We start from the raw sequence: 144,179 nt of genomic DNA on the forward strand, positions 1-144,179 counted from the left end.
TATTTTAGAAATTAAATAAAAAGAGTGTTTGGATATCAGCTGCACTGAGTTGCAGTGTTAAGTTTCATAGATAAGAACAGAAAAAATAACACTGAAAGATTTCCATTAGAGGGCCTTCTGAGTGACATTACATCCTGAACTGGAGAACAGTTTGAACATACCATAAAGGCAACTTTATGTAATGTCTAGATGTAAATAACTGTTCAGCATGTCTGTGATATTTTGATACTTAAATTCTTTACCTTTCCCTGTCTAGGTGAGAATGATTCCTTAGACGTCAACACAGTTTTATCTTTAAAACCAACTGAAATTCACTTGTTATTACTCCACGGTGATATGGTAGATATTGCAAGTGTCTACTCCTGTAAGAAACTAATTAGAATATTGATGCAGAATATGCAAATATCCTTCATCTAACAAGAAAAGGTTGGGAAGCTGGTTTTCTCTAGAGGTGACCTTCTTTACCATCTTCCTTTATCATGTGTGTAGCAATACTCTGAAAAAGAAAACAAAGATTCCAGGTCCACTGAAGGAAGAATGTGTTAAAGAAGACATAAATCAGCCTCTAATACCGTGTTTCTTACTTTTGTTATCTAATCTGGACCAGAATATGTACAAATTGCACAAAAACAGCCCTGTAAAGGTTTCATAAAAGAAACGCTGGAGAGCTTTAAGGGGACATTCATTGACTTTAACGGGATGAACTGATCTCCCATATCTAATAGAAATCGTCGCCTTTGGCTAAAGCGGGTGTGGAATTAGATTACACATGGAACACAATGCTTTTACTGCTTCTTAGAAAACAACTAATTTAATCTGTGAAGAAGAGAGAAGAAACAGGCAATTTAGAGAGAAATAAAAACAGACTTTAAAAAAATACAGTGGCGAGAGAGCCTATTAACCTATTTGTAAAATGTATTCTTTCAATTCCCATTTTGGCTAATTCAAAATGTACACGCGCATTGTGTTGGAGATTGTAAATCTCGTGTTGACCATTTATGACTTTATTTCAATTCAATACACTGGGTAAAAAAACACACAAATGTCTTCTAAATAAGCCAACAACCTTCATTTTATCAAGCTCATACAGCATGAGTAGTGAAAATAATCAAGTCAGGTGCGACTGAATGTCAAAGTGAACAAACGAGGTCCTTCCTATTTGCAATCCAGCGGTGGCGCACAGTGTGTTTGTGGATGCAGAGCGCGCGCTCAGGGGGCGGGGGGAAGCTTCCAGATATGATCACGAAGAGGATAATGATTATATAGAAAAATCACGTGGAGAAACTCCGTGTTGTTTTAAATGCTTGCATTTTATAGTCTTCAGTCTGTTGGGAGGTGAGAGTAAAACTTCCATGAGGAGCGGCAGTCTCTTATTTTCTTGATCGAGCGGCAGAGACGGATTATGGAGGGACCCCTCAGATTGACAAGTACATCATTATCTTTACTGTTACAGATATATATGAAAAGAAAGACAATATGACTTGATGTAACTTAAATTTTGTTATTCTATTACTTACGTTGATAAGTAATAGAATAATAACTTATATTACTCACCAAGAGCAAATGTTAAGTAGTAAAAAGTTTTATTTTACTCTAAAATTCTTTTGCGCACTCTTCGTTAACCATTTTGCCATTTTTTGTAATTATTGACGGTGACGCGTAAAAGTACATGTATTATTGGATGAATATAAAGATGCTGTACTCAGTCTCGTTTTAGTAAACTTTTATTCCTCTCTCTCCCCACAGCTGATGAACGCTGATGCGATCTCAAATTCACTCCTGCTGTAGCGTTTCCTCATCACCATCATCACCAGCATCATCAGCATCAGCATCATCATCGTCAGTACGAGTTTCGCGAGCCTCACCTTCTCCACATCCTCGGGGCCACGAGAGCGCTAGGGCGCAAAGATGAACATCCCGGTCCTGCCCGAGAACAAGCTGTCCGCGGTGGCCCCGTTAAAACAGTTGAACGTGGAGAAGAAGGAAGTGGAGCTGATTCTGGTGAAGGAGCAGAACGGGGTCCAGTACACGAATTCCTCTATAGTGGGCTCTCCGAGCTCCCCCGGCTGCACCTCCGGATCCGCGGATGTTGAAGAAAGAGAGACATGGGGCAAGAAACTGGACTTTCTGCTTTCGGTCATAGGCTTTGCCGTGGACCTGGCAAATGTGTGGAGGTTCCCCTACCTGTGTTACAAAAACGGAGGAGGTAAGGTATTTATTTTAAGGGTGTTATTTATGTTCGCCCATTTATGTTTTGTGTTACATTGTACAAGTGATCGTGTATTCTGTACTGCCAACTGTGCATACTGTATATATAAATTAATACTGAAGCAATTTACAAATGCATTGTTATTCTTAATCTTTCAGAAACTACACTCAGGGTCACTGAGTGAACTACACTTCTAAGCCATTGTTTAACAGTTGCTTGATTTTTGTTAATTTATGAGAAACCTAATATATGTTGCCACTCTCTGTGCAGCAGATTTTTGGGTGTCAGAGGTGTGTTTACTGTACAGTATGTCTTTATTGCATAAAAGCAATATTTTATGCAAATGTGTATTAAAATTAATTCAAGAGACATTTAGTCAATGGTGGTAGTGGCATACACTCTTAAAAATAAAGGTGTTTCACTGTGCCATGAAAGAACCTTTTTCTAAATGGTTCCATAAAGAATTTATCTTTAATATCTGAAGAACCTTTGTGTTTCACAAAAGGTTCTTTGTGATAAAAAAAGGTTCTTCAGATTATAAAAACTAAGTAAGAGATGGTTCTTTAAAGAGCCTTTGACTGAAAGGTTCTTTTTGGAACAAAAATGATTCTTCTATGGCATCGCTGTAAAGAACCTTTTAAGCACCTTTGTTTTTAAGAGTGTGCAGCATAAATTTCATTGATATGGTCTGAGTACAATATAAGTAGAGGGTACTGTATATTACAGTAGTGTAGCGCAGTAGTTCCAACCTTGCTGATTTTGAAGGTGACATTTGGCTTTGAAGGAGACAGCTTGGCTTAAAGTGGCACAAGGCTGGTAAATATTTAAATTAGACAGTTACTTGAAAAGGGAGCAGTTTTACAAAATACGGTAGCAGAGTGAAGAACTTTATATACATTTTGTGAATTTCACATTCTCCACTGTACATTTGCAATGAAGTGTGTTGGTGAATGCAATGACGAATGTATATAATGTGACTGCGTCCCCAGGTGCCTTTCTGATCCCATACATTCTGTTCCTGTTCATTGCTGGGATGCCACTGTTTTACATGGAACTAGCCCTGGGTCAATATAACAGAGAGGGAGCAGCTACTGTTTGGAAAATCTGCCCTGCATTTAAAGGTAAGTTGAAAATGTCTACACCCTTATTCAAGTGAAATTAAAACTATTGAGATAGAATGTACGAAACACATGCCATGGATCCAATAAAACTTTTTAAAGCACTTTGACTTCAGCCAACAGACCTTAAAACAAATCCATTGAGCACTACTGTATAACAAATTATGCCCATTACTTTTTTCTCAGGCGTTGGCTACACAGTGATCCTCATAGCTTTGTATGTGGGGTTTTACTACAACGTCATCATAGCTTGGTCATTGTATTACTTATTCGCCTCATTGACCAATGAGCTGCCCTGGCTAAAATGTGGCAACCCCTGGAACAGCCCCAATTGCACAGATCCACTGCTCAGTAATGGCTCCTTCTTGGCTAATGGAACCAGCTACGCCAAGTACAAGAACACACCTGCCGCAGAGTTCTATGAGTAAGTTCTTTGAATTATAAATTTCAACCACCACCCCTCCATACATGTATATTTGCTCGTTTCTTTGCAGGTTTTCTTTAAAGCTTTTTTAGCATGGAGCATTATTAATATACGTATAAGTTACTCTTTAGTTCCTCTTTGTCATGTTGAGTCTTGCTTATATGGCACCTAATGGAACTATCAGTCAGCTATTGCTGTTCAGGATTTGTTTTCCATCTATTCGTTCGTTCCATTGTGCATGTAGTGTTTTGTAGGACTGGCACGTGGCATGTGACATCTGCACAGTATTGGCTGTGTAGGCTTGTGTCTGTCTGTGAGCTCATGAATACTGTTCTTGTGGATTTTTAGTTTTTTTCAGTAGTTTTTTGGAGGAAAAATATGAAAACCACATTTGAAAACTGGCTGCGACTCTGTCAAGATGTGTTTACGAGTTTTGGACTTTAGTTGATCATTGCTGCTGGTTGAGCAAAAAGTCAGCCGTGAGAGAAAATCTGTCAGTATGAAAACTAGTTTAGTGTTGGGAGGCAGGTTGACTTCCATCCATCAGTGTAGCTATTATCATGATTTCCTGGCAGGATAAGGGTTCTTATCCTTATTTCTTTTTAGAATGGTGTAACTACTAATAAAAACACAACAAGACCTTCACAATATGTACACTGTGTACAGTGCTTTATGTAATTTACTTGTATATTAGATAAATATCAGGGTGGTGCCAGCAATCTGGATTTTAGCAATTGTTTGTGACTTCACCTCCAAATGCCTTTTTTGATAATTCCTTTATATTAAGTATAATTTTTTTTAAATACTGGTGTATTCTTCTGTCACTGCTGTGGGATGACAGGCACAAAGATCAGATTGTTCGATTTGAACTCTTATGCTGAACAATTTATGTCCAAATAAGTAAGGCTGGTATTCGAAATGCCTCCCTGCATTCTATAATGTCGTACAAGGCTATGTAAAACACTCAGTTCTGTAGCTTTTGATGTTGACTGAAGAAAGGCACCCATTTGCACTTCAAAGAAATCCAATCCTTTTCCTTGGAAAATTGGGCTGCTCACAAAAACTAGAGGAATACCTGGAACAATGAAGATCCTTTATCTCTTTGCTGAATTGTTAACAGTCAATTATGGAAAATAGAAAATTTAGAGAGACACAGGTCACCAGGGTTCCAACTGTTCTTTTTATTATCTTTAAAGGAAAAGTTCACCTAAAAATCTAAATTATTTTATACTCACCCACATGATGTTCAACATGTTTAACGACCTCCCGGTGTCTTCGTAACACAAATAAATTTATTTTAGGTAGTATTTTAGGTGACATCCGGAAGATTTCCAGACCTCCTCAAAGACATCATGGTTATAGTTGTTGTCAAGGTCCAGAAAAGTACATCGCTAAATTGGTCCATCCGCTCGTAGTGGCTCAACAAATTTTTTTTGAAGCGATGAGACCGAATGCACATGCGTCAAAGTGTTCTTGTGAACCATAGATTGACAAGACAGGAGAGCTTGCCCCTGCTGCAAGACAGAGGAGAATAAATTGATCAAAGACATTATTTTGGTTTGTTTTTCGCACATAAAGTATTCTCGTCGCTTCAAAAGATTTCAGGTTGAGCCACAATTTAACAATGTCTTTAGTACTTTTCTGGACCTTGACAACAACTAGAACCATGATAAATATGAGGAGGCCTGGAAATCTCTCCGATGTCACCTAAAGTATCTTTATTTGTGTTCCGAAGATGCCAGGAGGTCTTAAAACATGTTGAACATCATGTGGGTGAGTAAAAAATGACACAAATTAGATTTTGAGGTGAACTTTTCCTTCAAAGAAACATTTATTGTACGGTTTTCCCTGTACTTTAAATACATACCAGATAATGACCGTTTTAAGTCTCATTATTTGAGTTTGTACTTATATCTTACAGTAAAGATAATCTGAATATTGTGTAAAATGCCACTCTTTAAAATTTAGATGTTCCAGAAATAGAGACATATTATGACAAACTGTTGTTAAATCATAAATTGCAGTTCCCACATGTTTAAACGGTTTTCCATCCAAGCCGAAATGATTCCTTGAAATGATGATAAAACACGCTGTTTTAAATAAGATTTGAAAAGGTTTCAGGCTTGTTTGAATATAAAATAACGGTCTTTACGGCAGTGCTTCCTAGTGTGGTTGTGTATCAATTTGTTCATCCAATCTTCTCACACCTTTGCTGTCTATCTATCTACCGCTTTTTCTCTCACATTGATTCTTGTACAGTATTTTTTGATGGTCCTGCTTAGTTTTTTTCTTGCAATTTCTCCCTCTCCTGTTCGTTTCCCCTCTTTCAGACTGCTTTCCCAGCCAGCAGTGCTTTGAAGTGTCGTTTCCCCAGCTGTCTTCTGTGTGTAAGGGGATGTGGAAAGCTGTCATTTCCTCCGCTCTTCCTCCCTCGTGTCGCTATATTATAATAGTTTTCGGCCACCAGTGATCCTGGGACAGCACACGGGGCACCAGAGAACATTCATTACTGTCACACATACAACATGCTCACTCACTCTGCGGTGTGCCATACACTGAATATTAGATTAACCAGTGTGCTACCCAGAATAGCTAAACATGACAGGGAAAGCCATGGACCAATCACAGAAAGAGATATTGAACTAACAGCTGACAGCTCTGCGCCTCAGTCAGGCCGCTAATAGAACACACCAGGTTTATCTGTGTCGCACAAACCGTTGTGCAATGTGTCATTCGAAGCTGACGACAGCCAGACAAGAGCAAAAAGGAAGTTGTATGACAAGCTCAAGTAAATTTCTAGTCTTTTTCGTCACCCACATATTTTTTCACTAAACTGTCTCTGCCAGTCTCTGCCAAGTCGAAGTCGATCACTGTTTGTCGAGAATAATGAACAGTTACTGCGCTGTTGTATTGTTTTACACAGTGGGTGTCCTAAATCTAATTATCCCATCATTACTGAAATCATGTTACATCATACACAGTCTCAGATTTAACACTGGAGTGATGTCATAAAAACAAGCAAGTGGATTTTGAGCAATAAAATATAATTATTTTGAACGAGAGAGTTATAAACGCAACATGATTAATTATAATCAAGGCACCTGTAAAAATAAATCATTCAATAAACAGCACGGAAATTGTCATAAACCTTTAAAATGATTATCGTCAAGTTAAAAGAATACATCATTCTCAATAGTGTTCTCAATTGCTACCCAGTCAGTTTAATATTGAGTACGTTTAATAATATGATATGAGAAGGTTTAAATCTACAACTGCTGTCTGTTTTCACTTTGTTTTTACCAAAGATTTCTGGGAAATCACAATAATCCAACACTTTGTTTGTGTCAGCCAGAACGGTACTTATTGTGCGATTTCACAAACACATTTTAGACATGCTGCAATCTGTTATGAAGTGTAATATTCTCCAGAGATAAGAAAGCTGTGATGAGACCCCACATGCCATCAGAGGTCTCCTTATGGGCTTTTTTTCTGGCTGGTATATGTTGAAATCATAGGTATTAGAGTTTAGTTTGGCAAAGGCAGAACCCCGGATTAACTCAGAGCTCTTGAGGGAACGTTTGCCAAAGATATTTGCTAATCTAATGCAATTATATGATTAGAGGGGGCTGCGCTCATATCTGTCCTGTCAGTGAGACTTTTAAAGAAGAAAGAAAAGTAGGAATGTATGAAGTTTGCAGGATAATTAAGATTATATGATGACTTTGGTTCCAAAATGAGATAACTTTTAATGTGCAGTCCAATTAATATCAATCAGTTGGTTTGTATTGATTTGAGCCACAATAACAAAAAAATACAGCTAACTAACACAATAAAAACATGATGTTAACATATGAAAAATGTTGACAACGGAGTAATCTCATTTTGGAACCAAACTTTTCATATCTTTGTGCTTGTTTTTGAATGTTTATTATTGTACACAAGGCCATCAAAGCATAAGGACACAAGCTATCAAAAGTTGATTTCCAAGGTTGATATCTCCCTACATCTTTTCAATGTCTTACTTGTAGTCAAGTGCATGTCACTGTCGTGTCTTTAATTGGTTATTTGGAAGTAATAAGGTCTCCCTTTCTAGTGTTATTGCAAGTACACATGTTTGTCTTTAAGTGGCAAATGAGTGAAGAAATGCATGAATTGAACACAAAAACAGAATTGTTTAAAGTGCGTTGTTTCATAGAGCCAGGGGTCAAATTAAATGTCAGAGAAACTGGATTAAAGGTCAAGCTATAGCAGAACAGACAGATTGGCAGGCCCCTCGGGATATTATTGGCAATAATTACGCAAATTGGATACTTCAAACAACATGAACGACTGGATTGGGATTAGACCGTCTCCCATCCCTTGAGGGTTGATGCTCTGTCTGGTTATCCTTTTTCATTAGACAAGAAGTGATGGTTTCATCACCCTGGACCTCACACTCTTGTTTATCCTCACTGCAGGACTGAATTACTTTTTGATTGATTCATGAGACGCTGGACAAATCTCAAACTCTCTCCATCTTTAAAGTTTGGATGCTGCGTTCCCCATATATAGACATTATAGCTGGAAATGAAACCAGACCTGTGTGCTGATCCTTTATTGTTACTGTCAACATTGTAAAAACGGCACATTACACAGAAAATCATACATCAGTTGACATGAAGAATTTGAAATAGAAATCATTTGAAGTACTGTAGTATGACACATCTGGTTTGAAAATCAAACCTGAATTCATAAAGTGTGTTCCAGTATTCGTTTCTTCTCTACAAGATACTACTTTCAGAAGGAAAGATTACAGCAAATGCTCTGGCAGTCCTTTAGAAGCTTGTTTATAATTTAAGAACAATGGCCTTTACTGTTTCTGCTCTTTGAACTTCACTGGGAGGTGCAGCACAGGAATTATTTAGATCTCATTCTACAGAGGCTCTTTTCAGATGGGGCGTATGCAGATATTTGCTGGAAGACAGAACCCAGCTATGGAATTCATGATTGGATAGAAACCAAACATCTTCACCGTAATTCATAATTTTTTTATTTGAAGACAAAATTGCTACGAAGAAACATTGGTCATCCCTCCTGGGATGCAAGAACCTATGGAGGAAATAGAGATTTATAAGTAATTTATGATCTGGCAAATGAGTTGAATGGACTAACACAGAGAGAGTGGCTGATACAGTTTGAGTTAGTGTGTGCAGGAGAAAGGACAATACGAGACACAGACATAAAATAAGAGCAAGCATAACCATAACAAATGAAGCACATAAAAGTCTGAAAGAATGTGCTGCAATAACAAGACAAGTTTCCATTGAAAGTGATCCTAGACTGAGTTCTGTTATAAAAGATACTGAGCTGACAATAACACTTTATTAGTAGTAGCTAAGGACGCGTTACTGTATATCATTTGGAAGAGCAGATGAGGCCCACTTCCAAGAAACATGTGCGCACATCATGCGTTTGACGTCATGTGTTTTTGTAGTGTTTCTGTTTTTGTTCAACTGGTCATAAATATTTTTTAGAAGACAACATTTTACCTGAAGACCTAACTAAAAGACAGGTAAGAGGGTTTTAGACAAACTAAGACAATTATTTATTTAAAAGATTTGTATTCTTTGCACCACAAAAAATAATCTGTATAGTTTATAACCCCATTACCCACCTTAAATCCTGAATGTAGACCTGTAGATATTAATGTAGTTGATGTATTTACGCTGAACAGCTCTTTTGACTATTTTAATGCGTGTTCAACAACGTTCATGAATATTTTACTCTGTTGTCTCACAAACTAACAAGAAACACAATTATAGTTGTATTATTTGTGGGAGCTTCATTGATAAGACCTTCATAATTGGATAAGGAAGAATTCAAATAAATCCCTGATGGATCCTTCCTTCATGGTCACTTTGAGAGCCTTTGAACAAGGCACAGGAGGAATGTTATCTAACTCTCGATAAAAGTGCCCAAAATACAGCATACTTTCATTTAAAGCGAAAGATAAGCTAAAAATGTTGCATAAAATCCCTATTTCAGACTAGAAACAGATAATGCTTAAACCATGCCGACCTTTTCTCCTCTCAAGGCGCGGGGTGCTGCACATCCACGAGAGTAAAGGCATCCATGACCTGGGTCTTCCTCGCTGGGACCTCACTCTCTGCCTTGTTGTGGTGGTCTTCATCCTCTACTTCAGCTTGTGGAAGGGGGTCAAATCATCGGGAAAGGTGCAAAACCTCCAAACGATGTTTGTTTTAGGCCATTCTGTCAATGACAGGTCTGAGTAAATATTAAATTGTTGAGAATCTGTAGGTTATAATGTGATCTGTTTTCAAGAGGTGTGTTTGGGTGTGTTCAGGTGGTGTATATTACAGCTACTATGCCCTACGTAGTGCTATTGGTGTTGCTGATTCGAGGCATCACTCTCCCTGGTGCAATGAATGGAATTAGGGAATATATCTACGTTGACCTGAACAAGCTCAATAACCCACAAGTATGTTATTTACCCACAAGTGCTGTAACTCATTCTGTGAACATACAATGAGATATCTCCATACATAAATCTTAAGAGATGTACTTCGCTTTGTAATAGACAGATAATCATTGATTTTTGCTGCAGGTATGGATTGATGCAGCGACTCAGATTTTCTATTCTCTAGGAGCTGGGTTTGGAGTCCTCATTGCCTACGCTAGCTACAATAAATTTGACAATAACTGCTACAGGTAAGACAGATCTTGATACGTGTGGTAGGTAATAATGTTGCATAGTTGTATCTTGGTCATTACACTAAAGGGTTTAATGTGTGAATTCTACTTCATAGCACACATTAAAGATTTTTTGCTAAGCTAACTTAGGCTAAGGACACAAGTTGGCTCTTCTGCCTCTGAAAATTACATTTAGTAAGAATTGTTGATGGGACCAGCAGGTGGCAGTCACCTTGTGAATCCCTGTGGTTATAATAACAGTATACAGAATAACAGATTTTTTGATCCAGGTCATACTGTCGAACAATGTTTCTCTGTGTCTTAAGACGTTTCACCACTCATTAAAGTATATATATCAAATGGTGAGGTTGGAGACTTGCCCAGAATTTAACCTCATCACACACATTGGGCCTTATTAATAAAACGCAATAAAAGTAAATTGTGCGAAATTTTAGATCAAAATGGATTTATAAACGGTGTACACAAATTTGTTCTGCTTGTATCCCTACTGATATCATAAGGCTCATTCAATGCTGAAGAAAACTGTCTGGGTTAGAATAAAATTTTTGACTTAAGTCAAATACTTTTCATATTCCATCTTGTCTCATATATCACGCTTATTATTAATATTAATGACTTACAGTAAGCAGTATCAATTTTACATTAGCTGAAACTGAACCCACAAATTCAACTTTGTTAAGAAATTAAACTAATATGAGTGTGTATTTCCAATCACGTTTTCACATTGAAAATACAAGTGCACAAGAAACCAAAACACAATTCCAGTGAAATGAGTGTTCATATACTTCCACGCAGTCTACATTTATTGCAGTCATTATGTTAACCGGTGATGAATTTAGCTATTGCAATGTTATGCTGTGTCAAACCCAGTGGAATCATGACAACAGGGCTTCAAAAATAGACTAAATGAAAAGATTTCATTTAATATAAAACAGAGCTGATCTTCAATGCGTCTTCAAGCATTCACTTTTAAATATTTATATGACCGATCCCGCAAGTCATCAGCTATAATGTATCTCTTCTTGTGCTCTATTGCAGGGATGCTATCCTAACCAGCACTATAAATTGCATTACCAGTTTCTTCTCAGGGTTTGCCATCTTCTCAGTACTGGGGTATATGGCTAATCGGCATGGTGTCGAGATAAAGGATGTGGCCACTGATGGTCTGTAGCCTCTACAGTTTTTGCTCTTGTATAAATTTGCTCATGTATGCAAATCCGTGTAGTGATTCTGCATGTCTGTGTTCAGGAGCTGGACTGGTATTTATTATCTACCCAGAAGCGATTTCAACTCTACCTGGATCTACATTCTTTGCAATAGTCTTTTTCATTATGCTTCTGACCCTTGGGATTGACAGCGCTGTAAGTTCAAATAAATCTTGTTATTGTCTTGGTTTCTATGCAACTGGTTTGATTTTGGTATAGTGTATACTGTAACATCTATTCTAAATGTTTAGATTGTCTTTCGATACTATCTACATCTCACTTGAAATTGAGACAAAATTGTTTAGATATAAATTATTTACAGTTTTTGCATTTGGCAGATGCTATTATCGAAAGTGAACTACAGTGCACTCAAGCTGCCCATATATTTGATCAGTATAGTTCCATTTACAAATTAAGCTATGGGAACACCATTTAAATCATCATGTAACGGAAGTTGCGATTGACTTTTTTTCCGTATCGTGACGTATATTCATCCGAGTGAAACGGTTTCTGAAATGAGAAATATACAGGGCCCTTTCCTTTTTGATCGGTTTGTTTTTTCAGTGACTGATCCGGGGCCTGGAGGGGAGGGCTAAAAATGCCTGTCCATTGGACAGTCAGTATAGTCCTACCCTTTTTGTTGCTTATGTCAAGTGAAGAAGAGTTGTTGTTGAGAGGGGGAGAGGAGCTTAATGTTTTTGATTAAAGATTACAAGTGCAAATGAATAAAATAAAATAAAAATTGTTCACGGATAAATCATTAACACGGTGTAAAACACTTAGAATTTTCCTCTTTGATTTTATGGTGACTTTAAGATTCAACTATTTAAACTTCAACTAATAATAGTGCAACTGTAAAATCCAGTATGAATATACTAGTGACGTATCCTATTTAGATGGGTGGCATGGAGGCAGTTATCACTGGACTCTCAGATGACTTCAAAATTCTCAAGAGGAATAGAAAGGTTTTTACATTCGCTACGGCATTTGGGACATTCCTGGTGGCGCTCTTTTGCATAACAAATGTAAGTGTTGTTTGCACAATACGAAGTAATTGTTTTCATTAGAAATATTATTATTTCTGACACTGTAATATTTTCTTTATTCAATATTTTACAAACATCTTAAGAAACATTAAGCTGAATCCAACAATGTTCTGTATTCAGGCAGTGTAAGAAAATGTATACACCAAAATATATTAATGTTTATTTTATTGTCACATATTTTTTTAGAATGTTTCAGTTTTTTTGCAGCTCAGTGTAGAGCTTCATCTTACTTTGTCAACTTCTTTTGCTGTGTCATTACAGGGTGGGATCTATGTTTTGACGCTGTTGGACAAATATGCAGCAGGGACATCGATTCTGTTTGGGGTGCTGATCGAAGCTATTGGAGTGTCTTGGTTTTATGGTGAGTATTTGCATGATCACATTGTCATCATAACAGGTACCACGGGTGGTACCATCTGCTTTTTAAGTCTAATGTAACGTGCCATTGCTTTCAGCTGCAAACGCTCTATCAGATGTCAATAACAAAACATGCTAATATTATTGACATGCTTTCAAACTATTGAAAACCAAAACAATCCTAACCTTTATCTCCATAATAAAATCCCAGACAGCAAGACAGCAATTACTTTTTGAATGATTAAAATATTGATGTTAGAGCTTCTTTCTGGAGAATGTAATGCACACCTTGAGTTTATAAACGTTGTGCTTAAATATGAGATATGACTAAATAGTGGTCATAAACAGCTGTTAAGATCGCATCCTCGCTTGAAACAATGGAGGCTTGGATCCAAAAAAGGGATTACTTACAATTTATCTTAACAAGAGAATAAGCATCTGTTTACTGTTGCAGAGTAATACTGCACTGCCCATTTTAAAAGTTTGAATAAAACGCATTATGCAACTCATCCTCTTATTGTATAGTGCTCTATAATCGTAATAATCTGAACCTGAATGAGACAAAGCACATGTGCCGTGCTGCGGTCCTGCTGAGAAACTTTACACAGAAATCGCAAGGATAAAGCACACAACAGGAACCTGTCTCGTATTGCAAACTTAAATGATTTATGATGATACTCAACATTTTATTGCATTAATGGAAGTCTTTTAATAACAGTGCCTTAGCGAATTAAAGCATAATTTTAAAGAACCCAAATGTAGTGGCTAACTTTTTACTGCAGACCAGGACATGTAGTTTATTGTAGATACGCCTTCTAATAAAAGGGAGGAAATTTCTAGTGCCACGTTGGTTCTACTCATGACTGAAAACCTAAAGTATACTTTGGAAATTGTGGAATTCTACAGTTGTTTGAATCTATTGCAGTGTGGTTAACTCTGTATATTCTATGACCCAAATACATGCCCACAACAGATCAAAAGCTAATCCATTTTGCCCCAATATCAAAACACCACGTTCAAAGTCTCAAAATACAATATTATCACCTCTGCAGTCCATGATATTGCTTTTTGACTTCTGACGCTTCTCAAATCTATTTTAAATATATAACATAACTTTCAAACAAAGTTCTATCTATGAGTACAGTACAGTGCATTCAGATCATAGCTGATATTGTAACAAGAGAAGCCACAATTCAAAGCAGGGTCCCAGGTGCCATTATCTTGTAATGATGTCCAGATGCTGCTAATTTTCTTTGTATGTATGCCCTTTAGGCGTGGACAGATTTAGTGAAGATATTGAACGCATGATGGGCTTCAAACCAGGAATCTACTGGAGAGTTTGTTGGAAGTTCGTCAGTCCAGTCTTTCTATTGGTGAGTGATATGCCTGGGTAACATTACTACATATACCCAAATATTTTGAGTCACAGCAAAGAGAGTCAGTTCATTTAGAAGTCAACACCACATGACTTGAGCACATCAATGTTGACTTTATTAGGGCCAGCTTACTGACAACGAAGGTCTCCCTTGTATTCATTTAAAAACACCTCAGTGTTGGCCAGATATACTACATTACACCTGTTAATTTTTCAGTCCTGACTAAAATACATCAGGGCCTGTGCAGTGTGTTGTCAGTGTATCTTAAAGTGATAGTTCACCCAAAAATGAAAATGTACTTACTCAATTGTCATTTCAAACCGGTATGACTTTCTTTCTTCTGCAGAACACAACAGAAGATATTTTGAAGAATGTTGTTAACCGAACAGCGATGGCACCCATTTACTTGCATTGATTTTGGGTCCCTACAATGAAAGTGAAATGGGTGCCGTTGCTGTTTGGTTAACAACGTTGTTTTCTGTAGAAAAAAAGTATTTTGGGTGTACTATCCCTTTAAGATGACAATGGAAACTTAAACATAAGACATGCCATCTTTTTTATGGCTTTGAAGGAATAGTTCACCCTTTTAATTTTGTCATCATTTATTCACCCTCAAGTTGTTCCAAATTTGTATAAATGTCTTCGTTCTTTGTCTTAGTTTTTTGGGTGAACTATCCCTTTAAGACAAAGACAAAGGGCTCTATTTTATCGACCTAAGTGCATGGTCTAAAGCGCAAGTGCACTTAAGGCGTGTCCGAATCCACTTTTGCTAGTTTAAAGAGGGGAAAATGGTCAGCGCGCCAGATGCATGTACTGAATGGGTTGTCCCTATTCTCTTAATGAGTCCTGGGTGTGCATTGGAGCAAAACATGCATTAAACCAATAAGAGTCTCATCTGCCATTTCCTTAAAGAGCCAGTTGCGCTCTCGCCATGGCTGATTCGCCAAATTTGTAAGACCAAAGCCTGGACGCTTCTCCGAGGTTGAACATGCGAGCAGACCATCTACAGGACAAGCCAGATTTAAAACAGCGTCGGGCTTAAACTTATAAAACACTTGCGATGCACAGCTTGCGCCTGGCACCATATTTCCCCAAGTGTATGATAAAGTCCTAAGACTTTCTTAGATATAAGTCAAAAGCGATTGACACTTTGGTGTGAAAAAAACTGTAAAACAGTACTTTAGAATAATTCCTAAGATTGTATTTCTGTACCTGACATCTATTTTGTGTGCAGTTTGTAGTGATTGCCAGCATTGTTACCTCCAGTGAGCTGAAATACGATGACTATATTTTCCCTTACTGGTCGCATGTGGTGGGCTGGTCCATAGCTTTGTCGTCAATGCTGTTTGTACCCATCTATGCCTTATACAAGTTCCTTTGTATGCCAGGCACCCTAAAAGAGGTTAGCAAAAAATATATATATTCATTAATGATTTAATGTATAAGTAAATTTGCATAAACAGCATAAAGTTTGTACTATATAGTTTTATATATAGATGTTGTGTGGTCCTTGAATTGTTAGAATGTTCTATATTTCAGTTTATGATTATCAGTTTACATTATCTTTAACAGTAAATGCATAATTTGCAAAAGACACAAACAATGCTACTGACGTCGGACTGTGTTCAAAGTCTCCACAAGCACCATACTCTCTTAAATGGTTTCAGATGTCATCTAACACTTGAAAAACACAATGACACATTTCCCGTTTGCCATCTGTTTCCGAGGAGATTAAGTTTTTGTTTGGATCTGCAATTCCTTATTGTTGCCTGTTTGTGCTTTGTAGTTTATATTTTTTTTTACGTTTTTTACTATAGAGGATAGCATACTGCATTACTCCAGAACATGAACACCACTTGGTGACTGAGGGTAATGTCAGGCAGTTCAAGGTAAGACCAGAGTACAACACTAAAGGTGCCACTGCTAAATATCAGTAAATAGTAATTATAAAAGAGACCAGCCTTAATATGAGTAAACCCTTTGAGAAAGGTTACATGTCCTCACATTTATTTAATTGTGAATGTTGTATATACATCTTGAATGCATCAATACATGATATATGCAGTAATTTCTTTGAAATGTTTTGTGTTTCTTTTCAGCTAAAACATTGGTTAGCCATCTGATGAAGAGGTCAGGGGGGGGGTGCCCTCTAAAACGTTAAATGCTGGACTAGATTGTGTATGAAAGAGAAATGTTTCTGGAAAGGTCTATTATTGTACAAAAAGGGTCCCTATAAGAAAAGGACAGACTGAAGTTGGATTTGCGTGTTTCTCAACAACACACTATACTGTCCAGACTGCTCCATTTGTGTTCAGTGGTTGACTTGACTTTTTTTAGATTGTAAGGCAAAATTCTTGTAATTATATAATTAAATATTTTTTATAATCTAGGTATTTTCCACTTTTATGATTTTTTAAAATTAATTATATAAGTTTGTAATTATTTTACTTTGTAATGTCATGGCTGTGGGTCTCTTTTTCTGAAAATGTCAACAAAAACTGCTACAGGTCCTCTATGGCTAGGAAGTTGAGTGTGTGTTTATGTGGAATAAGTGGGCTTGACATGTTAACTTACAATATAGGGTATTTCACAGAGCGAGTTGTTGAGGTTTAGGTAAAAACACTGAAAAATGGAAACTTCCTTGATCAAGGAGATATTTTGCTTGATACAGCAGGCTTTGAGGGTTTTCATTGCTGTTTTCAAATCCAGCTGTGGGTTTTACCATGTTTTCCAGAATGGTTTGGTTTTGCAATAGCTGGGTTTCATCACAGGTCCACTAAGACTTATCTCAAGCACATCATTCCTCTTTTGACACACCTTACAAAGCAGACGTACACCACTTTGTCAGTGCCTTATCTAGCCATACACTTCCTGCCATTAAATCACTCCTCCTCATGAAGAAAGTGCAGGGACACATCTCATTGAGGAGAGAGCCTTCAGAATATAATGCCAAGGGAACTTCATGCTTTTAAAATGAACTAAGATTCATTCCCATGATCTGCCTCAGCTAGAGTTTAAGATCTCATTGCTATTATTTTAATATTAGGTAAAGGGGGTTGCTCAATGGACCAACATTAAGCTTTAGCCATCGCCTTGACTTCGAGAAACATTGTTACACTCAAAATATTTACTACATAATAAATTTGCTATCTTGGGGCACTGAGCATATAAGAGTTAAATTTCTTACATGTTAAAGGGATAGTTCACCCAAATTGAAAATTCTATTTTTTCTATTGTTTCAAAGCTGTGTTAATTTAGTTGTTCTGCTGAACACAAAGACTTTGTAAGGATTCAATTCAATTCAATTTTATTTATATAGCGCTTTTCACAATTTGCATTGTTCCAGATGTCAGTAACCAAACAGATCTTATCCCCCATTGACTCTTATAGTATTTATTTGACCTACTATGGCAGTAAATAGGGGATGGGATTGGTGACATTCTTCCAAACATCATCCTTTGTGTTCAGCAGAACAAAGAAACGTATGAGTTTGGAACAACATGAGTGATGACAGAATTTTCCTTTTTGGGTGAACTGTCCCTTTAAGAAATGTTGTGCCCCTTGAAGAGAATCACAGTATTGCTGATTTAAAATGAGACCATACATGAAACTCTATATATTACTACTCTTTAAGTTTTTGTTAAGCTACTAATGTTCCAAAACATTCCAAAGTGGGTTAAGGCTGTATCAATTGATTTCCTTTTGACAAAAGTTCTATTAGAATTCTTTTATTTCAAATTTTCAAGTTTTCACTTTTAAATGTGATTTTCCACTATAAGCTGAAAACTGCAATTGAAGCTCTTGTATGGTCTGTTGGAACAAGTCTTATGGGTTTTGTTTGTATCAGTGTTCTAGTACAGCAACAGAATATAATTACAACAGATTACGTCTCATGATTTCAAAAAGTCAAGTTCAATGACCCGTTTGACTTCTGTGCTTGTCTTTGTCTTGACATGACACATAGATTTTATGAATCACAGGGGCTTTCTCGTTTGAAAGAAGTGCCAAAATTAACTCCCATTATAACATCTCTGTTTGTGTTTTATTTGTGTAAAATCTCTTCAAATAACAAAACTTGGTATTGAAAACATGCTCACTAGTAAAGGAAGCAGACAAGTATGTGGATTATGAAATCTAAAGAGATACAAATATATTCTTTTGTTATATATCTAATATTATATGTATCAAATTCTTTATGAAATGTGAATGTAAACCATTTTAAACAAAGTGTCTGCTGTTATATCATGTTGTGTGATGTTGGATATAAATATTCAGAAACGTATTATTCCGTGTAACCGGAGGTGACATAGCCACATGAATGTAAACGGAGCAGCTCTGGCATTTCTGAGCGATGCTTTCAAAATAATGTGTACAAATACAAATATGTACTTTTAATTGTAAGTGACAATTATATATGGAGTCAAGATATGCACATTATAATAATAAAGTCCTTTACAGTACACATTCAGATTGAAATCACGTGTATTCCTCATTTTTGTGGAATTCTTTGTTTGGAACAACAAGCAAACTGTAACATTGTTGTTTGATCCTTGGTTTTTGAGTGAATTTAATACACAGTCCTGTGGTCAAACCATTTATTGACTACAAACGTTGTATGTTCTGCTGAGCACAGGCTGACAGAGATGTTTTGTATCTCTTTCTATAGTATTATGCTTTGCGTCTGTGTGTTTTGCCAGATATACACTCTGGTTATCAAGAGGCTGCTCTACTTTAATGCTATTTGAATGGCCGCGGGTCATTTTTGCATTGTATTTTCTAGGGACCTGGAATATTCGCCTCTTCTCTTTATGCATTTAATAAAAGTTATCACAAATGTAATCATATATAATGATTCATGGGAATCAGGTCATGTCATGTGACGTGAAATTTGTTTTTAAGAGAACAATTAATAATGGGCCATAAAAAGGTCCACCTGTAATGCTGGACTTTGTAGGGCAAAACAATCTTATTTTAATCCAATAATCATTTGCCACCATTCATAGATTTGTCTATTTGCTATGGAACATACTATGGAAAATGTATAATGAAATTATTTTAACGTTTTAGAGTTTATCATATTATAAGAATAAATGCACAATCACAGCATGTTGTCTTACAGAAAATGAAACCATGTACCCTTATAATGGGTTTAAGAAAATACAAGTTTAATGATTTGCTTATAAAGAAAAATGCAAAAAGATAAAAGAGAGGGAACAAAGCCAATGAGTGTAAAAGACAGACAGACTACACACAGGAGACAGCAGGAATTAGGTGTCTGAAAGGAGATTAGAGGGTTTATTCTGCTTCAGTTTGTATAATCTTGGGAAAGAAAATAATGAAAGAAGGAGAGAAATGGTAGGCTACTGCTTTCAATGACTGAGATATGGACACAGACAGCGAAAGAGAGGATGACCGTTTATGTGGACACAATGAGCTAAGAAGGGCATGGTGATAAAACCATCTATAACCAAGAGAAATAGACCAGTGTTACGTGTGTGAGTTGACAGTAAAAAGTAATATCGGATAGTTTAAACTATTCCCTGCAGTCTCTGCTTACTGTAATTGAGGCGGAAGAATCTGCTTAGTCTGTTATTACTCCAAATAATAAGAAAAAACACAAATCCACAAAATTGCATTTGTCCATACAGCTGTAATAAAAATTTAAAGATTTTCACTTTCTTAAAGACAGCTCTGAAATGTAATTCAAAAGGGTTTAAAATGGCCACGTTTTCAACATGCAGACATTCTTTTGACGTCTTCACAGCAACTCTTCTCTGCTTCTAAGAAAGAATATTAACTTTTGGGCTAAATATACCACTTACTGTACTGTACGATTTAAATAGCTACTAAAAGAGTAAAAAAACAGTTATGTTTAAATAATCATTATTATTAATATAATAATTCAACTGTAACATGCACATGCATTAAGTTTTAAGTACAGACTACATAATAAATCCCAGATGCTCAGGACACAGAGTTCTTCCCAGGGAAAGACCACACTGTCGAGCAGCATTATATAAACTGATAGAAGGAATTATATCATTTCAGATGCAGGATATCCTTACTTTTCTTTTATTTGTGTATTAGTCTTCCTCCTAAACTCAGTTATTCTTGTCTGTGTATCCTCCACTGATGGAAGATAGAGATGACCTGTTCTGAATTTCCGCACTCTGTACTCCCATGCACTCCTGATACAAGAAGATATTTAATACTGATTGCACTTTCTCTCTGTTTCTGTCTCTCTCTCTCCATATCTCCTTCTCTTCTCCTCCCCCTTCGTATTCATCTTATCTGCTGTGGTCTGCCCTGTGTTCTTGCTTAATGCACCAAAAAAGGTCAAAACCACAAACTTTCATCAAATTTGCTTAGCCAATAAAAGTCAAGCTGGCTCTCCACATACGGGCTAATTGCAGGCTCTCTAATACATTTAAAGAGCTCTGCAAGTTTTTTAGGTTCTCTCTCAGTAATCCAATCGCTAAAGATTAATCCGTGTGACCGCACTGATAAAATCTGTTGACAGCTAAAGAAAACCTAAAGCCACCAAATGAGATAAAGAGTGTTGATTAATTCAACATTGAGTTAAAGTGACAGTTCACCCAAAAAAATTATTTGCTCACACTCAAGACATTATTTGTCTTTTTTCCTTCCGCAGAACACAAAAGAAAATATTTTGAAGAAAGTTGGTAACCAAACAGCACCAGTACCCATTCACTTCTATTGTATAGACACAAACCAATGCAAGTTAATGGGTGCCAACATTCTTCAAAATATGTTATTTTGGGTCTTGCGGAAGAAAGAAAGTCTAGCGGTTTTGAAATGAGAAGAGGGTGAGTTAATGATGTCAGAATTGTTTTTATTTTTAATAAGGACAAAATGAAAAACATTCTAAAATGCATACTTCATAATTATTACAGTTTGCCACAAATTTTAAGTTTATCACTGCACAAACACAGACATTAGAGCCCAAGGGAAGATAAATTCCCACTCAGGATGATATTCTTTTTTTACTTAGAATAATTAAACTCTTGCATATTTGTCTTTCATTTCTTCACCCAATAGTTAACCATGAGCTTACATTCTTAAAAATAAAGGTTCTTCAGAGCGATGACATAGAATAATAATTTTTGGTTCCACACATAACCATTCAGTCAAAGGTTCTTTAAAGAACCATCTCTTTCTTAACTTTTTTATAATCTGAAGAACCCTTTTTTACCACAAAGAATCTTTTGTGAAACAGAAAGGTTCTTCTAAAGGTCCTTATGTTCTCCATGGCATCGAATAACCTTTTGAAGCACTTTTTTTTAAGAGTGTAGCTTAGTTATCTAAATGGCAAAATTCCATTTCTATTTTCCCTGTGAAATAACATCTGCCAGTGCAATAACTTTCTTTCGTAAGAGGTCTGTATATCCCAGTATTAGAAAACAGGGTCAACATAGGGCATATCCTCCCTTTACAGGGACTATTTGGGGTGTAACCGAGGAAGCCAGGAATCAATGATCTTCTTCGGTAGAGTAAATATTCCCATTGGTTATTTTTGTTAAACCGGAAAGCAAAACGAAAATGAAGATAATCTAGGTCATTCAGAGTGGACTGCTGAGTTATAAAAGCAACATTGCAAGGTTGAGTCTAGATACGTAACTGATGCTCATGAGAGATATTGAATTTAGTTCCCTTTCGAGAGAACTCTACACTGCGTCAATGTTGACACTTTGGGGAACGCCAGCAGCATGACGCATCTGAATACGTTGTGTGAAACTAATCTCGCGACTTATCGTCGCGCCGTGATTTATCGTCGCGTCGCGATGACGTCACGAGTGACGTGCGACACCGGAAGGTATAAATAGGAAGCGGATGCAGTGCAAATCAGCTTCTGCCATTTCAGCAAAGCGCTCTGTGTGTGTGAATTTTTTTGTTTGTTTGTTTACGACGTTGTCTAGATTGTTTATTGTAAACTTTATAAGAAATGAGTAGACAAAAGGCCTTTAAGCCATGTGTTTCCCCTTGTCCTCGTTTTATTACGGGTGGGGATACACATGAACTCTGTGTTGAGTGTTTGGGATTTGAGCATGCTAAGGCAGCTCTTAAGGGGGATCCCTGTGAACATTGTTTGTGGCTATCACTGAGAACACTCAACTCTCGTGCTGCTTTGTTTGATGAGTCAGGCAAAATTCGCCAGCCTCACGGATCGGGACCCGCCACTGCCGAGGCAGCGCAGCGTCTCCGTTCGTGGGGCTCGCAGATGGATGTTAATGAGGGTGCTGAGATGGCTTCGGCCTTTTCTCAACCCCCCAGTTCCATTGCCTCTGGAAGGGATTTGGGAGCCCGCATGGCGGCTTCTCCCGCCCCATCCAGAAGCCCAATGCACTGCTCTAGCTCTGAGGAGTTAGAGAGTGTTGGATTTCATACCCGGGACGTAGATGAGCCCAATGAAACTCCCCTTTCCCCTGGGTATGAGGAGCTGTTAGAGGTTGTTGACCGGGCGGTAGCCAGACTTGGCATTGACTGGCCCACAGAGCAACAAGAAGTTTTGTCTGTCAGTAAATTGGATGAACGATTCTTGAAAAAACGGGTACAACCTCAGCGTCGGGGGTTGGCATTTTTCCCCGATTTACATTCAGAGGTATCCAAATCGTGGAAAAAACCATACTCATCTCGCATATCTTCCACATCCACAAATTTTTCGAATGTGTTAGGGGCTAGAGATAAGGGGTATGGCATGATGCCAAGGGTAGAAGACACGTTGGCCGTTTATCTTTCACCAGATTCGGCATCATCTTTGAAATCCCCGACATTGCCCTCCAAACCATGTAGAGTCACGTCTAATTTGGTAGGCAAGGCGTATATGGCTTCAGGTCGGGCTGGATCATGCCTACACACCATGGGTCTCTTGCAGGCATACCAGGCCGACTTGCTGGGGGATATTAAAGAGGGCGAGGTAATAGATCCAAGTCTGCTCAACGAGTTGAGAACAGCAGCAGATCTTACTCTTCAGGCCACTAAGGAGACAGCCCAAGCTGTTGGGCGCTCCATGTCAGCATTGGTAGCCACAGAGAGACACCTGTGGGTAAATCTATCAGGCATTAAAGAGAAGGATAAAACCGCGCTGCTTGATGCACCTCTCTCCTCCGAAGGCCTCTTTGGTGGTGCGGTTGAGATAGTAGTTGACCGTTTCCAGGAGACAAAACGGCAGGCAGCGGCTTTTCACAAATATTTACCTCGCCGATCTTACCCCCAAGGGGCTGCAGTCCAAGGACAGCCCCAGCCATCTACAAGCTCCTCATATAGGCAGCAGCAGAAACAGAGTGTAGCTACTCGAACCCCCCCTCAGAGAGCTTGGGGGTCGAGGCAGCAACCTCCTAAACCTGCTAGGCAGGCGTAGCCGGATCTGAGAAAAGTCAGGAAATCTGTACGTTAACCCCGCCGTCTATGACGCTTTGGGGCATGTTAGATTTAGTAGCACCGAATCAACAGAGTCTACCCGAAGACACTGTAGACCTAGTAAAAGTGCCAATAAAATCAACAGTTCGACCATCCCCTGCCGGTCAGCCGCTTCAGGGCATCGGGCTTCACACAACCGACATCAATGTCGAGAGGTTGACCCCCTTAGTACACTTTCTCCACGAGTGGAGAAAGCTTCCAAATCTCACTCCATGGCTCCTCTCGGTGATAGAAAAGGGTTACAGGATTCAGTTCGCTGTCCGCCTTCCAAAATTCAAGGGGGTGCTCTCCACCGAGGTAGACCCCGAAAAGGGGGGGGGGGGGTGTTAGGAAAGGAAGTGTTGTCTCTCTTGGAGAAAGGGGCCATAGAGTATTTTCCCCCACACGAGAGCCAGTCAGGATTTTACAGTCGGTACTTCATAGTTCCGAAGAAGGATGGAGGGCTGAGGCCCATTTTAGATCTGAGACATCTCAACAAATCTCTGAGGAGATACAAGTTCAAGATGCTCACTCTCCCTATTATTGTGGCCGGAATCAGATCAGAAGACTGGTTCACCACAATAGATCTGAAAGATGCATACTTCCACATCTCTATCCTTCCTCAACATCGGAAGTTTCTCAGGTTCGCTTTCGGGGGCAAAGCATACCAATATCGAGTTCTTCCATTCGGCCTTGCTCTTTCCCCACGTACCTTCACGAAATGCATGGATTCAGCCCTTGCCCCATTGAGACCTCAAGGGATCCGCATACTAAATTACATAGACGACTGGTTAATATTAGCCCAGTCTCACGAGATGACGATTCGACATCGAGATCTCGTTCTCGACCATATGAAGCGTCTGGGGTTACGGCTCAATGCCAAAAAGAGCAACTTAATTCCTTACCAGAGAATTACATTTCTTGGGGTAGTGTGGGATTCGGTCACGATGCAGGCGCGATTGTCCCCTGCACGTGTCGAATCGATCCTGCAACGGTGTCCAGGATCAAGTTAGGTCATGCCTACACTGTAAAACATTTTCAAAAATATTGGGTCTAATGGCGGCAGCGTCCAACGTGACTCCTTTTGGCCTCCTGCATATGAGACCTTTACAGTGGTGGCTAAAAGGCAAAGGGTTTTCCCCGAGAGGCAACCCGTTCCGTCTGATCAGGGTTATGCGCAGATGCCTTCGTTCCCTGGTTATATGGAGGAAGCCTTGGTTTCTCAATCAAGGACTGAAATTGGGGGTACAATGTCACAGGAGGATAGTGACGACGGATGCGTCCTTCACAGGCTGGGGGGCAATAGTGGAAGGTCGCTCAGCCAGTGGACTTTGGAGAGAGCAGCATCACCAATTGCACATAAATTGCCTGGAGATGCTAGCTGTACTAAAAGCACTGAGGTACTTTCTCCCAGTCCTCAGAGGTCATCATGTTCTGGTCAGAACAGACAATACGACAGTGGTCTCTTATATAAATCATCAAGGGGGCCTGAGATCACGCCCTCTCTGCAGACTGGCTTACCAGGTTCTCCTATGGGCCCAGGAGAAGTTTACATCGCTGAGGGCAATGTACATCCCTGGAGTCCAGAATGTGGGAGCAGACTTGCTGTCAAGACAGGGGCTGAGGCCCGGGGACTGGTCGCCATGGTACAGACATGGCCACGACGGCGTCTGTATGCCTTTCCCCCGATCGCTCTGCTCCCAGAAGTTCTAGAGAGAGTTCGACAAGAAGAGATCAGTCTCTTACTAATAGCCCCTTTGTGGCCAGCTCGGGTATGGTTTTCAGACCTTCTAACTCTCCTGGCAGGCCAGCCATGGGAGATTACCTTCAGACGGGACCTTCTGACTCAAGCGGGGGGCACTATATATCATCCCCGCCCAGAACTTTGGAAACTGTGGGCTTGGCCACTGAGGGGGGTGAGCTGTTTAATCGGGGTCTCTCAACTGAGGTTGTTGAGACGATACTTAATTCTAGAGCTCCCTCTACAAGGAAACTTTATGCCCTTAAGTGGAGATTGTTCACCTTGTGGTGTAATGAACGGCATCTAGATTCAGTTAACTGCCCGGTGGCTTCAGTACTGGACTTCTTGCAGGACCGGTTTTCTACAGGTCTTGCATCATCTACCATTAAAGTATATGTGGCTGCTATCTCTGCCTTTCACTCCCCTCTGCCCGAGGGGTCTCTAGGGAGACATCCCTTAGTTGTTCGGTTCCTGCGTGGAACCTTGGAGGATGAGGTCCCCATCTCAGGTGAGAGTTCCTGCATGGGACCTGACTGTGGTTCTGGAAGTGCTTTCCCAGATGCCTTTTGAGCCCATTGAGTCTAGCTCGGACAAACTTTTATCCATCAAGCTAGCCTTCTTGGTAGCCATTACCTCTCTTAGAAGGGTAGGCGACCTTCAAGCTTTATCAGCTTCTCCATCTTGTCTGGAGTTCGCTCCAGGCAGAATTAAGGCTATCCTTCACCCTAGACCAGGATATGTCCCTAAGGTACCTACGAATGTGGCCAGGACCTTAGTTCTGCAGGCTTTTCATCCTCCACCTCACGAGATAGCGGATCACCGAAGGTTACATTTGTCATGCCCTGTTAGGGCGTTGGAAGAATATGTACATAGATCTTCTTTATGGCGAAAATCTGATCAATTGTTGGTCTGTTTTGGACCTCGTAACAGAGGTCAACCAGCCTCTAAGCAGACAATCAGTAAATGGATTGTAGAGGCAATTTCTTTGGCTTACGAGGTGCGTGGAATACCTTCACCTCTGCTGGTTAGGGCACATTCAACTCGGAGTATGGCTTCCTCGCGGGCCCTTCAGTCGGGGGCGTCTATGCAGGATGTTTGTGATGCTGCGGGATGGTCTTCCCCACATACATTTATACGGTACTACTAACTGGACCTCTCTTCTTTACCTGGAACCCAGGCTCTTTTGTCCTGAGATGTGCGTGGACATCTTCACACTTGGACAGACACAATTCATTATGGCATAGTGGGCATTTCGTTCCCCAAAGTGTCAACATTGATGCAGTGTAGAGTTCCCTCGAAAGGGAACGTCTCAGGTTACGACTGTAACCGTAGTTCCCTGAGACAGGGAACGAGACACTGCGTCGTTGTGCCATAACTCCCAGTGCCTGGAGCATTTGCTTCAATAATTTTTGCAGAAGCTGATTTGCACTGCGTCCGCTTCCTATTTATACCTTCCGGTGCTGCGCGTCACTCGGGACGTCATAGTGACCTCATCGCGACGCGACGATAAGTCGCGAGATTAGTTTCACGCAACGTATTCAGATGAGTCACGCTGCTGACGTTCCCCAAAGTGTCAACATTGATGCAGTGTCTCGTTCCCTGTCTCAGGGAACTACAGTCATAACCTGAGACGTTTTTTGGGTAGTTGTAATATTCCTTTAAGTTTCAACTGAGGTGGTCCAAACATTTTGCATTTTTAAACTCCTGTGACACTGCCCAAAGAAAATACCAACATTTCAGCCCTTATTGGACAGGTGAAAACGTCTCGGTTACGTCTGTAACCTCCGTTCCCTGATGGAGGGAACGAGACGTTGTGAGAGACTGACTGGGGTTTGATCTTGAGAACCTACCTTCTCCGAGATAATTAATTATAAAACGGCAATGGGCTTGGCGAATGGCACGCGCACGCCAGTCTCCGCCCCGTACATACGGGTATAAAGGAAGATGGCAGCGGTCATTCACTTACCCTTTGTACTGAGGAACCTGAGAGGGCACTCCCGTTCACTGCAGTTATTCGGTGCAGCGTTGTGGCATGGAATCAGTGAGAGTGCAAATTGTTATAAAAAGGCACTAAAAGCACGCTGAGCACCTTCGTAACCTCATAGAAACCAACAAAAACAATCCAAGGTTTCTATTTAGCACAGTCGCTAAATTAACAAATAAACAGACACCACCTGACCTGGCTATTCCGCCGCACCTCGGTAGCAATGAATTCATGAAATTTTTCACAGAGAAAATCGAAAACATTTGTGACAAAATTATAAAAACTCAACCTCCAAATCTGTCCTATGAATTAGCACCAACCATCGCTCCAAAACAAAGGCTCCAGCGTTTTTCACCAATAAAACAGGAAGATTTAATTCAACTTATCGCAACTTCTAAGCCTACAACTTGCTTACTAGACCCCATACCAACTAAATTATTAAAAGAGTTACTACCTGTTGCAATTGAGCCCATTTATAACATTATCAACTCGTCAATTAATCTAGGCCATGTCCCAGGACCCTTTAAGATGGCCGTCATTAAGCCTCTAATCAAGAAACCAAACTTAGATCCAAATGAACTTGGAAACTATAGACCGATTTCAAATCTCCCATACCTGTCTAAAATACTAGAAAAAGTAGTGTGCACTCAGTTGTGCTCTTTCTTACAAAATAACAACATGCACGAAAAATTTCAGTCAGGCTTTAGACCGCATCATCTGAAACTGCGCTCGTTAAAATTACAAACGACCTGCTTAAAGCATAAGATAAAGGTAACATCTCACTCCTGGTCCTGCTTGACCTTAGTGCTGAGTTCGATACCGTAGACCATAACATACTTCTAGATTGCTTACACAATTATACGAGGGACAGGCACTACAATGGTTTAGATCTTACTTGTCAGACAGACATCAATTTGTCCATTTAAATGGGGAATCATCCAATCTAACGCAAGTAAATTATGGATTACCTCAGGGATCGGTTCTGGGACCCGTGCTGTTCTCCATATCCATGCTTCCCCTCGGAAACATTATTAAAAAACATGGAATTAGCTTCCATTGCTATGCAGATGATACTCAGCTATATATCTCATCAAGACCAGATGATTCCTCCCAGCTATCCAAATGGGCAGAGTGCATTGAAGATATACAACATTGGATGACCTGTAATTTCCTTCTTTTAAATTCTAATAAAACAGAAATTTTACTTATCGGACCAAAGACACGCAAACCAAATATTTCTGATTATAAAAGTTGAAGGATGTACTGTTACTCCATAAAAAATACAGTAAGAGATTTATGGCGTTATATTAGACAGCAACCTGTCATTTCGAAATCACGTCTCAAATGTCACAAAAACAGCCTTTTTTCCACCTAAGAAATGTTGCCAAGTTACGAAATATTCTGTGTGTTGCTGACGCGGAGAAGCTTATTCATGCATTTATGACCTCAAGACTTGACTACTGTAATGCGCTACTTAGTGGTTGTCCTGCATCATCAATAAACAAACTACAGTTAGTTCAGAACGCAGCTGCCAGAGTTCTAACCAGGTCCAGAAAATACGATCACATAACCCCAATTTTATCAACCCTTCACTGGCTCCTCATTAAGTATCGTATTGACTTTAAAGTTATTTTAATCACTTATAAAGCCTTAAAGGGTTTAGCCCCTACCTACCTAACAGAGCTTCTATCACACTACAACCCATCACGCTCTCTAAGATCTCAAAACGCACGACTTTTGATAATACCTAGAATAACTAAATCCACCAAAGGGGGTCGAGCTTTCTCATACGTAGCACCTAAACTCTGGAATAGCCTTCCTGATATTATTCGAGGATCAGACACACTTGCCCAATTTAAATCTAGATAAAAAACGCATCTTTTTTAGCCAAGCATTCACTTAATGCAAAATATGCTAAATTAACCACCATGAGATGCTGACATTAGATATTATTTACTAGAATAATTGGATTTATTATATAAAACACCATGTAGTGTGTTTTACCCTTTCTTGGGTTTATCGTTTTTCCCTTGTAAAGCTGTTTTGGAACAATGCAAATTGTGAAAAGCGCTATATAAATAAAATTGAATTGAATTGGGGTACGCCTCTATAGCGAGGAGCTGTCCGGAGCCGAACACTGGGGAAACACTGCTCTCTCTTAGAAGAGTGTGTTACGTCGCGGCGTGGCAGGATCTGCTTGATCGCCTCAGTCTGCTTCTGAACTGTTGTGCCACGTCCTCCACGGTATCACCGAACAGCCCGGCTTGCGAGATGGGCGCATCCAGAAGGCGGGCCTTCTGAGCGTCGCTCATCTGCGCAAGATTAAGCCACAGATGCCATTGTGGACATCGACCGACCCAAGGCACTCGCCGTGGCCTTCGTCGCCCGTAGCGCGAGGTCCGTGGCAGTGCGCAACTCACTCATGCGGGTTGGGTCGGACTTCCCGCCGTCCAAATCCCTCAGGACTTTCGCCTGCGTCTGCCGCTCGTAGGGGACGAACCAGGTGAGCGTGCAGGGGTATGGACAGTCCGCGAGCACGAAGCTGACGGAGCGACATCCATAGGAGTCCCCAAATCACCCCGCCGCTAGCCAAAGCGATCAACCGCGCCGAAACAGCGGCTGAAGACGCCTGGGAAGCCAACGGGGTGGTGGCACCCCTCGAAAAGAACGTAGCCAACCGTGAACGCAACACCCTGATTGCCATGTCCGCACATACGGGACATGCCGAATCAGTGAAACCTGCCTCAGCATGCTTGATCCCCAAGCAAGTGGCGTTTTATAATTAATTATCTCGGAGAAGGTAGGTTCTCAAGATCAAACCCCAGTCAGTCTCTCACAACGTCGAGAGACCGACTGAAGGGGAACCATAATTTCCACACTGCTCTATCAAACACCAATATCACGCTGCCCCCAACAGAAACAAACAACCACTGGAATTTCATGTTGCAGTTTTCTGAGGCAGTGTGACTGTGAAACCTTACTAGTTTAACAGAGCCTTGTTTTTTCTTTGCAAACCCAGAAACACTGAATGCACAATTACTTTTCCCCTGAGGCATGTATTAAAAACAGACATAGCAATAGGTAGTGAGCATCAATGTGTATGTGTAATTCAAACAAACATTGGGGCAGCATGCATATCAGCATCACTGCAATGAGTGCTGCATAAGCCGGTCACATTACGTGGCAAATCAAAGTAACTGCTCTCAAGGTGTTTCAGAAAGAATTCATGTGATCACAGACAATTATGCCACATTTATGTCCAAGTCCTGTAGCTCAACTTTTCTATATGTAGTTATTCCTGCAGTCTCTTGTGTCTATAGAGGTCACACATCAAACACGTCTGGTGGTTAACATATTTGTAGAGCATCCTAAAATACAAAATTTCTATCAGCATACAAACATCAGCACCATTAACCGCCATCTGTCTGGGAGACCCACCAACAACTTTGTTTTGGCTATATAGTGCTTGCTGTATAGTTATATATATGAAACTTCACTTGTCAGACATGATTGCCACTGTTTCCTGTAAATGACCTCATGCACAGGTGACAGCCAGGCACCTTTGCCACCAAGAGGACATGCATGTTCGTTTGAAACTACAAAAATTATGGAGTTTAAAGTTATGATTTTAAATACTTCTGCAATTAAAAAAAAGGTTCCTAGAGAAGTTTAAAAACCTGCTTGCTGCTGCTGAAATATGATATAAGATGACATCATTAAGGAAAGAGGAGAGTAAGAAATTGTGCAAGTTTAAAGCTGAGACAAAAGGTTTTTCACAACAAAGATGTAAACTCCGTGACTGACAACTTCAAAGGCTCTTGTGGGAATAGGAATTTCAAGCACTCCCCAGTGTGTAAGTAATTGGCAGTTGTAAAACGGTAGAAAAAAGGGATTACATTTTGAAATAATGGGAGAGAGACAATGGGTGACAGAGTAAGGCAAAGTTGTCATATCTCGAAAAACTGAAACAATCATGTTCAAGCAAATACTATATTGTAAACAAAAAAGCTTAAATTGTTATTTTTCAAATATAACCATTTCTAGCATGCATATTTGGTTTTTGTCTACTTGAAAAACTGACAACCATCACACATTTCTACTGGCTGGTGGAATATAACTTGACGCTAAATTGAATGAATGAGATGAAAATCAACAGGAAATGAGCAATACACTGCTTTCCCCTGGGTTATAATGGGCATTTGTCATAATCAGCTATGACATATTTCACGTAAGCAAGATACAATGATGGGTAAAAGTTTATTTGGTCATGACTGTTTATGAAATATGAATTCATCTATTAATCAACAGATTTTCCAACATGAACATGATCTATGACTATGTTAGTGTTCTTAAGAGAGCTCACTGGGAATTATTTAAAATCAACATCCACTACATGTTTAAAACTCATAGTTTTACATCATAACTTTTAGAAGAGACAAACACTAATTAAAGGCGTTTTTTGCTTTGACTTATGTTCTCGTACCAAATCTGTGACACATTTAACTCAGGAAGAGCCAAAACAAACATAAAGACAAACAGTATGGATGGTGTTCCCCAAATAGTAGAAATCTCCTCCATAAACTATGTAAAAATACAATGAATTTTTAGGATCAGTACCAGCTTGTTTGAAAATAAAATGAAAAATTAGCTTAAATTGTAATTAAAATGTTTTGTAAATTTGTTTGTGTAAACATTACAATATGACGACTACACTAAAAAAAGTCCATGTAGGTCACTAGTTCTCCTGCAGGTTATAAAAAGCTGCCCTGCTCTCTTCTGAAAGCCCAAAATGGTTATGCATTTGCAAATTTTAAGCAAACAGTTTTCCAAGTAACCTATTTAAAGTAGCGACCAGTTGATCGCACAGGCAATGCAGGTAGATCGCAATAAATGAACCTCCCTAAAATGCTTTTGTTAAATTTTAGTAAAATATTTTATGTCGTTGTCTCTTTTAATTTCAGTCTGACTTGCACTTGACCAATACAATTTGACTAAATCAATTAAATAATACACACATCTTTTGTTTATTCAGTTGTCATGACACTTAGGTAGGCTACTCGTGCCTTCCAAGAGCTTCGGAGTACTGCGAGTTCGCAGCTAGCAAAACAATCTAAATTTCAAAAGCAATTTTCTAAATGAGTGCGATACCAACCAAAAAGTAAAAAAACCTTCCCATTCCATTCTGAGTGGGAGGAAGTTTTTTTTCTTCACTATGTCTTTTTCTAAATGCATTTGTCTGATCTGCCATATTTGTCTGATCTGCCTATCGCTATTTCAAAGAAAGGAAACATGGAGAGACATTTTTCGGACACTTCATAAAAACTATGACAATGATTGTCATGAAATCACAATGATCTGGTCGCAATCACTCTTTCAGCTATAGAGAACCATAATTATGCATCGTTGTAAAGTAATGGCCAATCACTTGACACAGCAACTGAGAAAGGAAATAACTGCATTTCCGGACATCCTTAATACCATTGCATTATACACCAATAATCTCTATGTGCGAAAATGCTGAAGATGAAAGAGATCATGGATTTATGCATGAAAATAGTCTGTTCAATTTGTGAGCATTCACTTCAGAGACGGTTCTTCCGCAATTTATTTGTGAAAGCGGACTGCAACTACAGATCTCCTGCTGCATACAGATGTCAGATGGAGCAAATTCTTGGAAAAATTTTGAGGGCTGGCGCCTGAGATAAAGGAGTTTCTCCTGTCTACACATAATACTAACTTCAGAACGAGCAGTGGCTTTTGGAACCTTTTGGAAGTATCAAAATATCAGGAAATGTGCCACCTTACTGACCGCACTGTTTGGCTCAACTTATCTATGAGTCAGCCTTTTCTCACATGAAGATAATTAAGTAAAAAAACACTGGTCCACCATGATAAATGTCAATTCGGAGGCCTGTTTGACACTAGCTACTGGCAGTAACTGCCCAAATTATGCAAAATGTACTCAGTTACTAATGTAACCTCGATTCCCTGAGATACGGGAACGAGTACAGCGTAACAGGACACTATGGGGAAAACTCATTTTTCTCAAATGACTGAAGCTTTTAATAACGCAGTGAATACCATTGGCCATTGGTGAGTGCAAAGTAAATATTTGAGCCAATGGCAGCGAAGCTGCACAGACCTATGGCGATGACACCAGCCAAAAAGGGTGGGGCTTATGTCTATATAAGCACCATGCCTTGGCTTGAGGACTACCTTAGAATCGTCAGGCTTACATTCAAGACAAGATGGGCTCCCAGAGAGAGCCTGTAGATCGCCCACACGTTTTACCGATGCAAGAGCTAGACGAAGAGCGGTTTTAAGCATTAAGGAACGGAGGTCCTTAACCTTTGGGATGGTACCATCCCAAAAAGGAAAAAAGTCACTCTCCCGTACCTTCTCTGGATCTGTTCCACATTGGTGGAATGATCTACCTGCTGCTACAAGATCACTAGACTCTGTTGCCATCTTTAAAAAACACATCTCTTCCGTCAACACTTCGCTGGTTGATTTCTCCCAATTCTTTTCCCTTCCCTTCTTATTAAAAAAACAATAATAAAAAAAATTACTAACCTCACTATTCTTAGCTTTGTATACTGTGCTAGGCCTTAATGGACTAGTTTTTGATGCACTTATGTATTTTGATGCCTATGTTGTTATAATTGCTTCCAATGTTTCCTCATATGTAAGTCGCTTTGGATAAAAGCATCTGCTAAATGACTAAATTGGCAGAGTGCATTGAAGATATAAAACATTGGATGACCTGTAATTTCCTTTTAAATTCTAATAAAAACTGAAATATTACTTATCGGACCAAAGACACGCAAACCGAATATTTCTGATTATAAACTGTAAGTTGAAGGATGTTCTCTTACTCCAACAAATACAGTAAAATATGTAGGCGTTACATTAGACAGCAACCTGTCATTTCGAAATCACACCTCAAATGTCACAAAAACAGCCTTTTTTCCACCTAACAAATGTTGCCAAGTTACGAAATATTCTGTGTGTTGCTGACGCGGAGAAGCTTATTCATGCATTTATGACTTCAAGACTTGACTACTGTAATGCGCTACTTAGTGGTTGTCTTGCATCATCAATAAACAAACAACAGTTAGTTCAGAATGCAGCTACCAGAGTTCTAACCAGGTCCAGAAAATACGATCACATAACCCCAATTTTATCAACCCTTCACTGGATACCCATTAAGTATCGTATTGACTTTAAAGTTCTTTTAATCACCTATAAAGCCTTAAAGGGTCTAGCCCCTACCTACCTAACAAAGCTTCTATCACACTAAAAACCCATCACGCTCTCTAAGATCTCAAAACTCAGGACTTTTGATAATACCTAGAATAACTAAAACCACCAAAGGGGGTCGAGCTTTCTCATACGTTGCCCCTAAACTCTGGAATAGCCTTCCTGATACTATTCGAGGATCAGACACCCTCGCCCAATTTAAATCTAGATTAAAGACACATCTTTTCAGCCAAGAATTCACTTAATGCAAAATATGCTAAATAAACCACCGGGAGACTGCTGACATTAGATATTATCTACTAGGTCTTTTTTATAACAAGTTAAACTATTCATGTTCTGTGTTTTACCCTTTTTTGTGTTTTTCGTTTTCCCCTGTAAAGCTGCTTTGGAACAATGCAAATTGTTAAAAGCGCTATATAAATAAAATTTAATTGGAATAGGACACGGGGCTGCTACAAGCAGCTGAGAGAGTTTTGCAACCCAAGGCTGGTTCTGCCAGAGTGGGGCTACGAACAACACCTTGTGCGCCTGTTCTCTGATCCTCCTGATCATCTGCTATATGAGAGCAATCAGGGGGAAGGCATAGAGGAGCCGGTTGGGCCAGTTGAGGGCCAAGGGTTCCCTGCCCTTCGAAGAATAAGTTGGGCAATGAGTTTTGTCCTCTGAGGCAAAAAGGTCGACCTCTGCCTTGCCGAAGATTACCCAGATCTGCCGAACTGACCTGGGGTGGAGCGTCCATTCCTCTGAAGCGACATTGCTCTGGGGTTACATGCACAGAGCGTGTGAATTTGCACTCTGCACTCGGCTGGGGATTCTGAGCAGCAGGGGCTTTCACCGGCTGATTAGTCGCCGCTGGTTTGGGGCAAGCCGACGCTGGTCTGGATCCGGGTCTCTTGGGCAGGAAACTTTCGCCATCCATCCGATGGCCGTGGGGGGACAAAGATTTGCGGCCACGACTCATCTAGGGGAGGCAGCTTCTCGTAGCCTTTATCCTCTGCGCCTTCAACCGAGGTGAAAGCGGAGGAAGAAGAGGGCCGTAGATGGGCCGACTAGGGGGCGCGCCATGACCTGGTGAGTTCATCTTGAAGAACAGTGAAGTCCGCTGACGAGAGTTTTGAGTTAAGTGGTAAAATGAATGATATCAGCACTAAACATTGTTTTGCATTGTTGCATTCCATGTAGTGAATATGCATTGCAAGTGTAATTAAAAAGAAAATGTGTTGTGTTTTTTAGTTGGTAGAACTTATCAGGTTTACCATTTTAAAAGTAGATCATCACCCAAAATAGTCTGGGCACCCCTGGCCTACAATATAACTAGTGACCTAGCCCTCGGCTGGCAAAAACCTGCTATCAAATGCCAAATTCCATAATAATCTTCAATCTTCAGCAATTATGAGGCAACACTACAGCGATTATTTCCCCATATGAAAAAAACTAAAGCATCCGTTAAACAAAAGGCTTAAAGTAAAAAACTTATTACATGAGAACCTCTCTGATTTAGAATTATGCTGAATTAAATTTCACCTTACTCCAAAAATTGCACCTGTATACAAAATATAATTCCTTGAGCAGGCCTCTTTCTGTCCAGTCATGTTTGAGCTGATTTTTATTTATATTCTGTCGTGGACAAAAGGACAAGGAAGTGACTGCAATGGCATCCTGTCTACCTATGCTGAGCCTACTGTACACCACAGGGAGGGGCAGCTCTCTTTGTGTCATATGTCCATTCCCTCGACATTAAACATGATGCAGTAACGGTGTACAGCAAATACCTCATTTACTGTATTGTCTGTTTTTCATTAAACAAAAAAGCTTTTCTGAACAGCAGCTTTGCAACCATGCAAACTTTAAAAAGCGCTTTTCAAGTACACTTGACGGTCACATGTTCTATTGAACTGCAGTGAACAGACTTATTCACTGGACAATCATTTGTAGGTCAACAAAAATGTTCCACAAAAGAAACAGTATGCTATTTTAGAGAACAATCCAAAGAAGTTAAAATGTTATGCCTAAAAGTTAGTTGAGTTTTGAGAAGCCATGTGTTGAGTGATATTAGTTGTCTTTATTGCGGTACTGTCTCTTTCCTGGATGACCATTACTCTTGAAAACAGTCTCAGACTCTCACACAATACTGGTCTGCGAGTCTGCTTGAAGTGGAGCCAAATACTTATTTTGATTTTAATTGGCTCTTAGTCACAAACACTCCATCAGTGAAAGTGACAGTTCTGATGGAGCTTAATTCATAAGATTTCTTATGAGGCCTTAGAGTTTCTATCAGAAAAGAGTTATAAGTCCCCTCAAGAGCTATTAAAAAAAATCTGTACTTGAGATGCTGGAACAGGATAAAAGAGATTAAAATTAATTATAAGAAGGGACATGCAGAGTTAAACGCAATCAGATAACATCTGATCAATAGGGAATATTTCTCTCACTTTTCTAGGAGTGAGGGGATGATGGGCATCGCAAATACGTTCTTATCAGAGCATGTCATCTTCAGCAGACAGTTATTCACCCCCATATATACATATCTAAGACTACAGAACTCTGTACTTCCTGAGCAGTTTCGAAAAATATGTCAAAAAATATGATTGTATCTAGCATTATATAATAAGACTTGGTCAGTTTCCGTTTGCTTCGCTGTTTACTTTACAGTAAACAACATATGAAAACAATGCTATCTTGTGGTTGATCAAGGAACGTGCTGGATTCAAGTATTAAATGAACTGAAGAACTTTGGCTACATCTACAGGGCAAAAATGGAAACTATATTTTTTAAATACATGGAGATGCCACATTTATTTGGAATTATCCGGAAGGTTAATTATCCTTATTAATAATCTCGATCCTTCTGCATGCATAGTATCTTTAACTGACAGTGGGAGACTGGAAATAACACAGAATATAGTTGTGGAGCTTTACAGGTTTAAGCATTTATATGCTTAGACTGAAGCCCTTAAGCAATTAGAATCCTCTAAGCAACCTCCTAATTTAGCTTAACTTCTACTAATGAGTCTTTGCTTTAAATCACCATGAAACTGAAGTTGCGATCGACTTCTTTTCCGTATCCGTATGCGAGTGAAACGGCTTCTGATTAAAAAAAAGGACCCTGTTGCTTTGTATGACACAGTCTTTTACAGAGTCAAACTGTGATTAGTTGGCTGGCCAATAAGGGGAAAATTGCTCTTCTAAGTATAGGATCAGAGCAATTACATTGACAATACAGGTGTAGCTTTTATCCAACGCAACTTACAAAGATTTCGGAGGAACAATTAGCGATATGTCATAAAAGAGCAATAGTACACTAGGTGCTAATACAAAGTTACTAGTTTCAACAAAAGTTAGACCACTACCTGTTGAGAGAAGAGGGTTAGTGTACTTTAAAAAAAATGTGTCCGTCACATATTCACAGAAGGATGTGAGAGATGTGGTTGACTTGACCGCGTTAGGAAGAATCTTCCACCAGGAAGGAGTTGTGAAGGAGAATGAGCGGGAAAGCAATTGAATGCCCTTATGAGAAGGCATTACAAGGCGTCGCTCGTTTGCTGAACACGTAGTTCTTGATGGGGTGTAGGAGGGTGTGAAAGTATGCCGGCGCAGATCCAGTGATGAGTCCTGTAGGCAAACATCAGTGACTTGAATCTGATCCGGGCTTCAACCGTTAGCCAGTGGAGAGATATGAAAAGGGGTGTCACATGAGCTCTTCTGGGCTGTTGGAAGATGAGGCGTGCTGCTATGTTTTGAACCAGCTGAAGTGGTTTGAGAGCCTTTGCAGGAAGACCAGCAAGGAGAGCATTGCAGTAGTCCAACCTTGAGATTACCAGGGCCTGGACAAGGAGTTGTGCCGCATGCTCAGTGAGGTAGGGTCTAACCTTTCGAATGTTGAATAAGGCATACCTACATGATCGCAATGTGATCATTGAAGAACAGCTGTTCATCGAATATGACTCCGAGGTTCCTGGCTGATTCGGATGGAGTGATAGTGGAATTGCCAAGCTGGATGGCGAGATCGTGTTGCACCGTGGGTTGTACCCGAAACACAAGTAGTTCTGTCTTGGCCAGGTTCAGCTGAAGGTGATGCTCTTTCATCAAAGCTGAGATGTCATCTAGGCAGACTATTATGCAAGCTGCAACAGTGGTCTCGTCTGGGTGAAACGAGATGTAGATCTGGGTGTCGTCAGCATAACAATGATACAAGAAACCGTGTGCCTGTTTGATGGATCCTAAGGTTGTCATGTAAATAGAAAAAAGCAGCAGTCCGAGCACCGATCCCTGAGGGACCCCAGTGATCATGTGGTGAGCAGTGGACAGCGACCCCCTCAATGACACCTTGAATGATCTGCCGGAGAGGTAGGATTGGAACTAGCGGAGAGGGGAGCCTGAGATTCCTAAAGATGACAGGGTTGCTAGAAGTATGTGGTGATTGACCGTGTCAAATGCTGCAGATAGGTCTAGCAGAATCAGGACCAAGGATTTGGATTCTGCCTTGGCTAGCTGCAGTGGTTCTGTGACCGATAGCAGTGCGCTCTCAGTGGAGTGGTTTGTTTTGAAGCCAGACTACTTGTCATCCAGTAGATTGTTCTGGGATAGGTATGAGGAAACTTTGTTGAAAACTGCCCTTTCAAGAGTTTTCGCAATAAAACGGAGGAGAGAGACAAGTCTGTAACTGTGGGTAGTAGCAGGGTCCAACGTGGGTCTCTTGAGTAGGGGCATGATCTGGGCCTGTTTGAATGTGGATGGAAAAGTGCCGGTGAGCAGGGAGGTGTTGATGTGTGTAAGTGCAGGTGTGAGTGGGCTGGATATGGCCTGCAGGAGATGGGAGGGGATTGGGTCAAGCGGACAGGTGGCGAGAGGGAAGTTGGGTGACTTCGGTGTCAGTCAGTGGGGCGAAAGAGGAGAGTTCGATGTTTGAAGTGAGGATAGTGTGTACCGAGCTCTGCGGTGATGAGAATTGTTTGCTGATGGCTGATTTGAAAATACCGCAAAGTCCTCATCAGTCAAAGAGGTAGTGGGCGGGGGTAGGAGGAGGGCAAAGAAAAGAGTTAAAGGTCTTGAGAGGTGCCGAGTGTTACATTTACATTTAGTCATTTAGCAGACCCTTTTTTTTTCAAAGCGACTTACAGATGAGGAAACATTGGAAGCAATTATAACAACATAGGCCACAAAATACATAAGTGCATCAAACTAGTCCATTAAAGCCTAGCACAGTATAAAAAGCTAAGAATAGTGAGGTTAGTAAGGTTTTTTTATAATTTTTTTTATAAAGAAGGAAAGGGAAGAGAATTAGGAAAAATCAATCAGCGACGTGTTGACGGAAGAGATGCGTTTTTAGGCGTTTTTTGAAGATGGCAACCGAGTCTGCTGATCTTTTAGCAGCTGGTAGATCGTTCCACCAATGTGGAACAGATCCAGAGAAGGTACGGGAGAGTGACTTTTTTCCTTTTTGGGATGGTACCACTAGTCGTTGTTCCTTTGCAGACCGCAGTGATCTGGCAGGAACATAGATCTGCATTAGCGAGTGGAGATACGATGGTGCAGATCCGGTGTTGGTCTTGTAGGCCAGGAGCATAGCTTTGAACTTTATGCGGGCGGCAACAGGGAGCCAGTGTAACCTGATGAAGAGCGGAGTTACATGCGCTCTCTTCGGTTCATTGAAGACCACTCTTGCCGCCGCATTCTGGATCATCTGGAGAGGTTTGATTGTGGAAGCAGGAAGTCCAGCCAGAAGCGCATTGCAATAATCCAGTTTGGACAGGACAAGAGCCTGGACTAGGACTTGCGTAGAGTGCTCCGATAGGAAAGGTCTAATTTTCCTAATGTTGTAGAGGATGAATCTACAGGACCGGGCGGTGCTGGCAACATGACTTGTGAAGTTAAGCTGATCATCGATTACCACTCCCAGGTTTCTGGCTGTGCTGGACGGTGTAATCGTTGATGAGCCTAGTTGAATGGCAAGGTTGTGGTGAATCTTTGGGTTGGCTGGGATAACAAGCAGTTCCTTTTTGCAAGGTTTAGCTGCAGGTGATGATCCTTCATCCAAAGCGAGATGTCACTCAGGCATGCCGCGATGTGAGCAGCAACCGTCGGATCGTCCGGTTGAAATGACAAGTAGAGTTGTGTGTCGTCGGCATAGCAGTGATAGGAGAAGCCATGCATCTGAATGACCGAGCCGAGGGATGTCATGTAAATGGAGAAGAGTAGCGGTCCAAGCACTGAGCCCTGTGGCACCCCCGTGTTTAGCTGTTGGGGCGCGGAGACCTCATCTCTCCAGGATACTCTGAATGACCTACCCGAGAGGTAGGACTCAAACCATTGCAACGCCATTCCAGAGACACCCATAGCACTGAGAGAAGCCAGGAGGATGTGATAATTGACAGTGTCAAAGGCAGCAGACAGATCCAGTAGGATGAGCACAGAAGACATGGATGATGCTTTTGCCAGTCTCAGGGCTTCGATGACTGAGAGCAGTGCAGTCTTTGTGGAATGACCGGTCTTGAACCCAGACTGATTGCTGTCCAGGAGGTTGTTTTGCATGAGAAAGGAGGAGAGCTGGTTGAACACAACTCGCTCCAGGGCTTTGGCGATGAAGGGAAGAAGGGAGACAGGCCTGTAGTTTTCTAGCAGTGTAGGGTCCAGGGTGGGTTTCTTTAGAAGCGGTGTGATGCGGGCCTCTTTGAACGCTGTGGGAAATGTCCCAGTGGTGAGCGAAGAGTTGATGATGTGGGTCAGAGCAGGCACAACCATTGGAGAGATGGCCTGGAGGAGATGGGATCCAGTGGGCAGGTGGTAGGGTGGTTGGAGCCAATGACCTTGGAGACATCAGCTTCAGACAGAAGAGAAAAGGTGGGGAGCACACACGTGTCAGGGATGTGGGCGGGTTCGACAGGTGGTGTAGAGAACTGGCTGCTGATGGCAGTAGTTTTCTTTACGAAGAAAGATGCAAAATCAGCAGCTGTTAACTCCGATGAAGGTGCGGGAGCAGGCGGACAGGGGAGAGCAGAGAAGGTTTTGAAGAGCGTTCGAGAGTCTGGAGAGTTGCAGATCCTCGAGTGGTAGTAATCTGTTTTTGCAGAGTTGACATCTACAGAGAAAGAAGAGAGAAAAGATTGGTAGAGAGAGAGGTCTGCGGGGTCTTTTGACTTGCGCCATTTTCTCTCAGCTGACCGGAGGCTGGCGCGATGCTCACGCAGTACATCCGATAACCAGAGAGCCGACAGGGATGTACGGGCTGGTCCAGATGCAAGAGGGCATAGGTTGTCCAAGCAGGATGAAAGCGTGGAACACAGAGTGTCTGTGGCATTGTCTGTATTCAAAAGAGAGAGCTCATCAGAGGGGGGGTGCAGAGAAGACAGCAGAGGAAAAACAGGAGGGAGGGAGAGACCGCAGGTTGCGCCGGAAGGTGACCATCGGTAAGACATCTGCAATGTCCGGAGCAGTGAGGTCGAGGGTGACGAAGAAGTGATCAGACGTGTGCAGCGGGGTGACCTGAGAGTGATGAGTGGAGCAGTACCTTGTGAAGATCAGATCTAGATGGTTTCCAGACTTGTGGGTTGCTGATGTGGAAACCTGCTCGAGGAGAAATGATGCGGTCAGGTTGACAAAGTCAGCAGCCTGTGGCTTTCCAATGTGGATGTTGAAGTCACCTAGTACCACCAGGGGAGTACCATCCTCAGGGAAGGATGAAAGAAGCACATCCAGCTCCTCCAAGAAATGTCCAAGCTGACCTGGGGGACCATATATAACTACAAAATGACTTTTAACAGGGTGGGTGATAGTAACAGCATGAAACTCGAAGGAGCTGTTGTCACACATGGGTGTTAGCTGATTTAATTTCCAGTCTTTGGGGATGAGTAGACTGGTGCCTCCACCCCTTCCTGTAATGCGAGGGCTGTGGGAGAAAGTGTGGTTATGGGAGAGGGCAGCGGGAGTGGCAGAGTCCTCTGGTTTGATCCATGTTTCTGTAAGTGCTACAATGGAAAGACCAGAATGTTTAACAAAAGCTGTAATGAAATCAGCTTTGTTCACAGCAGATTGGCAGTTCCACAATCCTATTGGGAAAGTAGAAGGGGCAGTTCTGTACGCTTCTGCTGCTAAATTGCTTCTCCTAAATTGCGTGTTAGATGCATTGCTCACCTTGGTGGTATAAAAAGAGTTCATTTACAAAAACAGTTAAATTTTTTATTGTGCATTCAAATTAATATCAATCAAACTGTGTTCTATCGTTTTTTATCAAGTTACAATAATAAAGCTAACAAATGCAATAAAACACAATTAACACAGGATAACACAATAAACAACATGATTTTTGAATTATTTAAAAAAGTTATCTTTTGCAAATAAACTATGGGCTATGTTCATATAAGGTAAATGTTTAGCTAATTTTAAAGGGGAAGTTCACCCAAAAATCCACTTTGTGTGATTTTTTACTCACCCAAATGAGAACATGTTTAGAGAACATCCGGTTTCTTCAGAGCACAAATGAAGATATTATGGTGACATCCAAGCGATTTCCAGGCCTCCTCATAGACATCATGGTGTCAGTTTTTGCCAAGGTCCAGAAAAGTAATAAAGATATTGTTAAATTTGTCCATAGTGGCTAAGTAGAATTTTTTTGAAGCAACGAGAAAAGCTTAAGTGCGAAAAACAAACAAACATATAGACTTTAATCAATCTATTCTCCTCTGTCTTGTCACTGTATGGCGCACGTCCACGAGAGCACTTCTTCGTCTTCTTCTTGGACGAGAGCACTTTGACGCATGCGTATTAGGTTTGTACATCGAACGCCACATGGGGCTTGCCCCTACTGGACGCCAGTGCTCTGACTCAAAACGCAAAAGTGCTCTTGTCCGCCTGGAAACAACACAAAGCCGTCTGATCCAAGTAAGATGTCGTGTTAACAATGGTTGCTATAAGATTTTTTTTATTCTTTAAGGTATGCAGGTTAACAGCATAAACGTGTAATCATTTTGTTGCTGTTAACTTTTGACACGTTCGTCAATGTGCACCGGTCTGTTACTGCATGGACATTTACACGCCTCTAAACATGACACGGCACAAAATGAAACGTGATTGGTTGCTTTACCTGTCAGTCACATGGCCTCTCAGGCAGCCATTGGCCAAAGAGAGCGGCGATAAATTGCTACGCTAGAATAGCGTGTCACAAGATCAGTCACAAAAATGATCCCTCTAATATGTTGTGTCTCACTGTCATTCAAATTTTATTTGTATAACGCATTTACAATTTGCATTGCTTCAAAGTAGCATCAGCTACTAAATAAACAAGTGAAGACTTAATTTAAAAAAACAGTTAAATTTTTTATTGTGCATTCCAATTAATCGATCAAACCGTTTGTGTTCTATTGTTATTTATTAAGTAACAATAATAACAATAACAAATGATCTGCATTTGGTGTCTGTCCGAGGTTGTATCTCCTAATTGGTCCTGCTAGATCTTTTTCTCACCATTGACCACAGCACGCTCCTATATAGACAAGAAAATTATGTTGGCATTAAGGGAATAGCTTTGAAATGGCTTAGATGTTATTTATCCAACCGTTTTCAATATGTAGCAATAAACAATGAGGTGTCACGCAAATTGAAAGTCCAGTAGGGTGTACCACTGGGCTCTGTCTTAGGGCCTATGCTCTTCGCATTATACATGCTTCCTCCACGGAGTTAGCTTTCAGTGTTATGCTGATGATACGCAACTTCGGCAGTGGGGGTATTTCCGGACAGGGTCAAATATTTGACCTGTGTACTCGTTTCTGCACCCCACCTTCTCTTGGTTCTACAACGCATGTAGTTCCTTGTACATCTTTTACACAGAAAACCTCTGGTGCCCACGCATTCTGAATCTTATTTCTCCCAGTAGGACGATAACGAAGGCACACTTGCTGCCCAATGCCAACTTCAGGACAATACACATTATCCTCTTGCCTACCAACTCGCTCTGCTGCTTTTTGCCTCTCAAAATGTCTCCCCTGATCAGAATGGAGCCTCTGTGGCACCCCATACTTGAGGAACCACTCTTTTAAGAGGACCTTAGCGGTAGTTTCTGCCTTTTGGTCTCGTGTGGGGAACGCTTGGCTAAACTTAGTGAAAAAATCTGTTACCACCAGGGACCCGTTTCAATAAGGAGGTTCAAGCAACACAGAGTTAAAATATGAACTATGAGTTGATTTACTCAGATAATCGCTACTCAGAGTTTTCGGTTTCAGAACAGCTGGTTTCAATGAGTTAAATCCAGGTTACGCACGTTCACCTCGGCTTTAAAAAGCCATCATCAATTGAGCGAAGTTAACACGATTCACCACGGCATTCACCAAGTGCTCCGTTTATTTCTCGCCAGTCGAATTGGAGGTACTGTTACAAACATACAGCGAATATGAGCACATTTATAGAAGGAAGAGCAACACAAGAGCAGCAGCAAAAGAGAGAGAATCGGTGTGGGAGAAAATTGCTTTACGGGTCAATGCGCAAGTTAAATTGCTTTATATATAATATATCCTTCTGCAATAAAAAGAACATGGCAGAAAAAGAAATTCAGTCCGGTGAGTTTAAATGCTCTTGCTAGTAGGATGCCTGACTGGGAAATGTTTGATATATTTAATAAACTGGCCTTGAAAGTTATGAGGATATGAGAACCGAGCACTGTGGCTAAAGAAAACAGAAAACTGGCCATGCTTGCACCTGCTCCCCCAAGAATATCATTGCTGGTTTTTCTAAATCCTGTTTGTAAGACAGCTATGCACCCAATCACATTGGGAAATCCTAAAGGGTATTTGAATTATTAGCTTACTTCCAGAGGTGGCAGCAAGACCACATTTATTTGATCAGCCTAATTCAGAAAGACGTACATCATTCACCTGCAATCCTATGAAACTCCTCTTTGATGGCTCTCACAGGTTTGTGGCCAGGAAACTTAACAAAAATGTATAAAACGTGCTTGAGCGATGCACACTTTTCCCACTGCTCTGCATACAGTTGCCTTGCTAACGTGTTCTGCATCCCTGGTGTTATAAAGAAAGCTTCCATTACCAAAGAAACAAAGCCATACAGAGAATCTGCTCAGATGTAAGAGCGGGGCCCAGAGAGGGAGGTTTGTGATGTAAGGATTAAGAAGATTGTGGATATATTTAATGGACTGTAAAGAAAAACGGTATCGCTCAAATAAAAAATCCTCCGGATATGATAAAACATCCAAACGGGGCTTCACCATTTTCTCCCAATTTAAATGTAACTCTCTCAGAATTAATGCAGCTTCCTCATCTACGGGTTCCTGAATAAATGCCACAACCGGGTGTCGTCACCCCCATAACCTGGATATTCAACTCAACATACCCTAAATAGGGGAGTTGCAGTTTATTTGCAGCTGTGTATTTTAAGCCACTTTACGGTGCTATGCATATCCCTATCCTCCCCATGCAAGTGCCCCCTGAAAAAGCTTTCTGTCAATGTGCTTACATTACTGCCTGTGTCTAAAAGGCACTGAACAGCTACCTGGTCCTCCATGCTGATTTCAACCACAGGACACTCGCCTACATCACGCTCCACAAAAAAGCTCTTTTGTCAAAGGACTGTCGTTTGAGCCATACAAAGCCCCTCTCATAACTTGACGCAAAGCAATGAGAGGGATCGCATTTCCCGTCACTTGTGTTTCTGCAGATGCATTTACACGCCCTTCATGGTCACACTGAGTGGTGCAATGCCGAGCTATGTGTCCCACCCCTTCACACTTCAAACAAATAGGTTGACCTTCACGAGTATATCTGGGCTTGAACTTAGCTTTTTGGGGCCTTTCAGGGTTTGGATTGGCTCTTTGAGTCAATGTTACGGACAGCATCGATCAGTTCACCAATTGCCTTTCCTTGGTGCGCCACTACTTTAACAACCTCATGCAGGACAGCATTTAGGTAATCTGAGGGAGATGCAGCTCCACTCGCAGAGCCCACCTCTCCCTCTGCACCATGACCCATCAGGTAACGATTTCTGGCAATGCTCGCACCACTGGGTTGCTCTTCCGCACACCACATTAGCGCCTCTTCCCTGACTTTAAATATTGTTGCACTGGGCTTCTCTCGTGCTAATTTACGCGACTCACGGCGGAGTATAACATCACGTACCCCCTCGATAAACTGGTCCCTCAGTGCTAACAGTAGATCAGGAACCGCAGTAGACAACTGTTGTTGCACTGAATTTAACATTGTGGACAAAGCATGCGAGTATTCTCTGAGGCCTTCCCCCTCTAGCTGCTTGCGAGCATAAAAGACATGTAACAGTTGAGGGGTTGTCCGTTTTTCACCAAAAGCAGCCCTTAAGCAAACAAACAGGTCTTGCGGCCTTGCATCTCTACCCCCTGAACACAGTCTAACCTCATCCAGTGCTGACCCTGTGTTATCTTCTTTGTATTGCCACACCGACTTACAATCCAACGCAGTCCTCCTGGACCAGCTGGTCCTGTTCTTCTGCATAGTTGTTTTCTTGCTGTCCTTCTAGGCCTGGCACACATCCAGCACGAGCCAAAACCGTTGTTCACAACCCACTTACACTATAGGCTTGCAATGTCCTCCATACCATAGGAAGTAAAATAATAATAATAAACAATCCTCCACACAAAGGGAAACTCACAGAAGAAAGTATCCCACTTCTGACACCAAATGTGGCCGTGCGAATGGGCCTATATAATGAAGAGTGTAAAACGCAACAGCCAGCTTCTTAAAAGATTCTTTATTTGTGACCACGCCACACAAAAGTAACGCAGCATTAAAGTCTGTGGAGTTTCCCTTTCCGTGAAAGAGGATGAACAATATTTAAGGAAAACAACGAAAACCTAAAAGTAGATCACATCAGCTCTGGATGCCTCAAGTATTGATTAGTTCACAAAAATGTCACTTCACAAACAAAACAACATCAAATTTCTCTAGGAAGGTAAAGTAAATAAAAACCCCAAATAAACAACGGTAGTGACTTGTATACTGCAAGTAAAACAAAACACAAATTTTCAAATAAAAGGATAAGCCACTCGCATTTTTTTATATCAAACATAAACCCAAACATAGACACATTACAGTTATATTCATCTTTACTGACAGACTTTAGGAACTTAAAACAACATCACTGCTCAAACACGCTTTACACAGAGTATATGTTTCGTATGTTAATCAAATAAATTGCACTCACTCTGTAATGCTAGCACAATCTCCGTAACCGGAAACAGCTGCTGACTTCCGCACACAATCACGCGTCACTCTCCATTCGAATATATTTTATAAATAAAAGAATATAAGAGAAACAATGATAGTTTGCAACACTTTTAACACCGCTCACATATTACAACAGTTTTAGCGTGCAAAAACTCTGTAAACACTCACGCACAATCACCAACACTGTGGCCCGTATACTCCACTCGGCGATCTACATGATCACAGTGATCACAGTGATCGGGAAATCAGAAGACAGTTCAGCAAAACTTACTTTTGCAAAACGGGTTTTTTATTATAAGCCTGGCTATACTAACGGCAGATGTCTCTCTCGCTCTGTCTTCCTTTCCCGTACACTGCAATCATACCTGCGCGCAAGAGCGCCCCCACAGCAAGGGAGGAGCTGTAACTCATATGATATTGTTGCCCCGGTTACATGTATAAAAATATCTGCACATCATGCCCTTTGTATATTTTGCAATCCTGTGTGGCTGACCCAGTGCTGTCATGAACTTAAAAATCCCCAGTTAGCAAAAGGAAAAAACAACAAATAATTAAAACTAAACTAAATGAAAGCCCAAGTTCATTCTATGAACAAGAAATGTAAAGTGTGTTGGGAGTGCCATTATACTTGAACGGGCAAGTCCTTTGGAAAAACTGAGGTTTCATTAACCTACATTTAAAATGCAAGGTAAAAAATGTACTACACAAAGCCAGCAAGACACTGGAACTTGTCAGAACTGGCCCAATGGCATGTTTTTTTTCTACATTAATGGTAGTGTAAAAATAATAGAAACATTGTAAAATAGTTTTGTTTATCAGGTATACAGTTGTATTATGTTTTGTTGTTTGTTTGTTTGTTTAACATTTTATAATATATAAACATACCTTCTGTTAGCAGAAGCTTTACTTATGGCTTGAGGCAAAGCATTCTGCATGCCAGACTTTTAACTAAAGCACTGATAAATTGATTTAATGATGTTTTTCTGTTTGGATGTTCTCTTCTGTTCATTTTATACAACATCTGCCATCAAAATGTGAGGTGTGGTATGAAACAACACTAAACTTTTAGGGCTGGTTTTCTGTACGTTTTAAAGATAATCCTAGACTAATCCTACATGTTTTGTCTGAAAATGCAAGTAACTTTTTTGTTTTTGTTTGCATGTTTGTAAAAACGTTTTAAACGTTATAAATAAACTGAGCCCTGGTCCTGGCCTAATGTAGCCCCTGTGCAGGAAACCTCCCCTTAAATTACAAAAAGGCACACAACAGCTACTGTATAAAAAATACGAGCATTAATGGGCATTAGTGTTTTTTTTTTCAAATATACAAAACATTCATAGATAAAGCATGCAGAAGTTAATGGTCCAATGTGTCATTTTTTAGAGGATCTATTGAGAGAAACACAATACAATATGTCTTCAGAGGTGTATAATAATGAATCGTTATGTTTTACTTTGGAATGAGCTATTTCTATATAGAGCGCGTTTCGTAAATATGTTATCTCATTCTGCGAAAACCTGACGACATCTTAGTTCTGGGTCAGCCATGGTAGTGCTTCGAAAGGGAGGGGTGGAGTGAGCCGTTGGTTGGAATTTGCAACCTCACCGCTAGATCCCACAAAATTTCATACACTGGACTACCATTTAATCTGTTTATATTAAATATTATAAAATTAATATTTGATGATCCTCTCATGTATTTATACGTTTTTTCTATTCTCCTGGGCCTATGCAATCCAAATATGCTATCTATTCTCTTGCGAAGTATATGTAGTCTCATCAAATATCTCAACTCTGCTAGTCTCTTCCCAGACTCTATGCGGCGGTTTCCCGGACAGGGCTTCTCAGACTTACTTAAATGTAAGAGATGCCTTGATCGAAAACAACTTGCACTAACATATTAAAAATATCACTGTGATTGTTTTGTCTTCATGATGCATATAATATTGTTTTTTTGTTAACTATTTTTTAAAAACAACTTAATTATCCTAATTTAACTAAGGCCTAGTCCTGGTTTAAGATATTCCTTCTCCGGGAACGCCTAAAACAAGTGCATGTTTGCGTGGCGTGAACATGCCAATGGCACAGACAGGGAAACAGTTTGACTATCAGAATACCGACATGATCTTACAGAAATTGATCTGAAAGTAACTATTCTATGAAGTGGCCAATTCGAATGAATTCATAGAGTTTGAATCGTACAAAAATGTACAATTATTCAAAAAAAGCAACAATGAGCTCATCCTCTAACCCAACAACTAATCCTAACATCACTGGCCCGAAAACACATTAAAAACCAAAGCTTTATTTAGCTTGTTTTATGGCAAGAAGGCAGATCTGACCTCAGACAACCTAAAATAGAAATCTTAATTGTAGACTGCTTCAAGGATCCCACATCTTTTGTGGGAGTTCGTTGAAAGGAAATGTATGGAGCCAATTCAGTGCCGCAAGTTTTGTAAAAGAAAAATACGTTTTGCAAACAAAAATAAAGTTTTGATAAAAAATAATAAAAGTACTGAGACATAAAATACTTTTTCCAAAGACAAACTTTGGCAGCAATGATTTTGAAACACATGTTTTCCTTTGCAGTACCTACTAATCAATTGCACTGAACCTTTTATTGTGCTTTTGCGACTTCGTTTTTCCTTTACGCTTGTTTCTGTGCGTTTGGCTTCGAGGAACTGTTTTTATGTGGGGCGGAGTCAACAGATTGGGGCGTGTGCAACGGGTCTGGGCATTCCTTCCTCATTAAGACATCATCAGTGTGAGTCGCATACTGTGTTCAAGAGATCGATCGTCATGGCAGTGCAGAGGCAGATTAGTGGTGGCGAGGAGAAGCCTCATGAAGCTTTGAAGCTTTTTAGCCAAGTGGTTCACAAAAGGGTTATTTTCTCGAGGATTCTTTGTTCACAATACCATCTGGTGGCCAAAGAGTGTAAAACAAGCAGATACTTTACAAATGTGCCTGATGTTGTCTGTGATACACTATATTTTACGCTAGTGAAGGCTTAGAAATAACGGTATAGAAAAATCTAATTCCACATAGACTAATCTATTTATATGAATTTAATGTGTATGTTCTGGTGGTACACCATATAATGATTGTATAACATAACTGTGTAATAAACATATTGGCTTGAAATGAATGGGGCTATAAAATGTGTGTAAATCAATGATTTGGTCATAATAGTGATACAAGAGATAGATACAAATGCATTGCACATATTTACAGGTTTTCCAAGATTCAGTTTTGAAATGCAATGACATACAGGCATCTACAACCTCTCAACCTGTCACTGCAGTTTCAAATCTTCCCGCCTTGACTTTTGCTACTACTTTCGCTATCAACCCGTTCCCTTTCTGTCGGTCTCTCGACGTTGTGTCGAACCGACAGATGGGGTTTGCCCCTGAGAACCTATCATCTTCTGACTATTTTGAAAAGGCCAATGAAATTGGCGAATGAAATTCGCATGCCGGGCTCCGCCCCCGGATATCCGGGTATAAAAGGGGAGCCGGCGTGCTCATTCATTCACTTTCGTGCTCATTCATTCACTTTCGTGCTCATTCATTCACTTTCGTGCTCATTCATTTTGTTCTTCGGAGCCTTCGCATCTGATGACATTCTTCGAATTGCCGAATTCTACGACGCGGTGCAGCGGAGATTCCCCTGGGCGTCCTGGCAGTTCCAGAGGTATTTTTCTAAAAGAGCAATTTCCTCAGCGTGGCATTGCCCGCTGATCTCTTGGGTGCAGTACACTCATCGAGGACGGGGACGGACACGGTGGTTGCCGCAGGTGTTCGGGGGTCCGACCACTGTGGCAGCCTTGTGGATTCGTCCTGCCCGCACTGCGCGCGGATGGCTATTCAGAAGTTGCGTCACTGCGGGCGGATGGCTATTCAGACGTTGCGTCACGGTGGCTGTGTTCTGTAAGATCCAGCCAACACCTCGTTTGCTTCCCGTTCTGTGACCGCAGCGGCTACGGCCCAGCCGTCAGCGGCGGCGAGCAGCGAGGGTGATGTGGGGATTATCGTGAGCGTTAATCCGTCAGCCGGCCGCTCGTGGACCGCTCGCGGCCCGTCTCGCTTGTTTAGCAGTTCCCCAAGGATGGTCCTAAGCCATCTTATTCCTCAGCCACGCGCTTGGACACGAGCCGTGGAGATGAGGTGTCTCTTGCAACATCGGAGCGCGACATCAGACTCTGGCGATTCCCTGAAGCTCCCTCCCTCGGGAGGTCGAGCACAGGTGAGAGCAGACGTCAAGATGTCAGCCATGCTCGCTCGGACCGCCGTGAGTGTCGGATTGCGGTGCGCCGCAGCCCTGGCGCTCGCGGCTGGGTACTTTCTCACATTGGGCCCGGGCACGACTCCAAGCCGTGCCCGGCTCAAGTGCCAAGTTTTACCGAGCTGCCCGGACAGCACGACCGGCGTAGCGTACTAAACCTCAGGGTGGCATTCGCTCGCTGCAGTCATCGCAACTCGCCCAAACGCCTCCTCCCGTGGAGACAGCAGGTGGCAAAGCCCCTGCATGTCACACGCCCACCGGGTGTCCTGAACCAGACAGCCAAGCGCTCTCTCGTCAGTTGACACCTCGTGGGAAGTGACGACTCCACCCCTGCGGGCCGGCCTGGGTGTGGTTTGGACGGGCACAGGTGGACCTGTTGCCTCCCTGAACACCACCCAGTACCGCTGGGCACTCCCTGGACGAGGCCCCCCCCTCGACACGGAGGCCCTAGCGCGCAGCTGGCCGCGGGACAAGCGGAAGTACGCTTCCCCCCAGTGAGCTTCATTGCGCAGGTCCTGTATTTCGCAGGTCCAAGGTCTGGGAAGGGAGTATCAAGTGGTGCTAGTTGCGCCTACGGGCCCAACTACTGTTGGTCCTCGGAGCTAATACTCCTGACGACAACTCCCCCTGGCCAAATCCCCTGGCGAAGGGCCTACTCGCAGGGGATGGGCACGTTGTGGCATTCGAGCCGGATCTTTGGGTCTGGCTCCTGGATGGGACGAGGAGTTCCTGGATGATCTACCCCCCACAGTGGTGGAGACTATCACTCAGGCAAGGGCCATGCCCACAAGGCTGGATGCCTTTAAGTGGCGCCCCTTCTCCTCCTGGTGCTCTTCTCGAGGAGAAGACCCGTGGAATTGCTCGCTCAGGAACGTGCTGTCCTATTGCAGGAGAGGCTGAGGAGTAATCTCCCCTTCCACATTGGAGCGTGGATACCCGCTGTCGCGGTTATCACGTACCAGTTGCTGGTGAGCCTCTGGGGCGGCATGACCTGATTATTAGGTTCCTCCAGGGCGCGAGGGGCTAAGGCCTCGTCCGCGCCCGGTACCCTCTTGGGACCTTAAGGTGGACCTTTGGGTCCCCTTTTTTCGGGCCCTGCGGAGAGCCCCCTTCCTCGTTCTGCGAGGGGGGTTGGCTCTCCTGCTGGGGCTCGAGTCCATCCAGAGGGTGAGGAACCTGCAAGCATTCCGTGTCCACCGATTCAGGCCCGGTGACTCTCACGTGATCCTGAGACCCCGGCCGACTTACGTGCCCAAAATTCCGCCGCCCCCCTTTGGGAACTAGGTGGTGAACTTGCAGAAGAGAAGAGTTGTCGCGCTGGATCGCACACGCCGTCACCACGGCGCGCCGATCCTAGCCCGTGCCCATTTGAGTGACGGTACACTCCGCTCGGGGTGTGGCCTCCTCGTGGGCATCGGCTCAGTGCGCCTCTCTGGCAGACATCTGTAGAGTTGCGGGTTGGGCTACGCTATACCTCGCAGAGGCTTGCAACCTCCGTGGGGAGTCGGCAGCTCGAGTCTTGCCAACAGGTGAGACCAGCAGTCGTAGGGCGTACGCCTGCACATAGCGCCATTCCCCTTCTTAGGTGGATCAGTGCGCGGGCTGCCTCCCTTCTTTCCCCAAGGGTGAAGAATAGGCAGTCCGTCCATCCATCAATAAGCACTCAGGGCGGCGGGCTCGGCGGAGCAGCCCTGCCGCCTATGGCCGGGTACTGAGTTATTACATATAGCTCTAACCGGACCTAGTGCCCCACACGTAGTAACCCCCCACTAGGGTGGTTCCGTCTGAGATGTCGTCATGAGATGGTTCCCCGCGTGGCAACCCATGACCTCCCCCAGGTGGACATCCACCTTGCGGCATTCCGCACATACCTCCCATGAGTTCTCCCCTATTTGGTGAGACCATGTTGGTGTCTCCACTGTATTCCCCCCTATGGTGGGAAGTGGTCTCCGTAGTGCACGTCCACATTGAGGGAACAGCGCTTACCCAGTAGTCCTACGGTACCGGACGGCTTCTCGTTTAGAGAACAAGGCCTCCGTCTGTGGTGGCCGAGGGCAGGGGCTACTCATCTTTGCCAAAAGCTCTGGGAGCCCCTGCCTGCCCACTGGAAGGTTACAAATTTCGCGATAGCGCTCACGTGTGGCTCGCCCAGGCCGGTCAACGTCGCTTCGCTAGAGATTGTGACGCGGCTTAGTGCTGTGGCGTTTTCAATAGGAACCCCATCTGTCGGTTCGACACAACGTCGAGAGACCGACATAAAGGGAACGTCTCGGTTACGTATGTAACCTCTGTTCCCTGATGGAGGGAACGAGACGTTGTGTCCCTCATGCCACAACATTAGCCGTCCGCTGCAGCGATCGTGAGATGCTCTCAGGCTCCTCAGCACAAAAGGTGAATGAATGAGCACGCCGGCTCCCCTTTTATACCCGGATATCCGGGGGCGGAGCCCAGCATGCAAATTTCATTCGCCAATTTCATTGGCCTTTTTAAAATAGTCAGAAGATGATAGGTTCTCAGGGGCGAACCCCATCTGTCGGTTCGACACAACGTCTCGTTCCCTCCATCAGGGAATAGAGGTTACATACGTAACCGAGACGTTACAAAAACTAACTATGCACTTGGAAGCTCAGAGGCGAGAGAAAGAACGACATTTGATGACGTCATGCGACTGATTTACACCGCCCCCTAATGGCAGGAAAATCACAATTAATATGTTAATATGTGCAAGCCAAGGTATTTTGTAAATGCCAGTTTAAACATTTGTGACTATTTTTCTGCAACTTCAAATTCAGAAGACAGATTTGTGAGTTTTGTCCACGAGTGCAAATCTCAACATTCAACTTCAGCTTTTTATTTTACAAGTCTTCACATTGGGGCTGTGAGTGTATAATTTAGTTTACAGGTACAAATACTTACAAGTTTACAAATTAAAATCTACATGATCTCAAGTTTAGTATTATTTATTTATACTAAGGGCATCTGAGAAGTATTTTAGATCCTTTCTAAGCAAAATAGACAAAGGAGTAGATTTAAAATATCTGCATTTATGTATACTTGAGATCTGCCGTTGCTCTGCACGAAGATCGATTTCTTGCATGACGTCTGCAACTCACACTGAGGAAAGCATGTCCAGACCCGTTATACAAGCCCCAATCCGTTGACTCCGCCCCCCCCTCAAACAAGTGCCACAAAGCCAAACACACAGAAAAGTGAAGCGCAGAATTAAAGGAGCGTTGCAATTGAATTGATGGGTACTGCAAAGGGAAAGTTTTTCTTTTCCTTGTTTTTCTTTGTAAACATTTTGTTTATCTCTCAATACCTAATTATTATTTTGCAATTTATCTCATTATTTTTGTTTGCAATTGTAGTATTTGTTTTGCTAAATGTTTCTTGTGCAAATATATGCGGCACTGAATTGGCTCCATATAAATGTTTAAACTGACAGACACAATATACACAATGTGAGATTCCAACTCACTTAATGTAAAGAATCCTGAACATCACAAAGTGTGCCCAGGTGTTAGATAAATATAGAGTTCTGGAGTCCAGCCATGGGGGGTTTAATGCTTTGGTGGAGACATGCAACGCCTTAAAAGAGATGCCAAGACATGAAAGGGCATGACATTCTTTTTCCAACCATCTGAGCAGAATTTCCAGATTTAGCTTAAACCAGTAACATGAACAGTATTCTAAACTTGTTGTTCTTTTATTATACTGTACATTTAAAAAAGGTTTTAGGTCATTCCCAGGTGTGTAGTTGCAATTGAAAGCTTATCTATGTCAAAACTATTATTTTGTGAGTGTGTGTGATTTGTGTTACCTATTAACTTGTTGGAACTGGCTGCAGTAAACTGATGTCTTGCCAATGTGTTTGCTAATTCCTTTTGAAATGCAGACAACATACACGTGCATCAAAGAATTCCCCTGTAAAACAGAACACTCCTTAGAATTTTCGCTTTTAATTCCATTAAATAAAATATTTTAATAACCCAATTTCGTAATAAAAACAAAGCAGTTGTTTGAAGAAATACTATGATTTGTCTGGGTTTTAACCATGGAGCAAACCATCACCCATGCTAGCCTTTTACTTCATCAAGATTGTGATTCACATTTTAAGCTGGGAAACATGAGTAAGCAGCATGAAGAGAAAAGTGAGGCACTGCTGAAAGAGCAGGGGAAAGAGTGAGACAGACCAAAGTGTCAGACCCACTCGATTTGTCCTAGCAGGAGGAGGGGCCGAGAGAAGAGGGTGGGCATTATGCTAATGGTTTGAGAGGAAGTGAGTGAAGACTAGAGGAATGTGTTAGAGATTTCAGGGAGAGTTCAGCTGGGAACGTGCTATCTGCCAACAGAAGAGAAAGAGTATACAAAAAGGCAAAATACTCAAACTAAACAAATGAAAACATGCCTCATTTCACTGTGGTACCAGTGCAGGATAACTCACCGTCCAACTATGACAGTCTGGAGGGAATAAACTGGGTTGATTACAGAGACACAGGACAGGGAGGATACCCGGGACATGGAGACACAGTCAGTTCAGATGGTAAGTGATTTTATTTGTCACTTTTTGAAAACTCTTCTGCTGGGTTTGACTACGTTAGCTGAATTTGAAAGTTTGATAGATTAAACCCTGGTATTCCTGACAAAACCAGACATCGTCGAACTATCAGCAATATGGTAACCATGACAATTATTCAATCAACGTCACAGCATCCAATGACTACTTCCCGTTTTGGGGAAGTTCTGAGAAGGCTTGGTCACATTAGCAAAGTTGTATATTTGTAAAACTGTAGTTTATTTGAAGTAAGGGGAGGGATTTAAGGGTAACTAAAGCCAGGATTCTTGGCATAGTGCTGACATGCCAGACGCCACTGTGGTGACAATGGAAAACAATCAAAGGCCAAAGCAGACGCGGGACTGGGGGTGTTCTGCAATAATGAGACAGGCCTCAAGTATTCATAGACACAAAAGCTGGAGCTCTCTCTTTGTGCCAAGACTGTCCTTCACCCAGCAGCCAAAGGCTTGACTAGCATTTCTTTCCTCCATCTTGTTCCTTTCTGTCCCTTAGAAATATAGCTAGGGAGCCAGGAAGAAATGAATAAGATGAAGATGTGGGAAGCTCTTAAGGGATGATTAGAAATATAAGCATTTGTTAATGTAGCTGTGAGTGGCATATGGAGAGACCATAACATAGCTGTCCTGTTCATTGTGTGTTTTGGAGACTTTGAGATGTGATATATGGGTGAAGCTTTAAAGGGATACTTCACCCTAAAATGAAAATTCTGTTATCATTTACTCGCCTTCGAGTTGTTCCAAATCTGTATACATTTCTTTGTTCTTATGAACACAGAGAAAGATATTTGGAATAGTACCCCCCATTGACTACCATAGTATGAAAAAATAAAATGGTAGTTAAAATGTCCTACATTCTTCAATGTGCCTTATTTTGTTTTCAACGGAACAAAAAAGGTATAACGCAATTTTTCCTACTGTGGGAGTCAATGGGGGGGGAGCAAAATCTGTCTGGTTATAAGCATTATAAGCATCTTTCTCTGTGTTCATCAGAACTAAAGACATTTATACAGATTCGGAATAACTCAAAGGTGAGTAAATGATGACAGAATTTTCATTTTTGGGTTAAAAATATTAACAGAATAAACACTCTGGTTCTACTGTATATGAGAGTTTATGTTTCTAAATGCAAGACTGACTGTCAGTTGTCGGGTCAGGCCATGTTCTTGCCAAGATGCTCCTACAATATTATTTTATTTTGAATGAATTAGAAATATGTGGTTACATAAGTTAAACTTGCTTGGCTTGTTTAAAGTTACAATTAACCTAGTAATAATTAACATAATAAATCAGATATCACAGAGAAATCCAAAATCTATATATTTTTGCATTCATCACATTACAATATACCTACAAACTGGCAGCAAACATTGGAAGAGTACGAGAGACAGAGACCCGAAAATACATTTTACCCTTTGATAGGAAAACGCAAATATGCAACTGTATATATAAACATAAATTGACCTTCACCCCAAAGCATTTCCCATGCAAACTATTCCTTAGTGTTAAACAGATGGGCTGCCGCTGAAATGCTAAGAAATACAATGACATAATCCTATTTTAAGTTTATTATGTATCAATGTGTCCATGTGGCTGTAGCTCTCTGTATGTGTTGCATTGGCTCGATTTTCTAGAAGACTGAAGACTGGTTCGGTGTGGCGGTTGCACTGGTGGGTAGTTTAACATTAGGAGGGGCTGAGCAGATGGAGGGTGTTCACACTGCTAACTTTGTTTTCTAGCATGTTAGCTCTTTACTGTGTGGTGCAGTACTGCACACAGCTATCATTGTGCTAAAAAAAGGCCTTTAATGGTAAAACTACCAGACTGCGTCAAACTCTTCCAGCACGTGACCTACCTTCAACAAGAAGTGGTGGTACACTTTCGTTGTAAATAAAATTAGCATTGCTCTCCAACCTATGTTTTGGAGGTTAACTAGCAACATATGACAAAACATTTTCTACAGGAGATTAGAATAGTTTTATATTGTTTTATGAGTAGGCAAATGTGTTGTGTTCTACTTTAACTGCTTCCCAATGACCAAGAAGGTAGTAAAATCTGACACAGAAAAAAACACTGTGCTACTTTGACTTTGAGAGCCCTTTGCACCAAGAACGTCTGGTCAAGTCCTCATGTACAGCAGATCCTCCTCCAGTGAGGCAGCTTGTATTAGTTTTTGTTGACAGATCTCTACCTGCCTAACTTATGTTGACCTATCTCTTATTAATCTCATACAAAATATTCTGGTTGGCTCAAATCAAGATCAGGAACAGAGTTAATAAATGGGCATAAAGGTGGTCATTGATCCTTTCTGTAGCTGATTAAAGAGACTATCGAAAGCTCAAAAGCAGAATGTTGGCACATCAAGAAGGGCAAAAATGCCTGGTACCAGAAATAAACAAGAAGATTGTAATTCTTTTTGGAGTAAGTTAAAGTATCAAGGTTTCTAAAACAAATATAGGCCTTCTTGTTTACATAATTCTTTAGAATATTATTAATTTGAATATACATATTATAATTATTGTTGTTATGATGTGCTATTATCAGTACAGTACAAAGCTTATTCTCCCTCTGGATCTACATCAAAGTCTGCATACGTTCAGCTCTCCCAGCAGGGTAGAATTCCACATACTTATTCAACTGTACTTTTCTAATGAACAAAAGATTTTACCAGTGATGGGCAATTGTGTAAACTATCCCTGTCACATGTAAAGTAAATACAGAAAAGATCATGCAAAATGCTTGGTTGTCATAATGACACTGTTGCATACTTAACTAGCAAATATTGTTGAGTTGAATTTACAACGTTCCAAACATAAATTGACGTTAAAAAACAAATGACATGGCTAAAATGAAATGTCAGTCTCTAGCTGGTTAGCATTGCTGTGGTTTATCTGCATGAAATTGATGTGTCTTAGTGAAAACAGGGACATCATTCTCCAGGATAGGTTACAATGTAGGTCTGTTAACTACACTTTATCAGAAAAGGAGTCAAAGGAATAGTTCACCCAAAAAGGAAACTCAAGTTGCTCCAAATCTGTAAAATCTGATGAACACAGAGAAAGATATTTGGAAGAATGCTTGTCACCCAACAGTGTTTGGCCACCATTGACCATAGTCGGAAAATTAATTTGTAGTTTTTTTTGTTCTGTTGAACACAAAATAATATAGTATAATACAGTGAATATTTTGAAGAATGCAAATAGTTTTTCTGTGTTCATCAGAACATGGTAATCACTACCAAAAACGGTTTGGTTACAAGCATTCTACCAAATATCTTTCTCTGTGTTTATTAGCTACAGATTTGGAACAACTCAAGGGGGAAAAAATAATTACAGATTTGTAATTTTTGGGTGAATTTTATTTCTTCCTTTTAACACTTAATTTTAAACATCACAAGCAGTGACACACACTGACATGCATATGTTATTTGGAATGTACCCGCACCCGATATTATTGTGACGATCATGTCAATTAATCAGGTATGCCACCACAACACAATACATTGCCAAAGGAAATCTTGAGCTTGATCGGTCTAAACAGCATGACTTCCCTCATAATGAAGACTTTAAATTTCCAATAAATGGGATGTTTGGCCAACTTAACACATAAGCTCCTTAGGTAGTACTTTGTCTGTGGTTAATCAACTTTAGCATTTTCCAACACAAAACGTTTTTAGATGTTATGAATGTTCTTGTTTAAAAATAGCAAATTCATATGCATGCAAATAACAAACACATATATGAATATGAATGAACATGCAAGGCACCAGACCGTGCACATTATATCCACTGCTTAGTTCAATTGAAACCATCCTATGTGTGTAGGAACATATTTACTGTGTTCCACTTCGGAGGTAATGTCAGCTAATTTACTACATGCACTAAAGTTGGTTTACCTTTGGGCTGTCATCTCATCAATCTGCAGATGTTTAAACTAAACTACAGCTGGCTACCAAATGTGCTTTCATCTTCCTTCTATGGTACTTTTATTTTTTAATACTATGAAAGTTTAGTGACAATTTTAAACCCTTATAGTGTGGATAAAATGCATTCTTACTTTACAGAATATGTTTTTAAAAAGAATTTAAATAGCACATCAATATACTGTAAACTCCAAGCAATAGACAACCGGTTGTTTTCCACGTGAAGGGACAGTTCTCCCAAAAATTTAATTCTGTAATAATTTGCTCACCCAAGCAAATATATATATTCATACAGCAGCTGTGAGGCTGGCACTCTAGCTTTGATCTGCACAAGTTTTAGGACAGTCTTATTAACATGTTCAGACTTTTCAACATAAAGCTTTAGCTTCCCCTTCCTGTAGGCACAAAACAAGAAACTTTCCTGTATATGGGGGCTGTCAAGTAATTGCTTCGGACATGGTTTAGATGTAAAGAGTAAAAACAATCAAGTAAACATATCAGATCTTTGAACAAAGCTACTTTTAAACATTCCCTGCTCAAAATGCAAATGTTTGAACTTGAAACCTAAAAAAATGGCAACTACACAACAGTTTCTTTTCACATGACATCACGCATCTTCCGTTCTGCCATGAAGAAGTTTTTGCTAACTTCCAGCAGCGCTACTTCTCTGTTGAAGTTGTCAAATTGTCTCTATATTTGTTTATTAGTGAAGGTGGGGTTGTATTTTTCTCACAACACGTTCGAAATTTGACAATGGCTTCAAATTCTTAATTTAGCAGTTACTGTTTGGTAAGAAGGTAAGCATTTGGGTCTTTTTTGCGTTAGCTAAGGTGCTAGGATAATGGTGGTATTAGAATTTTTTGCTGAATTGCAAATCTCTAATGAAGATTTACCACATATTTACCACGGTTTTGATAAGAGTAACCATAGTTTTACCCATGGTATTTGTGTAAAACTTTGGGTACATGGCATAACAAACACATTGAAATAGGCGCAACGAATGAGCACAAGACAATAGACATGAGGGTATTAAATAGGTATTAAATAATTTACTTTAATGTATTTGGGCAGGTGTGGGTAATGAGACACAGGTGGAAAGCAATACAAGGAATGAGAGGGGCGGGGCCAATGACAAAACTGGAGAGAACACATCTTATGTCCTGATCGATGTTTCTCTCCACACAAAACACCTGGGTCTGTCATTCATCTATGATTTAGCTAAAGACAAATAGTAGGCCTATTTTTTGTTTTTGATTTACTAACGAACAAAAATTACTTGCTTAACTATATTTATTTTCATAGCCAAATTATTTACGATTTATTATAGATGTGTATCATCATTACACAGCTTTTACGCCATTGTTTCTTGATCCCGTTAATTTTACTATGTCCCCTTTCCGGAATCACTTTTCGGATCAATCCGGGATGCGTTTGGGTTCACACACATGGCACTCTGTCATTTTTTGGGGCAATTTTCTGGGATCAGCGGGCTGTGTGAATAACAAAACTATAAATACCTTTTGTAAGTGATAGAAAGGCAATATTCTCGATCTATTCTAGACTACAGACTCTAGTTCTAGAATCTGGTTTGTAAGATACAACTTATACATTGTAAATTTAACGTCCTTTCTTCATTACAGACACACAAAGTCTTAACAACTGCGAGAATCTTTAAGGCTGAAGAGAATATCAACGTCCAACAGAGGCTGGATCATTGCTATCATAACATCTACATGGTTGTAAAACTTCATGCAGAATTTTATAACAAATATATAATGTCAATTGTTCAGACTATAGTTGTTGTTGTTGTTGAACAAGCCTGCATTTTCCTGAGAAATCTTTTGTGCAATGGCTAACCGGAGCTAGTAGGCATATACTATGTCGTTGTGAAAATGGCCTATTATTAAGACTACTGTAAGGCTACAGAGGGCAGCATTTAGCCAGCTTCATAGTTCTTGGGACCTTATGCAACAAATACACAGTATAGCCTACGGTCCAAAATTTGAGGGCACTCATATAAATGCTTCTATTTGTCTTTTATTGTAAACATTTTTAGTATTTGGAAATTTGTGATATTTGGATTGTTTTAGTTACTGTTATGGACCCTGCACGTTTTGTGTTGTGTGATGTGTTGGTGATGTTCCTCATTTTTAAACCACTATGGATGGCATTGTCTGCTAAATAATTAAAACTAATTGTTTTTTATTCAAAACATGAAAATGACGTGTCACTTGGTGTGTGATTCTGCTGAGAGTCCCACCAAATTATATTGACTCTGTGTGAATGTCTGTATTTGACTTTGGGAAACAGGGTTTTGTAATGGAACAGTGCCTGAAGCTCTCTGTGTGTTTATCATTTATAGCGGCGTATAAATATTTCTGCTTGTCCAGTATTTGTAGTAGAGTATGAATTATGTTCATGGGCATTTTACTAGTTGTAGTTTATGCACTATACACAAGATGTATTAGTGTGGATACACATTAGAGAGAGAGAGAGAGAGAGAGAGAGAGAGAGAGAGAGAGAGAGATATTGAACCCTCTCCCTCTCGCTCTGGCCTGGATAGAGACTTTGTACACAGCTTAGGCTGCTGCCTTGCTTACATATACTGTACAACATGCTGGTCCACAGCAATACTAATGCAAACTCGACCAATAATGGCATGAAAACCCTGGAATCAGGTGAGTGCAACCAATAGCATACAAACAAAGATCTCATCACAGCCTTGAGACAAGATTCTATCCTCTTTTATAAAATGACATGATTTATTTGTGAGAGCGATTATACTTTGGACATTGAAGCAATGGAACAACAGCTTGCCGAACTAATTGTCAGATATTTTCGGAATTTCCTTAAGGTGAAATGCCTTAACTAATAAAGAGAATAATGTCTGTGCTATCATTTGTCCCATCCTCAGTGCTGCCTAGAATGCATTGCCAGGAAATAGCTGACTTGCCATCTAAACAGCAAATAATAAATTATACACTTTCACTGAATGAGGCTAATACCAACTAAAACCAAAAACATTTATAAGGACACTAGTGTGTTCAATAAACATTTTTGATTACAATTATTGTAATAAAACAAACTATTTAGCAGGGTTTTCAAAATATTGCTTTGGTTATGTTGTACTGACATTTGTTAATTTGAGTCATATGTGTTTTGGTTCAGAGGGTCTGGATTAAAAAAGAAGAGTTATTGAAAGAAATAGTGTGTGAGAGAGTCAGAGAAGCAGAAATATGAAACTCCATATAATACTTAAGGCTCAAACTAGAAAAGAGATTTTAGCATACTTGAGATATTCTTTAGAAATTGCTCTCTGTATATTATCATACATTTACTTCATGATTACAACCAAATCCTTACATGATTAAGACCTTAACTATACACTATTTGTTAAGCTTGATTTCTGGCCACTGTTTACAAAAACATGTTGCTTTGGATAGTGTGTCTAAGTGTAATTTTGAATATGTATTATTTATAGTATACAGTATTTATATTATTTCTATATACTTTATATTTCTATATCTCTGTTTTTGACATGGGTATATGTATTCAATTAAATGTGTAAATTATTTTGCCCTCCAGGTCATGGAGCTCATAAAGAAGACAGTCCCTTTCTCAGCAGTTCAGACTCAGCATCTAAACGAAATGACTACTATGACAAAAACCTGGCCTTATTTGAGGTTTGCCTTTTTGCAATTAGTTATTGTTTATTGTCGTACTGTAAATGTAAAATATAATATTATTCCAAAACCTTCATCAATTACTTTAATGTAATAAAACTGATTTTCCAAACTTCCCAGAACTGAGAGGCCTAATTCAAATTAAAAAAGGTGTTGTATGTCCTGAAATGCCTTTCTTAGGAAGAGTTGGACATCCGGCCAAAGGTCTCTTCTCTCCTTAGCCGACTGGTCAGTTACACAAACGTTACTCAGGGTGTCAAAGAGCACGAGGAGGCAGAGAATGCAGATGCATCAAGAAGAAAACTCCCTCAAGTAAGAAATGTCATACCTTTTTGATGATTACGTCATATTATATCCATGCATTTTTATCCATCTATCCATTTCATGAACCCACGTACCCTCTGCAGTGGGGAGAACTGTATTTTACTTCATTCCAAAAGATTTGGCTGTTTATTATTACAACATTTGATAAGTTTACTTTTTGTATATACTGATAATCTTGATGAAATGTTATGCACTTACATCTAGTGAATGCTGGTTTAGTCCATAGTGCCCCAATCATCAGTCTTTTATCAATTTGTACAAATGTTTTTACGATAAATGACATTTTTTTTTACTATTTTTCCCTAGTCTCCAAATATGGGCACGCTGATGGGAGTGTACCTGCCATGTCTGCAAAACATCTTTGGCGTGATTCTCTTTCTGCGCCTCACCTGGATAGTGGGAACAGCAGGTGTCGCCCAATCCCTTCTCATAGTTCTCATGTGCTGCTCATGTGTGAGTTGTTGTTGCTGATGCCTCCACATAAACAAACCACCTTACGTTGATCATGGCCAATTTGCCATATTTTGTAGTTTTGCAGACATCCCACCCTTCCCAGAACTTCCGGGAAACACTCGCATAATCCTAGCGGCTCCCTGACGGCCACAGATTAAATAAAGTATTCTGGAAATCATAATTTTCTATCGGGGCCTAGCACAGAATCTCGGGCCTGTGGAAAGGCAACCTCAACACTATTTTCAAGTAAATTGTTATATTTATTTATAATACAGCCCTTAATCTAATTTCTGTATGAATTGTGATATACTTAAATATGAAAAGCTCACCTCAGTATCCCCTTAAACATGAATTGATAGTTTAACTATATTTAATTTGTGGTAATTAATTGTGTTTCATTAATAGAGACGGTGTGCCGTGTATCCAAAAAAGTACACATTTAACTATTGAACAGTGGTACTGCATAAATAGTAGTAATAATACCACTTCATGACTGTAATTGAGAATGCCAATTAATATTTCTTTAAAAGTTTAATGCCAAATCGATTTTGTCAAGAATTTATTTTAAATAATATATATTTAAAATAAAAAGGCCTAAATACAATAATGCATCTTTTTTATACTTACATATTTATTGGCCTTTCTAACTTAAGCGTGTTACTATTTTAATTGAATGTTTATATATTATTAAAATTAGGGATTAAATGAATATTTCAGAAGAACTGCCTCAACTTCGTACATATCCAAGAGCGTGATTGGTTTCTCCTTCTGCTAAACGACCTCTTCATTTTGGGGGGCCTGATAAACAATCGCTCTCGCTTTTTATCGTCATTCAGCCCTATGACAGAATTTCCAAAAAAGACAAAATGCTACATAGGATTGATTACATTATAATAAAATTATTATGCTTATGTCATACAATGACAGGTGGGCTCAATCCACATCGATTTTTCGACTGTCTGTGGTGGGTTAGATTATTGTAAAATATGAGGTGAGTTTGTGAGGTGAGTGTTGGGGGCACCGTAATGTTACTGTTACCTCCCGAAAATGAGTTTTTGCAGGTTGGGATGTCTAGCTTTGTTTTTTAAACTAGAATTAAGATGTGAGAATAATGTTAGACTGATCAGACACTTCACAGAAATTATTCAGAATGATCATATCATTATAAAACAAAGGCTGACCTGTTTAACTTAGACATATTTAGTTGACAGCCTACATTTTCAAATGCTTGTAATAAATGAGTCCTCTGAGATTACATAAACTAAATAGAATACATTTGTACTGTCCCATGTACTATCTAATGTATTTGATCTACACTGCAAAAACGTATGAGCTTAAATGAAATGAAGTTACAGGTATTAATGAAATAAGACATTGCTGGATTTGTCACAGATATATTGATTGAATAGATGTCTTTCTTTAGTGTAGCATTACACATTTCAGATACAGACACAGACTTTTCTTTCTCTCTCCCCCTTCTGGATATTATTATCAATATAATTTATGTTATGGTCAAATGTCAAATGGACTTTTTTTAACAGACAATGTTAACTGCAATATCGATGAGTGCCATAGCCACCAATGGTGTAGTCCCAGGTAATTAGATATTTTATTATCATACTTCTTTGCATAATTCTCTATGACAACAGCATAATACTATTACTTTGACTGATATGACTTAAGGCCTATTTTTAAGGCCAACTCATGTGTTGCAGAAATATATTTTTTATTTGATGATGATCAGGTTGATTCATGGCTATTATTTAGTAATCTTTTTGCCATTGATTATTTATTGTTTTTATTTCTTATTGGCAGCTGGTGGAGCGTATTTCATGATATCTCGCTCTCTGGGCCCTGAGTTTGGTGGTGCAGTTGGGCTTTGTTTTTATTTGGGCACAACCTTTGCGGCTGCCATGTACATACTGGGAGCAATTGAAATATTTCTGGTCAGTCATTTGTCATTATGACAGCAATCTGTTATTTATCTTCACACATTCATGCATTCATACAGATAATATTTCTATGTATTAAAGCAACTATAGTGATCATAAAACTATGGGTCCTTTCAAAAACCAGCGCTGACAATAATCATTAATTCACTTTTTCATCCACAGAAATATCTGATTCCTCAAGCCGCCATATTCCATCCCCCAGGGGGCAGTGCAATGCTGAATAATATGCGGGTTTATGGCACAATTTGTTTGAGCCTCATGGCTGTGGTTGTTTTTGTGGGGGTCAAGTATGTCAACAAGTTTGCTTCTCTCTTCCTGGCCTGTGTCATAATCTCCATTGTTTCCATCTATGCCGGAGCTGTAAAATCTATCTTCCACCCTCCTGACTTTTCGTAAGCCTTTTTTAATCATATATCGTCCGAAAGACCAATATCTAAATTGAATGTTTAGAGAGAGATATTGTATTACATAAAGCTATAAATTCAAAGCGAATGAGCTGAGATGAACTTGAGATGCAGAATAGTTATGGGTATACATTCGACACAGATCGGTACATCACTAAGATACATTTTCATTCTCTATGTCTAGGGTCTGCATGCTAGGAAACCGGACTTTGGTTCGGCATCAATTTGATGTTTGTGCCAAGACAGTGGTTGTTGGTAATGACACTGTTCCAACCAACCTGTGGAAGAACTTCTGCAACTCTGAAAACTCCAGCACAGTTCACTGTGATGAATACTTTCTGCAGAACAATGTTACAGAGATACAAGGCATTCCTGGGTTATCCAGTGGCATCATCAAAGGTAGAAGCACACAGTTGTCTGGTGGAAAACATGTAAAATACGACATGTCATTAAAAAGTTGATGCAAAATTCCTAGTTAATTCCTAATATGATATGATATACAGTTGTGGTTGTTATATCCAAGCTCCTGTCTGAGTGTGAGTACTTTTGTGTATTGTAGAGAACATGTGGGGGGATTACATGGAGAAAGGACAGATTCTAGAGAAAGCAAGTCTTTCCTCTGTTGATGTCCATGGCTCCTTGGAGAGTGTTGGCTTCTATGTGACTGCTGACATTGCCACTTCCTTTACACTTCTAGTGGGAATATTTTTTCCTTCTGCAACAGGTAAAACCTGTCTGTCCACTATGGACCCGAAAACACATTTATGTGCCCAGGCTTGTGCTACTGTATACAATTTATAAATGAGTTTATTAGAGGAATTTGGATTCAATTCTATGTCTCTGTGTTTTGGGGTGCTAGGTATTATGGCTGGATCAAACAGATCTGGAGATCTTCGAGATGCCCAGAAATCTATACCTATAGGGACAATTCTGGCCATTACAACCACCTCTCTTGTCTGTATCCTGTATTGGTATGGTTTCAGTTGTTTTTAAATCAGTTATTAAAAAAGTTATTCTTTATTCAGTACCATGTCCATAAAAAATATCCTTGACTAATTTACTGTAAAAGATTTTAGCTCTGTGGTTTTGTTTGGGGCCTGCATTGAGGGTGTGGTGCTCAGAGATAAGTATGTCATCTTAAGTTCAGTACATATACACTTTATTTTAATTTTTGTATTAAAAACAAACATATGATGAGTCTTGTTTGTTCTTGTGGTATCTTTTAGATTTGGAGAAGCAGTCAGTAAAAACATGGTAGTTGGTACACTGTCTTGGCCCTCTCCATGGGTCATTGTGATTGGCTCCTTCTTCTCCACAGTAGGTGCAGGACTTCAGTCCCTGACAGGAGCCCCCCGCCTTCTGCAGGCCATTGCTAAGGATAACATCATTCCTTTCCTTAGAGTAAGAGTCCTACAGATCTGCAATCACGAAATAACTAAATTACATTACTAATTTTTTAAACCTGTTTTCATTTGATTATTTACACACACAAATGAAATAGGAGCATTTTTGTTATTAAGCTAGTATGTAATATAACGTTACTTTTTACACCATACGCCATTGACTGACCTAGTTAAATAGAATTTGAATGAGATGAAAATGTATTCTGAGTTCCTGGTTAATGTTTTCTGAAATGTTAAACCACACAAGCTGTATGGGTCACAAGCTGTAAATATAGGAATTTGCATGGCCATATGTAAAATGTTTTTCCTAAAATGTAAATATGTGATGTTCAAAGCTGACTGCTTCCTGTCTAATGTGTATAGGTGTGTGTTTGCAAACACAGGTTTTTGGACATGGTAAAGCTAACGGAGAGCCAACGTGGGCCCTGTTACTGACAGGACTCATAGCAGAACTCGGCATCCTCATTGCTTCACTCGATATGGTTGCTCCTATTCTCTCCATGTGAGCATTGTTAACACACAACAGAAATACATGTGCTCATTTAAATTATATTAAAACGTAGTTGTCACCACTTAGATACTATATGGATAATATAGATAGTTACTTATACAAATCATTTGATGGTACAATGTTATTGCCCTGTTTTCAGCCTCCTCTCTTTTACATTCTGACAGCAGTATACAGTACATTTCAAACATTAGTTTAATTTAATATCCAGTTTGTGGTTTCTTAATTGTCATTATATATATTATCTTTCAATTGTTTAAATGTAAATATGCTTGTTCACCTAACAGGTTTTTCCTGATGTGTTATCTTTTTGTAAATTTGGCGTGTGCCGTACAAACTCTTTTAAGAACACCAAACTGGAGGCCAAGGTTTAAATACTATCACTGGTAAGTGTGCATTTTGATATTTCCTTGAATGTACAATTGTACAGTTATAACACTTGTTTAATGTGCAAGTTAACCTTAGCTAATACATTTGTTTATTTTGTGATAGAACGTGTTCAATAATATCACTGAAGTGTATGTTTTAAAACAAAAAATTAGAAAAATGATTACTAAGTGCATCTTTTGGGGCGTGAAATTGTATCATTGAGCAAGCTATTATTTTCTGATATATAATATCTCTGATTCTCTTTCTCGCAGGGCTCTGTCTTTTCTGGGCATGAGTACGTGTTTAGCCCTTATGTTCATCTCATCATGGTACTATGCCATTGTAGCCATGGGCATTGCTGGTATGATCTACAAGTACATTGAATATCAGGGGTAAGTGATTCCCAATGAAATTCATTTAACATCACATTGTAGAATGTGCACTTGAACACTGATCACATGTGTTACATTTTTTACTGTCTTTATCTCTCATTCAGAGCAGAGAAGGAGTGGGGAGATGGGATCCGCGGGTTGTCTCTTAGTGCGGCACGCTACTCTCTCCTCCGCCTGGAAGCTGGACCGCCCCACACCAAAAACTGGAGGTTTGTCTTTCCAAAAGCGAGCTTGCTTTTTTGCTCAGACCAACAATGCATTGATTTTCAATGCATTGATAAAACACATATTTAGAAATTGTTTGCCTTAAAATAATATATGATGCTTTAGAAGTTTGAACTAGTGCACTGACAGTAATTCTGGGCCCCCCTAAAAAATATGAATGTGGGCCCCCACCGTCATAGAGGGAAATTTTTTATTAGGTTTTACACCACTTCGACGTAGTCTATTTAACAGAAGATGGTAATGTTGTTGTAAATACCTTTTAAAAGTTAAATGTTATATAAACATTGTCTTAAATAAATGCATGAAGTAAAAGAATCAAATATAATACATTATTAAATAATAATAATAAAACAGATGTAATCAGTCTGTTATCAAAGACTGCATTACAGTTGACATTACAAATTTTAAAAGAATACAGTCATGTAAATAAATAAATAAATAGACCACTTAAATGTTTGATGAAAACAATATGGTATCGTATAATATATAATAGATTTTCAGTCACTCATTGTCCTGCTCTATAACTTAATCAAACATACTTCAGCTGAGCTGCCTGCCACCTCAACTCTGATTGGTTTTGTTCACGAGCTAGATGTCAGACAGATTAAACCAGTAGTCATTTTTGGGGAGGGGGAATCACAATTATTTAGAAAAACTTTTTCGCCAAATTGCATGCTTTTGTGGATTTCATTAAAATCTCATGTATACAATTCACATAAACAGGTGACTATATAGTATAACTGTTGGATTTTGTGAAGCCCCTGGGCAGTGGGGGCCCCTACAATTGTCACCACCTTTCACCCCACTAGCGACAGCCCTGTCACACGTTGTTGTTTTTTGAAGTTTAACAGCTTCAAACTGCAATGCAGATATACATTTTCTTAATTTGACTATAATCACACTATTTTTTTATTATTTTCCCAGGCCACAGCTGCTTGTTCTGCTGAAGTTGGATGAAGATCTGCATGTCAAGTATCCCAGAATGCTTACCTTTGCCTCACAGTTAAAAGCAGGAAAAGGCTTAACCATTGTAGGATCTGTAATTCAGGGAAACTTCTTGGAATGTTATGGAGAAACACAGGCATCGGAACAGGTGAGGAAGTAACTTTATTTACATCCACCGTAAGCCCTCCTGTTGTAAATGTGCAGTAAATCTGTCAGAAAACTGGAGTGCGTTACTAAAGAATTCAAACATAAATTTATCTTGAAACTTGAATAGAAAACTAGCTTTGTTTGTACCTGTCACAAGGCAATAAAGAACATGATGGAAATCGAGCGCGTTAAGGGCTTCTGTCAAGTGGTGGTAGCCTCTAAAGTGAGAGAGGGGATTGCACACCTGATCCAGTCCTGTGGTCTGGGAGGCATGAAGCATAACACGGTGGTCATGGGTTGGCCATATGGCTGGAGACAAAGTGAAGACCCTCGCGCTTGGAAAACCTTTATCAGTAAGTACCTGTAGTGTGGGCATTTTTTCTTTGTTAATTTTCTAACAGGTTATTTAAAAATGTATTGATCCCTATCCAAACGCACTTTCTATTGCCCACATGCAAAGAAAATATATTTACTATATCGTAGCAAGGTGGAAAATTACACGACAAGGAGAGCTAAAATGAAAAGCCCCAGAGGGTGGTTTTTATTTACAAATAGGTTGTGGTGTGATAGTGCGTGTGGGAGTCCCTCTTCCGTGATGCTCTCCTTGTGCTGTGAGCCTGCGTATCCTTGTGGTCCTTGTGGCAGGGTTGACCGGTAACCAGCAGTACTCTGTATTGAGCCAAAGGAAGCGTTAGTCTTGGTCTCATGGAGAAGTTTCTCACCTTCTTCTGGTGAGCTGGCTGTTTATAAGCCCGTTGGCCGATCGCTGTTAGCTGTGACTGATCAGCCCGTGATGAGTGTCGCCAGGTGTTTCTCGTCGGTTTCCAGGGCAACACTGATGTGAGCTCGGGATGCTTGTCACAATATATTACATACACTTTTTTGCAGTAAAATATCCCAAAACCGCTAGGCCAGTGTTATATATTAAGTTCATTTTAATACAATATCTCAAAATTGTCATTTTAACTAGTGACACGGGGGCCATGTCTGGAAGTCACCTGGCAATGGCGTCATAAACGCGTTACCAAATACACTAGATGGGAAGCCTGCAACCATTAGTCAAAAATCGTGGAATGCAGGAAAGCAGACTAGAGCCTGTTTTATGATTGGCTATGGTGCTTTATCTATACCGACTAATAGAGTTCAGGGAGCAATATAGCGATATGTCATACAGGAGCAACAATACAACAGGTGCTAATACCAAGTTACAAGTTTCCACAAAAGCTAGAACAATACCTGTTGATAGAAAGAAAGAAAGAAAGAAAGAAAGAAAGAAAGAAAGAAAGAAAGAAAGAAAGAAAGAAAGAAAGAAAGAAAGAAAGAAAGAGAGGGCTCAATCACGTTTTTTTTTTATTTGCCTGTCAAGTATTCACAGAAGAGATAGTTTTTTTTTAATGTTGTGAGAGATGTGGTTGACAGGACTTAGTTAAGAATGTTAACTGTGGGGTGTGCCGGAAATACAAGTAGTTCTGACTTGGCAGGGTTCAGGTGATGCTTTTTCATCCAAGCTGAGATGTCTTCTAGGCGTCTTTAACTCCACCACTATCTTGTTTTGTGTTGTTGTTAGGGAGCAGGGGCGTCATGTACCCATTTTTTTATGTGGCACAGTGTGCACAACACACATAAACATGCTCTGTACGTACAAATACATACATTTAAAAAAAATGAATATATCTTAAAGGCGCAGTTTTTGATTCTCAGCGGCCACTAGCGTTGTATTATAGATTTGCAACAAATCTCTCAGTCCAAACACGACGGTGGCCACCACAGTACAAAAAGATGTTTGTCGGCTGAGATAGCATGTCTTCTCATGTTGACGCAGAGAAGAGATCATGTGGGCATTAGAAAGACTGTAGAAAAAGCAATGTCTTATTTATTACATAAGATAAAGGGTCTGTGGATTTTAAGTATAAATAGAAGGATATGAGTCAGGCAGGAGCTCGGACCTGCGTTAATATTATAAAGACTTCCAGTAGAAAGCTTTAGGACCTGCGGATCACTCTAAAAAATGTTGGGTTAAAAATAACCCAACAAGTAACCCAACTATGGGTTGGTATAGCACCTTCACAACTGTGGGTTATTCTAACCCAATTAATTAGGTTAAAAAGCCATTGGGTTAAATGTAACCCAACTATGGGTTGGTGTAGCTCCTTCCCAACTATGGGTTATTCTAACCCAATTAATTAGGTTAAAAAGCCATTGGGTTAAATGTAACCCAACTATGGGTTGGTGTAGCTCCTTCCCAACTATGGGTTATTCTAACCCAATTAATTGGGTTAAAAAGCCATTGGGTAAATGTAACCCAACTATGGGTTGGTGTAGCACCTTCCCAACTATGGGTTATTCCAACCCAATTAATTGGGTAAAAAAACATTGGGTTAAATGTAACCCAACTATGGGTTGGTGTAGCACCTTCCCAACTATGGGTTATTTTAACCCATTAAATTGTGTTAAAAAGCCATTGGGTTAAAAGTAACCCAACTATGGGTTGGTGTAGCACCTTCCCAACTATGGGTTATTTTAACCCATTAAATTGTGTTAAAAAGCCATTGGGTTAAAAGTAACCCAACAGTTGAGTTTACTGTAAATTGACATAATTTTAACAAATACAGCATACTTTTCAAATTCAGATAGTTTATTTGTACAATTTGTTTACCAATACAATGTAATCACATTTTGGTGAGGTTGGCATTTCATATTTGTCTAAAAGGTTCAAAATACACAAAGAAAAAGAAAAACCTACACATAGAAAAAACATAGAAAAAAATACATACATTACAATCAGAACACAAATGTGCACTTACAAATTACACAAGTACAAAATAAATATCACATTCTATTAACGCATTCAAATCACAAATGCACACACCATAAACAAATGTGTCGTGTACACCAAATCGGAACATAAATGTGCATTTGCATAACACAAATTCAAAACAAGTACACATACCGTACATGAACAAATGTGCACATGCCAAAAACACAATCAAATCACAAACGTGTACACTAATTCAGAACACAAATGAGCATTTACTGTAACACATTCATTCAATTACAAAATCTGTAAACACACTGTGCACCAATTCAGAACATGTGCATATACTGAACGCAAATGCCAAACACAAAATGTGCACATGCCTTACACAAATTCAGAAGGCAAAATCTGTCTACACAGAGGACATAACTTAAAGAAATACTGTATGATAAAAAGCATACAATAAATGATGTTTAATAAACAAAGTTCGGGAGTAGCCCTGGCAAATTACCACACACCGAGCACATAATCGCTAATCAGACTAATTATCCAACCAGCATCAGCTGAACACATATAAATATAGAGAAGCTCCTCACCTCAATCATCTCGTCCGATTTCGCATTGATTCGCAGCGGAAACCATGGCAGAGTCCAGGAAATTACCTTCCTTTACCTCCAATGTTACCCCTGCCCCAGAAACGTCAGGCGAAGACTCCTCAAGCGAGCAAAACCCCTCAGCCGCATCATCCGCGAGCAGGGAGTGGAGCCCAAACAAAAATCCGAGCGGTACCCGGAAGCGCAAAACCAAACCGAAAGCAAACTCCACCCGGCCCTCGACAGAGAAACCGTCTACTTCTACACCTCGCGGCCGTCCTCCATTCCGCGAGGCAGCCAGCACCCCAAGAAGCAAAACGACCAGGACGCCTTCCCTTCCCAGGTCTTCCGGGTCTTCTACAGCGTCATCCCATTCTCCAGCATCTCGCTTAATCCCGCCCATAGAGAAATGGACGATCCCCGCGCTTAAACGAGCTCTAGAAGACGCTTACATCCAGTATGCCAGGAGACTCAAAAAACCCGAGTTATACAACCTACTCATCTCTGAACAGCCCGAGGCGCGGACCGGCCAGCAAAGTACCTCATCAAACATAGCCAGCCGCTCCCGGAAACATCCGCATCCCCGCCCGGAGGTGGCTCCAAGCCCGCCACCCGCCAGGAAGAAACGCCGCACCACTCCAGCAAGCAGGAGCCAAGTCCGGGAGGATGACTCGAACGACTCCTCACCGAGCGGTGACCTCGCACCATCCACAAGACGCCCAGCCCGCGCGAGTCCACCTCCGAGCACCAGCCAAAGAGGCCACGCCCTTCCGGACCAACCTGATTGTCCATGGCCAGCAGCCCAGGCGGTCAGCAAACCCATGAGGCCGCCGCAGCTGATAGAGCAGGGCCAGGTTTCCCTCTACACTTCCCTGCCTAACCCCCCCCCTATTGGTCGCACAAGGCTCCCAGTCACACTCGTGCATTGGTCACGCAACGCGCATTGGTCGCACAAGGGCCCAAGTCATCTACGTGCATTGGCCACGCAACGTGCATTGGCCGCACAAGGTTCCCAGCCACACTCGTGCATTGGTCACGCAACGTGCATTGGTCGCACAAGGGCCCAAGCCACCTACGTGCATTGGTCACGCAACGCGCATTGGTTGCACAAGGGTCCCAGTCACACTCGTGCATTGGTCACGCAACACGCATTGGTCGCACAAGGGCCCCAGTCACACTCGTGCATTGGTCACGCAACACGCATTGGTCGCACAAGGGCCCAAGCCACCTACGTGCATTGGTCATGCAACGCGCATTGGTCGCACAAGGGTCCCAGTCACACTCATGCATTGGTCACGCAACGCGCATTGGTCGCACAGGGGCCCCAGTCACACTCGTGCATTGGTCACGTAACGCGCATTGGTCGCACAAGGGCCCAAGCCACCTACGTGCATTGGTCACGCAACACGCATTGGTTGCACAAGGGTCCCAGTCACACTCGCGCATTGGTCACGCAACGCGCATTGGTCGCACAAGGGCCCAAGTCATCTACGTGCATTGGTCACACATCGCGCATTGGTCGCACTAGGGCCCAAGTCACCTACGTGCATTGGTCAAGCAACACACATTGGTTACACAAGAGCACAAGCTATTTCATGCATCGGTCACGCAACGCGCATTGGTCGCTCAAGGGTCCTGGCCTCACCGTAGCGCCAGCCCCAGGAGCCAGCGCACAGAGCATGCAGTGATAACAGCCTCAGGAACCAGCGCATTCAGCACTACAGGAATCTCACACTAATATCGCCGAGCACCCACCGCTTCTAAACCTCCGCTTGCTTCCTGGAAACTGCCGCAGGCCATGCCAAGAAATCTCAACCGTCCTACCTAACCTGCCCAGCCGAAGCACCGTCCGTGGTCCACCGGATTTCTGCATCTTTTGGGGGTCATCAGGGCCCACCTCCGTGCACTGTCCGGCGCCGTCCGCAATTTTTGGGAGTAAGGGCCCTCAGGGCTCGGGCTCGGTCCGGGCTCTGGGCTCCCTTCCCCGTTAAAAGGGGGAGCGCTCCGGGCTCGGACGGGAGCTCAGAGCCCGGAGCCCGGAGCCCTCTCCCCGGACAGTACGCCAAATACGCATAAATCCTAATTACCTGCAGCCAGAATTTGCGGGGGCGAACTCGTGAAATGATGTTTAATAAACAAAGTTCGGGAGTAGCCCTGGCAAATTACCGCACACCGAGCACATAATCGCTAATCAGACTGATAATCCAACCAGCGTCAGCTGAACACATATAAATATAGAGAAGCTCCTCACCTCAATCATCTCGTCCGATTTCGCATCCCACCACCACCCCGACTCCTCCCCCCTTTTTTCGCCCCTGCCTCTGGCAGCCTGGGGGGGATAGGCACACAGGGCTCGGTCCGGGCTCTGGGCTCCCTTCCCTGTAAAAGGGGGAGCGCTCCGGGCTCGGACGGGAGCTCAGAGCCCGGAGCCCGGAGCCCTCTCCCCGGACAGTACGCCAAATACGCATAAATCCTAATTACCTGCAGCCAGAATTTGCGAGGGCGAACTCGTGAATTAACATTTTACAATCCATGCGTTGTGTCAGACACCTACACTTTTATGTCTGCTGGTTAGTGGAACTACTCACTGAATAAAAAGTTTTTTAGGAGGCAGCAATGTGTTGAAGGAACTCCTCCAGGAATATTATAGACTGCATGCTGCAAGAACTCCCAAATGGGAGCAGAGGACTTTGGATAGTTTATGTCATAGATGTAGAACATTTTGAAGCATAAATACACTGCTTTAAGTAAGGTCTCCTGTTCAACTGCCTCTCCGTCGAAAATGGTGAAAACTAGAGAGTAATTCTCTTTGTTCCCAAACACCAAGATATGTGTATCCTGGCATGTCACACTGTTCAGTTACTGCACCATATTTGTTCCAACCTTAAAAGAAATAATTTACTATAATTGGCATGGATTGTTAACATTTCATGCACACAATATAAACATGTTTATACTGTAAATTAATCCACAAAATCACCAGTGTTACATTGTCTTCAAGTAACACAATAGCAGCACTGTAGTGAATTAAAGTTAATTTACTCTTAAAGTGATGAGTGACCGTTAGTCATGACACTTGCCAATAACAAGCAGAATCACAAAAAGTTTATATATATATATATATAAAGCAGACGTTAACGTTACTAGTTGAGTGATTTTTGTGACGTACAATCTTTATCGGTACAGATTCCACCAGGCATTTTTATTAACAATAAGCAAAACTTCTCTAAACAGTTACCATAGTCTTTCTGGTAATGTTTTATTAAGGCTAGCCATCACCACTGGGGCAAACTTGGGTAACGTGAACTTTAAATTTAAAAAACTAAATCCAACAAATTTGCCGTCGCTGTAAACCACTCATTCCCGAGACGATTGTAAACTCCAGCGTCAGATGACGGTAAAAATGACCCAACATGTGACCCAACGAGTTGGGTTAGCAAACACACTGAGGAAAATATAACCCAATAAAATGACCCAATCTGTAACCCAGCGAACTGGGTTACACAAAAACTACCCAAATTTAGAAAATAACCCAGTAAAATGACCCACTTAGCTCAACCCAGCGGTTGGGTTAGAGAAATAACCCAACGTTTTTTACTCTGTAGAGAGAGGTCTAGAGCGCGCTGGCGCTAAAACTGGAGAGAGAGCGAGAGCTCGAACCGTAGAGCACGCCCTGTACGGATCATCCGCCATCCAATTAGATTTTTTTTTAAGACGACAGAACCCATTATTCCACGCTCCTTCACAGCGTAATCAAACTATGCCGTTGTTGTTGTTTTGAACATATCTGTTTTGAATTAAAAAATATATGGGAAAATATTCTTGGTTTTTGCTTAACCATAGATACCGTGCGCTGTACTACAGCTGCCCACCTGGCGCTGATGGTCCCAAAGAATGTGTCATTCTATCCCAGCAACCACGAGCGCTTCACCGATGGATACATTGATGTTTGGTGGATCGTCCATGATGGTGGCATGCTTATGCTCCTGCCATTCCTTCTCAAACAACATAAGGTAAACTAAAACAATTTATAAATAATAATTGCAGCAAATTGTTTTGTTACTTTTGTGTTAAAAATGTGTGTACTTTAGGTTTGGCGTAAGTGTAAGATGCGTATCTTCACTGTGGCCCAAATGGACGATAACAGCATTCAGATGAAGAAGGACCTGGCAACCTTTCTGTACCAGCTCAGACTGGAAGCAGAGGTGGAGGTGGTTGAGATGGTATGTTTGTTTTTTCTTAAAATGTTTTAATCATCATTCCAACAGAAGCGGGTCATGTCTATTTCAGTCTATTTTAATTTCACTGCCTAATTTTGTGATTTATTTCCAGCATGACAGTGACATCTCAGCGTATACGTATGAACGGACACTGATGATGGAGCAAAGGTCACAGATGCTAAAACAAATGAGACTGTCCAGTGCAGAAAGAGACAGAGAGGTGTGTATCTATATTTAATCAGGGTGCAAAAACATTTAGTATTTGCCTGGAAGCATATCTATAATTCATTGTAGAGTACAATGAAAAAGTTTAAAGAGGGAATGTAATGGTGTTTCAGGCATTCTGACCTATTAACAACGTTAAACATGCTGGCTTCTCATCCTTAACATGGTCAACAAAAAACGAGTTTGACGTATGACGTAGTATTTCTATGCTCCATACACTCCCCCAGCATTTGTATATGGTTTCGTAAAGTTTTTTTCAAACATGAAAATCAGTTTTATAACAACTTGTTACAACCAGTGCTAAAAGATGCCGGACATGAACCGCACACGGTAAGTGAAACACTGTTGTTTTGTTCCGCCTCAACCTTCATCCCCCCGGGCACGCTAAGTATGTTTTCGGAAATAATCATACAGCTGTATCTGTCTTTTACAAATGTGATCTAACAAAAGACTCTACTGATATTTGAAGGGTGCCATACTATTCTGTAAGTAGTCAAGATTAACATGAGATATGGCAATGACGAATGACAAAGTCTTTCATTCGGTCTCCCTAATCTTTAGGCCCAACTAGTAAAGGACAGACACTCATTAGTAAGAATGGGCAGTCTGTACTCAGATGAGGAGGAAGAAACCATTGAAGTACTGCCAGAGAAGAACTTGATGACTTGGACCTTTGACAAGGTAGAAGCAGAGAGACGAAACAGAAACAATGCACCAGAAAACTTCAGAGAGCTAATCAGCATCAAACCGTAAGTAGGCACGCATGGATAAGAACATGATTGCACTATTACTGCACTGGAAACCATACAAACGTTTTTCTTTATCTGTGTGTTTTTGACAGTGATCAGTCTAATGTTCGGCGGATGCACACAGCTGTCAAGCTCAATGAGGTCATTGTTAATAGATCCCATGATGCCAGACTGGTGCTGCTAAACATGCCAGGTCCTCCACGCAATCAAGAGGGAGATGAAAACTGTATCCTTAAACAGTGCTACCAGTCTTCATACAGAAGGAGAGTTTAGTATTATATTATCTAAGCTTCTGTTTGTGTCTTTATAATGCAATTAGTGGTATGATCTGGATGATTGATTTGGGCAAAATTGTCTGATAGTACTCCTATTAATAATTTACGTGTATTTACAAATTTTTTACTAATATATTTTTTTTCACATCCAAAATAAATCAAAGCTATATTTGACCATCCTCAAAGTAGCCAATCATTTGTCTGGAATTTGTAAAATCAGTAAACAGTATTGAAGTTCTCATTAATTCCATATTCTTATTGGTTGCTTTTATCCATAAATTAATATCTTGTCACAATTAAATTTCACTTATGTGAACCCAAACTTAATAGTATCTCATATTGAACTGTATATCATATTGTGTAATCTTAGATTTGTAAAATGGAATGCATGTGAGGTGATTAGCAGATATTAACAATTAAATGAGATACTGTTTATATCTCAAGCAATTTCTTTGACTCAGAGGTCTCAGATATGGAATTTCTTGAGGTGTTGACAGAGGGTCTCGAAAGAGTGCTGCTTGTAAGAGGTGGAGGTCGTGAGGTCATCACCATCTATTCCTGAAAATTGTGGCCTATTATGAAAGGCCAAAGATCAATACACAAACCACTTGTGTTAAACTATGCCTGCTACAAGTCATATTAAGTCTTATTTACAGAATTTGCATACTGAACTACAGACAATCTTTTGCCAGACTAGATTTTAAATTAAAGTGCACTAATTCATTTTATTTCAAATGCCTTTTTGGCAAGTTTTAAATGTGAAAAACACAAAACTAGTGAGAGAATTTGAGGGAAAATTAGTTTGGCAAGGGAAGTTGTGTTTTCTACATGACACCATCCCAGAAATATGACATTAGGTGGAAACTTCATTCCGTGTGTCTACAAACTACATTCTAATGTGCTTTCTGTGCCGTTGAGAAGTGTACAGTAGAAAAAACATGAATGCGTCTCCCTTATGTCAAGTATGAACACGTCTCTGTTGATGGAGTTGTAACACTCCATGCAACAGTGCAAAGGGTAACCTAATTAAATGAAACGACAAGCTTGTACTGAGTGTGAAAATTTGTCAACCACAAAAAGGTCTGATCTGATCAAGTTCTGAAATGCTTCTAAAATCCTCCAAGACTGCCACTCAGAATATTAAGTACTGAACTTAAATTTACTAATGAGTGCTCATATTTTATTTATTGTTCCTTTGTTTATTTATAGAACCCCCCCCTACATTTTATTGAAAGTATTAGCTTTAGGTAAAAACCTAAAAAATTGGGGCAGGATAGATCTTGGATATAATAGCTTTGTAGATTTTGTAATATATACAACAACTAGACTTTTAACTATTTTAAACAACAAAATTACTGTTTTGTAAGTGAACTGTTTTGTAAGAAAAATACTGAAGATGCATTTTAGTATACAACTCACAATAAGGATACATTTTGGATATTGATACATACAAGTCTTTATTTTTAGTATAGCATGATTATTGTACAGACAAAATACATTTGTTATACAAATAGAAGAAATGTTGAAGACTGTATTGACAAATAACATTGTATTTGGAATATAACGTCAATGTTCCATTTGGAACATAATGTTCATGTTCTATAAAGAATCTGTATAGTGTTCCATGTCAAAGAGAACGAATAAACATTTAATCAATGAAACAATAGCTGGCTTTATGTAGTGTATTTTGAGAAATACACTTTTAAACTCTATATCTATGAAAACAATGAACAAAGTGCCCTAACAATTAAAGCACTACAGATTAAATAGATTCATTTACAAACATGTGTTTTATTATGTTATATCACCTAATATTTTTTTGAGTAGCAAAGAATGTCTATTTTAAAGCCAAAGTACATTAAAACCAGTAATCACACTGTTAGTTTGATGTTTTACTTTGTTACTCAACCAATGTTTTATTTAGGATATAATAGAATACAAGGCAATAAAAAACAACCCCTGGAAGATGCTTTAATAATAAATTAATTGAACAAAAAATGGGATAAACCAAGCTAAAGCTCTTATAGGCAACAAAGGAGATTTCTGATTTCGATAGCTACTCTCTGTCCTAACTGGGCGGGTCAAGATCACACGACAGCTGTTGTTTGCCTCCAGAATTGGGATTTCTACTTCACTTGGTGAGGTGTTAAGCATATCATCACGTACCTAAACATATGGAGAGAGAGAGAGCAGAGAAAGTGAAAAGTTTTCCAAAGGTATTCAAATAAGCTCTGACCACATTTACGGAAATACTTTTAGAATACTTAATACCTAGAAATATAGATTTGATAAAAAAACATCTAATACTTGACTAGGAAAAATAAGAAAAACTACTTAGAAAAGATTTCAAAAGATCCAAATATGGTGGAAAAAAGTACTGCTCACTCAGTACTGCAATGTCATCCGTCGATCGATCTGCGTGGCTCCAAATGAAATAAAACAAGCCTAATAACATGGATTACCTAATCTAACGTTTTCCACACGAAGACGTTCTTGCTATTCCTCGCCATCATGTTCATTTTGTACTGGTCGGTCTGTGACTAGTAACCAATTGTCATCAACAACCAACTTATGCATGCCATTAGAACTCTTTACATGGGAATGTACAAAGACCGTGATCGAAAACCTCAACATGATTTACATGACTCTTATAACCTAGGGGTTGTGTCGGAATGTTTAGATAGTGTTGACTACTTCTCACAAAGTTATCCAGTGCTAAGAAAGAACAGTTAAATAGACCAGATGACATTATGTTGCATTGTTATATGCAATAATAGTAACCTAATAGTAAAGTTTACAGAAAACAGCAGAAGGATTATAGGTTCGATCCTCGGTAAAATGCATAGTGCAATAAATGTATAACTTGAATGCACTAAAGCATCTGCAAAATAATCTGTCATGGTTCTGCCTCCTTATGTCTTGAATTCCTAGTTTCCCAGCCCCTCTTGTTCCTAGTCTAGCTTTCCATCTGTGTCTCATTACCCACACCTGCCACTTATTATCTTTCCATGTTAGTTCCCCATATAATGCCTTTATTGTCTATTGTCCTGTGCTCGTTCGTTTTTACTTGTTAGCCTAGTTGTGATGCCTGTGTTATCGCATCGCGTCGCTTCGCATCGCATCGTATCGTCCCGTGTCATTAGTTAGTCTTGTTCCGGTCATTTTAGTGTAAGTCTAGTTTTCTTATGTTGTCCCCCTCGTGGGAAGTGTTTTGTATTCTTGTTTGGTTTCTTTGTCTCCCCATCGTGGGTCTTTGTTTTGTGTATAGTTAAATGCTTTTTGTTAACCCTTTAACTGCTGCCTGCACATGGGTTCTTCCCCACCACATTCCTGACATAAACACATTTAAAAGCAACATTTGTAAATGTTATACTTGAAAAAGTAAAACAAAACATAGAAATATTAACCTGCATCCTGATTGATATCAATGTTTGTCGTAGGAAACTGTTTAGATAAACAACCTATGGGGACATTTTTTGGAAGAGGAAAGGCTGGATATATTGTATAATGTTGATTCCAACTTATGTTGACTTTAACTGGGCATGTCTGAATTAAAAAAAAAACTTTTGCTGACCTCCTCAACCTTTCTGAACACCCTGATGAAGTTCAGTCTTAACACTCCGGCCAGCTCTTTCTCAATCCAGCCCCTTGATATCAGCTCACTTATCAAAGCTGGGTATTTGGAGACATCATCCAGGCCTTGAGGAAATCTGTAATATACAGGCACACATAATATGGGCATGCATAAACACATACATATAAGATTAGGGTCACGGGTCTCTGTGGAATCTGCGCACATTACTTTCTAATTCTAAATTTTGTCAAAAGTGTTAACTGGTGTTGACATTAAGTTTCTGCTAACAGCTGAAAGCTCAAATTATCCAGAATGCGGCATAAGAACAATTCAAGAATTTTGAGGAAATTCACAATAAGCAGATAAGCAGAGTAAACAAACACATGATAGCTCTGAACTGTAAACTGACTTGCAATGACTTACCCATGTGCGCCATCAAAATCTGCACCGATCCCAATACTTTCTGCTCCTATTACCCGCTTTATGTGATCTAAATGATCTAAAGAATAAGATTAATAAGATAACATTCAATTTTTATATTATGTACAGTGTGTTTTTTTTCTCACCAGCCACCATGGAGACATTTGCTTTATTTGAACATGCCACAAAATTGCTGTAGAAGTTCACCATGATAAGTCCGCCATTTGTTTTCTAGAAAGGAAACAAAGTAAACCCTTCTGTTCGTTTAGAAAAAAAATCATAATAGTGAGGTTCAGAGATGACATATTTTTGTAAGCAAAACCTGGAAGAGAGTTCGCATTTTAGGACTTCCAGTATCATCGCTTCAAAGTCTATGCGTTTTCTGAATGGGTTTTTAGTAAATCGCCCTAAATAAGGTCTGTGGTAACAAAACCACAGTTGTGTCTTAAAAACGGCGGTTGCTGTCAAGTTGCTAAAAGCGACTACTTCCTTCAGGGGGTCGCGCATATAAAGCTCACAATTAATGTAACAGGGGCACAAATCTCTTAAAACGTAGATGTGGATTCATTCGCGGAGTCATTTTTTACCAGGGAACACATTTTTAATAAAGTCTGTAAGAGTCAGAGGCTTGGTGGTGGTAAAGTTGATATCGAGCGACCTGAAGTGTAGTCTGTTTACAGCTTTTTACTTCTGCTGATTGTATTTCGGCTTCAAAAGCAACAAATGTTTTACGGGTTACAAGCGGGTTATAATTGGTGTGTTTTATGTCATAGAAAAAAAACTGAAAATATTTAGAGGTTTTGTTTACCACAGACATTCGGGCAATTTAACAAAAACTCTGAGCCTCCCTATTGCTCTAGAGCAACTCAAATTTGTATTTAAACATCTGAAATGTATAATAGCTTTTACTGTAACAATTGAGTATTTTAAAGAAAACCTCATACATTACACAACTCATTTTGCATCTTTCAAATACAGATACCAAAAGTTAAAGAGTAGAAGTAAGGACTGAAAAAGAAAGATAAAAAGACACTTATCTCTTTATTGTATTTCAGAGAATAAAACCAATACTATTGTACGTTTTGTGAACACAGGTGATCTCACCAGCAGGAGTAGCAGGCTGTCGGGTACATTACGTGTGCTGTTACAAATAGCGTATGCTGAGGAGTGGCTGAAAATAACAGGAGCTGCAGAATGTTTCAGCACTGCTTTGGCTGTTTCCCATGAGCTATGAGACAGATCAACCAGCATTCCTAACCTGTTCATTTCAGAAACCACTGCCTGAGGACAAGAAGGGAACAGACATGGGTCGAATCATACCACAAACCACAGATCAACCAGCATTCCTAACCTGTTCATTTCAGAAACCACTGCCCGATGACGGGAAGGGAACAGACATGGGTCGAATCATACCACAAACTGAGTATGTTAAACTAAGTATACTAAGTATGTTAAACTTCAAAATCGACTAAAAGCATAATTATAAAACAAGTATTACAATGGATACATTGTGTAGTCAAACAACAAAACGTACATAGTCAACATAATTGAGTCAATGGTCAACGATACTATAAAGCGGTTTAAATAAGTGATATCTTTTGATTGTAATAATGAAAGCAAATCAGCTGTATACTGTGTGAACGGAATATAAAACTCATTGTCTCAAATATTTGAGTAGCTCCAAGACAAAAGCCAAATATGCTTTGTAAAAACAGGTGGATCTTTCGGTTCAAAGACAATGCACAAATAAGCATCTCCAGATATAGAAAAAGAAACAATGAGGCCTCTAATACAGATCTAAACTATTGATTATTGCATATTCTTCTAATTTTATCATTGCTGACATTTTGCAACGAATGTTCTTAGAATGGGGAGAAAAACCTTACCTTACCAAATTTTGTCAGGCTATTGTTCTTCCGTTGGTAATGCTGGTATATTTTTGCTGAGCTCTCAGCCCTATGAATGGGACATTACAGGAGAATGCACAGTTAATGCAACACTTTGTAGTTTTTCGACCTTAAAACTTTGTCTCAACAATTATTTTAGTGGTAGAACAACTTTAAACCGGACCAATTCTACTACCACTCCTACCTAAAACCACTGTGGTGAGGAAGGCGAGACGAGAGCCTTGAGGCGGGGCCGTTGGAGTGAGTGATAGTTGGAATCAGCTGTGCGCGCACCGGTCCCACATATCTCATGGAGGAGATCGGGAGCTTAAGAGGACAAGCGGTAGGACTGTTGACTATGTTTTATGGCTGGCAGTCTACCGTGAGCCAGTCTTTTACTTCTCTGTTTATTGTTTTTTTTTTATTAAAGTTTCGTTAAACGTTTGCCGGTTCCTGCCTCCTTCCTTCCCTTCTATGGATCTCATTACAACCACACTCTGTAAATTCTGTGTGCGAGTCGGTACAGCCCTGCCCATCCCCTGCCTGTGGCAGAGTTTCCAAATGACGTTTTTGCATTTGTTTAATCGTTTTTGTTCCATCAGCTTATTCAACAAATTAACGTGTATCGTGCTTCCCTCTGGGAAGCTTATACAGCAACTGTATTTACGACACTAGTAACAGACAATTGTGCTTATCAACCACATGGGGAAACCTGTGAGCAAATGTTCCACAGTGTTGCTTTAAACGTATGAAATATGAATAAGACATAAGACAGTAACATGTGTGTTTCTCCTAACCAATGTTTATCAGTGATTCATGAAGGTTTTGTACGTTTAGATGAGTATTTACCATGGTGTGTTGCAGGAGTGTGTAAGGGCCATGGATCTTACTCCCAGCTGGTAGAACATGCGCAATGCTGGTAAACTGCTGTCGATGGTGTGACCTCCCTCCACACTGATTAGACATGCGATTTTTCTACTGTTTATAGAGTTATTAAAACCTGAGAAACACAAATTTTACGCTGTGTAATCCTTTTCCACTCATCGCTCCAAAACAGTAATCCCATAAGAAAAGAGCTTAGAAACATTTGTGAAGAAGAGAAACATTTGTGAAATCAACTAAAATACTAATCTCATCTAACATACTGTTAAGAATAAGTGTCGACTACAGATTTGTTAACTGAAACTCTTTGCAGAGAGTAATTTACAACGATGGAAGTACTGAGACTTTTTATCTTTAACTCACATAGCGAGGGTGAAAATAAAAATAATACAACAGGTCTAAGACAAGACTCGACCAGAAGCCCTTCATCTGAGCCTTATCAGCTATATTGGCAGTTTTACAGTATAGGTCAAAGTACCTTCAGCTGTAGTCACCAGTTCAAGCTCTGTGTTTTCAGTACAAAGACGACGGATAACATCAATCTGTTCCAAGGCCAGCCTAACAGCATCCTTGTCTTGAGCTGTACACAACACGTATGCTGCAAACACCTAGCAGACATATATTTTGTAGATTTCAGACATGGACTAACTAATAAACCTTCTCTCTTATGGGTTTAATAATACAAATAATAATAATGAAAAATAAAAAACACAGATTTATTTATACGATAAACCACAGAATAAAAAATTTAAGTGTGATAAACAGTTTTGCAGAGAAAGTTAAAGAAATTGCTTGTGCAAACGTTGTGGAGTCAAGGGCAGAGCTGTTTGGTGGCTAGGTGCATTAAAGGGATAGTGATGTATTGAAGGCCTTATACCATATTTGAAATGATACTTTCATAAGTTTCACAACATTTCGTTATAACAGTACAATACGGTAGAATCCCACTTCTATATACAGCATCTGCTAAATGTAACTTTTTTTCAAATATGTTCCATTTCTCTCTGCTTTGTCTCCCCAACCCTTAACTGCCAAGGGTTCTTTCTGTGAAACGCAGAAGTCACGCATGCATAGAGCCCATTACTCACTCTCTAGTCTTTATACATTTATTTATTTAGATTCACACAGAAAAAGATATTTGGACGAATGCTTTTAACCAAACAGTTCTTCGACCTCATTGACTACCATAGTAGGAAAAATGACAGTGGTAGATAAAAGTGCCCCAGAACTGTTTGCTGTCCTACATTCTTCAAAATATCTTTCTATGTGTTCATCAGAACAAATAAATGTATACAGAATTGAAACAACTCCAAGGTGAGTAAATGATGACAGTATTAAAATTTTTGGGTGAACTATCCCTTTAAATAAGTTAGTACATAATACTAAATTGTATACAAAGAGAGTGAAGATAAATAGCAGATGACATTGCAGAACTATTTGAAGGTCCAGAGTTCTATTACGATCAACTAGGAAAAATGACCTGTCCTCCAACACGACCAGCTTTTAGGCGACTGATATCTGTAGCCACCAAAGGAATGTTGTGTGAATCGAGCTGGCTTAGTTTGTTGTGATGATGTATTCTCAGCTGCAGTGCCAAGTCATTGTGTCTAAGCAAAAGCAAAATGTATAATAAGTGAAATATAAAAAAGACTTATTGTTTAATAACTCCATCTTTCTCTGTCTGGCATAATATCCTCTACTGGTATTTCCAGCTATGAATATTTCCCAGGTATATTTACTGTGTGCAGACTAAAAACAGTGAGAAAGAGTCCTACCCATCAATTAGTGGATATTTGGTCATTATATCCAGTGCTCTGCTAGTTTCAGATATTATCCCGTGAAGAAGTGAGAGAATGATGAATATGAACAGCTGTATCCATTGGCCACTGATACCTGCTTCTTTATATATTACCATCCTATGACGCTGATAATAAAAAAAGTTATTCAAGATTTGTTTCAATGAGAGTTGATACAGAAACATGTGACAAAAAACATCTACTAGCGTATTTATTTAATAGAACCGGATTTTCGTTTGTATTAGGTTTATAGCTTAGTGAAATGATTTTAACATCAATCAATTATGGTTTAAATAACAACACTTTATGGTTCAGTTAACATTAGTCAATGAATTAGCAATCAACGAGCAACACTCATTTAACAACAGGTTTTCACACTGTTTACACATTTCAATGTTTCACTTTTAAATAATTAAAGTAGCCTATCGCATATGGCGATTAATTGTCTGTAAAGCTCAGACAATAACTGGATGATGATTTACTGTGCTTCATTAAATAAACAAGTGTCACAAATTGTGTCACATGCGCGATGTGAGTAATCGCAGTATAAAACTTGTATTGTATTAATACACAAGAAATGTGTCAGTTCTATAAATAACTCCAATAAACACCATCGTGACCATAACAGAAAAAGTTGTAACGTCTTGAGCCATTTGTGACAATAACTCGAAAGGAAAGTATTGCATTCCTGAATCAAGACATATCGGTGTATGTTAACATGCAATGGATGTTTTAGGAAAACATCATCTTGAGGTATATTTCACTGGAGCGTGACAACTAGTTCCAGAATTCTACACTCCGTTATGTCAAACACGAACTTAATTATAACACGACCTGTGGTGGCTATAACCCCAGTTGTGAATATAAAATGGACAGAGTGTACATATAATAACAACATCACTCACCGTGTTAGCAAGCTTGATTTAAACCACTCATCGACGAGAAGAGAAAACAGCGTGTGATCAGAGTAGTCTTTATATTGATCAGGAACTTACGAAGATAAGGACTTGCCCACAGGCAGATTTTTACAGATCTGTTATTTATCAGTTTTCAAGCACATGAATCCTTGCCTTTCAGACAAGCATCGCCCTCTGCTGAGTGCTTCATGTGGGCACATACTGCCAGATGTGGACTGTAGCTCGGAGGCACATGTGCCATTAGTTTGCACAACTGACTTTATCGGATGCTTTGTATAGAGGCAATGCTTTGCTTATATAAAGAACCACAATTTCTGACCCTTTTGTGATGACTTTTACTTCCTAATTTCCCGTAGCACAAAACATTTAGGAGAGTTCATTCAATTCAAAACCAAACACCCAGTGGCAGTTTGTAACAGAAAAAAAAACTTTTATAAGACAAGGGAAATTACTATAGACACCCAAAAAATATGTTTTAAGAAGAATCACTTCAAGTGTCTTGAATGCTTTAAATTTGATTAATCTCTGCACAGAAAAGTGAAAAGCTGACAACATCAAAGTCTTCTGGTGTGACCAAAGTCTTATTAAGTAATTCAATAATATGATATTCAGAAAGTGAAAGCTTTACAGTGTAGTATTGGCTGTGCCAGAAGAAGTGAAAATGATTAAACGTAGGTAAACTTGGGAGGTTTACTGCAGTGTCTCTTATTGTACATTCATTCAATGCTGCTTTAGAGATTAATTTCAGACTAATTATTTAATCTATTGTTCATAAACTTTCAATTCATTGCCCCCAAGCTGTTAAAGTCCATATTTGTGGAAGATATACTCACAGGTAAGTTTCCCTGCTGTCTCAGTACATTTGCCTACCACATTTATCATTAGGCTGTAAGAGGCCAACTTCCACAGAAAACCTGCCATGACCCATTGTGTTTTCAAAGACGTTTGATTTGTTTTTCAGTTTAGTATAGTGCAAATTATCATTGTAGAACGAATAACAAACATATAACATCTGTTACTATTGTAGAATAGGCCTACATAAACCCGCCGAAACATAATAATGATGCATTTCAGAAAATGTAGGCCTACAAGTATGTTCACCACAATACAACTTATTTCCTATAGTAACATTTATTTAATTAAAAACAGATATGTATTTATTTGTTATGTAGTGCATTCAATGCATAGTAATATGCATATTAAATGAAATCATATTTTTTCATTTTCAGATAATGTCTTATTGAAATTGTTAAGTTAAAATCTCTCTGTTTTTCCAGATGTTATTAAGAGCCACTCATTTCTCATATGTTAACACATGGAGTGATATTTTTGTTTGTGGATCTATACTTTATATAGACTGAAGGTAATGCGCCAAACATTCTAAATTCCATGACGTCATAGTGGTAGCTAGAATAGATCTACATTTACATTTAGTCATTTAGCAGACGCTTTTATCCAAAGCGACTTAAAAAGAGTTCAGGGAGAAATAAGCGATATGTCATAAAAGAGCAATAGTACGAGGTGCCGCTCGTTTGCTGAATGCAGGGTTCTTGATGGGGTGTAGGAGGGTGTGAAAGTATGCCAGTGCAGATCCAGTAATAGTCCTGTAGGCAAACATTAGTGACTTGAATCTGATACAGGCTTCAACCGGTAGCAAGTGGAGAGAGATGAAAAGGGGTGTCACATGAGCCCTTTTGGGCTGTTGGAAGACGAGGCGTGCTGCTGCGTTTTGAACCAGCTGAAGTGGTTTGATAGCAACCACTACAGCAAGGTACAGCAAGGAAAGCATTGCAGTAGTTCTACCTTGAGGATTACCAGGGCCTGGAGAAGGACTTGTGCCGCATGCTCAGTGAGGTAGGGTCTAACCTTTCGAATGTTGAATAAGGCATACCTACAGGATCGCGTTGTCTTTGCAATGTGATCATTGAAGGACAATTGTTCATCAAATATGACTCTGAGGTTCCTGGCTGATTCGGAGGGAGTGACTGTGAAATTTCTAAATTGGATGGTGATATTGTGTTGCACCGTGGGGTGTGCCGGAAACACTAGTAGTTCTGTCTTGGCCAGGTTCAGCTGGAGGTGATGCTCTTTCATCCAAGCTGAGATGTCATATAGTCAGGCTTTTATGCGAGCTGCTACAGTGGTATCATCTGGGTGAAACGAGATGTAGATCTGGGTGTCATCAGCATAACAGTGATACGAGAAGCTGTGTGCCAGTATGATGGGTCCTAAGGATGTCATGTAAGTGGAAAAAAGCAGCGGTCCAAGTCCCAATCCCTGAGGGACCCCAGTGATCATGTGGTGAGCAGTGGATAGTGAGCCCCTCCATGACACTGTGAATGATCTGCTGGAGAGGTAGGATTGGAACCAGCGGAGAGGGGGGCCTAAGATGCCTAAAGATGACAGGGTTGCTAGCAGTATCTGGTGATTGACCATGTCAAATGCTGCAGATAGGTCTAGCAGAATCAGGACCGAGGATTTGGATTCCGCCTTGGCTAGCCGCAGTGCTTCTGTGACCGATAACAGTGCAGTCTCAGTGGAGTGGTTGGTTTTGAAGCCAGACTGCTAGCTATATGTCTCCAACCTTTCAACCACATTTGTGATATTTTATTACATTATAACGTTTTTATCTACATTTAGCATTATCAGTATTGGTCAGCACGTAAACATTTGTGACCCTGTGAAAACCCAGTCTAACGTCTCAAAAACGAATTGATTAATAGATGATGCTATGCATGCCTACACTTACAGTGAAAACTTTGTATAATGCATATTCAGGATTATTTTGTTTGTGTGTGGTATTGTGATATGTTTATGATGTAGAAATGTGCTGAAAGGTATACTGACATCTACATGGGGGAACGCGGTCTCTATTTTATTATAGAGTGGTGGCAATTTATGTAGCCTAAATTTCATTCAGTTCTAAAGTTCTGAATCTTTTGTTTTATTTTCATTCATTGAAATAAATATTCAGGCTTTGTTGTTTATTGAATGTGTTGTTATGTTTATTCTACTTAAGAAACCACACCCATAGACAATCAACCAATCGCGCAAACTATTTAATGCAAAATGATTAGCATCTAGGGTAAAATCACAGCTCAGTTATAAGGAAATAACTATGTTTTATAACGTTATTCTTACATTATAAAGCGTATATCTATTGTTCAGTTTGGAGTATTTTGACCTACCATTATTGTACATTATAACATTTTCTGCTCTTTTCAATATGTATGCATCTTGTCAGATAATTGTTTTACATGCTCTTTTGTATAATACATATTGCACAAATCATGTGAACCAGTATTTCGTAATTTATTGCAAATGCTTTTTCAGGCCACTATAGGTGGCACAATCGAGTCGTTACAATTGAGAATACTTATATATATATCCCTCATGCGCTCCACATACAGCCCGACAACTTGAACTACATGTATGGCAGATGACATCAACAGCATCAAGTCAAGCCTGTCGGGCTCAACAGTCAACAGACCAATCATTCATCTGACTGATGGCTGCGTGATGCCATTCATCAGCCTGTGACAGCAGCAACAAAAGCCTAAGCAGGAATGGACCGACATGTTTTTGATTAAAGGCTTCCAAGGAGATGAAGCAAACAAACGTTGCCATGAACGAGTGTGTTTGGTTACAAACACACAGAGGGCAGAGGCAGGCTGCTGGAGCCAGGTGCCGGGCCGGGCTGTTATTGTGTGTGCGCTGCGGTTGCCTTGACAACAGAGGGACCAGCGGCGGCGTCTGCCTGTCCCTCAGGGAAACATTGGACAAATGGACCGGCATTCCTTACATCTTTTGCATTTTATGTGTCATGGTGGATATAAATGTGAGCTTGGATAAACAGCATTTGGCCTAATTGAAAGCAAAACGTGTTTTACATGCTGTTACAGTAAGTACTTTATTTTTTAACAAAGACAGTGACAAGTAACAAGAGCTTAGTAACATTTGTATCGTGGACAAAATATAGTCACCCTGTTGAATTTAGTTTAAGATGTCAGGTACAGTACTGAGAATTTAAATACAAAGACCATAGAGCTAGATGCTGTAGAACCAAAGAGATCTAAAATAATTTCTTTAGCACTGTTTTTACAGAACCAGAACTATAGCTGTGTCCCAAATGACATACTATTCATTGTGCACTTAAACTATGCACTAAACCATGTAGTGTATGAATTTAACGCCTACACCTACCCCAACGCTAAACATAACCTTAAAATAACAATAAAAATAGTAATCAACTATTTTCAGCTTGACAAAAAAATATGCGGTATTTCTATGCGCTTGCCCAGTGGAGGTAGCTATATCCCTTCTGGGCAGAGCTGCGTTCAGCACCGACAAAAAGTTGCTAAACGGGTTTTAAATGGAACCGGTGGTGACACCATGTTGTGATGACGCAAGAGTTGAACTATGGCAGCTGAGAAGGCCATTATTTGTGTTCTTTTGGAAGAATTCTCAGAGCCTGATGAAATCGGTATAAATACATGTTGAATACTGCAAAATACATATATTCTAATACATTCAATTGTTTGGGTATACCGAGCTGCAGCCGACACATTCAAACCACTTTGCTTAGACCCATTGTGCGACTGTCTCTTTAATACCGCGTGAGTTATATACATGTTCCTGCTGATTGGGCTGGCATTCTTGACACACCCACCAAACAAGAGAAAACGTATCTCAATCCCGGCAGCGTCCGAAAGCTTAGGCAGCTGACTTGTTGCCTCGCTGTCTCATGAGGCAATGACTTCGAAGGGAGCGTTTTGGTGTGATCGCAGCTCAGAGAAACACATTTGGACAGCCCTCAGAGGCACCGTAACGAAATTCTGTCTGAAATATAAACAGGTGCCTTTGTGATAACTAACAGAATATTTTAAAACTGCAATAGTAATTTCTCTATATAAAGGCAATGACATTTCTAAAAAAGAGACAATAGAACTTTATTTACACAAAAACTGTTCTATAGCAGCGTTCTTCGCCACCATTTAATATTTTTTAACTCAACCCTGCTCGACCAATCACATTCCCCGTGTGAGCACACACACACAGAATTGTGGGACAATGAAGGCAGCAAAGGATACATCTGCCTTCAAAATCTAACCTGATGGAGGTATCTCAGGAGACAGGAAGTAAAGCAAACATTGTATTCGGACGTGCCTTGATGCCTTCCTACCTTGAAATTAGCTTTTTAGAGCTTTTGGACGCACCCCTTGAAGTGCACCTCTTTGGGAAGTTTCAATGTGAACTCTCTATACTACAAAATGGCGTAGAATAGTGCATAAGTGTGCGATGTGGGACACAGCTGCTAAAGATATGTAGCATATTAATGTGTTATTTAAAATAAGTAAAACACAAAACAAAAATACACCAAATGATATTTAGTAACAGTTTATGCAACATCATGTAAGTTCCAGTTTCTTACCACAGTAGACTAACTAAAATAGAAAAAAATAAATGACACTGAAATCCTGAAAGTAATTTAGTCATTAAACAAGCAGACATATAGAAGATAAACATAAATCTACGTCCTGTTAGAATGATTTAGCTCTTATGTAACTTCTAGCTGAATCGGCTATATGCATGCGTTACTTCCACGTTTCAAATGAAACGTAATGAAACACAAGTAATGAAAAGTACTTTGTAGTCTACATACAGCAGAGGTTAGGCTAATCATTTACATACATTTAAAAAATCACGTATCCTGACAGCCTTTTTTATTTGAATGTCTTGACATACATACAAATATCCTTTTAAGAGTCAGAAACCATTTTTGTGTTCAATTACAAATCAAATCTGTCAAGAGTTCCGTAGATTTCGTCCTAATATGTATGCTGTGGTAGTGGTGTTCTACGATATTTTACAACGACATGTACACTTATGAAAGTATAATTTTATTTATTTTCTCATTTAACTATTAACTATTTTCTAATTTACCATTTCTCTCTGCTTTAAGTCAACCCAACCCGGAAACTGTTGCGGGCTCCTCCTGTGAAACGCGGAAGTAACGAGTGCGCATATAGCCCATTCATGTGAAAAGCGATGTGTAGCGATGAATGAAGAGCTTCCATATGTATGTTATAGGAAAATCTTTTCTTCCCTTCTGGAACAGTGTGATGTTAAGATGCACATTTCCTGAAGCTGATTTAACTGCACTTTGACATTTTTATGAGAAAAATCCTTCTGAAAAACATCTCAAGAAAACTGACCATATTCTTTAAAGACAAACAATACCTGTGTGTCAAAGTGTCACTCTTCTTGGTGGCCTTACAGGTCAAAGTTCAAGTTTGGCCCAGACATAAGTGCTGATGAAGACTGAGCTCAGAGCTTTGAAGAGTGTTAGAAGAGGCCTTACTTGGCCTTCGTCTTCTCCTCATAAGTTCCAGCATTCTTATAGCTAGATACGTATCCCGTGTGCTCCACAAGCTCCTCCCTACCACCTTTCCCTTTACCTTTCCCGCTCTCATCGAAGCGCTCCTTATGAGAGCCGGTATATTTAGATGTGTCGGTTAATCTGTCCACAGCAGCGGTTTTTGCCACTTTCTAAAATGGTTTAAGAATAGAAAGAAAGATGAACGAGACAGAATATATTTGAAAGCAACAACAAGGCTTTGAAGATTATATAATGAACGGAACAAAAACTGAACAACAAATGTAACCGTACATAACCTCTTTAATAATCAGGAAGAGGTTGACACAACCTTTTATAAGGATGTTTCAACTTGCCCTAGTAAAGCAAGTTTTTATTGGGTGGATATGACATATTCCCATAACTTCAGTGTAACTTTATCTCTCAAGAAGATCAGATATCAGCTTAACTGACAGCATCAAGATGAAATAAAGGATGATGACATCAGCAGTTCTTAACTTTGACTTTTTGGGTCTGATTTGTTTACAGCCCCCTAGTGTTGTGAACAGATTTAGGATTTACATATTTCATAACCAAAATACTCATGCTACAACAAAGTTAATATGTGCCTTCTTATAATGTAGTAATCTGAAGCAGTTGAGTAGTTACTTTGTAAATTGTAATTTTGCTTTTCCAATGTAATAGTAATTGATTTTGAATTGATGCTGTCAAGCTGTATATCAACACATATGCATAGAAACATTATGTTAAGTGCTATAGGATATTTCTCACATGAATTAAACCGTTGCCTTACCGTCACACCAACATTGGTGGGTTCTTTGCCTTCTATCAACTTATATATGGACTGTAGTGCCTCTTCTTTGCTTTGACCTTTGAACCTCTTTGGAGCCAGTTCTTCTAGAGCTTTCTGGAACTCCTCGTATGTTATGACTCGAGATGTCTTCGCTCTAAAGCATAAGGCACAATTAGTCATTTTAATGGTCCGAAAATGTTCTTGTCTATTAGACAAATTCCTCCCAAAATTATCATCGACACTTATGATTACACTTATATTCGGCCTGCTTACTGAGAGATTGGAGATATTAGCTTATACTCAGGGTTTTTTAATTCTGGAAATATAACTTTAATTATAATGATCCAACTACAATATTACTCTTTACTACTTCAGTTTTAAATATTACTGCACATTTTCTATGCATGGTACACTTTTGTCATGGTATTATAGCAAAATCCCAATATAAGTTTCACTCCTGTTCTTATATAGTTTTGTTTATTTTTAAATTTATTGATTATCATATTTATTGAAAAAAAATTCAAAAGTCTCAGAAAAAGCATATAATGTTTTGTAGATTACAGTCTTTGTACGGGCAAAATAAAATAATGCCATCTTCTGCAATTTTATCATTTTTGTGCAACAATCAAATCAAAAAGTATTTATAAAGCACAATAAAAACAATTGTAGTTGACCACTGTGCAGTACAAAGCTTTTCTAAAAACACAAACATTGACAAACTCACTTGACTTTGGTAAAGACGATATCTACATCGGTGCCGGTGACGTTCTTGCCATCAATAACTTTGCTGTCTTTGCAGAGTTTAGCCCAGTTTTTCCCGTTCATCTCTTTCCCCGTGGCTTTGGTGTCACCATGGATGGCAAACCTCTTAAAGGACAGCAGGAGCTCGTCCATGTCTGTGCTCTCTGCCATATTGTGTATTCTGCCAAACAAATAGTATAAGGCCATGATCTAATGGAAAGATTTCTATAAAAGCAACATAATATTAACCTTTCATGAGTGGCATGATAAATAAGCATTACTAAAGCCTTGATTGTGAAAAGAATAAAAGCACAGACTACTGTGGTATTATCATCTCAAAGTAATCTCAAATGTTTATTATACACAGAACTTTCAAAGCCTCAGGCTGTACTGAAGAGATCTAGCCCAGACGAAAAAGCACCTCATGCACTGATGTAGCAATCATAGCCGCAGGAAGTGGGGGTCGAGCGAAAGAAAAACTGAAACAGTGTCAAAGATAATTAAATAAAGGCAGAGACAATATGTGATTGGAATAGAGAATATGTAAGAATGAGGCCATTTTAAACAGTGAGTCCACAAGCGTAAGGTGTAAAGTATGTATAGTGTGTCACGGCGTTAGAGAAGGTCAAGTGTCACCAGCGGTCTTGACCAAATTGTGCACAACGAATCTCAGACCTTTTTTACTGAACATTAATGCCCTCATTCAGGACTTCATCAGCCCCATAAAAGAAAGGCCACTTTGGAGTTTTGCAAAAAAAAATTATGTAAGACAGTTACTTCTTTATTTGAGATTGCGGCAGGCAGTTGTGTTTAATCACGTGACTGGTTTGCCCATGGTTTATGTTTGGGTGGCTAAACAGCTAGTTTCGTACAACAGATTGTTATTTGCCTATAGCCCGTCTCTTCCTTATAGATCAATGAGGCCAGTGCTTTACTTTCTGCACAGGCCAGCCATTGTCGATAGAAGGCAGAGGTGTGTAGATGGTCTGATGTATCTTGGAGTTATTGTGGAATGTTTCAGATGAATGTCAGAGGTTTGGCAGCTAGCTGCTTCATACAGAGGTGATGAGCACAGCAATAGTGGGTGGGCTTGCACTGGGTTCAGCTCCAACCTTTTCAGCCGTCTGTAGCCTCAACACACACATACTGTAGTGCACACAGGCTATGACAAAAAAAGTATACAGTATCCTGTATGTATAACCTATAATGTATATATCATTTCTAAGTGTGGTCTATACTTGGGGTCCTTTTCTTTATCCAAAGGACAAGATGTTTTATAGGTTTACCTAATTATTCCGGAATTCGTATGCTGTCATTGTAACATGGTTGTTAAACAATCATTTTGTAGTTATCATGCTTTTAATATTATTTTTGTTGTTGTGTTTAACGTTGCATGTGAGTTCTGTTTGTGCATGTGTGTATGAGAGATTGTACGTGCTTGCCTGTTAGGGTTATCCTCATAGTCTGCAGCTCTGCCTCTTGACACAGACAGCCGAATAAAGACATCATTGTGAGCATGAGCCTCAACCATCTAACACACATACATCAACTCGCAGAAACGTTTGCTCTCTCTCTCTGAAACACACACCCTAATTATGTAGAGATTCCCTCACTTGCTACACTCTGTGGAAGTGTCCATGGAAACCATTATTTAAAAGAGGGAAACACAGAGACTTACCCACCCATTCAGACACAACACACACAAACCTAGTCAACAAAATAACAACATGATGGCCTTACTGTCCACCACTCCAGCTTTAAGCGTTTGCAGCTAACCGCCGACGCCAGAATTTAGTACATGAAGCATATTTCACATCGAAGTTAATAGATTTGGGAATGGAGGGAACTATGTGATGTAATGCAGTTGATGACTTCACAAACCATAAAATGACATCATCTGATAAACAACACATTTACGTGTTTGATTGCAACCCATTTCATATAAACGTATAAAAATAATATAAATATAAAAATAATGCTGTTTTGCCAAGTTTTTCAACTAATTTCAAGGTTAAAACATATTTGTTGATAAATGTTTGCATACTTTCTTCTTTGTGCATTACACCTGTCAATTAAAACCAAAGAACGCATTCTGTTTGGTCAGTCCTACAAGTGCATTACAGTAAGGTTATGACGCGTAGACAGAGGAAATTCCTGGCAATAATAAAGACGGTTTAAAGAAGAATACCCATTTAGTACCACTATTGTTTCAGTCTTCAGATTGCTGTAATGTTTAGGGGCAAGATCTTTGCAACGTATTAGCACAGAAGACATCGATTGTTTTAAAATAACACTGCTTTGTTCATGCATTTGTGGTTGTACACACAGTACACTTACAGTAGCCTAGAGAGTACTATACAGCTTACCATCAATGATCGCATCAACATGTAACCACAGCTGCTGCATACTGATGCATTATTTAAATGAGTCTATCTTGCTACAATATGTGTTTGTCCAGGAGTTTCTTTAAAAGCAGTGGCACTCCATGCCAGCACTAACATGTGTGTGCATTTTTGTTTACTGGTGTTAAGTGCATTTGCATACTGTATAAAGAACAATCTTGAAGATTGTTAAGTGAGTGTAAGTGAAAGTAACAGTAAAATTGCTCTTACCTGTGCTGCTGCCAATCCACACACACCCTGTCTGCACGACTTCTATCCCCTCCTGCTCTCTCTCTCTTTCAGTAAGTCTGACTCTCCTGTTACTCCCTTCTGAAATGGGCTTTAAAGGGCTGAGGTCTTGTTATCATCTGTTTATTCCTGTATCTATGGAGACGTCCTGTTTAACATCAAGGGATGGCAATAAAAGAGGGAGAGAGGGAGTATACGTTTGAGTGTGTGTGTGAGAGAGAGACAGACAGAGAAAGAAAGCCTACTCAAGTTGTAGTGACCAGGGCAATTGATCATTCAGGGTGAACTCAAGGCTTGAGCATAGCAACCTAGCAAAGCCAGAGAAAGGGTTTGTACACTATGCAAGGTGGGGCATTTCTGTTTATATTCTGTTTTCCTTTGTTGCATGTGTTCGTATAAAACGCAATTCATGTACTGTGTGTGTGTGTTTTAGAAAGAACCTGCAAAAATCAATGGGACAAGCTATTCATCTATAGATAAACACAGATTTAAAGGTGAAGCCACACAATGGAAATATTAAAAGCGTTAACATTATTCTAATTTAATAAGATCACATACATGTATAGTATCTTAAGTTATATCCAATATAAGAATTTTGCTGCCGTAACTAAATGTGTAAAAACAGTTTATGGGCTAGGCCAATTAATTTCCATTTTGTTTGCATTGCTCTAACAGTTATTTTTAAATAAATGAGGAATGTGTTGTGTTAAAAACATTTGTGTCTTCCCTTTGGCTTGCCTCTGAATATTAGAGGTTTACTCCAGTAATTCACTTTCTTTCAGGTTAAGTCTGAACCTGACAGGGTCCTGGTGTGGATGGCCAGACAGCAAGTGTTGCTCTGTAGCTTTATGTATTGCTCTCTCTCTAGTTCATATTTTCCAGGGTTGCCCTATGTCTTTTTCCTCTTTATGTCCAAAGAACAAGACAAACTGCATGAAGACAGAATCAGTAAATCAGTTAGAATCTGTAGCCAAATGTGATCGGGAGGGACCACACGTGACATTTTCAACCATTTGACCCCTTTTTTAAATAAACATACATTTACAAACACACATTTAAAATAATTTTATAGAGATAAAAATCTCTTTTTATTCATATCTGTTTTGTAAAGCTCTTTTTTCTTTCATGTCCTATTACATTGTCATGTCAACTTTTCTGCAACAATGGCAAAACATAGACCAGAATGCAGGATGACGATGTTTTATTAAGCTGAATAATGCAGTCTTATATAAAAATGTGTGTGATGCAGCCATTATTCGCCAATTCTATGAGGGTGCAATAGACTGTTCAAAATGCACAAGCTGTTAGCCAAATGCTAACTTACAAAGACTTAAACATACAACGAACACTTTCATTTATACAGTATGCTGACAGATTTATTGTTTCCCTCTTGATTTGTTTTACATTTATATTTCTAAACACATCAATGCTTTGCATTTATCTCTTTTATGTCTTATATTTCATCACAGCACTGATTTATCCATATCCTGTTAGTCAAGTTTCTAGAACACAGCAAATTTGTTGCACGGAACAAAATATTTTGTGTGTTGTGGGGATTTAACCCATGGGGCTTTCGAGATAAACAGCCCTCAAAAGCAGCTGTGCTTGTTTTGTTGCCATTCCAAACAGTGATCTAGTTAAATGATCAATCTTTCATCACTCACTTGACAAGATTGCATCCAGCAGAAACACTGATATGAGAAAGAAATACCCAATACATCAACAATGCATTGAATGTGTTGTGTATTTGTTTTGAGATAGGGAGCAAGTCACCATTTTGATATTACTTGTATGAAAGCCTTTAGAACAAATTGCTCCAGACAACATTTGTTTTACAAAATCTTCTAATTGTCAATATTCTCCAAGCACGAAAACGCGTAAAACCAATGAACAAGTGACATTTCTAGTCATAGATATAATCTGTTTTTAAGTGTAAGGCACCGCAACAGCCAAGCGACCTTCCCCAAATGACAGTTTGGGAACCAGATACCATGAGAGCTGGAGTCAAAAAGCGGAGTAGCCAATGGACGGACAGCCCGCTTTATTTGTTAAATATTCCCAACGATTTATTACAGAAACAATTTATTAGAGTATTGTTTTTGTCAGCTCTGTCCCCACCACTTTTCAAAACAAAGTTATGCCACTGATGGTAAGTAATTAATTGTTTTCTCCCAAAGAAAGTAACTAAATAACCTGGGAAGTGTTTTGCTTATAGATACATAAAAGGTCATGTCTTAATACTTGAACTGAGCTTCAGCCACTGTGACACGTCATATTAAATTAGTAGCTCAAACTTTGGGAACAAGAGTTCATCCACAACTTGAACTTGAAATGGCTGGCCAATAAACTCTCGCATCCTGAACTGAAACAAATCTCAGTGAAGGCTCTGTTATACGCATTACCATTAATATGGAAACACACGAGTTTGGGTTATTTCTTTCTGTAAGAAAATGAAGTTCAACCTAAGAGACACACTTGAGCTCAATTAACAAACCTTTTTATGTTTGAATAACAAAAAGTGCACAAAGCTTGCAGCAAGTAAGAATGTATGACCTTTAGATGATTGACACATTAAACAGGTGTAGGCGTTGTGCATTGCCATGGAAACACTCTGTTGTGATCCAAACTTATCGAACTATCAAACTGCAAAACCGCATGCAGGAAGTTAATTGTGTTGTTTTTACTATAACGTGACGTTTACAAGGTAAACATGCCAAACACTTACATTTCAACTCATCAGTCATTTAAAAATGCCACAAGCAGTCTGCACTATAACATCCAATTTACATCTTGTTCTTTATCACCTCGTTGTTTTTATATAAACTGTAGTTTATAACAAAATTAATTAAAACGTTGCTTTCATTTGCACTTTCTGAGGCATTTTGAGGCAGCACAATCAGATATGGTTTCAATGAGCTATACATCATCAATCTGGAATATTTCATCATCATTATTCTGTCATGGCTTGAATCAACGTGGGCGCGAGGAAGTGGTCAGGAGATGGAAGATTGTCGGCTGCTTCCGTCCAAAATACCATATTGCCTGGGCTTCCTTTTCTCTTATTTTCTTCACATTCGCTTAACTTGCTGCTTTTCTTTAATGGCTCTTCATGTTCAGCTCATTTAAAGTTGCACACAGCCAACAGGAAACAGATGTGCACCTGAGAACAAAAGGTCTGGAGCTGGGGCCTTTGTGTTTTTGCACGTGTCTTTACGTGTTTGATATGTGATGGAACGAATCTTCCGTCCACTAGTCTCAAGTCACTTCAGTCATTAAGGGTCCTAATTTTTGCACTGGGTCGGTCTAAAGTTATCCAACAATGATCACTGGTGTCCACAACAATGCTGTGACCTAATGTGTGCGGGTGGAGGGAGAAACAGACAAATGCGGGGGAGACGCTCGAGGGTCAAGCACATGGCATCAAACAATCACTTCATAATTCAGCCTTGTTTTAACCGTTGTCACGGAGACCGTTGCTGTAAGCATGGCTTATTTTCTTAGGTTTTTTTGCATGGGACTATAGATGAGATCATAATTGGAAATGAATGAAACATACTGAGAGACATTGATAAGTGACACAAAAACACACACTTCGTTTTTTAATCACTCTTTATTCATCATGCCTGCCTCAGACGCATGCAAAGATTATTGTGTATTATTTATTTACTCCTATTTAATTACGTCAATATGTTTAGAGCAAACGCTGGCCGTTTAAGATACGTGCAGCAGTACTTGGAAATGGACATACTGGTTTGAATCTGGTTTAGATCTTTTGACTTATCTGGTTTCAGCTTTTGTTTACTTTTTTGTTCTTTCTTCTTTAATATGATGAAGTCAGTGAAATAACATACATCTTGATTAAAAAGACCCTAGAGGTGGATATAACCCATGGCATCTCCTTAGACTTAGAGTTCATTCTGAGTAATGAATGTGTTTGATTTATTTAATTTAGAACTAAATGTAACAGGGTTTTGCAAGAAATTGAATTAAGGATTGTAGCCTATAAAATGTTAAAGTATGTGTCTACAAAATTGTTATTGTTAATTCATGAGTGGTCATAATGCAAGGCATAATACAGTAGATCCTTTGTTTGCTTATGATGTACAGTGCAGCCTGTAAAGCTTTACCTCCAACAATGCTAGGACTGCATTATAAATGGATTGTGAAAACTGAGCTTTTGCAGTTATCTCTGCTGATTCGATTGCGTGCAATGTCCCTCAGACTCCAGCCAAAAGGTTTCTATCAGTAATGCTACTGCTGTCACTCTGAGTCCTGTCACATGTTCTACGGCATGCCTCTCCTCACCAGAGGAACTTTGACTGACAGTGTTACGATGTTATAACGTTCTGATGCTATGGTTACACTGAGTACACTTAATATTGCAAAATTGGTCACATGGGTTTCAAAACAGCAGGGGAAAAGGACTGTGGTGGAAGTATGACAAGAAAAGAAAGTTGAATAAAAAAACTGTATGATTTTAGGAAAGAAAATCAAACTTTAAAACACTAGATCTTTTAAAGGCTTGTAACATTTCTATAAATCTTTTATATACCTATGAAAAAGATTTGTACGATTTTTAACAGAAGAACAGACAGCAAGGTTATATAGTAGTTTGATATTAGTTGTAGGGTGGAACATGATCCTTATTTAAAAACAGAAGAGAATGGAGAGTTGGATTGATTTTATACTGCTGGACAGAATCCAAAAGGCCAGTGCTATTTTCAAACCAAGACAATAGTCACATTCTCTAAACAAAGAAAATCACAAGCACACATGCAAATTATATAATAGGCTTATTGTTGGTAAATACAGCTACTTGGTTAGACACACACATGGCCTACAATGAAGAAAAATACTTCTTTCTCCTTTTTTTACTTTGTCTGCTTTCACCTTCTGTAGTTGTGATCTTGTCTAAAGGATCTCTGACCTGCCAGGGAATACTAGTCTTCTTAACAGATAAGCCTTGGCTAGAGCAGGTGTTTGGGTGACATGCAAGCCTGACTGTCTACAGCTATACATTGTGAATAGTGGATTTATGTAATCAACAGGATTTATATCATTTTTCAACTGAGCTACAGTTGTGTTGTGATCTGTTTGTGTTGTCCAAGCGTTGCTATGGACACTGTGATGTGCCAAAGAGTATAAAGGTCATGTGACTAACTTTACCACTGGAGTTACTTTCTGGAATGTGTCAGGGTGTACACAAGTAACGTGGAACATTAAAAATATGATATAAATAAAATATTTTTTTAGTTAAAAGAATGGCATGTTACCATTAGGGCTGGGAATCAAAACTCAATTCCAATTCTGGAATTGAATTCGAAAGGTTTGGAATCGAATAATTGAAATAAAAATGTAAATTCCTCTTTTCCAATCCTGTGTGCATATTTTCAATAAAAGCCTCTATTGATATTAACCATATTTTAACCCACAATGCAATGCTGAACAAAAATAAGATATTTTAAAGAATGTTGGAAACCAAACAACATTAAATCTGCATTGTATGGACACAAACATTTTGAATATATATATATATATATATATATATCGCATTACAAGTTTAAATAAATGGGATAAATAAATGATGAAACGATTTTGGGTAAAATACCCCTTTAAAGGGATACTCCACCCAAAAACCCCAGACATCTGTTGCTAACTTGAGGATGCATGCCAATTCATGACAGAATTTTCATTTTCGGGTTAACTATCCCTTTAAGAACAAATTATCTATTTGCTCCCAATCTCATCCCTTCAATGAGAAATAAAAACTGTTGTATATTGTATACGTTTTCTACAGTGCAAATATTTATTGAAGGGAGACAAATATTTAAAAAGAAAACACTCGTTCTTCAGATTGAACATAATGTCTAAATGAAAATAAGAAAAATAATTGTATACAAAAATTTACTGAAATTCTGGTTATTGTTAAATAACATTAAACCATATTTATATATTGCTTCCCCCTCCTCATCATTTTGCATTACAGCAGTTTTATACATCACAGTTAAAACCATCAATGATCTCATCAAAACTAACAGACTGAAAAAGTGTGACAGGGTTGTGTAAACAGCATGTGAGAAGGATCAGTCAACGTGTCAAAAATTTGCAGCACTGCGAAATATGCAACATTGATTTGTTGAAGTATTATGGTTATAATAACAGAAAACATAATGATTGTATTGTTCAAATATAACTACAAGTACACTCTGTACTATGTACTAGAGAACACATTCCAAAAGTTATACATGGACCTAATTCAAACAATGAGACATAGAAAAGCTTATTGAAAATGAAAAACAAACAAACATAATACCAATAACAGAAACAAAAATACGAATTAAAAAAATAGGAAACTTTCGGATATTACACAAATACTGTAAAAAACTACTGTAAATGTAAAACTTTGGCAATTTACATTTAAAATAAATAAAAGGTGTGAAATGCATTAAAATGAATTGTGCACTGCTACATTAAGTCATAGTGAAATGTACTGGAATTAAGCCTAGGATTGGGATTCATTACTCGATTCTGCATCAATGTTCATGACTTCACTTCTGATAACCTCAGACTATTTCAGTATATATAATTCTGATCCCAGATCAGACCTTTAATAGCCCACTATGATACATGTCTTCAGCAACGTTTTGAAGAGTTAAGAGTGAATGTCATCAACAAAGGGCAACCTAGTTGTTTTGACCATGCAGGAAAAGGTTCAGAAATGTCTTTACTCAGAGGTGTTTGGATCCAGGCATCCAGCTTCTTCGTTGACATTCAGTGTTTCTTGCATAGATTGCATCAGCATTCAGTGCCGCACAAGTCTATGCAATCCTCTTCAAAACCAACTGGAGTGTTCTGATACAGAAACAAGAAAAACAAGCCCTGACTAGAACCACTGCATCTCTGTAGTGTAGTAGTAGCTATGCCAGTGGGGTTCCCAATCTCGAGCTGACCTTAGAATCTTCCACACTTCTCTTTTTACCCGTTCGTTTCCTTTTCGCCATTTTGTGACCTTCTACTGCGTTGGTGCCTTCTTGAGGCACAGCACCTTCCCTGCTCTCTCGACTTGTAAACACAGATGCATTATGGCATACCATCTCAAATCTCTGCTCTGAAGCTTTATGAGTTATCACCTTCCTCTTGGTCCTGGGCTGAGGGGAGGGTAGAGGCTGCCCAACAACCAAGGGAGGCAAAGTGCACTGGAGGGAAGAGGGGTAGGTGGCGGCAGAAGCTGTAGAGGCAGATGTGTAGATAGCGGCTGGAGCCCCCGCCTGGGCGGCACTGCCGAGCCGAGCCATTGCTACAGGAATTTCCTCCAGAGACTCTGCAGAGTCAGAATGATACTCAGCTGGGGGGCCAGATGCCTGTACAGGCGCAAGAGGGGGGAGAGAGGTCCGTGGGGGATATGCTGGGAAGGGTAAGCGTTGACCAATTGAGGATGACACGGTGGTGGCAGCTACAGAGGACTCTAATTGTGTAAAGCAAGGACACAAATGTACAGACACAGATCACAAAGGTGACCTTTTAAACAATGACACTATATATTTCTTATTTCGCTGCATAGCAAAGTTCACGTTTGGTGAACTCTGACCTGCGAATTCGCGTCATGTGAATGCGTTAGACCAATAGAAGATCAAACATGACCTCTTGGTACAGAAAGTTTAAAGATGGAGGAATCGCTCTGGCCCATTTTTGCAGCACTGTCTGAACAGATGTCGCATGCTCAAGTCTAGTGTGACAATGGCATAAGAAGCAATTACATTTTAACACCAACATGATGGGAAACTACACACAATACTCAAAAACATCTGAAATTGTGGGGAAAGAGGCTAAGAAAACTGACACGTACTGTACTTCAAACATTTGAAAAAAGTTCTTACACAGCAAGTGCAACTATTTTTATTTTATCTCTACATTGAGTGCGGTATAAACAAAATCACGAATCACGAAAAGAAAATACTTTTCTTTACCAGGTAATTATGGTCTTATGGTCTGATTTTTACAATTTACCACTTACTCTTCATGCCGGGGCCTCACCACAAATTAATCGGGCCGATTTCTACCCTTCTGACAATCCTAGGTAAAGTTCCAATGATCTTTAATGGCTCTAAAGATAATTTTATAAGATTTTCCTTTGGTCTGATCGTAAGAACATCAGAGCCGCCCGAAATATTCAACGTGATGGAACAAAACAATACCCAATTTAGAAAGCTAGCCGAAAGAAGTATAACAACCATAGTTATCACTTCAACAAACCCTTTTCTTCATTCTGTACATTTTCTGTCAAAAGCATAACAAACACTATCATTGCAATTATGAATAATATCAATAAAAAAACATGCTGTGTGCCAGTGACGGTAGTGGTTGAATTAAGAGTGTGCTGATGCTTTAAGGTACAGAAAAAAATAGGTCCAGTGGAGCTAGTGGAGCCAGTAGACTCTTTCAGGTGATAATGTCATCAGCTATTTACAATACGGTATTAATATTGATTTTTAATTACTGTGAAGGCAATAAAGAAGTTGCTACTGCTGTGCTGTTGTTTATCTTGAACATGTATATAAATAACAAAATCTTAAGTGAAACAATAAAAAGCTTATTCTGAAATCTCGAGATAATTTGAGAGAATTTCTGTGTTCACAGTCAGGAATCGGTTTGAAAATGTGGTCCTGTGTGGTGTGCTTTCTTCATCACATCATGGCGCACCACACATTATAGGAGCAAGACGAATGCATCTAGGATTTTTGTCCTCCTGTTTGTGGCCTCTCACAGTTTGAAACTCTTATAAGGTTTAAAAAAATATTTTGGTGAGGCCCCGGCATAAGACTAAAGCAAAATACAGACAATCTGATAAATACACTGTTTGAAATGTCTTACCCTGCTCAGCAGAAGTTTTTGGTATGCCTCTGGTGGCGCTGGTGTCAGTGGACCTGTCACTGCTCATCTCGGCTGCAAGTTTGCGCACCTTCTTTTTTTTCTAGGCAAATACATGAGAAAATTTAACCACTTATCGAGGCTTACAGAGGAGTAAAAATAAGTAGTAAACATCTGTCAAAGTATAAAGCTAAACACAACAGATCAACAATAAGTTGTATATTTAAACCCTGAAAATGATATTGATATAAACCTATTTTAGGTGTAGTTAGTGTGAGTGCTGGTGTGTGTGCTACTGTGTTGCACCTGTGTGTGTTTGTGTGGGCAAGGTGATGTTTTGGAGTGTAGGCCAGCAGGAAGGAGATCTTCTTCACCCATTTGTTCAGATGAGCCTCTGACCCTGCCATTGCCATAACGCCTGCAAACAGACACCCAAAATATATAATAAAGTTCTTTTTTACATTACAGACACTGAAAATCTGTGTAACTGAGAAAAAAAGGCTGTATTACATAATACAGTCCAGTATGTCCCAAAACAGAGTAATCCAGACTTTCTGGCAGAAGGCATAAAAATATAAATCTGAATTGTTTAAAATATTTATTAGACACACAAGGGGTGGAGCAAATGCAAAATTTCTTGTTGTACTGCCCATCACCCACCCATAACTGCTTATCGGTCACATAAGAGGCATCAGAGAGGAATTTAAGCTACTGTTCAGGCCACTGTTGGCTTACGTCCACATGCAACCACATATCCACACCTCTTTTTAGATGTATCCTTATGATGATCTCATTTGACAACTGACACTCCCAAAACGTAAGTCCCTTTTCTGTCTTCCTCTGAATCACTTTACTCTTTGTGCCACACACAATGATTGTGGTTTGCACAGGACCATATCAAATATTCACCTCACTGAACATAAGGATAAGTGACAGTGTAAATGTTAGGCTTTACAATCACAACCTCTAACATTCAAATTCTATAGTGAATAAACCCTCTTATCCTACAGAGCTGTAGCTTCATATAGTAATAGAATAAGTATGGGATGGACTTCACTGAACCTTTTAGACACATTCCATTAAAACCATCTATGTCAATATAATGCATAAAACTGGATTACAGCAGTTTCACAGTCAGATCATCACTGTTTAATAAACCTGGAAACGTCACTAGTAGCACTGAAAATATCTTTCAAGCTGCACTGTCAATAGATTCATGGGAAAGAATTCAGAACATTCTGTTTAGAAAACAGTCACTATGGCAACATTGTGAAAGCCTTCTTTGTAATTGGCATTATGAAGTTACAGTGAATTCTGCCTGATGCTTTGTTATGCAATAGGACACCTGGGCAAACCAGACTCCAATAACTGTTTCTGAATAACTGGTCAAATTACAAGCCTTAAAGTTAAAGAAAAAGAACAATTGAATATATGAGGCTATGCAATGCCTGACAAAGACTCTATAAAAAGAACGCTAGCTCATAAAAGATTTGCTTCTACCCTTTAAGCTGATCTCTCACAGTATTAACTTAGACATAATACTATACTTACTGTAAATAAATAAAAAACTAATCAGATTTCATGTATTTCACCCACTTATGATCTCATTATGATCTCTACTGATTGTAGTTCATTGGTTCAGGCTACTAAAAGACAGATAAAGAAGATTGAAACTATACTGTAAGAGTTGTTAAGATGCAGTTTGAGTAGCATGTGAAAAAAGAGGTATCTTGGGATGGTGTCCAGTTTTTATAAAATGAGCCATTTAATTAGCAGTTAAATTACTGTACCATTAAATGCAGTTAATGTAAGGCATCCCAAAATACTCTATTCAATTAGGGACACCCAAAAATATGTTTTATATGTCATTATAAACCTGTTAGACTTACTTTATCCTTTTGAACGAGAAATCTGATGTTTTGAAGATCGTTGGTAACTAAACAACATGGGCACCCACTAACTTTCATTGTTTGGACACAAAAATTTGGAGACCATTTTAAAATATTTTCTTTTGTTTTGCAAAGAAGAGTCATATGCAGGTTTTAAACAACAAAAGGGTTACTAAATGATGAAGAATAGAGAATTTCTAGTTTTGGGTGAACTTGTCAATCAGAACATGTCAATCCCATTACGTCACTGGTCTAGCAGGACTTACGCTGATCCTTGCGAGCTTATGGCAGTGGGATCTTCTACCTCCATCTCTGGGTTGGTGTAGCCTAATGTTCCAGTGTAACTGACCTGTTGCTGCAGCAAAGCAATCAAACAAAAGCAATGAGAGACAGACAAGCACAAAGGTACATTATTATCTAATTTTGTGAGAATCTGACTAGTACATATCACAAGTCAAACAGAATATTAAAAAAAATGAGTTTTTATGAGTATTTCTATTAACAGAAGCTTTGAACGAGTCAAAGTGATTGACCATGGCTTTCATCCACCTTCTCAGGACTTTCACTGCGCTATATTTTACGTCTTTTCTAAACCTAATTTTTTCCAACCATCCAATAAACAACTATTTGCAAAGAGCGTATGTAAACGATTGTATTTTTTGTCGTTTTGAGAACAAAATCTGAGAGTATGTGCGTGCAAGTCTTTGTGTCTTCTGGGTGTGTGGGGTACTTGTGGTACACGTGTACAGTATGTGGTGATATGTATGATTAGTGAGATGGCCGCCCTGCCCAACACAACCATCTGTGTAGCGAGCCAAAGCAAACACAGGGTTTCTCTGCATTATAAAATGGATGCGGCCGCCTCAGACTCTGGCCAAATGATGTTGGTTGTCTTCGATGAAAAACAAATAGCATGCATTCATCAGACTGATTTTAACTGAAGCTGCGGCATAACGCCACAACAGAGGCACTGTTTCATAATCATTCGTTATATTATATAAGAGTCGCAGTGCAGGAGCTATTAGGAGCCGTATTTCACGAGTGTTCAGGTGAATATTTAGATTAGATTCAACTTTATTGTCATTACACATATACAAGTACAGTGTAACGAAATGTAGTTTAGGTCTAACCAGAAGTGCAATTAGCAAGTGCAGGATATACAGTTAGAATAAATACAGAATACAATATTGAGAAAATATTATACAGTTATGAAAAAAAGTTACAGTAGGTATGTTCTATGAAAATATGACAGTAGGTGTGTACTATGAACAATATATACAGATGACTATATACTATGAACATTAACACTATGAACATTAATGTACAGGTGGATATGAGCAGATAATAATTTAGACTAGACAATAGTGCAAGTAATTAAGTGTGCATAGATTATTGATATTAATAATATTGTTTCTTTTGCATCCAAGCACGTTCAATATCTTGGAGTTTCCTTAAATTAACCTGCTGTACATCATGCTGTTATGTTTTAAGCTGTGCAGTTGGCTCCCTGAATCAACGTTATACTGTACACAGTCAGTTCGCCAGTATGAACGCAATTTTGATCAGAACGACTCACAAACTAATGACTCATTTGAACAGATTTGTTGAACAGTTAAAACGATTCAGTCACTAGCGAATATAACAGAGAACAGAGAATAATTAAAAGCCACAAGTGAACCACAAGAGAACGCAGGATGAGAAGGAGCCTTGGTCGTTTAGTAAAACTGGCGAATTCAGTTGGCTATTGTAGGGTGAAATGTTAGTTGAAATGACAAAAAGCTTATATTTGATTTTAAGCAACGTTTCTGTTGGTTGGATACATTTGAGGTTTGATATAACTTAATAATTGTCCTTTTCATCGATTTTGGTTAATGGTTTATATGGTAGGCCTACTCATATGTACAAGATCAGGATGGCACCACCTCCACCTCATTTGAGCTAGGTAAAACCCTGAAACTGTTCTTTAAGAAGAGTGAAGTCGCATACACACGTCCTTTCATGAGGTGTACCACTGGGGTCAAATTACATTTAAGAAGTCTCAACCTGTACACGTATGAAAGAATCTTGAAAAATTGCATGCTCCTCTGACCGTTAAACAATTACCACTGGTTTCACCACTGTAAGCTTCACATCTCACAAAATAGCTTACATTCAAAGCTAATCCACATTTTGATTTTGGCTATTGGGTGGTTGTGTTTAAAAGCAATGTTATTGTTACGCCTGCTTACAGCTTTATATTTAAAGTCCATCACCAATGGTCCTTTTATAGTCTCTAGAACACACACCTTGTGTTCTGTGGTAGGAAGTGAACTCATGGTGTGTGCTCATTTCCCATTGCTCAATGTGAGCTCAATGTGCCGCCCCTGTGAGGATTTGGCAGCAGGCTGGTGGAGAGGTTTTCCTGGGAATGTGTTAATTGCTCTGAGAAGCAACTGCACAGATGATTTTGTACCCACACTATGTTGTTTCAACAACCTGGTTGTTAAAACAACTAGGTTGCCATGAGCTAGCCACACTGGCAATGCAGGCAACACTTGCAGATTTTTTAACAGTTGCATCTACGCCAGATATTGTCCGATCCTAACAAACCATACATAAATAGAAAACTTGTTTATTCGGCTTTCAGGTGATGTAACAATCTAAATTTTGAAAAATGTACCCATAAGAGGTTTTAATAATATTTTCATCTAGGGTCATATATGTGTATCTCAAAAAAGTATGCAAAACATTAATAAAACACAGGCAAACATCAGCTCAAAACCTTTTTTATTCATTTTTAGTCATTCATAAAAGTAACAAGTTAAACTTAACAAAAACAAACAAAAGCAAACAAACTGCTGTTGTGTGTTACTAATTTTAGCTGTGCTAAGCACATGTTTGTGTGGATTGTACCTTGATAATATTCGCCTTTGGAAGGGCAGATTCATTTTCCAAAGGGTTTTTTCTGGAATCGCCGACCTCATCTCGATGGCGCTGTCGCACAATATACTCATATGTACTAAGTCGGTTCCACACTGTGAAGAAAACGGACAGAAAGTCTGAAATTAAATTCTAATTTAAAATGTATACACCATTCATATAGAGTACAATATTAATACAGGTAACTATATCGTTTTTCAATATTCCGAAACATCTTGAAACATGCCATGTTAATAAATACTTTGGAGATATTTTGTCTGAAATAACTCTGCAGCAGACTGGGAACATCTACCTCTACCGTGTCTTTACTTCCTCTCAATGCCCCCTTGTGGCTCATGATGAGGTGCAGTTCATCAAAATCATGACTGACTGAGTATAACAAAGCCTGCAGTAATTTAAATCAAATTTCTATTTCTATTTCTTACATCTGATTTTCAAGTCCTTTAAACATAAAACAAAAGTTTGTATGTGGGCCCAAGATACATACAAACATGTTAAACAAAATATTCAACACAAAAACACTTTCCCCCACTCCCACAGCATACTTTTAACAATATCATAAACAAAATAAAATTAATAAAAAAAAGAGGAAAAAGTTTATATTGTTTTAGGCTAGCCCTGTTTTTTTTTAGAGAAGATACTGATCTCAAAAACTGAGGAAGATTATTCCAATCAATGGAAGCTTTATGCTGAAATGACCTACGCCCTGCTTCACTAGTTATTCTAGGTACCAATAAAGGAAATTGCACATGTCTAAATGAATAAGAAGATCGATACGGGGTCAAGAACTGTTTCAAATACCAAGGACACATATAATGAACACATTTAAATAATTTTTTATACATATGGAAATGATGTGTACAATATGGACACCTTAAAGCAAATACATTTCGTTGCACTGTATGTGTGTAATGACAATAAATTTAATCCAATCCAAAAAAATCTACATAAGGAGTTCTAAAACACATTAAGAGGCCTCAGATAGGTATCATATCTGAGTATTTTGATTGACAATATCAGCATAATCAATAAGAGGCAATAATACCTGTGAATCAATTCGTTTCCTAATTTGGTAAGCAAGACAATAAATTGATTGATACAGTAAGTGCAAACAACAACATGTTCAATTAACAATATAATCAATGTGTGGTTTAAAAGTAAGATGATGGTCAATCCAAACACCATGATATTTAAAAGACTCAACAAACTCCAGAGGTAAGCCATCATCAAAAGTAATATTCAAATCAAAAGGCAAATAAGTACATCGTTGTGAGCCAAAAATCATACAGCGAGACTTCTTCTTATTCAATGTAAGCTTATTGGTATGAAACCATTCTTTTACCAAGTTAAAATCTAATAACCCCACCTGTCAGGTTTTCTTCAATCTAATTCTGTTTGTACATATTAATAAGGCAAATCTTCATCTTCATTCTCTAACCTCACCTCAAGTCCTACTATGAAACATCGCTTCTAAACTGTACTTAATGTTAGCTCATTCAAAAGATATCAATATGCTCTCTCATTTGTAGGTCACTTTGGATACTGGCTGATGCTTGTATCGCAAAGCGACTAACAAATGAGACAGCATTTAATATATATGTACATATTACAAACATTTTCAAGATTTAGCAAATTCCTTTTTAAAGCATTCAGTAATATATATAAAATATTTAAACAAACCTGCTCTACATAAGTGTACTTACTGAGGTATATGTGGAAGCAGAGTAGGTGGCCAAGCAAAAGCGCAGATAATAGTCCCACAGCAATGGTCAGTCCTGCCAGAGCAGGGATGGCTGGACCTGCCGTGGTGACCGGAGCCACAGGCAGAAAGACAAACCACACCACAGACTCATTCTTTACTACAGAAAGAGACGGAGATAAGTGAAGCAGCGGACAGACTGGACATGCGCTGGTGTGTGTAGAATGTGTCATTTACCCTGTTGAAAGTGCTTGTCGGATCGGAGTTTTGATGGGTCCAAAAAGAACTCTATGAAGACAAAACTGGCAATAACTACAACTAAAACAATCCCAAGAAGAGCGGAAATCACACTGTTGAGAAATAGCCTGTCAGGATAAAGAGAAATAAGACATTTATTGAGAGAATATGATTTACAGTAAATGTCATTTGATGATGTCAGTTAATATTTTCAGTCAAATGTTACCAGACTTCCTAATAACCTATATATTTTTCATATACGAGGCGTTACATCAGCTATACAGCACTTCATTCAGACAATATTCACCCTGCCTGTGGCATCATCTTTTGATACAAATGTTTTCATTTAATGAAAATGTCATATGCCTCATAAGGTTGGACAAACAACTGATTCGCTGCAGCAAATAAAACTCCGTAAATGTGTGACTGTTTACTTACAATGCTATGCAACTGCACTTGACCACCTATTCGCTTTACCACTTCATAATAAGATATTACCATCAATGTCACATAAACACTTCATTTTTCATGGCAACAAATTGGCTACAATACATTACACCCATAATATTAAAGCAGCCATACTCTCTAGCAACTGCCGTCCACAGAAACAGCAGGTGGTGACAGTCAGACCAACACAATGACCAAAAAACAGAGGAAGTCAAAATGACTCACCAGTAGTTTCTGCTTCCCACACAATTGTTCAACCATCTGCAGTGGTGGTCAAAGCTCGCCACACACTTATTACACGCACTGCAATGTTTTGATTTAGGGCCCCTGGAAAAAGAAAGTTACAGGGAATTGATAATTGACAGGCTGTGGAGAAAAAAGATCTGCTTTTGAAGTGGAAAAGATACAAGTTGTGACAGAGAGCTGTGTTTGGGGGTGGCCCTCTGGGTCGCCCTAGACAACATTGTTGTCCTGTGCAAATATCCATGTTGCATAGGCCAGGGAGACAGGACTGAGAAAGCAGGTTGGACCTGGTTGGAGTTTCTCTTTGTTGATGTCATGTCACTTTCTTGTATGTCATGCAGTCACAACAATAGATAAACAGACAAAAGCATCTGTCTGTACTTACACATCCACTTCACAGAGGTAGCAGTGACAGTTCTCAATGACATGAGCATGCTTGGTGCGGTCGAACACGGGCAGGGGTCCCTTGTAACTCTTAGCTCTGACGTTGTAGTCTGCAGGGTCGATAGAGACGGCCATCAGGTGCATGAACAGGTGACTGACAAATGTGATCCCTGTACACTGAGCTCGGAGTTAAAGATTTACTAATAGCCATAATAGGTTAAACAAAAAAAACATCCTAAGTTACCGGTCATAATAGTTAAACACCACAGAATACCACAAAGTTTTCAAAGGACTGACCAGCGCTTAGGCCACAACTACACAATAAGGATACAATATATCCAGCTGGGATCCAGTGTGTGGGTAACAAAGGCACAAACACACCAAAGCCAGTTACAGCAAAGTATAAATAAAGCAGCCAGGCCAGCAGCTGGAAGGGGTGTGGGGGCCAGCTCCAACCATTGGTGCGAGAGCACAGAGGCACATCGGCTCGCCTGGGTTCCCCTTCGCTCACAGGGGCTGTGCGGTTTGAGTTCTTACTGCAGACATCCATGTGAAGGGAGCCTTCTTTCTCTACTCCTATCATTAAAATATTCAAACAAATCAGGTTTGAATAGTTATGATTTTTAAATCATGACATGCATGCAAGATTCATATAAATAACATCATTTTATTTTATATTATTTAGCTAGCTCAACTCACCTGTTCATGTATTGATGACTGTACTTTGTGCTGTTCCTCCGCATCTAGATCCACAGCACATTTCTGCAAACATTACCTATACTGCCTATTCTTTCCAGAAAAACCTCCGCTAACCTGACACTTCATTCTGCAAACGACCTCTGGGGCTAACTCTCACTTAAACACAATACAAACATCTGTTAACCAACGGTAGACTGAGAACCCTAGAGGTGGATCAGTAACCAGTCTCACATCACACATTAAGCCAATTAATAAGTGAACGTCATCTAGATGTGGTAGACCAACAAATAATGTAAAACTGATTGAAAAACAACGTTATGGTAGGACGACATAGCCACAGGGTCGCTGTCAGCTAAACGAGTCTGAATATGGTTACTGAGCATCATCTGCTAACAAATCACATCTTATTCCACTAAGCGCAGAATCTGACCCTCTGTCGATTGTTTTAAAAGCAGCCGATACATGTGATCAATACAGACTTGTAAAACATACTAATTTAAAAACGTTTCACAATAAATAAACGGCACTAGCTCCAGTATTTTCAGCATGCCAGACATCAGAGAGGACCGACGCACCTACATCCGGGAAAACCCTTATATACACCTATTGTTTCAGAATAAAAGTCTCAATGTTAAAAATAACAAAATACATATTTTAATATGTCACAGTGAAGCATTGAAAACAAAAATAAAAATAATCTTGTGTTTGTTTTATAATATTTCGTTAGAAGTCGGTTGTACTTACTGTACTAATACTGTAATAATGTTGGACTGTTTTTATTGAACGGAATCACTGTACGCAATGTAGGTAGTGATCCAGTAGATGGCAGCAACATCCTTCATCCCAACAACAAAAGTCTTTCTAGATTTTTTTGTTGGATTTAAAAATGTCACTTAGTTAAAATCCATTGTAAATTATTTAATGAAAAGGGGAAATGTCGCATTTAAATATTTTGTTCTGTTTCTGTGTCTATTAACAAGACACAAAAGCTAGCATGGACTTCACAAAGTGTGAACAGTGGGATTATTAAAGTCTTTGCAGTATTATTTTATTTGGTTAAATGATAATTTTGACAAATTTCCTCATTTGTAAAGAAAGAAAAAATGTTTATAATTTTGTCTATATGCCTATTTTGTCCTGAAACTGGCAACTCTAGAAAATCAATCGGTTAGATCTTTGATTCAGGGAGCTTACAAAGCTGCAGTGACACTCTTTCAAATTTAGCTTTTCTCATTTCAAAGGGAATGAATGAATAAAAAAGGGATGGATTAGATAGGGTATACAAACTTAATTTGCCCCTTTTTTGTATTGCTTGCACAAAAACCACAACAGCTGCATGTGACTGACAGACAGACATATTTTTCTACATAGACAGGCAGATGCATTAAGCAGAAAACATGTATCACATGACTAGGTGGAAATTATCTGTACAACTCATCATTCAGGCCAACACTGTAGACACTACATGACTCAAACTCAAATTTAAACTCTTAAGAGTGATAAAGCGACTGGCCAATAAACCCCCTGCTAATGCCATCTTAGTGGGCCTTATAGGGTTGTAATTCAGAAAATACTAGAACTGAGGTCTGTGCTCCACTCTGGGAGAAAAATCAGTCAGTGAGAGGGAGAGGATTCTGCAATGGGAATGCCAGTGATGTCCAGCTTGTCCTATACTGCTACTGTCAGGGAATGAGCACATCTGCAGCTCTGGAACACTCTGGCTTAGCTATTGAATTCCTCAAGGAACAATTTTGGATGAGTTTGTGTTAAAAACAATGGGGGTTCTGCATTATTAGTTATGCACCTGTTTTCACCCCGGCCCCCAAACACAAGAGTTCTCAGAACTAGACGGTTTGGACAGATATTTGGATGGAAACCTAGTCCCTCAGAAAGCGTCAGATGAGGTGAGACTGGAAAGATGACTGTGCTGAGCACGTCTGCAAAATAGGCATGATGTTCTGTGAATATGTTACGTAATATTTGGATGCAGCGGGGAGCATTTTACATTCTCCATACTAATTAAAACTTCCCAACAGGATCATCTGATATCTGACCAAGATGTGTGGAGAACAATGAGCTCTATTTCAATCGTTCTTCACTGTTCCAGAGGAAGTGGACCTCGCAAGGTGCAGTGTTTAGCTGAGCATAGGATTAAGGGTTCTTTCCCAAGCAAAAAAAGCTAAATGCACAGTGGATTGTTCTTGAGCTATTTTATATGAAAGTGAAATTTCAAACTATCGCATGAGTGGGGTTTTGTGTGCGTCAGGAATAAGGAGAGTGAAATAGGAGCCAATGAGTTCAGCTGGGTTGGGAATGACACTCACACACACTTTTACACACATCACATCTAGATCTAAGTTCCCTTAATAGTGCTTCAGTAAAGGGGTCTTTTAAACTCCTACACTGAGAGCAACAGGTCATTATCCTTTAAGGCCTTCAAAGTAAAATAACAACAATGGACTTTTGTTCACTTATCATTGGTTTGATATAAGGAGATTTGGGGCAGTTTCCCAGACAGGGGTTAGCTTAAGCCAGGATACGGTAAATTTTTTGAATTAATGATTTAAAATAATTTGTATTAAGTTTGTTTATGGGCTAGTTCTCATGTCGCTTAAAATTTTAAACGCCTTGCCCCACGTCTAAAGACTGCTAAGTGCAGGACATTGTTGACATGAGTGCTTGATTGGCGTCACTCCGGTGAAGCTGACTTCAGCTAAAGAAATATGGAGAATAATAAACCTCCACTCCCAGGCGGGAAGAGGAAGCTTCTACTTTTTTGAGGGGTCATTTTCGCTCTCTATCTGTCTTCTGAATTAGAAATTTTCACAAATGTGTACACTGGCATTTACTGAGCCACACCGCCCCCTAATGGCAGGACTACACTAACACACAAACTGTCAGTGGGTCTTGTCACAATTTATATTTTAATATCTAATAAACTAGTTTCTTGCATTTAAGTCTTTTTGAACAAACATTATTATCACAAAGTGTCAATCATCCAGTTGTTTTTAGAGAAAATAGTAAATGCTACATTGGTAAATAATGTTAGAATTATTCTGTTGGACGTACACTATACTGTTCAAAAGTGATTTCTGTTCACCAAGCCTGCATTGATTTGATCCAAAAAACAGTAAAAGAAGAATGTTCTTTTATGTTAGCCTGTTTTTAATAAATACTATAGTAATGCATTTGATTATGATCAAATATATTGTGTAATTTCTATAAATTGTATATTGTATATTGCGACACTAACCCCCACCAGAAGAAAAGTCTTATGGTTGTTTTCAATCAAGACACCTCTAACATTTAAATTAGTCTGGGACTAGGCATAAGCCCTGTCCAGGAAACCACCCCATAAAGTTTAATGCCAGGTGTCACTGACCTTATACCAAACAAGATCATGACTTATGACTAAACAATATAAAGCTGGAAAGAATGAGTTTTTTCTGGTTATTATGCTTTGGCCCTGGCACCACAAGTCCTATTTCTTGGCTAAGATTGAGATTTGTCCTGACAGGAACCATTCAGGCCAAAGAACGCACTGCTGTCAAGAGAGCTCCCAAACCAAGTTGGAAACTGAAGACTTGAGCAAGCTTGACCTAGAGAATCTGGCAGATGCACACACACATGCAAAACTCACGCTTGACAAACTGTATCACCGGCTTGAAAAAATTAGAAACAGGAAGCAGAACTATACGTGAAGTGCTCTTTCCCAGAAATTGTATGTGAATGTTCACAGGCTCCTTTTCAACGAGTTAGGGGGGACACCGAACCCTGACAGTATTTGTCCTGAAATCGTACATAATGTGAATGTACTGCACTGATTGATAGAGTGGCTTTCGGGACCATCTATTGAGTTTACTTCACTGCCTGGGAGAGCGGAGACGTGGTCTCAGTTTGCATGGCTTGTGATGGCTCTGTTTTAGATATTGCCTCATAGAACGTAGCTCATAGATTGGTACGAACATAAAATGTTTTCATTTGTTTATGAATAAAAGCTGAGATAGTGCCATAATATAATTTGCTGTCTTGTCCATTCGTAAAAAAATTCTGCTAATATTCTGTTAAAGGGATACTTCACCAAAAATAGAGATTCTGTCATCATTTACTCACCTTTGAGTTGTTCTAAATCTGTATAAATGTCTTTGCTCTGATAAAATAAATTCATACAGATTTGGAGGAATACTTTGAACCAAACACTTCTTGGACTACCATAGTAGGAAAAATTACATTATAATTTTTTTTGATCTGTTGAACACAAAAGAATCATAAATTAAACCTGACATCAACTATAGCATACATTTAGTTTCCTAATCTTAAACTGAGCTAGAAATCACATTTTAAATTTTATAAAATTGTATAGTCCTATTTAATTAACGATGCATATAGGAATTTATAGTGTGTCTGATATTTGACCTGTGTTTTGATTTGCATAACCTTTTATGTTTTGCTTATAGTCAATGTTTTCTTGTACAGCTGCTTTGTAACAATGGAAATTGTAAAAAGCGCTATATAAATAAAGCTGACTTGACATGACTTAAATGCTGCTTCTGCAAATTGCAAGAGTGCCGTCCCACATTGAGCCTTGCAATTCATTAAAGAACCGAATTACTTCGGCATGTAGCAGTTTTAAAATGTATTCCAAATAGGATGTTTAACTGAACAGAAGTTGATCTAATAAACCTTTTCTGACATTTTGGCTGATGATGCAAAAAATATTCACACAGGAAGAAGAACCCGGCTAAGTCGCTAGTTTCTTGCCTTGCGCCGCACTGACTTATTTTTGCTTGGTGGATTTAATATTGTAATAAAGTTCCATAGAAGGGAAGGAAGGAGGCAGGAACTGTCGAACATTCAAACACTTCACACCTCACGGTCGACTGCCGGCCATAACACATACACAAACTAAACATATGTCCGGGCCCGTGTGTAACGAGTTGAACATTTTGAACTTTGGTGGATATTTGCGCCGCATTTAACAATCAGGAGCTTGCTCTAGTAGTGATGTGATCATGACGTAGCTGCCGGAGGCAGAAATCCGAAACAACAATGGAGGACAAAATCATCATCGCTGTATGTGGATACCCAGAGCTGTACTTACATCGGCTTAGTAATAAAAAGGATCTTGCTCGGAAGAAAGTGAGTGAGGAGGTCGGATATCTGGTAACTCTCAACAAAATACATGTCAGCCATTTCGCAACGAGACTGGAGCAGCCTGGCAAAAGCCCCTCCCATGACACGAATTTGCATCTGTCACGCGCGAATAAAGCGAGTAAAATATTCAAGCGTCAAACTATGTGCGAATAGCGCGATTTACCGCGCTTGGTGTGAACGCCCAGTCAAGATGCGGTATACCGAGGATCCTCAGTTTAGAATTAAACAAGACATCCTTCGTAGGACATACTGGCAGAAAAGGGAGGTGCCATGTAAACGTTGGTGGCCGACCCGATTCTGGGTAAAATAATTAAGGAGCCATACTCATAGCCTGTCCGCCACTACTTAGGCTGATGTACATAGCAGAAAGCCTGATTAATCCTCAGTTTTACCGATGTTTGTCGACTTTTGTAGGGACAGTGAGGGGGACGGATCTGGTCACTATGACTCTGAGGGGGTCATGTTCGTCCGACCCTAGTGGCGTCTGCGTGCCTGACTAAGCAGTAAACAAAAGTCAACACACATTAACGAAGTACCGCTGCGTAGATGGCGGAAGGATCATTCTGGTTGAGTATAGACTGTATTTTACACAAATAAAGATTAAGACACTGATGGACTGTTATTCATTTCTGTACTGAACTAATATTTAAAATTTTACTTTCGTTTTCACAAAGAGTAAATATAAACACTATGCCGTATTTAGGTTAGCTTTACCAGTACCAATTTGTGACAGTAGTAGCCTGGTGTATCGTGCAAGTTCAGAATTAATGTAAGGTTATCGTCTGCTGGTGTGGATGAAAATATAGGTATAATTAGTTACATTTATCTCAAATCCTTAATGTATCCCTCGATGCATATTGCATACCTTTCTGTTTTATTTAAATCAGAGGTAATTTCTTCCAAAAATTCATAACTTTTTTCCCAGGGAGTGCACACATTTACCCTGGCAGTGGATGGCTGATACCGAAGGCTTGTGGGACATAGCAACAGGAACGAAGGGAGGGCAGGGTTTTGCGAAGGGTCAATTCATGACAGAATTTTCATTTTTGAGTGAACTATCCCTGTAACCACAGTTTATGTATTTGAGAAGACCCTTTATCCCAGTGACTTACAGTGCACTCAAGTTATACAGTAAATTTGCATGTGTGGAATTAAACCTACAACTTTTTGCGCGGCTAATATTTACATTTTATATTATAATAATAAACCCTGTTAAGATTTAAGAAGTAATGTTTTTGCTGTATATGTCACCGGGTGAAATGAATAGGAACCTTAAAACCGGAAGTTGTTGCTCTGGGGGAGACGTCCGGTGTAACACCTGGCCGTTCCCGGTGATAGATCATGGCCAACGACATTGACGAGCGCCAGCTGTGACCACTAATCAGGCCGTTATTGGCGAGCACATGTGGGGAGATGGATAAAAGGAGAAGCTGGAAGCCATAGGGTGGGGATTTTTGGTGTGCTTGTGTTTGATTTCGGATTCCCTTTAGTGCTTTCTACCAGTGGACAGTGGACAGTGGACAGTGGACAGTGGACAGTGGACAGTGGACAGTGGACAGTGGACAGTGGACAGTGGACAGTGGACAGTGGCAACAGCTGCAAGTGTGAGGGTGTTTAAACACTGAAGACGGGTGAGTGACTGGCAAATGGGACTGAGAGAACAGGGTGATTAAGGATAGTGCTAAAGATCTATGCTGTCACCAAAGAGGGAAGTTAAGTGCACCTTAATTAACTTATGAGAAAAGTGATGTTATGAGGATTGGCCTAGAGCATGCTGAATACTGACCTGTGCTTGCTGGCAGGGTGTATTTCTCTCTCGCTGTGAGCCTCAGAGACCAAGTAAGGAACCGGGCCTTATGTGATCGATCTGGAAACCTGATACCCCCTTACGAAAAGCCGTGGATTGTCCGACCCTGCCGAGATGGAGTGAAGGCCTGTTGTTCACTGTGAGGTGGTGTGGCATTGCAGTGTCTGAAAGTGTGAAGTGAGCATGTGTGAGGAGTTCTAGTATTGATGCATGCACGAATGTGGGAGATTTAACCATTACCATCACTCTGTAATCTTTGTCTGGGAAAGTCTAACCAGTGGGGCATCAAGAACTAAATCTGATCTACCGATCTGAAGAACTGTGTCCGGGTTCCTAGCTTGTTTGTTGCCGTATTTGAGAACGGAGAAGCTCGGCCTTGTGTGCTGGTGGGATGAGCCGTACTTGAGTTGTGGAAGATTATTCTCTGATTATTGTTCTAGGAACCGAAGAAAGCCCAGTCACTCCACCTTGTGATTCTTGATTCTTTCCTTGGAGACTGCCACCTCCTCCCTGTTTGCTCGGTGGAAAGAGAAAGCCGGTTAGTAACCCTTGTACTGTCTACTCATTGTTGTTCTGTGGACAAAGGAAATTGCTGCACGCTGTGGCGACACCCTTCAACGAAAGTCTGGTCCACCGCTGCCCTGCAAGAAGCAAACCTCGAGTCTGTTGGCTACTGCATCCGATCTACTATGAAGGAGAAAGTCGGTTTGTAACGGTTGTACCGCCTACTCGTTGTTGTTCTGTGAACACAGGAAGTTGCTGGATGCTTTGGCGACAGCCTTCGACGAAAGTCTGGTCCACCGCTGCCCTGCAAGAAGTAAACCCAGAGTCTGCTGACTGTTGTGCCCAATTGGCTGCTGCATTGTGAGCAAAGAGATCCCTTTGTGGGAGAAGAAGGGAGTCTATGGCTGCTCTGACGCCCTGACCGAAGGTCTATCTCTTGTCGCTTACCTTCCGCGACTGTTTGTCTCAGGCCCTATTGACGCTCCACTGGCCCGTTTGAGGCCCACGTGGGACGCCCTGGAGTGGAGCTCCAATGTTGTTTTAAGTGCTTTTAATTACTTAATAAAGAGAAAAGATTGCGTACCATCGTTGTCCTGCCTGACTGGTGTCCTTGGTGTCGGCTCCTCCGGAGTGTGGTTGTTGACCCTCGGCTTTAGAGAAACGGTTAAATATATAACATATGTCAATTATCGCAGATTTGTTTTGTTTTAACTGCTTCAGTCTGGCTGAATCCTATTCTGCTATTCAATTAACTTCATCCTTGTTATCCCACAGAATGAGTCACCCAGTCATTTTCTTTCCCTCCAGCTTAATTCATCTCTCGTTTTCCTGTCTTTTTGTTTAAGAATTTGCTCAAATCTTTCCAATTGTGGTGAGAATGAGTCTTTGCATCATCTGTGCTGGGCTCTAAAATTGCACACAGAAGCACCAGCTTTGGAGGTTCTAGGGGATGAAATGAAAAGGTCAGAGACATTCACTCTGGGAATGTGATTTTGGAATATTAACTTACGGTGCTTTTACAACTTGTTCTTATCACTTTCTCTTGATAATAGAAATTATGCTAGGGATACATACAGGATGATGATGGTGCGTCATTCCAAATCTAGCCTATTTACCTCATGGCAGGAATTATGATTATGGCAGTGGGGGCTGTGCGTGGCGGGCTATTTTCGGTGGGGTACATGAGGACAGTCAGGGGAATCCTTCACTTCTGTTGCCAGCTCCTCAACAGGAGTCTCTTGGGATTGCTGTTGGTGTAGCACACTCTTCCTCTCCACCACAAAGAAAGATTTGACCCTTGCTGTGTTTAGGGAAGTGAACTCAGAGGGAGGCGGTGCACCAGGAAAAAGAATCTAGAGCAGAGAAACAATAGCATAAAAAAGTCTCATGGCCATTTAATGTTTACGGTGTGCATCGGTCAACCCAGTACTGCAAGCGACTGTGTCTTCAAAATAACAAACGCTTGTTTATAATAGACAATGCATATTTTCAGAAGTAAATTAAAAGTGCATTTAAAGTCCTGGTGAAATAAAAAAAATACAATTCCTATTTGTCCATGGAATATTGCACAGTTTAATTGCAGTATTATAAGTAGTTTATCAGTGTGGTTCTTCCACTTTTTAAAATTCATGTGCCCTCATAATCTTTAATCAAAATCTGAAAATGCACTTCCGTACTGAAGTGGCTTTCTGTCTCAGATTACGTCAGTTAGACAGCTTGGGTAGGGCAGAGCCGTTAACTCCTCTTCAAGTGTCAGTCTGCTGCTGGTTTCATTTACCGTAAAAATGCAATGCCTGTTTTTTTCCATCCAATCAGATCGCAATGGAAAACACAAGCCACGGCCACTATTTTTTCTCAGTCGATATTCTGTTGCACTCGTAAATGCATCAGAATACCGAAGTAAAAACTATCGCAACTTCCGGTTCACAGGGACTTAGTATTATGGGGAGGGACAGTCTGTAAATTTGGGTACATCTCCCCAGGGGACCTGAAACGTCCATTGTAGGTGGTTTCAGCTTTCAGAGGCCGGAGTATGGGTATGGTCATCACTTTAGAGCCTGTCCCATTTTGTGTCAGTCTTCTCTGAAACAGAGGACACAATTCTTGGAACCACATTTAATGGAAGTGCGACAGGTGGAAGTGAGCCCCAGCACAAGCTGCCAGCCATGCTCTTGGCCCCCTGCCCCTTTGGCTCACAGTTTCATCTGTATGTGACCAGGCCAGAATGATTTTACCATTACATAGTTAAAAGTGGGTTGCATCCAATCTGTGATCACTTCTTTTTCCTGTAGAGTACTGCTTCAAAGCATAATTCCCAGAGTTACATTTGTGTTATTCCATAGCTTTAATGAGTTAAAATTAGAAAAAAGAATGATTAAATTTTGAATGGTAACGTGTATATGTGGTTTTGTCAATCATCTTTATCATGATAACATAATTTCAAAGAGTGATGATGCAAATGTAACTGATTTTATTGCAGTAATTCATGTCAACCTTCGTTTTTCAACACGCCAAGGTCACAAAACATTTGAGCGGTTGGGAAAACAACGTAAATCATAACTTACATAAATTTCTGTGATAGGACTGTGTTAATCTTGGCCTTGAAGTGTTCAAGAGTCTTCAAAGTCATGGCCAAAAACCAGAACAAGCAGAATGAAACACATCAGTTAGATTTTTCAGATTAGATTAGATTCAACTTTGTCATTACACATATACAAGTACAGTGTAACGAAATGTAGTTTAGTTGATTTACTGAGGCAAGTGGTAATAGAATTAATCAACCCCCACAAAGATCCAAGACTAATGTGGCCTTGAAATGCTTGCTGTAATTATGTAAAACATCATATTCATATAATTATTACGGTATAATTTTAAATTTATCCAGAGAATGATTCTCATAGTCTCAGTCACTTTGTAAAATGTTCATGAATACAGAAAAAATTTCACACGGAAGGAAGGAAACCATTAAGCATGATCCAGACACAGAATACGTGATTGGCTGCTTGTCTCTGCGCAAGTGAAACCGAGACGGTCATGTAATTTCAGTCACAGATTTGTGTCACATTTTCATAACAATAGAAGAAAGTCTCAGGAAAATATGATTCATACTGCAGATTGCTTTAGATGTTTTGTTTTGTACTTATTGAATGGATAAAACTTTGAAGTTTTCTTAGAGGCAAACCATTTTTATGAGGCTTAAACTCTATGAAAAATGCATGTAAGTTCCTAAACAGGAATTCTGAAACAATGTCATCACATAGAAATATGTATCAATTCAGAAATGTATGAATACACACTGTACCCTGTTTGTGTCAATATCCACACACATTTTCTTTTCTGATAATTTGTCCACATTTCAAAATAACTTATACAGTAAATGTCAAAGCAATCACTTGTGGCTAACAACAAGCTAGCAGAGGCACACACAAGCATGAAAAATACGCAAATAAACTGTATATATATATATATATTCTTTACATAAAATCGGGCTGGCAGGTGGAAGAAAAAAATATAGTTTCACAATTTATAAAGAAATATACAAGAATATTTACGTAAATGTTAGCCTACTCTACTTCTCAATATAGTAAAAACCAAAAAGGTACATAACAGACCTTAACATATTATGCTCACAAGAACATTTTATTTTTATGTATACTCTCACTATCCAGTCCCATGCTGGGAATTAAATCCTCCGTGCAATTTCAGGAAAGCTGAACACCACAAAAATATTTATATAGCTTAATATAGAGGATTAAGTTTAATATTACCTAACATAAACTTGAAACATTGTGTAAAGAATTTAACATAGTGTTGTTTTAGTTGGAATTAATTGAGTAAATGATGTAATTATTTTCATCATTTGAATGTGTTCTTGTGCTTTGAAAGGCTGATAAAAGTCATCATGGTTCTCTGTCCTTAGGCTAGCTGTAATGTCCTTACTTTACATTAATTAGGTTCAGCTGAAGTCATCTGGTTTCTGCTTAACAGGTGGAGACCAGATGTAGAAGTGTAAGTCTGTAACATCTGCAGGCAGCTTCCAAGAAATGGGAGGAGGGGAAAAAGTTTAAATCTGGAGAGAATCTAACTAAATCGATTCTCAAAATTATTTTCAACCATGCTGTTAAATAAAAGTTTCATAGAAACCCACTAAATGGCATATGCAATGTAAATATTTGATATGACAGACCACAGGGATTGTCTGTGTGACGGTGCTTTGATGCTGTTTTATGGGTGATAGTTAAAGGTCTAGTGTATAAAATTTAGCAGTCAGGATGCGAATTGCAACCAACGGCTCACTTATATTGCATGTCTGTCAATAGATCTTCCAACATTTACATTTAGTCATTTAGCAGACGCTTTAATCCGAAGCGATTTACAGAGAGTTCAGGCAGCAATAAAGCGATGTGTCATTGTTAGGTTGAGGTGTGTTGGGATATATGTCTGTGTGACAGGTTCTCTGATTGGTGCGCACCTGAGCCTCATTATGGCTCATCTGTTACCGGAGCAGTTTCGCCAGAGCCACGTTCAAACCCTGTTATGTTTTGTTATTATTGGTTTAGTTAGGTTTCATTTTTTTATTTTGGTTATTGTTAGGTTATTGATTTGCTCAATTATTGTTTTGGTTGTCTTTTGTTTTAATAAATTTGGAAACCTTTATGAACTCTGCCATGTCGTCTCCCTTTACGTTACATATTTGAGCCAGGTTTAACAGTCATACAGGGGCAATAATACAATAAGTGCTAATACAAAGTATCAGGTTTGAAAAACAAAGACTGACACTGAAGATTAGAAGACAAATGCTGGAGTTTTTAATTGAAAAAAACAAGCAAAATTCAAAGTACAACAAAAGCGAGACAAAATTAATAAAATAAAAATAACAGGCGCTAAAGATCAGAACACTTAACATGGGGGACGATAGGAGTCAAAAACAAGTTATGTCCACGGAGAGGTGAAGCATAAGCAAGACCTGAAAAAAATAACCAAACAGAGAGCTATATATGTACACAAATGCTGAACACTGATTAAATAAATGGGTACTGGTGTGTGTGGCTAGAACATTTACGTTCATGCATTTGGCAGACACTTTTTTCCAAAGCGACTTACATTGCATTTCCCTATACATTTAGACATAGGTTCAATCCCCTAGGATTGAACCCACAACCTTGCAGTGTTAACACAATGCTCTGTTTTTTTATGTTATTGATCATTTGCCTGTCAAGTATTCACAGAAAAGATAGGTTTTAGGTTGTTTTTTGAATTTTCTGAGATCTGGTTGACTGGACTGAGTTAGGAAGAATGTTCCACCAGGAGGGAGTTGTGAAGGAGAATGAGCAGGAAAGCGATTTACTGCCCTTTTGAGAAGACAATACAAGATGCCACTAGTTTGCTGAACACAGGGTTCCGGTGCAGATCCAGTGATAGTCCTGGAGGCAAGTATTAGTGACTTGAATCTGATATGGGCTTCAACTGGTAGCTAGTGGAGAGAGATGAAAAGGGGTGTCAAAAAATGACCGAGTGTACCTTTAAGATAGAACTAAGAAACTAAGCTTGTACTGTATGGTGATAGCAAGACATCAAATTGGACAACAGGTCAGTTTGGGTAACATGGCAGAAGCCTGGGAGAATGTTATGTATAGAGAAGTAGGGCAAACTAAAATAAATTAGACAAATACGGAAATCATGTGGAGACAATGTTCTGTTGAGATTCACTAAAGCATGTTTACAAGGATTTGGACTGTCATTCAAGTAAGCATTCAGTCATAAATTATTTACTACTAAACACCACAACATGTTTCCTGTAAATCTCAATAACAGTAATCAGATAATAATCCTGCACGAACAGTCAGCATGCCCTGGAAGTGGCAAAAAATATAAAATCTGGCTTTTATCTCACAAGTCCCACAAAACTGTGCCAAACCTCAAAGATTTTCCCCACAAGTTAAACTAATATAAACACACATTACATAAATTGTTAATAATCGCCTCTTTTTCAGCCCATTTTCTGTTTTTCTTTCTTTTTATAGTCGTCACTCCTGTACGTGTCTTTGGAATCACAAAATAGTCTGTGTCCTTCCTCTACTTGGAAAAAGCGGTCAAGTTGACCATGCCAGACACAGGAACAATGGTGGTTTTGTGAATGTTCCTGGGTGTTTATCAGTGCGAGACTGCTTTCATGTCCTTCCTGGGCACATTCTGAGCCTCCTGTCAAGAGTACTACCAATTGCTGCAACGTAGCTGCAATGATCGGCCTCCCTCCACCACCATGTTGTGCTCTCGCTGGTCCATTCTGATCTATTCTTGTCTCCTTCCTCTTCTTTTCTTTTTTGTGTTGCTGTATTCAATTGTCTTTTCTCGCACAACATGTTCCTCACTCAGTTTCTGTAATACATGCAATAGGCCACACCCCGGCAGTACTAATAAATAAAGTATAAAAAAATATATTTTGAGTCCTGGATGGAAATATATTAAGTGGTACTCTGCTGTACATTTGGTGGCACACACGCAGACAAAAGGAAATACTTGAAAATCTCAGAATGACGTTTGGTAGAGATGATAAAATGATGATGAAGATGTAAACATGAACACTGGGATGATAAACCTGAGGTATGAGCGGTGTGGTCTCTTTGTTAAAAATAAAAATATTTTGATTTTCTTTTAAAAGTGTTCTACAATCTGCAAGAGCTCAAAAAAAAGGAGTATCAGTCCCTGATTTTATGATCTGAGAACTGTAACTAAGTTTCCCTGAAACAACAATCAGCGTTTTGTATATTTTTTTGCTAGTAATTTTTCTCTCTGTGGTTGGTGAAGATTAGATACTGTTGAGTTGTGGCCTTTGCTGGCGTGGCATTTTTTATCTCCCAGCAATGTGAGGAACCAGCTGTGGTTCATCAGTGTGAGAGGATGGCCTGGGGAAACTGAGGACAAGCGCACCAAAAATAAACTGCTTATGGGAACACAGAACACAATACTAGCATTCGGGCAGGTTTGGAATTTACCCTAGATTATATCTGACATTAGAGATGACGTTTGAATATGGCAGATTGATGTTGATCCATAACTTGAGAGGGAAAACATACGGGTGAAACTGATATGGCCCTGGGGAGATGAGAAGTATTGAAATCCATCCAAAATGTGCACTAAGAATTATTCTTTTGATGTTCTATTGGTTATGTAATAATGATGTAAACCGTGTGTCCTGACATTTAGCTCCAACACTGAAAAATATTCTACACATGGAAAATCTACAAGATTCTGTGACATTGTGAATACTGTCTCAGATACTTTTTTACTTGCACACTACTACTCATCAGATGTCATTTAAATTGTTTACTAAGAACCAAATCAAATTAAGTATAAAAGTGCATCATAGTTTTTTTGTCAATTGCAAGCTCAGGGTCATGGAATTAAACCTTGTTGCATGCAAACCAGTGCATGTGATGCTTCTTTGAGGGCTCTCTGTTCTTTTCTGCTATATGCGCATTTTCACACAAGCTTGCGTAGCCTACTCTAAAGCAAAAACACTTTTGTACGATTTTTCCCCGAGTCATGCCGACCCGGACACAACTTGTTCTTAATGTTCCGTCCCTTCAAAGGTGCTTTCACTTTTTCCTTTGATTTGATTATTTTGTCCTTATCAAAATCTTTAAAAAATAATGAAATGTTACCTCCTGTGTCTGATTAAAAAGTGTATTTGCATTATTACTCAAATCTTATGTTATATAATGTAGTCTGTAAAATAAGGTATCGTAACCTAACCAGGTACAGTTAATTTCTGTAACTACAACAATAGCCAACAAATGTATTGATTTGTACTCGCGTTCTAATGTTATATGGTTCATATAATACAAGATGCATGTGATCTGAGCATCTTTATCTGCATCACTGGATTACATTGAAGATACAGTTCATCCAAAATAAAAATTCTGTCATCAATAGTTACTCACGCTCATGTTGTAATGAATAAATAAAACATAATTTTTTCTTGTGAGGGAGATATTTACCATATTCATTTATTGGACTTTCATATTAAATATATGCCTATATAATATACATTGTATATATATATATATATATATATATATATATATATATAGTGTTAAATTTCTCATTAATCCAATTATCTAATCAAAACAATCACATGGCAGTTGCGTCAATGCATTTAGGGGTGTGGTCCTGGTAAAGACAATCTCCTGAACTCCAAACTGAATGTCAGAATGGGAAAGAAAGGTGATTTAAATGATTTAAATCTGCTAAATGACTATATGTAAATGTAAATTTAAGCAATTTTGAGCGTGGCATGGTTGTTGGTGCTAGATGGGCCGGTCTGAGTATTTCACAATCTGCTCAGTTACTGGGATTTTCACGCACAACCATTTCTAGGGTTTACAAAGAATGGTGTGAAAAGGGAAAAACATCCAGTATGCGGCAGTCCTGTGGGCGAAAATGCCTTGTTGATACTAGAGGTCAGAGGAGAATGGGCCGACTGATTCAAGCTGATAGAAGAGCAACTTTGACTGAAATATCCACTCGTTACAAACGAGGTATGCAGCAAAGCATTTGTGAAGCCACAACCCGCACAACCTTGAGGCGGATGGGCTACAACAGCAGAAGACCCCACCGGGTACCACTCATCTCCACTACAAATAGGAAAAAGAGGCTAATTATTTACAAGAGCTCACCAAAATTGGACAGTTGAAGACTGGAAAAATGTTGCCTGGTCTGATGAGTCTCGATTTCTGTTGAGACATTCAGATGGTAGAGTCAGAATTTGGTGTAAACAGAATGAGAACATGGATCGATCATGTTACCACTGTGCAGGCTGGTGGTGTAATGGTGTGGGGGATGATTTCTTGGCATTTTTTAGGCCCCTTAGTGCCAATTGGGCATCGGTTAAATGCCATGGCCTACCTGAGCATTGTTTCTGACTATTTCCATCCCTTTATGACCCCCATGTACCGCCATGGGTCAGCTGTGGCCTAATGGTTAGAGCGTTGGGCTTGTGATCAGAAGGTTGCTGGTTCTAATCTCAGTGCCAGCAGGTCATGACTGAAGTGCCCTTGAGCAAGGCACCTTACCCCTGATTGCTCTGCAGTAATGTGCCACTGTATAAAACTACTTGTAAGTCGCTTTGGATAAAAGCGTCTGCCAAATGAATAAATGTAAATGTACCATGTATGTTGTTACTTAATGCCACGTGTCTTCCTGTTATGTCTCTCAGCCCCACCCTCCTATCTCCTGTAATTTCTTAAGGGTTTCATTCCCATCGTCTGTTTGGTGTTTCACTTTAATTAGGGTTTTATTCCCATCAGCTGTCACCACTCTCCCCATGTAATCACTCCTCGTTAGTGTCTCCCTTTATATAGTCTTAGTTTCCCTCTGTTCAGTGTCGGTGCATTGTCTAATGTTCATGCTCAACATGGATGTCTTGTCTTTGGATTACATGTTGTTCCTGTTCCAGTTTGTAGACTTATTATTTCTCTTTTATATAGACCTTGTTTTTTCCCCTCGTGGAAGGTGTTTGTTTTGTTAGTGTTTTTGGTTCATGTTTTCCCCATTGCGGGTGTTTGATTTAATAAACATTTATATTTAACCCTTCGTCTGCCTGCATCTGGGTTCTGTCCAAAACCATTTCGTGACAGAACACTACACACATCATTAAAAGAGAGAGGAGACCTGTGATGGATGTGCAGCCTGATGATGGTCTCCAAACCACTACACTTAGACCACTAGACGGAGGTTTATGATATGTAACTTTTGGAATACCATTTCTTAAATTAAAAACAACACAAATATGCCACATCCATTTTATTTTCAATCTCCATGGATAATATCAATGTCATCTTATACAGGCAATAAAATATTTCAGGTCAGTTAACAATATTAGAAAAAGTTTCTAAATCTCCAATCTTCTGAAAACAAAATCTCCAGTTTTAGTTTTGTGCCCTTTATAATGTCATGGTCAATGTAGCAAAGTTTTTACTTTTTAATTTGCATATTTTTAATCATTTTTTAAAGAAGTCTATACATGGATGTGCCTTGTGCCTTTTGTGGAGAGAAATAAAGACGATACACTAAAGCAATAAAATAGCACAACAATATCATATTTTCCTACAACATTTTTGTGCTGACTCAGCAGATGTATGCCTTCCAGATGCTGTGGATTCCTGAAACTACTAGAGTTTATCTTCAAGCAGTGGTAAAAATAACTATTTATTTTGCTGTAACAACCAGCCAAAACCAGCGCTGCTGATCACTGGTTCTTCTATCGATATATGGTGCCTTCTAGTGTGCAGTGATCCCAGACAATTGAATCCTGATATACTAATCATCCAAACAAATTGTGTTCGAAGAGTCGAAGCAGGAGGTCATCTTTGATGTAGTATGCGACGTACGAAGAACAAGCCAAAGACTTTGTTGGTCTCATGGAATACAAAAGGCAGAACACAACCTACAACAAGGCCACAAAAGAAGACTTGATTCTATAACTTACTTGCTTCTATGTCTTCAGCCACCAAAAACAAAGTGATGTTCTAATCTTTTTTTAACAAAAATAAATGTTGTATTTATTAAAGGTTTCTTAATAATAAGTTAGCCTGGTTTTTGATGTAGAGCAGGTTGCATTTACATTATGTCTATATATTTTGCAAAAGCTTTTATCCAAAGACAGAGTAAATGACAATAAGAAGTTTACAATTTTAAATGACAATATTTTTCAAAGATGACAAACAAATAAAAATACAGATTAATTTTTGACATATTTATTTGAACTAAACTTTCCTGAAATTATTTTTGAGTCTTTCCTAAGCAAGACTCGCTGGTCCTCAGTGTACTGCTTGATCTCTGCGGTGGGCCTGCTGTCGCCATGGAAATCACATTTATTTTAAAAAAGTACTCCTTAGTTCTTTCATCTATGTTTCCTGACCTTGTTTGTTATAATATCACAGTTTCCAGAAATCCAGATCACAGATGGCCTCCTCTTAACTCATAAACACATGTGCAACAAAACAGTCCAGGCAGGAATCACTTTAGCTTTACCATAACACAGAAATTATTGTTTTTTAATTCCAATAAAAAGGGAATCTGGATAAGTCTAATGAACATTTATTAACAGGTATGTTTGATTAGGAATCCAGACAAGATAGTTTTTGCTGAGGTCTGTATAATTGTCTCTTGTAAACTTTATTAAAGTGGCCTAGCTTTGTAGTTTGGTAAGCCTTGTTGAAATCACTGTACAGGATCACTTTGATTAAAAAAGGCAAGGTTGCAGCTGGCAGGTCTTTAGCAGTATTACAATAACAAACAATGCAACGAACAAACAAACAGTGATTATGTACCTACATTCGTAATTGGTATTTCAAGCCTGTAACAACACAGAGATTACATAATGACATTTAAAACCTCACTCATCCAGTCACAGCTTTATATAAAGTGAAACATTAAAAAAAAACTAACAAAATACCTAGGTGATAATCAGCCATTTTGTGCCAAGGGATAACAAGTACTAGGACCTAATATTGGCTTGTAAATGTTTGCGTGTGTTTACAGCACAATGAAAAAAAAACCTAATATAATTTAATATAGGCAATTTTTTATATTTTTCTTGCAAATAAATGTGACATTCCTTAAACACAATTAACTATTTTTTAGTTCGATTTTTCTTATTTAAACTCATGTCACTTTTTAGACAAAGTTTTATCAGGAACATTTTGCAGTGCAGTGACAAAAAGGTTTACAAAAACACTGAGGTATTGTTGCTACAACTTACCCCATGAGTGGGCAAATATGGACATATTAAATCTTGTAGTTACTGAGAGTAACTGTTACTCTCTGTTACTACTCACTAACATTCGTTCCCTTTCTGTCGGTCTCTCAACGTTGTGTCGAACCGACAGATGGGGTTCGCCCCTGAGAACCTATCATCTTCTGACTATTTTGAAAAGGCCAATGAAATTGGCGAATGAAATTTGCATGCCCATTCATTCACCTTTTGTTCTTCGGAGCCTTTGCATCTGATGACATTCTATGAATTGCCGAATTTTACGACGCGGTGCAGCGGAGATTCCCCTGGGCGTCCTGGCAGTTCCAGAGGTGTTTTTCTAAAAGAGCAATTTCTTCAGCGTGGCATTGCCCACTGATCTCTTGGGTGCGGTACATTCATCGAGGATGGGGACGGACACGGTGGTTGCCGAAGGTGTTTGGGGGTCCGACCACTGTGGCAGCCTCGTGGATTCGTCCTGCCCGCACTGCCGGCGGATTTCTATTCAGACATTGTCTCTCAAGATCCAGCCACCACCTCGTCTGCTTCCCGTTCTGTGACCGCAGCGGCTACGGCCCTGCTGTCAGCGACGACGAGCAACGAGGGTGATGTGGGGATTATCGTGAGCGTTAATCCATCAGCCGGCCGGCTCGCGGACCGCTCGCGCCCCGTCTCGCTTGTTTAGCAGTTCCCCGAAGATGGTCCTAAGCCGTCTTATTCCTCAGCCACGTGCTCGGACACGAGCCGTGGAGGTGAGGTGTCCCTGCAACATCGGAGCGCAACCTGCCGGCATCAGACTCTGGCGATTCCCTGAAGCTCCCTCCCTCGGGAGGTCGAGCACAGGTTAGAGCAGACGTCATGGTGTCAGCCATGCTCGCTCGGACCGCCGTGAGTGTCGGGTTGCGGTGCACCGACCCAACCATCGGGCCCGACCCAGCCTTTGTCGCTGGATGATCGGACTGGGGCGGTCTCTGCCGCGTCCCGACACCTTCTGGGCCTCTCCCTGGCGTGGAGCTCCCCTTTTTCTGGTGGGGAACTCGACACTGTCTCCATGACGGCGTGCTCGCTCTCGAGCATGCACAGTCAGTGCTGAGCTGCTTGAACTTTCAGGCAGCAGCCAGCGGTCCCCTGAAATCAGTTTCAGAGGCTCCTGGGCATGGTGTCCTCGGGGGTGACCTGTCCCCCTCGTGTTGATGCACATGGGACCGCTACAGCACTGACTACAGAGACGAGTTCCCTGGAGAGCGTGGCACACTGGCAGTAGGTCGCCAGTGTGCTGCTGCGGTCGCATCCTAACCCCGGGCAGGTCTTGAGGCCGGTCGTGGTAACGACAGACGCCTCCCTACGGGGTGCGGGTGCGGTGTGCAACGAGCGCAGTGTCGGGACGTTGTGGCAGTCGAGCCAGACTTCTGGGTCTGGCTCCGGATGGGACGAGGAGTTCCTGGATGATCTACCCCCACAGTGGTGGAGACTATCACTCAGGCAAGGGCCATTCCCACAAGGCTGGATGCCTTTAAGTGGCGCCCCTTCTTGTCCTGGTGCTCTTCTCGAGAAGAAGACCCGCAGAATTGCTCGCTCAGGAACGTGCTGTCCTATTGCAGGAGAGGCTGGGGAGTAATTTCCCCTTCCACATTGGAGCGTGGGTACCCGCTATCGCGGTTATCACGTACCAGTTGCTGGTGAGCCTCTGGGGCGGCATTACCTGATTATTAGGTTCCTCTAGGGCGCGAGGGGCTAAGGCCTCGTCCGCGCCCTGTACCCTCTTGGGGCCTTAAGGTGGACCTTTGGGTCCCCTGTTTTTGGGCCCTGCGGAGAGCCCCCTTCCTCGTTCTGCGAGGGGGGTTGGCTCTCCTGCTGGGGCTCGAGTCCATCCAGAGGGTGAGGCACCTGCAAGCATTCCGTGTCCACCGATTGCCAAAATTCAGGCCTGGTGACTCTTGCGTGATCCTGAGACCCCGGCCGACTTACGTGCCCAAGGTTCCCGCTGCTCCCCTCTGGGAACTAGGTGGTGAACTTGCAGGCGCTCCCACACCGGGAGAAAGACCCAACCTGTACGTGGGGTGTCCAGTAAGCGCATTGCGCCTCTACTCGTCCGTCCATCAATAAGCACTCAGGGCAGCGGTCTCGGCGGAGCAGCCCTGCCGCCTATGGCCGGGCATCAAGCTGAGTTATTACATATAGCTCTATCCGGACCTAGTGCCCCACACGTAGTAACCCCCCACTAGGGTGGTTCCGTCTGAGATGTCGTCATGAGATGGTTCCCCTCGTGGCAACCCATGACCTCCCCCAAGTGGACATCCACCTTGCGGCATTCCGCTCATACCTCCCATGAGTTCTCCCCTATTTGGTGAGACCATGTTGGTGTCTCCACTTTATTCCCCCCTATGGTGGGAAGTGGTCTCCGTAACGCATGTCCACATTGAGGGAACAGCGCTACGGTACCGGACGGCTTCTCACTTAGAGAAACAAGGCCTCCGTCTGTGGTGGCTGAGGGCAGGGGCTACTCATCTTTGCCAAAAGCTCTGGGAGCCCCTGCCTGCCCACTAGAAGGTTACAAATTTCGCGATAGCGCTCACGTGTGGCTCGCCCAGGCCAGTCAACGTCGCTTCGCGTGTTGTGCTGTGCCGTTTTCAATAGGAACCCCATCTGTCGGTTCGACACAATGTCTAGAGACCGACAGAAAGGGAACGTCTCGGTTACGTATGTAACCTCTGTTCCCTGATGGAGGGAACGAGACGTTGTGTCCCTCATGCCACTACACTAGCCATCTGCTGCACCAGTCGTGAGATGCTCTCAGGCTCCTCAGCACAAAAGGTGAATGAATGAGCATGCCGGCTCCCCTTTTATACCCGGATATCCGGGGGCGGAGCTCAGCATGCAAATTTCATTCACCAATTTCATTGGCCTTTTCAAAATAGTCAGAAGATGATAGGTTCTCAGGCGCGAACCCCATCTGTCGGTTCGACACAACGTCTCGTTCCCTCCATCAGGGAACAGAGGTTACATACGTAACCGAGACGGTAACTCTGATGTTTATTGGATACTTATTTATTGGATACTTAGCACAGATTCAATACAGATTAAAACTGAGTCTGTTGGATTGCAATTGATTACTGATATAAAGATACTGGACTGTCAGATAAGACAACATCTGGTTTAAATTACTCCATGTGTCATAAAAGCTTAAGCCTAACACTGTGTCTACACCGGATGCGACTAGCGTGAAGTGTCACGTCAAAAGACATTAGAAACGCATTAGAACTCATTATAATAAAAAATGTTGTCCACACCGGATGCAAACCCATTAAGAACAAGCAGGTTGTTATAGACATGGTGTGAGTGTATTACTGCACTGATTTGTGAGATGTCTGACAGAGTTGAGTTAGAGATTGTATTGTGTTTACACATATTGGTTCTCTGATGGACATTTCATGGATATTTTATGCAAGATCATGGGGCCACACGTGTAAATTTTTCATAAAGTACAGTACAAAAATTAATTAACATTTTGATCAGGCTCAAATTTAATTTATTTACCAGTAAAACAACAGACTCTCTTCTCCAACATAATTATTTAGTCATAAAGTATAAACATAAATAAGAGGTAGCTTTTGATTTGCAACTTCATAGGCGCTTCTGTGTTTTATTTTTTTAAAGAATATTAATAGAAGCCATCCAAATTGACATGAACACACCTGATGTTGATCATTCCATCTTGTACGAACTTCCCAGAAGGACTACTGTTCCATACGGTACGTCACATCCACGAAGTCCAAAATGCCTGAAAGAGAAGGGGTGACACAGAAACTTAAGCAGAGAACAGAAACAGAGAATCCCATTTTATCCCCCTCGAGTCCCACACTTCACGCAGGATACCATATACACTGAAGGTGCTTGAAATTCACTTGTTAACATACTCAAACTACGTAAAAGCAAAACTTCTATTTTGAGTTAATGGGGCATTTAAAATAGCATCATCAAGTGGCTTTCCAGCCTCAATAAAATAATTCCATTGTATTTTGAACCTCTTTACAATAGACTATATGCACGCAGGGTGTTGACATACTTCCACTAAAATCTCAGCCAGCTATAAGCCACTTCCGCTCTCATAGCACTGAGGTAATTTTCCACCAAGCGATAACAATATGTTTACTTAATATATATATTTTTTAAATGTACAGCACAACAGCTGGGCATAGTATTTCAGCTGTAGCTTGAAATGTATAGTTTGAAGCCTTTACCCTTTTGGGTTGTCGATGTATGATGCAGTGTTTGGATAATATGACTCACATCGTTGACCATAATCCTGAACAGCGACATGCACATGAATTTTGAGGGGCAGTTGCTCTGACCTGAAAAAAGGACACCCCCCAAAAAAAACTAGTGATAGCATTTAGGCATTTAACCATTTTGAATAAAATAATTAATGTGATGCATTACTTCCATCATTCATTCTTCTTGCTAAAACGAAATGTGAGAAACTTAACTATCAGCAGACCTGTAGCTTAGTTTGCCTAAGGGGCTTCAGGTTCCAATTTTGTCTGAAAGGACGTCCGGCACGCCTACAGTGCGGCATTGAGGCGCAGCATCTCGTTCCCGCTTTTTCAGGGAACAGGGTTACAGCCAAGTAACCCGAGACGTTCCCTGTCAAAAGCTACTCTCGATGCTGCGTTTCAAACGCTATGGGAACGAGAATACCAACGCCGTCGCACTGGAGGTGTCTGGACCCCCCGAGGTTGTGTGGTATGTGTGCACAACCCAAGAGGGGGCATCAGACGTAACTCTGGGATGTAGACTCCAGGACATGTAAGCCTGGAGTAGCGTGGACATCCAGATTATAAAATCTGACAAATGTGTGCGGAGAGGACCAGCCCACCGCATCACACACTTGCTGCAAGGGGACACCTCTTGCTAAGGCCATAGAAAATGAAAACCCCTTGTTGAATGAGCTCTGACACCTAGAGGTGAAGCTTGACCGCGGGCCTCATAGGCCAGACCAATAGCATCCCTTACCCAATGTGACATTGTTTGCCTGGTGGCAGCAGCCCCTTTGTTGCGGCTCCCATAACATACGAAAAGCTGCTCGGATTTACGCAACTGGCTAGTGCGGTGGATGTAATTCTGAAGAGCACATACTGGACACAGTAGGTGTAATCGTTCCTGCTCCGAGGTCGTGAACGGCGGAGGATAGAAGGCCTCAAGAACAACCGGGTGCACGGTGGAGAACAGAACTTTAGGCAGATAACTCGGGTGAAGATGCAGAATAGCTTTGACCATCCCAGGGGCAAAAATTAAACAGGAGGGCGAGGTCGAGAGCGCCTGCAAATCTCCAATTCTCTTAAGAGAGGTGATTGCCATTAGAAAAAACATTTTAACGGTCAGAAGCCTGATATGTGCTGACTTCATACTTTCAAAAGGGGCGCTTATCAGACCCTCGAGCTCTATTGCTAAGTCCCATGACGGAACAGTCCGTCTAGAAGGAGGCATCAGCCTCCTCGCTCCACGAATAAAGCGGGCGACAAAGGGTGTTTTCCCATGGAAACCCCATCAATTAGGGCGTGGCAAACCGAAATGGCGGCCACATAAACCATGAGAGTACTGGGGCTTGTTCCTGAGGACAGTTTCTCTTGCAGAAACTCCAACACTGAAACAATCTGGCAGTGAATTGGGTGTGCATGGTGAACTATGCACCATCTGTCAAAAACGCTCCATCTAAGAGCATAGCTCCTTCTAGTGAAGGGAGACCTAGCACTTAGAATAGTCTCTACTACTTCGGGCGGAAGCCCAGCACCTCTCAGCTGGTCCCCTTCAGGGGCCAGGCATGGAGATTCCAAAGCTCTGGACGGGGGTGAAGTATCGCCCCGTGTGCTTGAGACAGGAAATCCCTCCTAACTGTGATCGCTCATGGAGTGTTGTCGAGGAGGGATACCAGGTCCGAAAACCAGATTCTGGTTGGTCAACAGGGAGCTATCATTAAGAGGCGAGACCCTTGCCAGGACTCCCAGGAGCAGAGCTATCTGAGGAATCGCATCCAGACCCAGGGGAGCTGGATGACTCAGAGAGAAGCAAAGGGGACATTGTGCTGTCTCCTGTGTAGCAAAGAGGTCCACCTCTGCTTCGTAAAATCTTTCCCAGATTTGTCTGACTATCTAGGGGTGGAGTTTCCATTCCCCGTTCTTCACAGCTTGTCTGGACAGCAAGTCTGCTCCCACATTCATATGCCCCAGGATGTGAATCGCTCTGAGGGACAAAGAATTTCCCTCTGCCCAGGGAAGGATCTGCTGGGCCAATTTGTTGAGGGATTTATGTACGAGACTACTGACGTCTTGTCCCCCCGCACTAGGACATGGTAGCCTCGTAACTGCCAGAGAATGTTGGACAGTGTCTTTTCCACACTGGGCACCATCGTGTACCCACGTGGTATCGCACCAACAACAGTAGAATAAATCGAGGTTGACCCGAGAGGAATGAGGTTTTGCCATGACCGAGATACCTCGACGTGGAGATCCTCAAAAAAGGGGAGGGCCCGACATTTGGGCTCATCCACTTGGCCACCCCTCAGATACCTGTCGTCTAGTTTTGAGTGCTTGTGGGTCTCTTTTTCCTCCCGCCAGTCGAGTTTAAGACGGTTCACTGCATTCGTCACTGCCCCGAGAAGCTCATCTAACACTTTTGCGTCGCGAAAGGAACGCCCCGAGGCAGGGCTCTCCATGCCCGCAGAAATTACTCCTCTTTGTTATATAGAGCTAAATAGCCGTAGTGCTTGGACCCTATATGCAACAAGCCCTACTTTGCGTTACACTCTGTCTAAACGCTTCGCTATATAAAACACACATGCACACAAAGCGGCCCTTGAAGACAAAAAACCTGAAGACGCGTTTGCACCACGCGTATTTATAACCTGCAGGTGTTGGTGTAATTAGCCAAATTACCTGCCGAGGTTATTTAAAGCCAAAATAATCTTTAGCGTGTTTGATACACGTGCTTCACAACTGGTAGAACAAAGACGTTCTCCCCCTAGCATTTGAAACGCAGCATCGAGAGTAGCTATTGATAGGGAATTCAGCCTGGATTTATGAAGATTTTAATTAATTTCATAAAACTTGATGATGATG

General features: G+C 40.0%; 5 protein-coding genes and 1 long non-coding RNA gene across 10 annotated transcripts; 2 read left to right on the top strand and 4 right to left on the bottom strand.

Moving 5' to 3' along the window:
- The first annotated feature begins 1,310 nt into the window (after window positions 1-1,310).
- Window positions 1,311-18,962, top strand: slc6a2 (solute carrier family 6 member 2). Of its 2 annotated transcripts, none has more exons than XM_079453630.1 (15): window positions 1,311-1,427; window positions 1,747-2,206; window positions 3,199-3,330; window positions 3,514-3,751; window positions 9,825-9,963; window positions 10,095-10,229; window positions 10,356-10,459; window positions 11,501-11,625; window positions 11,711-11,823; window positions 12,564-12,692; window positions 12,975-13,074; window positions 14,343-14,443; window positions 15,681-15,848; window positions 16,264-16,335; window positions 16,546-18,962. In XM_079453630.1, exons 2-15 carry the CDS (start codon window positions 1,909-1,911, stop codon window positions 16,567-16,569), a joined length of 1,878 nt encoding a protein of 625 aa, XP_079309756.1. In that variant the 5' UTR covers window positions 1,311-1,427; window positions 1,747-1,908; the 3' UTR covers window positions 16,570-18,962. The 2 variants fall into 2 exon arrangements, with proteins under 2 accessions (XP_079309756.1, XP_079309757.1); XM_079453631.1 differs by having other exon boundaries at window positions 11,540-11,625.
- On the bottom strand, window positions 8,330-48,399 carry LOC306892519. 2 transcript variants are annotated; one of them, XR_013786474.1, is made up of 5 exons: window positions 48,216-48,397; window positions 48,025-48,091; window positions 15,707-15,839; window positions 9,809-10,000; window positions 8,330-8,839 (listed from the first exon to the last, which is right to left on the bottom strand). It is a non-coding gene; the product is annotated as an uncharacterized lncRNA (long non-coding RNA). The 2 variants fall into 2 exon arrangements; XR_013786473.1 differs by having other exon boundaries at window positions 48,025-48,399.
- Window positions 48,400-56,609: 8,210 nt separating this feature from the next.
- slc12a4 (solute carrier family 12 member 4) lies at window positions 56,610-82,102 on the top strand. Of its 2 annotated transcripts, none has more exons than XM_079454261.1 (24): window positions 56,610-56,871; window positions 64,408-64,505; window positions 64,686-64,817; window positions 65,136-65,282; window positions 66,824-66,878; window positions 67,098-67,228; window positions 67,397-67,626; window positions 67,823-68,037; window positions 68,198-68,362; window positions 68,498-68,596; window positions 68,708-68,765; window positions 68,865-69,039; window positions 69,425-69,543; window positions 69,837-69,935; window positions 70,191-70,310; window positions 70,415-70,519; window positions 71,460-71,628; window positions 71,785-71,980; window positions 78,819-78,988; window positions 79,067-79,198; window positions 79,308-79,415; window positions 79,982-80,169; window positions 80,262-80,395; window positions 80,915-82,102. In XM_079454261.1, exons 1-24 carry the CDS (start codon window positions 56,733-56,735, stop codon window positions 81,004-81,006), a joined length of 3,276 nt encoding a protein of 1,091 aa, XP_079310387.1. In that variant the 5' UTR covers window positions 56,610-56,732; the 3' UTR covers window positions 81,007-82,102. The 2 variants fall into 2 exon arrangements, with proteins under 2 accessions (XP_079310387.1, XP_079310388.1); XM_079454262.1 differs by lacking the exon at window positions 56,610-56,871 and adding an exon at window positions 63,374-63,500.
- Window positions 81,881-90,136, bottom strand: dpep2 (dipeptidase 2). The gene is made up of 11 exons (XM_079454282.1): window positions 89,908-90,136; window positions 88,982-89,130; window positions 88,687-88,813; window positions 87,685-87,814; window positions 87,174-87,324; window positions 86,325-86,394; window positions 85,543-85,719; window positions 84,585-84,669; window positions 84,442-84,517; window positions 84,019-84,154; window positions 81,881-82,610 (listed from the first exon to the last, which is right to left on the bottom strand). Exons 2-11 carry the CDS (start codon window positions 89,119-89,121, stop codon window positions 82,416-82,418), a joined length of 1,287 nt encoding a protein of 428 aa, XP_079310408.1. The 5' UTR covers window positions 89,122-89,130; window positions 89,908-90,136; the 3' UTR covers window positions 81,881-82,415.
- A 5,155-nt stretch (window positions 90,137-95,291) lies between these two features.
- On the bottom strand, window positions 95,292-100,666 carry tppp3 (tubulin polymerization-promoting protein family member 3). Of its 2 annotated transcripts, XM_079470038.1 has the most exons (4): window positions 100,442-100,666; window positions 97,813-98,010; window positions 97,089-97,242; window positions 95,292-96,468 (listed from the first exon to the last, which is right to left on the bottom strand). In XM_079470038.1, the coding sequence occupies exons 2-4, from the start codon at window positions 97,998-98,000 to the stop codon at window positions 96,277-96,279; spliced, it is 534 nt and encodes a 177-aa protein (XP_079326164.1). In that variant the 5' UTR covers window positions 98,001-98,010; window positions 100,442-100,666; the 3' UTR covers window positions 95,292-96,276. The 2 variants fall into 2 exon arrangements, with proteins under 2 accessions (XP_079326164.1, XP_079326163.1); XM_079470037.1 differs by lacking the exon at window positions 100,442-100,666 and having other exon boundaries at window positions 97,813-98,179.
- Window positions 100,667-106,215: 5,549 nt separating this feature from the next.
- Window positions 106,216-118,445, bottom strand: zdhhc1 (zDHHC palmitoyltransferase 1). The gene is made up of 11 exons (XM_079458998.1): window positions 117,845-118,445; window positions 117,477-117,721; window positions 117,147-117,322; window positions 116,744-116,845; window positions 116,072-116,199; window positions 115,839-115,994; window positions 114,109-114,230; window positions 111,483-111,571; window positions 109,634-109,745; window positions 109,331-109,430; window positions 106,216-107,924 (listed from the first exon to the last, which is right to left on the bottom strand). Exons 2-11 carry the CDS (start codon window positions 117,693-117,695, stop codon window positions 107,377-107,379), a joined length of 1,752 nt encoding a protein of 583 aa, XP_079315124.1. The 5' UTR covers window positions 117,696-117,721; window positions 117,845-118,445; the 3' UTR covers window positions 106,216-107,376.
- Between the last annotated feature and the right edge of the window lie 25,734 nt (window positions 118,446-144,179).

This window comes from Barbatula barbatula (genome assembly GCF_947034865.1).
Source record: "Barbatula barbatula genome assembly, chromosome: 1".
NCBI classification, from domain to species: Eukaryota; Metazoa; Chordata; class Actinopteri; order Cypriniformes; family Nemacheilidae; genus Barbatula; species Barbatula barbatula.

Bases quoted from the DNA above. Each gene is read 5' to 3' on its own strand.
- slc12a4 (XM_079454261.1), top strand. From the start codon at position 56,733: ATGCCTCATTTCACTGTGGTACCAGTGCAGGATAACTCACCGTCCAAC. The intron at 67,229-67,396 runs GTCAGTCATTTG...TTTCATCCACAG, and splicing joins GAGCAATTGAAATATTTCTG to AAATATCTGATTCCTCAAGC. The intron at 68,597-68,707 runs GTATCCTGTATT...TTACTGTAAAAG, and splicing joins TACAACCACCTCTCTTGTCT to ATTTTAGCTCTGTGGTTTTG.
- slc6a2 (XM_079453630.1), top strand. From the start codon at position 1,909: ATGAACATCCCGGTCCTGCCCGAGAACAAGCTGTCCGCGGTGGCCCCG. The intron at 10,230-10,355 runs GTATGTTATTTA...TTTTTGCTGCAG, and splicing joins ACAAGCTCAATAACCCACAA to GTATGGATTGATGCAGCGAC. The intron at 10,460-11,500 runs GTAAGACAGATC...GCTCTATTGCAG, and splicing joins TTTGACAATAACTGCTACAG to GGATGCTATCCTAACCAGCA.
- dpep2 (XM_079454282.1), bottom strand. From the start codon at position 89,121: ATGGTAATATATAAAGAAGCAGGTATCAGTGGCCAATGGATACAGCTG. The intron at 84,670-85,542 runs GTGAGATCACCT...TTTCCTTTCTAG, and splicing joins ACAGCCTGCTACTCCTGCTG to AAAACAAATGGCGGACTTAT. The intron at 82,611-84,018 runs GTCAGCAAAAGT...CCATATGTTTAG, and splicing joins TGTTCAGAAAGGTTGAGGAG to GTACGTGATGATATGCTTAA.
- tppp3 (XM_079470037.1), bottom strand. From the start codon at position 98,036: ATGGCCTTATACTATTTGTTTGGCAGAATACACAATATGGCAGAGAGC. The intron at 97,243-97,812 runs GTGAGTTTGTCA...CTTATGCTTTAG, and splicing joins ATCGTCTTTACCAAAGTCAA to AGCGAAGACATCTCGAGTCA. The intron at 96,469-97,088 runs GTAAGGCAACGG...AAACCATTTTAG, and splicing joins CCACCAATGTTGGTGTGACG to AAAGTGGCAAAAACCGCTGC.
- zdhhc1 (XM_079458998.1), bottom strand. From the start codon at position 117,695: ATGGATGTCTGCAGTAAGAACTCAAACCGCACAGCCCCTGTGAGCGAA. The intron at 117,323-117,476 runs GTATCCTTATTG...CTCCGAGCTCAG, and splicing joins GGATCCCAGCTGGATATATT to TGTACAGGGATCACATTTGT. The intron at 114,231-115,838 runs GTAAGTACACTT...TTTTCTTCACAG, and splicing joins CTGCTTCCACATATACCTCA to TGTGGAACCGACTTAGTACA.